Below are 144179 nucleotides of genomic sequence, written 5' to 3'. Positions count from 1 at the left end.
TCTCCACAAACTATTATCTACAGTAGCTTCTTATATACAAATAGAAAGGTAGTTCCTATATATTTAAGTAGTCTGATACAGACTAACCTTCAGCAAGCAGGACAGATTCTCTGAGGGGAAAAGTGGTGGAGGTCTCTACCTCCTGGCTGTGTGATGAGAGGACACGGCTCCAGTCCTGTTGGATGGTAGAGTATCTCTGTCTGCCTGTCTGTCTGTGGGTGGATCTCTCTTACTGCTGACAACACAGGATGCTACTGCCTTGTGTTCTCCAGTCCCTTTTGTCGGACAAATACACACAATAAGTTTTCCCTGTGATGCTCAGGCTTTGTTGTCCCCTGTCTTACTCTCTCTCTTTCTCTCTGCATGTGTCCTCCTCCCACACGGCTCCTTCATGAGAATCGGAGGAAATCAGCGGGGGGTTGGGGGGGGGGGGTTCTAGGCTAGGGCATTGCATGAAATGGGAAGTGGGGTGTCCTCGCTATCCTTCCAAATGTGAGGATCTGTGGTTTCTGTATGATTTGGTTCCCATTTTTACATTTGAGTCATTTAGTGAAGTTTAGTGGGGAAATTCAATAACATACCACAGTCACTGCAAGAGGACCTTTCTTCGAAATATGTTTCAGAATATATCAGCAGAATCACTAGTGAGTGCAACAAACACAAAATGTTTCTCTTCACATTCAACGCCCGACACGTCACCCACTAAGGAGAATGCTGAGCTAGTCAAGTGACAGCTTCTAGATGGATCAAGGGATTATTTGATACAATGTTGCAATAGCTCGAGTCAAGACAGATAGAAAGGGAAGCAGACAGGCAGAGTAGAGAGATTAATGTGTTTGAAAGAACCAGACTTTTCATCAGGATATTGTCTACTGTTTTTATTTGTCGGCTTTAGGTCTATTCGTTTGACTTAGTTGATGATGGAAGTTATAGGCTTACTCCTGTATCTCTGAGTTCTATGCGCTCTAGCCATTAATGGATCATAGTGTATCAATGTGTCCATCCATATGGCAGAGGCTAGTGCTCTCACCATAGTTGAACTTGAACTTTTAGATTTGTATCATTTTACTTGGTATGATTAACCACGTGACAATGATTTTGAGAAAGGAGAACATTATTATTGAAATGAAACTGATCCACGGAAATGCGCATAAAAAAATACAACTGTCACGCAGATGGGTAGAAATGGCAAGATAAATTGTAATTCTCCCCAAACTTGAAACTCACTAGCTGCCTATGTTCTTTGCTATTACAGCCATTAACAAATTTGTGAACGTGCAAGCACCTGCACACATAGGAGATCCCTTAAAAAAACATGCTCCCCTTTGGAAATCAAAGACCGTCCAACTGATTCGTTCTGGCGCCGGGTCTGGATGAGAAGAGCGACATAAACGAGAGAAGAGAAAGAGAAGACCGGAAGGTAGCAGGAGAGAGGGAGGGTGATGCATGATGCAGGAGGAAGAGGACACAAGGCAGACAGAACTAAAGACTGAAAAAACAACAAACAGAAAAAGCTGAAACAATGGAGATACTAGTAGCTAATAATAACACGACTGCAATCTGATGTCTGATGGATTGTGTCTGTTCATATTTCCAATGGTAAAGGTCTTGCCTTGGGACATTGAGAGGAAACACAGTCTAAATTCTTAATGAACTCACTTTGAAAGGCTCTGTGTAGTTTTTCCATAATTTTAGCCAGTAGTAGCCAGTTGTAGTGCTCATGAGCTAAAACGGGTCACTAAAGTTAGTGTTGTATGTCATATTAGGCTGTGCATGTGCAGCTCTGCATAAAGGTTCACACAATTGGCACTAACTGGCCCCACTGTCATTAAGCGGATAATGTGCCTGACTTCCAGTTTTACCTTGCAACCTCATTAGACATGATTGCACCTGCCTATGAACATTGTTCATCAAATTATGTTGTTCTAGGCTACTATGGACTGAATGTACATCCCTTGAACATTGTGAGAATTTTGTGCAACTTCCGGCGCACGTTTACAGAGAACACTGAGGCAGTTTTAGACAGTAGCCAATAGGCTATTGAAGCTATTTGAGCATAATGTAGGCCTACCAACCAATAGAGCAAATCCCATAACATTTTCACATGGAAATAGCTTTGATTTCAATGACATAGCCTGTCTTGTTTTTCACACTTTGTACAAAATAATAAAATGCAGTACGACAGGATCTTTCTAAACGTAGCTCTTTATTAGCTAGCTATAACTGTCATGTTCATGTGTCTCCGGCCATGATCAACTGAAAAAATTACCTCACGACCTGGGTGGTCTTAACCAGTCATCGCAGTATGATACGAAGGTAGAATACAACCAATTACAATTCAATATGTTGACACATATGAATATTACATCCCCCCCTTAAAAATATATAATATACACTACCGTTCAAAAGTTTGGGGTCACTTAGAAATGTCCTTGTTTTTGAAAGAAAAGCACATTTTTTGTCCATTAAAATAACATCAAATTGATCAGAAATAAAGTGTAGACATTGTAGCTGGAAACGGACGATTTTTTATGGAATATCTACATAGGCGTACAGAGGCCCATTATCAGCAACCATCACTCCTGTGTTCCAATAGCACGTTGTGTTAGCTAATCCAAGTTTATCATTTTTTTAAAGGCTAATTGATCATTCGAAAACCCTTTTGCAATTATGTTAGCACAGCTGAAAACTGTTGTTCTGATTTAAAGAAGCAATAAAACTGGCCTTCAGACTAGTTGAGTATCTGGAGCATCTGCATTTGTGGGTTCGATTACAGGCTCAAAATAGCCAGAAACAAAGAACTTTCTTCTGAAACTCGTCAGTCTATTCTTGTTCTGAGAAATGAAGGCTATTCCATGAGAAATTGCTAAGAAACTGAAGATCTCGTACAACGCTGTGTACCTTCACAGAACAGTGCAAACTGTCTCTAACCAGAATAGAAAGAGGAGTGGGAGGCCCCGCCCCAGGGCACAACTGAGCAAGAGGACAAGTACATTAGAGTGTCTAGTTTGAGAAACAGACGCCTCACAAGTCCTCAACTGATAGCTTCATTAAATAGTACCCGCAAAACACCAGTCTCAACGTCAACAGTGAAGCGGCGACTCCAGGATGCTGGCCTTCTAGGCAGAGTTTCTCTGTCCAGTGTCTGTGTTCTTTTGTCCATCTTAATCTTTTCTTCTTATTGGCCAGTCTGAGATATGGCTTTTTCTTTGCAACTCTGCCTAGAAGGCCAGCATCCCGGAGTCGCCTCTTCACTGTTGACGTTGAGACTGGTGTTCAAAAGCGTTTCTTTGGAATACATGCTCTGTAGTTTGAACTCAAGGTAAGTAACCATTTATACTGCATACTGCACCAACTGCATCAACATAAGGCTCTGAAGCAATGATTCAACATACTGTCAGAACAAAGATTTCTCAGCAACTCAGCTTTTCACTGTAGCATGGACATCTCAACAATTCAAAAAAATACAATACCAAAGCATTTCAATAACAAGTTTTTATTCTGGAACTCTTTTAGGGCAGGGATCCGCCTACACCCTTTGACATTTCACAGGTCTAGGACAGCTCTAGGCTTGACCTCTCTTCCTGACCTTGTGTGATATGAAGCTGAACATGCTTCTGTGTCAGTCAACAGTTCTTGTGGTGTTGCAGGTAAGTATGTTGTGTGTGTGTTTAGTCCATCACGTTCTCTTTCAGGGGAACAGTTCATCTCGTCAGTGTGTTGTTCTTTTGTGTTCAGTAGGTGACGACGATTGCGCCGGTACACCGCTCCTTCTGCGGTGCGGACGTGATACGAACGTTCAGTGTCAGCTGGCTGGATTGCAACTGCTGGCTTCCAGTAGCCATACTCCTGAATTCTCACTGACTCTCCGTCGATCAGTGGTGGCAGTGGTCTAGCTGACCTGTCGTAGTATCGCTTTTGGTGTTGTTGTCTCTGTGCACGTTTTGCATGCATTTCCTTGTAGCTGACGACGTCAGGTTGCAGCTGCTGGTTGGTGCTGGGAAGGATTGAACGAAGTCTGCGGCTCATCAACAGCTGGGCTGGTGATTTGAAGATGTCAACTGGAGTGTTGCGGTATTCAAGGAGACTGAGGTAGGGGTCTCTCTTGTATGCTTTTACTTTGTTCATGAGTGATTTAGCAATCTGCACAGATTATTCAGCAAGGCCATTACTTTGAGGGTAGGGATTACTTACAATGGTAAGGATACTGGAGTGATAGAGTTAGATACAGTATGTATCCAGGGGTAAGGTGAATAGGTATCAGGATATGATAAACAGAGTAGTAGCAGCGTATATGACGATTGTATGTGTGTGCGCGTGTGTGTAGTCAGTAGAAATATGTGTGCAAGTTTTGTGAGTGTGCATAGAGACAGTGCATAAATACAAAGACAAGGGTCAACTCAGATAGTTTGTGTAGCAATTTTGTTAACTATTTAGCAGTTTTATAGCTCGGGATAGAAAGCTATTCAGGAGCCTGTTGGTGTCAGACTTGATGCACCAGTACAACTTGCCGTGCGGAAACAGAGAGAACAATCTATGGTTTGGGTGGCTGGAGTCATTAACAATTTTCCGGGCCTTCCTTTCACACCGCCTGATATAGATGTCCTGGATGGCAGGGAGCTCGGCCCCAGTGATGCCATGTGATCGAGGGCGGTGCGGTTGCCATACCAAGCAATAATGCAGCCAGTCAAGATGCTCAACGGTGCAGCTGTAGAACTTTTTGAGGATTTGAGGGCTCATGCCAGACCTTTTCAACCTCCTGAGGGGGAAGAGGCGCTGTTGCGCCTTCTTCATGATAGTGCGGGTATGTGGACCATTAAAATAAATATATATTTCACCTTTATTTAACCAGGTAGGCCAGTTGAGAACAAGTTCTCATTTACAACTGTGACCTGGCCAAGATAAAGCAAAGCAGTGTGACAAAAACAACAACACAGAGTTACACATAAACAAATGTACAGTCAATAACACAAAAGAAAAGAAAAATAGAAAAATCTATGTACAGTGTGTGCAAATGTAGAAGAGTAGGGAGGTAGGCAATCAATGTATTTATTTTATTTTATTTTATTTCACCTTTATTTAACCAGGTAGGCAAGTTGAGAACAAGTTCTCATTTACAATTGTGACCTGGCCAAGGTAAAGCAAAGCAGTTCGACATATACAACAACACAGAGTTACACATGGAGTAAAACAAACATACAGTCAATAATACAGTAGAATAAAAAATAAGTATATACAATGTGAGCAAATGAGGTGAGATAAGGGAGGTAAAGGCAAAAAAAGGCCATGGTGGCGAAGTAAATACAATATAGGAAGTAAAACACTGGAATGGTAGATTTGCAGTGGTAGAATGTGCAAAGTAAAGATAGAAATAATGGGGTGCAAGGGGTAGTTGTTTGGGCTAAATTATAGATGGGCTATGTACAGGTGCAGTAATCTGTGAGCTGCTCTGACAGCTGGTGCTTAAAGCTAGTGAGGGAGATAAGTGTTTCCAATTTCAGAGATTTTTGTAGTTCATTCCAGTCATTGGCAGCAGAGAACTGGAAGGAGACGCGGCCAAAGGAAGAATTGGTTTTGGGGGTGACCAGAGAGATATACCTGCTGGAGCGCGTGCTACAGGTGGGTGCTGCTATGGTGACTAGCGAGCTGAGATAAGGGGGGACTTTACCTAGCAGGGTCTTGTAGATGACCTGGAGCCAGGGGGTTTGGCGACGAGTATGAAGCGAGGGCCAGCCAACGAGAGCGTACAGGTCGCAGTGGTGGGTAGTATATGGGGCTTTGGTGACAAAACGGATGGCACTGTGATAGACTGCATCCAATTTATTGAGTAGGGTATTGGAGGCTATTTTGTAAATGACATCGCCGAAGTCGAGGATCGGTAGGAGGGTCAGTTTTACAAGGGTATGTTTGGCAGCATGAGTGAAGGATGCTTTGTTGCGAAATAGGAAGCCAATTCTAGATTTAACTTTGGATTGGAGATGTTTGATGTGAGTCTGGAAGGAGAGTTTACAGTCTAACCAGACACCTAGGTATTTGTAGTTGTCCACATATTCTAAGTCAGAACCGTCCAGAGTAGTGATGTTGGACGGGCGCGCAGGTGCAGGCAGCGATCGGTTGAAGAGCATGCATTTAGTTTTACTTGTATTTAAGAGCAATTGGAGGCCACGTAAGGAGAGTTGTATGGCATTGAAGCTCGCCTGGAGGGTTGTTAACACAGTGTCCAAAGAAGGGCCAGATGTATACAGAATGGTGTCGTCTGCGTAGAGGTGGATCAGAGACTCACCAGCAGCAAGAGAGACATCATTGATATATACAGAGAATTGAACCCTGTGGCACCCCCATAGAGCCTGCCAGAGGTCCGGACAACAGGCCCTCTGATTTGACGCACTGAACTTTATCTGAGAAGTAGTTGGTGAACCAGGCGAGGCAGTCATTTGAGAAGCCAAGGCTATTGATTCTGCCGATAAGAATGTGATGATTGACAGAGTCGAAAGCCTTGGCCAGGTCGATGAAGACGGCTGCACAGTACTGTCTTTTATCGATGGCGGTTATGATATCGTTTAGGACCTTGAGCGTAGCTGAGATGCACCCATGACCAGCTCGGAAACCAGATTGCATAGTGGAGAAGGTACGGTGGGATTCAAAATGGTCGATGATCTGTTTATTAACTTGGCTTTCGAAGATTTTAGAAAGGCAGGGCAGGATGGATATAGGTCTATAACAGTTTGGTTCTAGAGTGACTCCCCCTTTGAAGAGGGGCATGGCCGCGGCAGCTTTACAATCTTTGGGGATCTCAGACGATACGAAAGACAGGTTGAACAGGCTAGTAATAGGGGTTACAACAATTTCAGTGGATAATTTTAGAAAGAGAGGGTCCAGATTGTCTAGCCCAGTTGATTTGTAGGGGTCCAGATTTTGCAGCTCTTTCAGAACATCAGTTATCTGGATTTGGGTGAAGGAGAAATGGGGGAGGCTTGGGCAAGTTGCTGTGGGGGGTGCAGGGGTGTTGACCAGGGTAAGGTGGCCAGGTGGAAAGCATGGCAAGCCGTAGAAAACTACTTATTGAAATCCTCAATTATTGTGGATATATCGGAGGTGACAGTGTTTTCTAGCCTCAGTGCAGTGGGCAGCTGTGAGGAGGTGCTCTTATTCTCCATGGACTTTACAGTGTCCCAGTTTGTGCTGCAGGATGAAATTTCTGTTTGAAAAAGCTAGCCTTTGCTTTCCTAACTGCCTGTGTATATTGGTTCCTAACTTCCATGAAAAGTTACATATCGCGGGGGCTATTTGATGCTAATGCCGTACGCCACAGGATGTTTTTGTGCTGGTCAAGGGCAGTCAGGTCTGGAGTGAACCACGGGCTATATCTGGGGCATGCTTACTTAAGATGGTGAGGGAGGTACTTTTAAAGATAGTACAACATAAATATATACATTATACACAAACTATATGCAAAAACTTTGGACACACCAACTCATTCCAGGGTTTTTCTTTATTTGTACTATTTTCTACATTGTAGAATGATAGTGAAGGCATCAAAACTATGAAATAACACATGGAATCATGTACTGTAGTAACCAAAAAAGTGTTAAACAAATCAAAATACTGTATATTTTATATTTGAGATTCTTCAAAGTAGCCACCCTTTGCCTTGATGACAGCTTTGCACAATCTTGGCATTCTCTCAACCAGCTTCATGAGGTAGTCACCTGGAATGCATTTAAATTAACTGGTGTGCCTTGTTAATCAGTTGTGTTGAGGTTAAGTGGTATACAGAAGATAGACCTATTTTGTAAGAGACCAAGTCCATATTATGGCAAGAACAGCTCAAATAAGCAAAGAGAAATGACAGTCCATCATTACTTTAAGACATGAAGTTCAGTCAATCTGGAAAAAGTGCAGTCACAAAAACCATCAAGATCTATGATGAAAAAGGCTCTCATGAGTACCGCCACAGGAAAGGAAGACCCAGAGTTACCTCTGCTGCAGAGGATAAGTTCATAGAGTTACCAGCCTCAAATTGCAGCCCAAATAAATGCTTCACAGAGTTCATGTAACAGACAGATCTCCACATCAACTGTTCAAATGAAACTGCGTGAATCAGGCCTTCATGGTGGAATTGCTGCAAAGAAACCACTACTAAAGGACACCAATAAGAAGAAGATGCTTGCTTGGGCCAAGAAACATGAGAAATGGACATTAGACCGGTGGACATCTGTCATTTTGGTCTGAGTCCAAATTTGAGATTTTTGGTTCCAACTGCCGCGTCTTTGTGAGACGCAAAGTAGGTGAACGGATGATCTCCGCATGTGTAGTTCCCACCGTGAAGCATGGAGGAGGACGTATGATGGTGTGGGGGTGCTTTGCTGGTGACACTGTCAGTGGTTTATTTGGAATTCAAGGCACACTTAACCAGCATGGCTACCACAGCCTTCTGCAACGCAACGCCATCCCATCTGGTTTGCGCTTAGTGGGACTATCATTTGTTTTTCGACAGGACAATGACCCAAAACACACCTTTAGGCTATGTATGGGCTATTTGACCAAGGATAGTGATGGAGTGCTGCATCAGATGACCTGGCCTCCACAATCACCCGACCTCAACCCGGTTGAGATGGTTTGGGATGAGTTGGACCGCAGAGTGAAGGAAAAGCAGCCATCAAGTGCTCAGCATATGTGGGAACTCCTTCAAAACTGTTGGAAAAGCATTCCAGTTGAAGCTGGTTGAGAGAATGCCAAGAATGTGCAAAGCTGTCATCAAGGCAAATGGTGGCTACTTTGAAGAATCCAAGATATTAAATATATTTTGATTTGTTTAACACTTTTTTGGTTACTACATGATACCATATGTGTTATTTCATAGTTGTGATGTCTTCACTATTATTCTACAATGTAGAAAATAGTAATAATCAAGAAAAACCCTTGAATGAGTAGATATGTCCAAACTTTTGGCTGGTACTATATGTCTATAAATATGGATGTGGTACACTTCCTGTGAAATGACCTAACGAAGATCCTTGCAGGATCTAAATGTTGTTTGTTTGTTTCTTTCCAGGGAGACATCTGGGATTGTAACATATTCTGTTTAACGGAAACATGGCTCTCTCGAGATATGCTGTCGGAGTTGGTACAGCCACCTGGATTCTCAGTGCGTCACGTCGACAGGAATAAAAATCTCTCCAGGAAGAAGAATGATTTAATGATTAACGACTCATGGTGTAATTGTAACAACATACAGGAACTCAAATCCTTTTGTTCACCTGACCTAGAATTCATTACAATCAAATGCTAACCATATTATCTCCCAAGAGAATTCCCTTCGGTTATTGTCACAGCCGTGTATATCCCCCCTCAAGCCGATACCTAAAGGAACTTCACTGGACTTTATGCAAACTGGAAACCAGATATCCTGCAGCTGCATTTATTGTAGATGGGGATTTTTCCAAAGCAAATTTGAGAACAAGGCTATCTAAATTCTATCAGCATATCGACTGTAGCACTCGCACTGGAAAAACACTGGACATTTGTTACTCTAACTTCCGCGATGCATAGAAGGACCTCCCCTGTCCTCCTATCGGCAAATCTGACCACGACACCATTTTGCTTCTCCCTCCCTATAGGTAGAAACTCAAAGAAGAAGTACCCGTGCTAAGGACTATTCAATGCTGGTCTGACCAATCGGAATCCACGCTTCAAGATTGTTTTGATCAAGCGAACTGGGATATGTTCCAGGTAGCCTCAGAGAATAATATTGATTCGGTGACTGAGTTTATAAGGAAGTGTATAGGAGATGTTGTACCCACTGTGACTATTAAAACCTACCCTAACCAGAAACCGTGGATAAATGGCGGCGAACCACCTTATTTAACCATGGAAAGGTGACTGGGAATATGGCCGAATACAAACAGTGTAGTTATTCACTCCGCAAGGCAATCAAACAAGCAAAATGTCAGTATATATAGAGCAAAAGAGTCGCAATTCAACGAGTCAGACACGAGACGTATGTGGCAGGGTCTACAGACAATCCGGGACTACAAAAGGAAAACCAGCCAAGTCACGGACACCGACTGTAGAAAAGGCCCATGGAGTTGGTGGAATAATCCTTTAATTCATGGCCACTTACTCAGCTGGGCCAGGGCGCTTTAATTAGGTCAGGTGGCAATGACCGACAGATCTCATCCACATAAAAGGAGGAAAACGGCATCGCCTGATCTCGCTGCTTTCTCTTCCTTAACTCCGTCTGCTCGAAGTTCTGTGCGTCCATGAATCCACCACAGACTACTCAGTAAATATACCACTTTATGGTTAAAGGAATTCCTGCCTCAGTCTCATCCATTCCTCTGTCACCTGACACGTGACCACCTGTTCACCTTCACTGTCAGTCATCCTACCTGTCCAGCTACCCACACAGATTCCACTAATCTTTCACCGACGTCTTGCTTCCAGACAAAGTAAACACCTTCTTTGCCCGCTTTGAGGATAATACAGTGCCACCGACGCGGCCCGCTACCAAGGACTGTGGGCTATCCTTCTCCGTGGCCGACGTGAGTAAGACATTTAAACGTGTTAACCCTCGCAAAGCCAGACGGCATCCCTAGCCGTGTCCTCATTAAAACTCTCCCTATCCCAGTCTGCTGTCCCAGTCTGCTGTCCCCACATGCTTCAAGATGGCCACTATTTGTTCCTGTACCCAAGAATGCAAAGGTAACTGAACTAAATGAATATCGCCCCGTAGCACTCACTTCTGTCATCATGAAGTGCTTTGAGACTATTTTTATTTTATTTTTTTACCCATTTCTCTCCCCAATTTCATGGTATCCAATTGGTAGTTACAGACTTGTCTCATCGCTGCAACTCCTGTACGCATTCGGGAGAGGTGAAGGTTGAGAGCCGTGCATCCTCCAAAACACAACCCAGCCAAGCCGCATTGCTTCTTGACACAATACCCGCTTAACCCAGAAACCAGCCGCACCAATGTGCGGAAACACCGTACACCTGGTGACCGAGTCAGCGTGCATTGCGCCCTGCCCGCCACAGGGGTCGCTAGAGCACGATGGGACAAGAATATCCCTGCAGGCCAAGCCCTCCCCTAACCCAGACGACGCTGGGCCAATTGTACGCCGCCCCATGGGTCTCCCGGTCACGGCCGGCTGCGACAGAGCCAGGATCTCTAGTGGCAGAGCTAGCACTGCGATGCAGTGCCTTAGACCACTGCGCCACTCGGGAGGCCCATAGTAGGCTTGATTACCAACAACGACAGCCTACAGGGAGGAGGTGAGGGCTCTTGGAATGTGGTGTCAGGAAAATAACCTCTCACTCAACGTCAACAAAACAAAGGAGATGATCGTGACTTAAGGAAACAGCAGAGGGTGCACACCCTATCCACATCAATGGGACAGCAGTGGAGAAGGTAAAAAGTTAAGTTCCTTGGCATACACATCACTGACAAACTGAAATGGTCCACCCACACAGACAGTGTGGTGAAGAAGGCGCAACAGCACCAGTCACCTAAAACCCTCAAACTTTTACAGATGCACAATGGTGTCACGTTCCTGACCTGTTTTCTGTTGTTTTTGTATGTGTTTAGTTGGTCAGGGCGTGAGTTGGGGTGGGTAGTCTATGTTATGTGTTTTCTATGTTGGGTTTAGGTGTTGCCTGATATGGTTCTCAATTAGAGGCAGGTGTTTGACGTTTCCTCTGATTGAGAACCATATAAAGGTAGGCTGTTCTCACTGTTTGTTTGTGGGTGATTGTTCCTGTGTCTGTGTATACCACACGGGACTGTTTCGTTTGTTCGTTCGTTTTAGGTAGTCTGTTCCTGTTTCATGCGTTCTTCGTCTATATGTAAGTTCTATTGTTCAGGTCAGTCTACGTCGTTTATTTGTTTTGTAGTTCATTCAAGTGTACTTCGTGTTTCGTCTTTCATTTAATAAATTCATTATGTATTCATCACCCGCTGCGCCTTGGTCCGCTCATTCACCACAAGACGACCGTTACAGAATCACCCACCAAACCCGGATCAAGCAGCGGGTTAACGGGCAGCAGCGACAGCAGCAGTGGTACAAGGAGGAATGGACATGGGAGGAAATTCTAGACGGAGAAGGACCCTGGGCAGAGCCAGAGGAGTGTCGCCGCCCCAAAGCGGAGCTGGAGGCAGCGAAAGCGGAGAGGCGGCATTATGAGGTGCTAGCAAGGCAGAGCGGCTGGAAGCCCGAGAGGCTCACCCAAAAATTTCTTGGGGGGGGGCTAAAAGGGAGTGTAGCTGGGTCAAGTGTTAGACTTGAGCCAACTCCCCTTGCTTACCGTAAGGAGCCGGTCAGGGCGGTATTGGAGGTGAGCGACGCAGAGACAGTGAAGGAGTTAATGGGGAAATTGGAGGAGAGAGTTATGAGGGATGTACTGGTTTGGTGCATAAGGTACGACATCCGCCCGACTGAACGTGTTGGGGAGTTGATGTCACCGGGAACAGCTCTCCATACTCGTGCTGAGGTGCGTGCTAGCCGTCTGGTTAAGACAGTGCCTACACCACGCACCAAGCCTCCTGTGCGTCTCCAGAGTCCTGTGCGTCCTGTTACTGCTCCCCGCACTAGCCCTGAGATGCGTTCCAGCCCAGTACCACCAGTGCCTACACCACGCACCAGGCTTCCGGTGCGTCTCCAGAGCCCTGTTCCTCCTCCACGCACTGTCCCTGTGGTGCGTGTCTTCAGCCCAGTACCTCCAGTTCCGGCACCACGCACCAGGCCTATAGTGCGCCTCGAGAGTCCAGTGTGCCCTATTCCTGTTCCCCGCACTAGCCTTGAGGTGCGTGTCTCCAGCCCGGTACCACCAGTTCCGGCACCACGCACCAGGCCTACTGTGCGCCTCAGCAGGTCAGAGTCGGCCGTCTGCCCAACGCCGCTTGTTCTGCTCGTCTGAGCTGCCTGCCTGCCCAGCGCCGTCTGAACTGCCTGCACTGCTCGTCTGCTCAACGCCGCCTGCACTGCTCGTCTGCCCAGCGCCGTCTGAGCCATCCGTCTGCCCAGCGCCGTCTGAGCCATCCGTCTGCCCAGCGCCGTCTGAGCCATCCGTCTGCCCAGCGCCGTCTGAGCCATCTGTCTGCCCAGCTCCGTCTGAGCCATCCGTCTGCCCAGCGCCGTCTGAGCCATCCGTCTGCCCCGCGCCGTCTGAGCCATCCGTCTGCCCCGCGCCGTCTGAGCCATCCGTCTGCCCAGCGCCATCTGAGCCATCCGTCTGCCACGAGCCATTAGAGCCGCCCGTCTGCCACGAGCCATTAGAGCCGTCCGTCAGTCAGGAGCCGCTAGAGCCGTCCGTCAGTCAGGAGCCGCCAGAGCCGCCAGCCAGTCAGTCAGGAGCCGCCAGCCAGTCAGGAGCCGCCAGAGCCGCCAGCCAGTCAGGAGCCGCCAGAGCCGCCAGCCAGTCAGGAGCTGCCAGAGCCGCCAGCCAGTCAGGAGCTGCCAGAGCCGCCAGCCAGACAGGAGCTGCCAGAGCCGCCAGCCAGTCAGGAGCTGCCAGAGCCGCCAGCCAGTCAGGAGCTGCCAGAGCCGCCAGCCAGTCAGGAGCTGCCAGAGCCGCCAGCCAGTCAGGAGATGCCAGAGCTGCCCTCCAGTCAGGAGCTGCCAGAGCTGCCCTCCAGTCATGAGCTGCCCTCCAGTCATGAGCTGCCCTCCAGTCATGAGCTGCCCTCCAGTCATGAGCTGCCCTCCAGTCCGGAGCTGCCCTCCAGTCCGGAGCTGCCACTCAGTCCGGAGCTGCCACTCAGTCCGGAGCTGCCCTACAGTCCGGAGCTGCCCTACAGTCCGGAGCTGCCCTACAGTCCGGAGCTGCCCTACAGTCCGGAGCTGCCACTCAGTCCGGAGCTGCCAGTAGTCCAGAGTTGTCCCTCTGTCCTAAGCTATCTCTCTGTCCTGAGCTATCTCTCTGTCCTGAGCTATCTCTCTGTCCTGAGCTACCTCTCTGTCCTGAGCTACCTCTCTGTCCTGAGCTACCTCTCTGTCCTGAGCTACCTCTCTGTCCTGAGTTGTCTCCTCTATTTAGGAGGGGCCTTGGTGAAGGTTCCTGGACCATGGTCGGGGGCGAGGGTCGCCACTCAAGGGACGCTAAGGAGGGGGACAAAGACAATGGTGGAGTGGTGTCCTCGTCCTGCGCCGGAGCCGCCACCGCGGACAGATGCCCACCCAGACCCTCCCCTTGAGTTTTAGGGGTGCGCCCGGAGTTCGCACCTTGAGGGGGGGGGTTCTGTCACGTTCCTGACCTGTTTTCTGTTGTTTTTGTATGTGTTTAGTTGGTCAGGGCGTGAGTTGGGGTGGGTAGTCTATGTTATGTGTTTTCTATGTTGGGTTTAGGTGTTGCCTGATATGGTTCTCAATTAGAGGCAGGTGTTTGACGTTTCCTCTGATTGAGAACCATATTAAGGTAGGCTGTTCTCACTGTTTGTTTGTGGGTGATTGTTCCTGTGTCTGTGTATACCACACGGGACTGTTTCGTTTGTTCGTTCGTTTTAGGTAGTCTGTTCCTGTTTCATGCGTTCTTCGTCTATATGTAAGTTCTATTGTTCAGGTCAGTCTACGTCGTTTATTTGTTTTGTAGTTCATTCAAGTGTACTTCGTGTTTCGTCTTTCATTTAATAAATTCATTATGTATTCATCACCCGCTGCGCCTTGGTCCGCTCATTCACCACAAGACGACCGTTACAAATGGAGAGCATCCTGTTGGGCTGTATCACCGCCTGGTATGGCAACTGCACCGCCCACAACAGCAGGGTCTGCACAACGCATCTCCGGGGGCAAACTACCTGCTCTCCAGGACACCTACAGCAGCACTCGATGTCACAGGAAGGCCAAAAAGATCATCAAGGACAACAACCACCCGACCCACTGCCTGTTCATCCTGCTACCATCCAGAAGGCTAGGTCAGTACAGGTGCATCAAAGCTGGGACCGAAAGACTGAAAAACAGTTTCTATCTCAAGGCCATCAGACTGTTAAACAGCCATCACTAGTACAGAGAGGCTGCTGCCTACATACAGACTTGAAATCATTGGCCACTTTAATAAATGGAACACTAGTCACTTTAATAATGCCACTTTAATAATGTTTACATATCTTGCATTACTCATCTCATATGTAAACACTGTAATCTATACTATGTTTTGCATCTTGCCTATGCCGCTCTGACATTGCTCATCCATATATTTATATATTCTTATTCCATTCCTTAACTTAGATTTGTGTGTTTTAGGTACTTGCTGTGGAATTGTTAGATATTACTTGTTAGATATTGCTGCACTGTCGGAACTAGAAGCACAAAAATTTCGCTACACTCACAATAACATCTGCTAACCATGTGTATGTGAACAATACAATTGGATTTGATTTGAATAAAGGTACGTGATTGAGCTTGAGTGTGCGGGTTCTATTTCTTTCATACCAACTTTTTTTTGCCCTGCACCCCACTAGAGGATGTAGGTTTGATCAAACTTCATGAAATTAGACTATGACATTAATATAATTAACAAAATTACTATATATAAGATCACAGCTTCACAATTGTTCAGCAGTACACACTATGTGCCTCTTAAATAATGTTATAAATAATAACGTGTACATACTGTCAACAGGAAGAGTGCCAACTTGCAAGTAAAGTGTAGAGACCGCTGTCTGAATGGCATCATCTAGGTATATGAAACTTAGATGTTTTTTTGAAATCACTCAAACAACTTCTCCCCATCCCATCTACCTCTATCCTCTTCTAAATCTGCCTTTTTGTCTCCCTGTTTTACACTGTTAGCTTATCAAAACAAAATAAAATCATATTAAAAAATATATGCTATTTTATGATTTTTTCTTTAAAGTGCAAGTCTGCTTCTTAGTTCGTGAAACGCTGACTGGTGACCAGAACCAATGTTTAGCGGTGGTAGAAGCTCCCTGTAGGCATAGATCCAGGATCAGCTAAACCTCCGCAATCCTGACCTCATCCATTAGGGGGAAATATGTAAAACTGACCTAAGATCAGCATCTAGTAACTACAGTACTTCCTTCGGGAGGTCCTTCCTTCCTGCTCCTAATTAGGTTCCTGGATGATGTCCTCAAGCTGGACTGACCTGTAACACACATTCAGACACACAGTGAGTGAAAGGCCACACGCACGCACGCACGCACGCACGCACACACACACACACACACACACACACACACACACACACACACACACACACACACACACATTCACACCTCACCTTGTTTTTGCAGAATCTTGGCCCAAATATTATGCCCAGGATAGCATTGATTGTATGTGCTGCACAAAGGACGGCCTGCAGTCCACTGGTTGCCATGAGAACAGAAAACAGCACTACATTCCATTGAACAACGTTCCGTGGCTCCTCGCAGGCCGCCGGCCATAATGTTCTATCAAACAGGTAGACGGGATCTCTACAAAGACAAGTAAGGTTAAACTAAATTGACATTCATAACACATATAACTAGTGAACACAAGCTGTGCAAAGTGTAGAAAATGATTACTGGTAATTGTGCAACTCAACAATTTGATCATTGTTGTTCTGCTTTTTAAGACCACACCTAAGTTTTCGAAACTGCTTTTGAGCAATTGAGAACACCCCTCCCCCCTCACACACACACACTCACCCGCTTTTCTGTTGTTTGAGTGGCATCTCCCAGGCCAGACCTTGTGTGCTGTTGTGCAGACACAGTGGTCCCTGTACCAGTCCTGTAGCGCTCACTAGGCAGCAAAAGGCTGCAGCAGCCAGAGCCACGCAGGAACAACCCACTTGGCACAGCATCTGGCCACAAGAGGGCGGAAGATCCATACTATTAAAACTTGATAGAAAGGGGGCCTGGGGTGGTTGCAAGTGGTTAGAGCACATCTCTGTAGTAGCACATGTAAACTGAAGTTGGCGTGTGTTCGATTCCGGCCAACTGCCCTTCAATGCAAAAACTCTCCTAACTATTCTATCTCTCTCTCCGTCTATATCCAATAACCCATGAGAATTTGATAGAAAGGACAAAGCACTCCCAGACGAGTAATAATTCGTTCAGGATGTACACCACAACCAAGCAGGCAGGTCACATACGTACACGGAAGACTGTTAAAACTACTCAGAAAGAGGACATGAAGATGTAATGGAGGTGGATCGGTTGGTGAACCAGACTAGACCAGGACCGCCCGAGCTAATGCGGTCCTGAGGTGCATAGATTTGGATGAAAACAAGGCACAGCCTCACCTCTATCCTGTATGCACAGCAGCCTTCCCTTGAGCTGCCAATCACAAACCCCCGAGCTCCAATAAGAACCTACAGACAAAAGCATAAAAGGCTGAATATTTAGTTTTACATGGAATCCCTTTTCAGTAGAATGCTACACATTCACTTCCCTCCAATAGTTGACGTTATTACAGTACTACTGTCAACAATAGCAGAAACAACTTGCAAAAAATCCTAGCACTGTGACTGACTCTAAATTTAGCTTAAAAACAGACGAGAGACATATTAGACACATGACAATCCACCCTCAAACCACAATCTGCCTTTTTTTGGACAATGGGGTGTTTCAGGAATGAGTGACATGAGTGTCATGATGACTGTCATGTCCTTATTAGGAGAGAGAGAGACACACACACACACACACACACACACACACACACACAAACACACACACACACACACACACACACACACACACACACACACAGCGCATTGTTGTCTCACCAGGATTCCAGAGGCCCACAGGCCTGTGCCCCACCTGGCCTCTCTGGTCACGTGACCGTCCAACAGGTAGCGTGCCTTAAGGTCTGGCAACAGCAACAGGCCATTGGCCAGCATGCACACAAATGCCATGGGAACAAGGGACACACCCACACACCTGGAGCAGCTGGCGACACACATCTCTGTGGTAGACATCCGGCAAGGATGAAGAGAAGACAGTCAGAATAACTTCAGAGTAATTATTGTCTTGTTGTTTTTTTATATTTAGAGTGCCACTGTTCCTTATCTTGTAGCTCTTGAAATACAGAACAACCCTCTCACCTACAGAGAAGTTCTATTTCACTCAGAAAAACCGGTCTGAGATCAGTCAAGAGAATGAATAGGGTTATTAGCCAAGAGAATGACCACATAATGATTATTATCTTGAGTCTTACCTGATGGAGTGAGACAGAATAACCCAGTGAGACCGAATGTGACGGAGAGGGAGAAAGAGAGATCCTGGTAACTGCGGCAGTACTGGATGAGGAACATAAACTCACTGCTTGACAAAACTTAAATAGGCTCCATGCAGTGACACATGCCCGCCCCCACAAATAGTATATGTAAATCCCCCCACCAACACACACACACACACACACATTACGTAGATTACTTTAAATTTGTTTATAATCAGTGCACCCAACCCCCTCCTTGCTCTATTCCACAATATACCTGGTAATGGTGCAGGTAAGGTAAGACCAAGCTGTTAAAAGCCTGAGTCATGTTCATTAGGGTAGGCAATGGAAAGCGTGGTTTCAATACATTTTCTTCCATTTTGTACCTAATAAACACTATCCTGGTCTGTGTTCTTCATCCTTTTTCATGTGTATTCTGTGTCTGGTAGTGGAGTTGGATGTGGATGCCAGGATGTGGGAAAAGTGAATCACTGCAGCTGTGGGATCCATTCCAAAATAGGAGCATATCAGCACATTAGGGATCATTTTCTTTTTTCTTTTCTTCTTTTTTCTTTTTTTTTTTAATCCCATTTTCTCCCCAATTTTCGTGGTATCCAATCGCTAGTAATTACTATCTTGTCTCATCGCTACAACTCCCGTACGGGCTCGGGAGAGACGAAGGTCGAAAGCCATGCGTCCTCCGAAGCACAACCCAACCAAGCCGCACTGCTTCTTAACACAGCGCGCCCCCAACCCGGAAGCCAGCCGCACCAATGTGTCGGAGGAAACACCGTGTACCTGGCCCCCTTGGTTAGCGTGCACTGCGCCCGGCCCGCCACAGGAGTCGCTGGAGCGCGATGAGACAAGGATATCCCTACCGGCCAAACCCTCCCTAACCCGGACGACGCTATGCCAATTGTGCGTCGCCCCACGGACCTCCCGGTCGCGGCCGGCTGCGACAGAGCCTGGGCGCGAACCCAGAGTGCCCTAGAACACTGCGCCACCCGGGAGGCCTAGGGATCATTTTCAAAGGCACTAAGAAATAACAATAAAGCATTGTTGTAACACTCTGAAACCTTAATTGGCTAGCTTTTTTTATAGCCCCATTTCCGCTCATTTACGTACATCAAATAGTAGTGCCACCCGCTCTGTTTGCACTTTTAGTCTACCCGCAGTGCCACCTAGTGGGAAATGTGAAGGAATCCAATCCAAGCATAGGCAATTGTCAGGTGATCAGTCTGTCGTTCAAAATTTTGACGTTCTAATTTTGGAAAACATGGCGTCCATTTGTTTCCAACAGAAACGCCTGATCACACTAGTTTAGCATGTCTTGATCACACTAGCTTAGCATGTCATGGCTGCCAAGATAGCTATGATCGCCTTCAGTGCATACAGTGCAGTACCACACTCTAGTGAAGACATATTCAGCTACTAAAGAAACTGTCTTGAAGCTAATTTATGTATTGAGATTAATCCCCTATAAAAGTCTGTCTGTTTAAGATAGAAATATAGGGCCTTCTGCATCTGCAGTAGAAAGTGTCAGCGCTACAGCGCTGTTTGTCAGACCAGAGGTGCGTTCAACAAAGCTTCCATTTGCGAACACTGGCAGCGAACGTTCCATTTCTGTTTGTTTCTGTTAACTGAAATGGACGCGGCAAGATGAGCAGCTATGCGTGCTGCAGCAATTGTGGATGATTTTTGGTATTTTAATTTTTTTGTCACTGGCCTACACGAGTCCCCATAATGTTCAAAGTGGAATAATGTTTTTCGAAATGTTTACAAGAAGTCGCTAGAGCGAGATGAGCCAAGTAAAGCCCCACCGGCCAAACCCTCCCCTAATCCGGACGACACTGGGCGAATTGTGCGCTGTCCTATGGGACACCCGGCCACAGCCGGTTGTGGCACAGCCCGGGAATGAACCCGAGTATGTAGTAGCACCTCTAGCACTGCGATGCAGAGCCTTAGACCACTGCACAACTCGGGAGGCGCAATAATAGTGTTTAACATGATTTTTGAATGACTAGCTAATTCGGTACATCACACAAACAATTATCTGTAAGGTCCCTCAGTCGAGCAGTGAATTTCAAACACAGATTCAACCACAAAGAACAGGGAGGTTTTCCAATGCCTTGCAAAGAAGGGCACCTTTTGGTAGATGGGCAAAAATAAAAAAGATGAAATTGAATATCCCTTTGAGCATGGAGAAGTTATTAATTACACTTTGGATGGTGTATCAATACACCCAGTCACTACAAAGATACAGGTGTCCTTCCTAACTCAGCTGCCGGAGAGGAAGGAAACCACTCAGGGATTAAACCATGAGGCCAATGGTGACTTTAAAACAGTTACAGAGTTAAATGGCTGTGATAGGAGAAAACTGAGGATGGATCAACAACATTGTAGTTACTCCACAATACTACCCCAATTGACAAAGTGAAAAGGAAGCCTGTACAGAATAAAAATATTCCAAAACATGCATCCTGTTTGCAACAAGTCACTAAAGTAATACTGCAAAAAATGTGGCAAAGTAAATAACTTTCTGTCATTAATACAAAGTGTTATGTTTGGAGCAAATCCAATACAACACAGTACTAAGTACCACTCTCCATATTTTCAAGCATAGTGGTGGCTGCATCATATTATGGGTATGCTTGTAATCATTAAGGATTGGGGAGTTTTTCAGGATGGAGCTAAGCACAGGCAAAATCCTGGAGGAAAACCTGGTTCATTCTGGTTTCCACCAGACACTGGGAGTTAAATTCCCCTTTCAGCAGGACAATAACCTAAAACAGAAGGCCAAATTTTCACTGGAGTTGATTACCAAGAACACAGTGAATGTTCCGGAGTGGCCGAGTTACAGTTTTGACTTAAATCTACTATCTATGGCAAGACCTGAAAATGGTTGTCTAGCAATGATCAACAACCAATTTGACAGAGCTTGAAGAATTTTGATAAGAGTAATGGGCAAATGTTGCATAATACAGAAGTGGAAAGCTCTTAATAAGAGACTTACCCAGAAAGACTCACAGCTGTAATTGCTGCCAAGGTGCTTTTACAAAGTATTGACTCAGGGATGTGAATACTTATGTAAATTAGATATCTATATTTCATTTTCAATAAATGTGCAAACATTTCGAAAAACATGTTTTCACTTTGCCTTTATGGGGTATTGTGTGTAGATGGATTAGACTTTCACTGGGGACATGACACCGAATTTAGTATTGTAACGACCCGGTATTGTGTTCTGTGTTTGTGGGTGTGTTATGGTTCTCATGGCTACTAGCAGGGGTTAAATATGTCAGGACAGATGGAAAGGTTGGGGGGGTATGATGGGTAATCCCGCGGGGTTTGGAAATGCATAAATAGGGGTTACTGTGTCATCTCTCTCTCTTCTGTTCGGGCCTTGATCTGTTCCTATGAGAGTGACCCTTAACTCGACATGTATAATTGTGTACGTTCGGCATTTAGCGGCGTGGGCTGTGGCCTGAACAATAGCCCAGTTTAGGAATAAACCTGTGTTCTAACCTGCACACCTAGAGTCCGTCTCTTTTCTCTTTATGACCCAGCCGGGTAATTACAGTATATATCAATCTGGCAAACCAGGCAACTAATGTTTTGGTTAGTTTATAGCTTGTTAGCTAGCTAGCTAAGATTAAGTTAGCTGGCTAGCCAGTTCAAATAATGACCATATCATAGTTGACAACATCTTAATTTTAGCAAATGTTTATTAATAATTACAGGAAAATAAAAATTCCCGACGATTAGTATTACAGGTTCACATTTTAATTATCATTAAAACCGTGAATTTAACGTAAAACTGACGGTAAATACTGTCCAGCATCAACCAAAGTTAGCAACAGTCTGACGCAGGCGCAGCATGCAACGTGGGTTTTGTTTCGTGTGAAAACAAGGCAGAAGGCAGTGAGATTTTTCAGCCTTCTAAGAGGACCAAATCTGAAGTGTAGTGTGGTTGTATTTTGGGTTTTACAAGAGTGCTGAGGGAAACTTAATCAAAAATGGTCACCCTTTCTGCAGAACATGCAAAACAAAAATCGCTGCGAAAGAGGGCAACACTTCAAATCTCATGAGTTATCTTCATGACCACCACTTTATTGCGAATGCAAGGTAAATTCACTTTTAGATAAATGCATGAACTAGGGACTTCGGAATGGGGGAAAATATCATGGTTTGTCTGTAACTTGCTAATAGCTTGTCAATAATGTAAACTGAAGCTTTCGGTGTTACCTACTATTGTAAAAACACTACAAGTTGTTCTGCTGCTACATGCATCGTGTGTCTGCAGACTCTATTCGCCATTTGCACACGATAGATAACATGTTATGTAGTTTAGACACCCAACCAACATATATTTTGTTCATTTAAAATCCGGCAGACTTCGACTTGGTTGTAAAAGTGTTCCAACAGGAGAAACACTAGACTCCTATACAAGACTCCTGTATTTATGTCAATTGCTATCACTGTCTAATTAAGACTCATTTGTATTTATGTCAATTGTGCATGGGGTCACTGTATATACTCAAATGCAACACAGAAGATAGTCTGTGTGTGAGTAATAATAATAATGTAACACCAATAATAATAATAATACATGAGCTATTCCCTTGTTTACAGAGTGGGCGTGCAGCAGGCAAACCCAGTGATGCTACTGGTCCCTCATCTACAGTATTTTTTTCAAATTTCTAAAAAATAAACACAGATCTTATTTACATAAGTATTCAGGTGCATCCTGTTTCCATTGATCATCCTTGATGTTTCTACAACTTGGGAGTCCACCTGTGGTAAATTCAATTGATTGGACACCTGTCTATATAAGGTCCCACAGTTGACAGTGCATGTCATTGCAAAAATCTAAACCATGAGGTCGAAGGAATTGTCCGTAGAGCTCGAGACAGGACAGTGTCGAGGCACAGATCTGGGGAAGGGTACCAAAACATTTCTGCAGAATTGAAGGTCCCCAAGAACACAGTGGCCTCCATTATTCTTAAATTGAAAAAGTTTGGAACCACCAAGACTCTTCCTAGAACTGTCCGCCCGGCCAAACTGAGCAATCGGGGGAGAAGGGCCTTGGTCAGGGAGGTGACCAAGAACCCGATGGTCACCCTGACAGAGCTCTAGAGTTCCTCTGTGGAGATGGGAGAACCTTCCAGAAGGACAACCATCTCTGCAGCACTCCACCAATCAGGCCTTTATGCTAGAATGGCCAGACGGAAGCCACTCCTCAGTAAAAGGCACATACAGCCCGCTTGGAGTTTGCCAAAAGGCACCTAAAGGACTCTGACAATGAGAATCAAGATTCTCTGGTATGATGAAACCAAGACTCTTTGGCCTGAATGTCAAGCGTCACGTCTGGAAGAAACCTGGCACAATCCCTACGATGAAGCATGGTGGTGGCAGCATCATGCTGTGGGGATGTTTTTCAGCGGCAGGGACTGGGAGACTAGTCAGGGTTGAGGGAAAGATGAATGGAGCAAGGTACAGAGATATCCTTGATGAAAACCTGCTCCAAAGCACTCAGGACCTCAGACTGGGGCAAAGGTTCACCTTCCAACAGATCACCGACACTAAGCACACAGCCAAGACAATGCAGGAGTGGCTTCAGGAAAACAAGTGTCTGAATGTCCTTGAGTGGCCCAGTCAGAGCCTGGACTTGAACCCAATCTAACATCTCTGGAGAGACCTGAAAATAGCTGTGCAGCAACACTCCCCATCCAACCTGACAGAGCTTGTGAGGATCTGCAGAGAATGGGAGAAACTCCCCAAATACTGGTGTGCCAAGCTTGTAGCGTCATACCCAAGAAGACTCGAGGCTGTAATCGCTGCCAAAAGTGCTTCAACAAAGTGCTGAGTAAAGGGTCTGAATACTTATGTAAATGTGATTTTTTATCTTTTTTAAATTTAAAATAAAACAGTTTTTGCTTTGTCATTATTGGATATTGTGTGTGGATTGATGAGAAAAAAAATGTAATACATTTTAGATTAAGGCTGTAATGGAACAAAATGTGGTAAAATTTAAGGGGTCTGAATACTTTCTGAAAGCACTAAATCTGTATTCCCTTTAGTGAATGCACTAATCTGTATTTTTTTCTTGAGCAGATGGTCGAGGGGCCGGAATATAATTACAAATAATTTGTAGAATGCAAATTGACCGCAAGAAGCCCAAACAGATATATTTGACTAAAACATAATCATTTCAAACCTTGATTACATTTGTATATGATCACATCTCTCTATTATGCGTGGGAATACTTGGGAACACATTTCTAAAATGAAAATCACTTGGAGCCGACTTCCTGGTGTTCTTAGTCTTATGTCCAACAATAAAAGAAAAAATATATTTTATTGCTCAGAAAACTTGGGGAGGAAGAAATAAAACCAACCACGGGCCACCAGTTGGGTAACCCTGCAGCACAGTATGGTTTAGGAACTGACTGACATGAGAAAGAGGCTTGCTGGCACCTGAAAATAACTTATTTTAAAAAATTATTACAAAAAATACTTGAATCATAATCTAGAAAATGTTTCATGTCCGTTTCGACGCTCATTTTGTCCGACTACTTGGCACACCCCTACTAATTAGTAAGGAACTCCCCTCACCTGGAAAAAACAAAAATCAGTAGACATTAGGCTCTCCATGGAACGTATTTGCCACCCCTGGTTTAGAATATTGGCACCGACTCAAATACCACTTCACTTCCCCAATATCATTGCACGTTGAAGACACAAGCAGTAGCGGTGCATGAGTGAAATCACTAGGGAGGCCAAGCCAATAAAAAGCCATATTACAACCTGTTGCTCTATAACCCATTTGTTCATATGCCACTGTGATGTACAATAAGGCCGTGACAACAAAAAGACAAGTCACACAGTGGCAGAATAAATTCAACTACATATATTGTACGTTTGTTTCATCACAAAACCAGAGAGCAACATCTGTCCAGTTAAGTCCACAAAGTAAATATTGCGCATGAAACAGTTATATGACCTGCAGCATGGTCAAGCAAGTTAACGTTTGACAGTTTACTAAACTACTACTGATTTAGAACCAGAGTCACCGCAAATCAGCACAAAGACAACAGGAGGTTGATGGCACCTTAATTTTGGAGGACAGGCTCGTGGCAATGGCTGGAGTGGAATAGGTTGAATGGTATTTGGTTTCCATTTGTTCTTTTCCAGCCATTATTATGAGCTATCCTCCCCTTATCAGCCTCCATTGCAACAGGAGCACTGCCTCCGCTATTCCAGCACCATTTCAACTTAAACATCAAATCAACAAAGCTATATATGCTTAGTTTAATACACTGAAAACAAAGATAGCAAAAACTAATTTAGTCCAATAAATGTTGCTAAATATCGTGTGTTTGTAAAACAAATAAAGTTGACTCACCCTACTTAGACTAGTTCAACACCAATACCATTCTACTCTTTCATGTTGGCAAAATGGTTTAATGCTGTCATACAGTACGTTTTCAGTTTGTTTTCATAGGCTACCTAGCTAAAAACTATTTGCTAGCCTATCTTCCTTGCACGGGCAAAAATTAACCAGATAAGTTAGCTAGCTAGTTAACGTGAGTCTGCTATGCTATATATTGAATTTCAATCGTTTCAGGCCAGTGGAACAATATATGAATTTATGGTTAGCTCAGAATCACCGTCATAATCATTGGCCTGTACAGAGAATTAAGTCAAAACCACATCTCCAACTATGGCTTACGAAAGGGCCGATTTAGCATGCTATCTACTGCAGGACATCAACACAAGCAGACCAGAAACAGACACTTTGTCTCAATGATTGGCGTGAACCCAAATCCAAACGGGCCTTTTTCCACACCGCCAGGACAACCCACAGTTGAGCTCAGCGAAACGATGATTAGCTGCTTTTTTAATAATTATATCAATTGAAGCCAAATACTTGCTGGCATCAATCACTAAATTTCTACAGCAGGTCATACTGTTTAGATCCAGACAGCATCAGATACATGGGCCACACATTGAGACAGAGGGGCGCTGTTTCCCTCGCGCGGATGATTTCTCCGGTGAGATTCAGCCACTTGCGAATTGACTGAAAATTATGAAAACACAGACGAAAGAGAAATTTTTAATTTACACAATTTATTTTATTGGTCAAATATTTAGGGAAGCATGGCTTCCCTTGGTATCGATGAATACATGCCACAGGACAAGACAGACCTTTCAAAAATGTTTTATTTTGTTTCAAAGTAATCACTTATATAAATCTCTAGAGAAAACAATGTGTAAAATGAACCTACTATCAAAACAATGTCGATCGAGCCAGTCTCTGGCATTTCCAGTGAGCCCCCAAACTGTCAAAGACCTTGAAATGCATTCAAACCAGAGTGAAATCCCAGAAGGTCAAATGTCCAAGCAATATCTACCCTCTTCTCCCCATGGTATAAGTTCATAAAGGCACAGACAAAACTTTCTTAAACTCCATTACAATCCTGACCACCTGAGCCCTCTAGGCGATAAGGCAAGACCAGTTAACAAGAGGTGATGAGCAGTGCCAATGCAGATGCTCCAAACACCCAGGATTCAGCTGCCCAGACTGGGGAACATCTCTGTAAGGGTGCCCTGCTTACTGCCCCTCTTCAGTGGCCTGGAGGTTGAGGCAGCAGCGCTGGAGATGGTGGAGCTCCTTTCCCCCATATTGGTGGTAGATGAGGGCCCAGACAGCCACCTCCTCTCCACTGTGTTCCTGTTCTCTGTGGAGGTGCGTGAGCGCCCCCTGCTGGCCCTGCTACGACCACTGGAGTCAGGTTTCTGGCGGAGCTGGTACTGGTCACTGGAGCCCTTACTGCGGTCTACTGTGCGGTCGGCCTCCTCGCGGTTCAGCTGCCTCTGCAGCTGGAAAGCCATCTGCCGGTCCTCCTGCTCCTGTTGCATGCGGCTGAAGAGCGCCTCCTCTCTCTGGGCCAGCTCCTGGAGCAGCAGGGCCTTCTCCCCTAGGCCTACCTCTCCTCTATCTGCAGCATGGAGAGATGAGGATGAAGGACAGAGCCACTTACTGACCACGTCTGCTTTCCCTTCGTTTGGCTCGTCAATGTCACAACTCTTCCTCTTGGCCGAGGTCACTCCTCTCTTCGGGGTGCCGTGGAGGGGTGTGCGTGCCAGTGAAGATCCTGAGGGGACGGTCAGATGGTACACCGTACTCTCTGATGACGTTGAGGCCTCACACGGCGTGCGGTAGCTCTCTGGGTAGAATTCTAGCAAGGGCATGGTTTGCTCTGCTGGCTCTTTGGAAGACCAAGGCTTACTCCCCGAGTGCAAGATGTTCTCCTTCAATCGGACACAAAAGTAAACAGAAGTTAAAGATAAAATATTAAAGTTTAGTTGCTAACTGTTTGTTACATTTTGCAACACTTGAAATCAAGTGTTGGCTGAGATATGGAATTTCCCCCCCTCATAAAACCACAAATACCCATAATTTTTGTCAAACAATATTTGCTTTTGTTCTCATGGGTGTGGGGAAGGTTATGCCCCTCAGTCAAGTTAGGTAATATGTCCATTTATGGGACCCCTTTTGGCTCAAGAGCATGGCCAAAGGCAAAAGTCTGTAGGCTCTTTCGGTACATAATGTTTATCAGTCACATGTTAGCTGTATGTGGATTCAGAGAGAAGAGCATGTTATTTTTTAAATAGTAAATTCTGATTGCATGAGCATTTTGGAGAATGATAGAGACCCACCTTGTTAGCCATAAAGCTGGAGGTGGGACTAGTCTCTGAGTTGCTGTTGTGTCTTTGTGGAATAGGGGACAAGAACCTGGAAACAAAATAAATTGTCAGAACACTCCCATATAATATATTTAATTAAGTCACTTATCCAGAGCAATAAACAATAAGTGCATTCAAAGGTAGTAGAACCACATATCACAAACAAGTTATTTATCTGCCTATTTGTGCCATCAGCACACCTTCCAAGGTTTCTATTTTTGTTTGCATTTTGATTCTCTATTCTGCTCTCAGAAGTGTGCACTTATTCACTCCCACTTATGGATTTACAAGCTTTAGATTGGTAGGAGCTCCAACCATTTCTTACACCACCAATTTTTTTAAACACGAGGAAATGAGTGCACACTTCTGGGAGAAGAGAGAATTGGACCACAGCGTAAGTCTGATCACGTAAGGGGACTCACTTCTCTATATCCCCAGCGTTGGTGTTCCGTTTCTTTATTGCTGGGGTGATGTCGTTCGTCCGCATGATCTTCTGTGATTCAGAGATAGGTATTGGATTCTGAAGAGAACATAAAAAAAAAAGTAGTGATTAATTCCCAATACATAGTGCCACTAGGTCTGACTCCATTGTCGATTGTTTGGTCAATAGGCTGTCGGTAGACCGAGATGTACAGTGCATTTGGAAAGTATTCAGACCCCTTCTCCACATTTTGTTACGTTACAGCCTTATTCTAAGATGGATTAAATTAATTTAAAAAATCCTCACCAATCTACACAATACCCCATAATGACATAGCGAAAACAGGTATTGCAAAAACAGAAATACATTAGTTACATAAGTATTCAGATCCTTTGCTATGAGACTCGAAATTGAGCTCAGGTGCATCCTGTTTCCATTGATCATCCTTGAGATGTTTCTACAACTTGAGAGGAGTCCAACTGTGGTAAATTCAATTGATTGGACATGATTTGGAAAGGCACACACACCTGTCTTTATAAAGGTCCCACAGTTGACAGTGCACGTTAGAGCAAAAACCAAGCCATGTGTTCAAAGGAATTGTCCGTAGAGCTCCGTGACAGGATTGTGTCGAGGCACAGATCTGGCGAAGGGTACCAAAATATTTCTGCAGCATTGAAGGCCCTCAAGAAAAGTGGCCTCCATCATTCTTAAAATGGAAGAAGTTTGGAACCCTTCTACAGCTGGCCGCTCGGCCAAACTGGACAATCGGGGGAGAAGGGTCAGGGAGGTGACCAAGAACCCGATGGTCACTCTGACAGAGCTCCAGTTCCTCTGTGGAGATGGGAGAACCTTCCAGAAGGACAAGATTCACTCGGCTGATGACACCAAGATTGAACTCTTTGGCCTGAATGCCAAGCGTCACTTCTGGAGGAAACCTGGCACCATCCCTACAATGAAGCATTGTGGTAGCAACATCATACTGTGAGGATGTGTTTCGGCGGCAGGGACTGGGAGACTAGTCAGGGTCGAGGGAAAGATGAACGGAGCAAAGTACAGAGTTCCTTGATGAAAACCAGCTCCAGAGTGCTCAGGACCTCAGACTGGGGGCGAAGGTTCACCTTCCAACAGGACAACGACCCATAGCACACAGCGAAGATAGGAGTTGCTTCGGGACAAGTCTCAATGTCCTTGAGTGGCCCAGCCAAGGCCCGGACTTGAACCTGATCAAACATCCCTGGAGAGACCTGAAAATAGCTGTGCAGCAACGTTCCACATCCAACCTGACAGAGCTTGAGAGGATCTGCAGAGAAGAATGGGAGAAACTCCCCACATACAGGTGTGCCAAGCTTGTAGCGTCATACCCACGAAGTCTCAAGGCTGTAATCGCTGCCAAATTTGCTACAACAAAGTACTGAGTAAAGGGTCTTAATATTTATGTAAAGATTCTGCCCTCTTTTTATATTGAAAAAATATATATAAAGTCCTTTTTTTGCTTTATCATTATGGGGTATTGTGTGTAGATTGATGAGGGAAAAAACTAACGTAATCCATTTTAGAATAAGGCTGTAACATAAAATGTGGGAAAAGTCAAGGGGTCTGAATACTTTCTGAATGCACTGTATGTGCCCATCTCAGCGAACTAATCCATTGCGGAGGCCTAGACTAGAAGCCAATTCAAGCTTGATGGGCTATTTGACAAAGGAAAGTGATGGAGTATTGTGTCAGATGACCTGGCTTCCACAATCACACGGCCTCAACCCGATTTTGGATGAGTTGGACCGCAGAGTGAAGGAAAAGCAGCCAACAAGTGCTCAGCATTTGTGGGAACTCCTTCAAGACTGTTGGAAAAGCATTCCAGTTGAAGCTGGTTGAGAGAATGCCAAGAATGTGCAAAGCTGTCAAGGAAAAGGGGTGCTACTTTGAAGAATCCAAAATATATTTTGATAAGTTTAACACTGAGTTATTACATGATTCTGTGTGTGTTATTTCATAGTTGTGATGTCTTCACTATTATTCTACAATGTAGAAAATAGTAAAAATAAAGAAAAAAAAAAACTCTTGAATGAGTAGTTGTCCAAACTTTTGACTGGTACTGTACATCACCAGTAGTGCATTTACCGTTAATTCCTGTAATTTCCAATCTAATCTGTTTGTTTGGTTATGGTCATTTCTGTTAATGCATTCCATTTATTATTATCATTATTCCAGTCTTACTGTTGTCATTGTCGGAGAGGACACATTGTTTGCAGAGCACACTTCTGAGAAATAAGTTTAGGATTATTTCATTCCATTTACGTGTTTTGTCAAATCAATTTAGTCGTGGTCTTTTGGTTGGAGCGCTCCTGTCAATGTTGAATTAGGACGCGCACCTGATTACCCATAGGAGTATATAGGCCTATAGGGTACCTGGCCTGCGTGCAAATGTAGGGATATAATGCAGGCATACACATCTGATAATATTTCTGATTGGCTTAAAACACCACCACTAATGAGCTGTGGAGCTTCTCATAGTAAATATTTTCTCCACCTCAAACAGCAAGCAAATTAAATTATATTTTTACATTGTTGAGAATGACAATAGTTCCTTAATGCATTAGAAAAATATTTCCAGCTCTCCCTTTTGATAACCACTCAGCTTGAAAGGAAAAAATTTCATGCTCTGATCCAGTGGAAACGTTAAAAAAAAGGCCTACTTGATTACTTCTTATCAGTGCTCGACTTGGACTGAATTAGGTTCCGGTTCTCATTTTTGGTGCTGGTACTGTTTCTATTTAGGTGCAGGAGCTCCACAATACTTTTCAGGTAATATTCTATTAGAGGAACAGAAGCTCAAGCTGCAGACAATTTGAGGTGCCGGTACTCGTCTCTGGTGAGCTCCTGCCTAAGTCAAGCACTGTTTCTTATCCCTTGTGCAAACCAGCTGCAGCTGTCTGTCCCGGGAAACTCTGAAGGCCCAGAATATTTCATACAATGTTGCATGTTCTCTAGCACAAGCTTGGGGCCCTGACCCAAGTTGATACAATGTTTCAAGTTCTTTGCAGACAAGGCAATGTGATTTATAGGCAAAAACATTATTAGGATATTTTCTACCTGCACAATCTTTTTATTTGTTGGATTAGTCTATTTTTACATAGTTGGCAATAGAAGTTACTTTTTAAGTTTATCATTTTCATTTATATAGATAGAACTTTGATTAACCACATGACAATGATTGACATATGAAAACATTATGAAACTGAAACGCAGATCGGTAGAAATGGGCACTCTACATGAGAAAGGCTACATGAGAAGTTTACAACCTATTACAGGCAACTTCAGGAGAGTAATGGTAGAATCTTCAGCAGGAGGAGAATGGTTAGGTCAGGTTAAGGTTTTTTCTTTTGGTTATCTAAATCTCTGGCTCCCTTGAGTCAGTTGTGTCTTATTTCATCAAAGAATAAGTTAACGCTCTGTCACAGCCGGCCACGACCGGAAGACCCATGGGGCAGCGCACAATTGGCCCAGCATCGTCCGGGTTAGGGGAGGGTTTGGCCGGCAGGGATGTCCTTGTCCCATCGAGCACTAGCGACTCCTGTGGTGGGTCGGGCGCAGTGCACACTGACACGGTAGCCAGGTGCACTGTGTTTCCTACGACACATTAAGTGGGCAGTGTGTCAAGAAGCAGTGCGGCTTGGTTGGGTTTCGGAGGACGCACGGCTCTCGACCTTCGCGTCTCCTGAGTCCATACGGGAGTTGCAGCGATGAGACAAGACTAACTACCAATTGGATACCACGAAATTGGGGAGACACTGGGGTAAACAAATAAATAATAAAAAAATTGTAAGTTTAAAGAATCAGACAAGCTCATTGCATATAGTTTATTATATTAAAACACATAGGGTGTGTCTATATGGAAAAATATTTTTTCAATTACGACCAATTGATCAGTAGAAAGAACAGACGACTTTTGGTCGACCAAGATTTTCTTTAGTCGGGGACAGCCTTATGTATTAAGGTATTTTCTTATTTTAAAAGAGCAAATCAACTACCTTACCAGGATATATTTAAGACAAGAGGACATTGAGGGACATTTTACAGGTTTGCAAATACATTTTTTTAGCAAGTTGTACAGTACAAGCAAGTTGATAATTTTCCTTGTACCACTGACTAGGTATCCCCCTTTCCCCAATGTAAGAGAGAAGCCCCGTGTGAGGTGCATATACCGGGAGTTACGCTTACTGATTTTATTGTTGAATTGATGGATGTATATTGATCTGTAACCAGTGTTGGGGTCGTTACAAAAAACAAAAATTACCTATTACTTCTTTCAACAGTAAGAAATTACTTCACTTATTACTCCCTGGAAAAAGTAATTAGTTACACTACTCGTTATATTACTTTTGCATAGGGGGGGCCCAGATTTAGGTTTTATTGCCGACGTTACAGTGGCTATATCGGTCCGCCAATAAAGGACTAGTAAAGGCCCAGTGCACTACCTCAGTGATTTAAAAATATATATTTCTTCATCAAAACAAATATTTTATTATTAAGATTTTTCAGGGGGTGCTACCCCTACCTCGCGTGTTTTTCTTCATATTGTGCAAACAGGGGGAATACTAATCACAAATATTTATTTGGATAAATAACTAATAGGAAAGGAATTATAACAAAAGTAACAACCTATTTTTGATCAGTAAATGTAATATTATTCCTCAAATTGGTACAGTACTGTTATATTACTCATTACCACCAAAAATTATAATTACTGTACTGCGTTGCCCCCAATACTGTTCGTAACCAAATGCATTTCAAAAGTTGGAACTATGCTGTTTTTCGGACATTTTGTTCCGTTATTGGTTTCAGATTTCGCCCATGTCACCGACCTGAAAAGCTAATGCAAGCTTTTAAGATTAGAACACTAATTGCACTTTCCCAACCTGTAAACCTGATCTGCTACTATATAGACCCAATCAATTGAATTGATACAGTATTGCCATTTGCCTTTTTGTCAGCAATAAACTATATGTTCTTATGAAAAAGTGAACGTGGTCTGTGTGGCTCTAAAAATGAGGGAGAACTTGAGTATGTAATCTGATATTACAGACTATTAAACCCACCAGCTCCTGGCTGAGCAGTCTGGCCAGCTTGCTGTCATTCTCCAGCTGCGTCTCCTCGTGCCGCCTCCTCTCCAGGCGCTCCTCCTCGTCTGCGAGGAGGCACTGGATGTACTCCTCACTTGCTTTCCTCTCTGCCTCCTCCAGGGCACGCTTCTCCTCTAATATCTGGAAAAGGGTCAGAGGTCATGTCAAGTGTATTCTGTGTGACTGAAGAGTATAGTAAAATGTAAACTTGCGTTATAACTTGGGGCCAGAGTTTTCCATGAGGCCACAATCAGACCAGAAAGAACTGTAGAACCTAGGTCCATACCTATGGCCCAGAATTTTTCCTGGTCACGTTACATGGTCAGGAAAAACTCAGGACTCGAGGTATAGTGTACCCTGAGAATTCACCTTGCTGATTTGATCCTCATACTCTCTCCGTACCTCTCCAGGCAGACTGACTTTGGGTCCGGGGACCAATACTGGAGGCAGAGGGAAACGGCAGGTAAACAAACAGAGAAACGGCAGGTCAACTGACCTCGCATTCCCCACCCAACAGTGAGAAGAAATAGGTTTGTCTGATTCCAAGGTGCCGTGTGGACCCGTAATTACCTCAAAGCATACCCAACCCAGCTGTACTAAAGGACACACGCCATTTGGAAGTCACTCATTGTTAAATGAAAAACACTGTGTCAGTCACTTAACTGTTTTCATCCTCCTCCTCCTCCTGTCCACTGAGCCTGCGTTGGCACTGCATGGGGAACGCAGCCTGCACCCGCTGCCACAGCTCATCATTGACCAGCGTCTTGTTCCTGCCATTGAGTCGTGCCCATGTGGACACCCGCTTGCGACACAGCGGGCAGCACAGATTGGCCTTGTCCACCGTCTCCAGGAAGCAAGGCTTGCAGAAGGTATGGCTGCACGGCAACGTCACCGGCTCCAGGAAGATCTCCAGGCACACAGGGCAGAGGCAGTCGGCTCGGGACAACCCCTCCGTGCCTCCCCCCTCTGGCGCGGCCATCTCTATTTCAGACACTGGCGGCATCCCTCCGCTTGTATTTCTGTGGATGCCTCCTTCTGTAGTTGTGCCAAGTCCAAATGCACACCAGTGGTTCTGTGGTCCCTGTGTTGTTTCAGTGGCTAATTCTTTGTGGGAGGAACGGTAAAAGTAATCAAGCAGTAGCCACATTAGCTTGCTAAAATCATTTACTGACATGTAGCTAGGTAATTATCTAACTAGCAAAATAGAGTATGCTCAGACAAACCATAACTAAAGGATTTAACTGGTTAGGTAAGCTTAGTTATATAAATGACTACCTAATACAATTGAGAGAACTAACTAGCTAACGTTAGCTAGCCAGCCAACTAACGTTATACAGTTCGGAACTAAAGCCAAGGTAGCCAGTTTTGTATCAGCGCAAACGTTAAACCTCAAGCACGAACAACGGAGTTGAGAATTGTTGGCTATCGAAAAACAAGTTATATTACAAACTCTGATAGAATTTAGAAATGAATAGCTTTTTAATGTCTGTACATTGACATCTACTTACAAGAGTTGTGTTTGCTGCCCCAGAAAAACATAAGTGTAGCGCTAGAAATACCGGGAAAATCATCCGCGTTTCGTCAGCAGCACTAAGTACTTCCGTTTCTCAGATTTAAAAAAAATAAAAATAAAATAAAAGTCCCCCACGTAATAGTAGAAAAGTGTATAAATAAATAAATAACCTGTATCTATTCATGAGACATGAAAAAAATAGTCTAACGATGATTCATATTTGAGTGACATTTGTATTAAATGTGGGTTTTAAAACTTCCAGTAAAAGTATTGTAGGGAATACTCAGTAAGGTCTGTAGAACGTAAACACATCAAAAAAAGAAATGTCCCTTTTTCAGGACCCTGTCTTTCAAAGATAATTCGTAAAAATCCAAATAACTTCACAGATCTTCATTGTAAAGGGTTTACACACTGTTTCCCATGCTTGTTCAATGACCCATAAACAATTAATGAACATGCACCTGTGGAAAGTGTCGTTAAGACAGTAACAGCTTACAGACGGTAGGCAATTAAGGTCACAGTTATGAAAACTTAGGACACTAAAGAGGCCTTTCTACTGACTCTGAAAAACACCAAAAGAAAGATGCCCAGGGTCCTTGCTCATCTGCGTGAACGTGCCTTAGGCATTCTGCAAGGAGGAATGAGGACTGCAGATGTGGCCAGGGCAATAAATTGCAATGTCCGTACTGTGACACGCCTAAGACAGTGCTGGACCAGACAGGACAGGCACAAGTGCTCTTCACTGACGAGTCACGGTTTTGTCTCACCAGGGGTGATGGTCGGATTCACGTTTATCGTCAAAGGAATGAGCGTTACACCGAGGCCTGTACTCTGGAGCAGGATTGCTTTGGAGGTGGAGGGTCCGTCATGGTCTGGGGCGGTGTCACAGCATCATCGGACTGAGCTTGTTGTCTTTGCAGGCAATCTCAACGCTGTGCGTTACAGGCAAGACATCCTCCTCCCTCATGTGGTACCCTTCCTCGAGGCTCATCCTGACATGACCCTCCAGCATGACAATGCCACCAGCCATACTGTTCGTTCTGTGTGTGATTTCCTGCAAGACAGGAATGTCAGTGTTCTGCCATGGCCAGCGAAGAGCCCGGATCTCAATCCCATTGAGCATGTCTGGGACCTGTTGGATTGGTGGGTGAGGGCTAGTGCCATTCCCCCCAGAAATGTCCAAGAACTTGCAGGTGCCTTAGCGGAAGAGTGGGGTAACATCTCATAGCAAGAACTGGCAAATATGGTGCAGTCCATGAGGAGGAGATGCACTGCAGTATTTAATGCAGCTGGTGGCCACACTAGATACTGACTGTTACTTTTGATTTTAACCCCCTCTTTGTACAGGGACACATTATTCCATTTTGTTAGTCACATGTCTGTGGAACTTGTTCAGTTTATGTCTCAGTTGTTGAATCTTGTCATCTTCATACAAATATTTACACATGTTAAGTTTGCTGAAAATAAATGCAGTTGACAGTGAGAGGACGTTTCTTTTTTTTGCTGAGTTTATATATGGTGTCATTTCAGGGGGCTCTGAATAATATGAAGTGTTGCTGACCTTTAAGGGAGAGATCGAAATGTACCAGTGGAGGCTCCTCAGAGGAGGAAGGGGAGGACCATCCTCCTCAGTGAAATTTCATAAAAATAAAAATAGTGAAACATTTAAAAAGTTATCCTTTATAGATACAACTATACTAAATATAGTCATGTCACCAAATAACTGTTTTGCAATGAAGGTCTACAGTAACTTCAACAGCACAATCTGGGCTAGCACCATGGTGTAGCCGGAGGACAGTTAGCTTCCATCCTCCTCTAGCTACATTGACTTCAATACAAAACCTAGGAGGCTGGTAGGCCTCACCCCCTTCCATAGACATACATGGCAATTATGACCACTTCCGGAGGACATCCTTCAACCAATCAAAGCTTTTGCAGTATGAACTGACATGTTGTCCATCCAATCATAGATGTAGGATCAGAGAATGAACCTGTGTTGTATTGGGATTGTGCCACAGAGCATTATGGGGGTGTGTGAGAAGCTTGGTGACATTGTTGAATAGAGATTAAGAGTGAAGAGTGATAGTTGAGCATTTTTTTGGACATTATTCAATTCAAATTCGTTTTTTTCAAATTACAGGACGAGGTATATTATACATTGTTTTCTTGGTTTTAGAACTTTATTTTTGTGTCCAGTTAGTGCAATTTATTTAAATTTGTCTTGCTAACTTCAGTAGCTAGCTAGCTACCAGCGCGAGTGTGCAGTTTTCTTCGCCAGAATGGTCGAATGGCCAACGCTGCCGAAAATGTTGTGGACTTTTTTGTTGAAGAACCCCTTTCATTCTCTGGGTTACACGGAAAAGTTGCAAATTAAAAGCGAGGGTCGACCTCTGCCTGAGATCAGTTTCACGAAGAAGGATGAAAAAGTGAGGGCGTTCAATACCAACTGATATCAAATGTATAGCTAGTTAACATGGCGCCTATCATCAAGCCACCTGTAATTGCATGTTAAGATTCTTTACATGCTGAACATAATTTCTGGGATGTCGAAAACAATTCTGAATGATTTGATAGCTTCCATCGCATCATCCATTAAAAGTTAGATTAAAGAGAGAGGTTGACGCAGCACATTTTTTCCCGAGTGCACTCAAGTAGCCTTTGCACTTTCCTCCGGTATTTATTTAGCAAAGATTATAGAACATAATCACTCCGGACAGACACAAGCAAAAACTCATGACATAAATGTTGCAGCAGCCTAGGCTACACCTAAACATTAGAAATCTGATATGCTGTATGGGATGAAAACAAGACTATTTTTCCGTCTGGTCAACTATAGGCCACTAGTAAGAGCAGCTGCATACAGCCTGTACAGCTGGTCAGGGTAACTAATTGGTAACGTTATGTATTTATAGTCCATTTGTGTGTCAGGAGAAAATGTGATCAAATTTAGATGAGCAAAATTGGTCTGGCTAGGCTGCCTATACGTTTTTAATTCCAAATATAATTGATATGAACAAATATAAGGTAGCTGAGCTTGAACGGGTTCATCCCAGGAGTGTTTTTCAGGAGTTTTTTTTATAACCATGTGACTTGATTAAGAAAAACTGGTCCCATCATAGCCCATATGAAACCATTTTACAACTGATTAATCACTGTCATAGTTTATAGGGTCCAGAGTTTTCCTAGTTGGGTTAAAATATAAGGAAAAACTCCAGGCCCCAGGGGGTAAAAATTGCCCCACCGCTCTGGGACCCATGGTGCCACCAGTCTGCTTGCAGTTGTCAGTTATCATCAGGTATGTGGATGATCAGGGCTTTACTCAGGAACGTTTCTTGAGCTGCTTTGATGTGTCAAGTGGGCGAGATGCGCGGTCTGTGTTTGACTTTATGAATTTTGAGATGTCTGAGTTTAACTTCATAGAGAAACTTGTTGTCCAAACCTACAATGGCGCAGCTGTAATGGAATGTATTTGCTATTCGTATTTACAGCTAAGTCCCATCATGTTCCCTGATTAAGAGGTGATGACTACTCCACTCCACTACCATTGTCAACTTTCTCCTGACATTAACTGAAGGCTTGACGTCTCATGTCACGCTCATCCACTGGCACTGTGAGTACCCCTATCAATTATCTCTCATTAATGTATGTAGAGTCAATGACATACACAATCACATTATTAAACATTAAAGATTTTGCTCCTTGATCGGACTAACTCCTTAGCTCTTTTGTCTAACTGTGTAGTGTCTTGTGTTATTGATTTTTGTCTTCCCAGTAAAATCCTGTCCTGCACTGGTCAAGCCTCTGAACACCTCAACTCATGCCTCATACCCTCATTCAATCACTGTTGTGATCCCTTTCCAACACTGTAAGTAGCCTTCTCATTCCTCATAATATTGTACTATAAATGTAATTATTAAATGCTTTAGGTTAAAATAATTAGTCTTTGACGATTTTTGAAACACACTGTGGTCTCCGTGTGTTCCGCACCTATATCGTGGGTCCCCATCCTCCTCAATGTTCAAGTCACCAGCCTCCACTGAAATGTACACAGTAGTTACCTGGAGGAAAATGTGGGAGGGTCATGCCTTTTCAATTTCAGTCAGGGGGAGGGTTTAGTATTTAAAAAATTTAGTCCAGGGGAGGGTCATGCCATGTGTAATCGATTAAATGGCATATTGCTCAGTGTTTGAGAATTAGTTGCTTGTTACAATATCTCATGTGTGCCTGATGATGCCCCTCATCCCTGATTCTCTGCTGGGTGCGCAATATCAAGTGTGCCTTGTGTGGTCTCAATAAAATGATCCATAGCCATAGGTCTAGGCTATACGAAGAGCATGCCCTGAGAAGCACAAGGTAAAGTTATATTTCTGAGAAAATGTACTTCTTTCCCGAGTTTTTGCGCTGCTGGGATGGAGTATATAAAACTAGGCTAAACTGCATTACACACTGCAATGGATAGCCGTTCCCAATCATGAGCAGTGGCCTGCCCTGCTCTTGCTGATGTAAACCCTTTTGTACTGCTTAACCAATGACTGTGTTGTGTATGGTGGCACTTCAGGAGGCGAGTCAATTTGTCTAAAAAATTACATATCTGTGCGCATAGACTAGGCCTACCCCAGCTAGCACCAGGACGTTAACGTTAACTGACAGTCGTTCTAACGATCAATAGCTAGCAAACCTTAGGTTAACGTTAATATAGCTAGCTAGCTAGCTATTAGATATACAGTTGAAGTCGGAAGTTTACATACACCTTAGCCAAATACATTTAAACTCAGTTTTTCACAATTCCTGACATTTAATCCTAGTCAAAATTCCCTGTCTTAGATCAGTTTGGATCACCACTTTATTTTAAGAATGTGAAATGCCAGAATAATAGTAGAGAGAATGATTCATTTCAGCTTTTATTTCTTTCATCACATTCCCAGTGGGTCAGAAGTTTACATACACTCAATTAATATTTGATAGCATTGCCTTTAAATTGTTTAACTTGGTTCAAACTTTCCAGGTAGCCTTCCACAAGCTTTCCACAATAAGTTGGGTGAATTTTGGCCCATTCCTCCTGACAGAGCTGGTGTAACTGAACCAGGTTTGTAGGCATCCTTGCTCGCACACGCTTTTTCAGCTCTGCACACACATTTTCTATAGGATTGAGGTCAGGGCTTTGTGATGGCCACTCCAATACCTTGACTTTGTTGTCATTAAGCCATTTTGCCACAACTTTGGAAGTTGTCACGCCCTGACCATAGAGAGCTTTTATTCTCTATGTTGGTTAGGTCAGGGTGTCATTAAGTGTGGGTTATCTAGGTGAATTATATTTCTATGTTGGCCTAGTATGGTTCCCAATCAGAGGTAGCTGTTTATCGTTGTCTCTGATTGGGGATCATATTTAGGTAGCCATTTTCCCATTGTGCTTTGTGGGATCTTGTCTATGTATAGTTGCCCGTGAGCATTATTCTAGCTTCACGGTTCGTTTGTTCGTTTTGTTGTTTTGTTCTGTTCTTTGAAGTTTTCTATTCCAAAATAAAGGATGGAAACATACCACGCTGCATCTTGGTCTACTCCTTATGACGAACGTGACAGAAGTATGCTTGGGGTCATTGTCCATTTGGAAGAGCCATTTGCGACCAAGCTTTAACTTCCTGACTGATGTCTTGAGATGTTGCTTCAATATATTCACATAATTTTCCTCCCTCATGATGCCATCTATTTTGTTTAGTGCACCAGTCCCTCCTGCAGCAAAGCACCCCCATAACATGATGCTGCTACCCTCGTGCTTCACGGTTGGGATGGTGTTCTTGGCTTGCAAAGCATCCCCTTTTTCCTCCAAACATAATGATGGTTATTATGGCCAAAGAGTTCGATTTTTGTTTCATCAGACCAGAGGACATTTTCCCCTAAAAGTATGATCTTTGTACCTGTTTCCTCCAACATCTTCACAAGATCCTTTGTTGTTGTTCTGGGATTGATTTGCACTTTTCGCATCAAAGTACGTTCATTTCAGGAGACAGAACGCGTCTCCTTCCTGAGCGGTATGACGGCTGCATGGTCCCATGGTGTTCATACTTACGTACTATTGTTTGTACAGATGAACTTGGTACCTTCAGGCATTTGGAAATTGCTCCCAAGGATGAACCAGACTTCAATAATGTTTCTGAGGACTTGGCTGATTTCTTTTGATTTTCCCATGATGTCAAGCAAAGAGGCACTGAGTTTGAAGGTACGCCTTGAAATACATCCACAGGTACACCTCCAATTGACTCAAATGATGCCAATTAGCCTATCAGAAGCTTCTAAAGCCATGACATAATTTTCTGGAATTTTCCAAGCTATTTAAAGGCAGTCAATTTAGTGTATGTAAACTTCTGACCCACTGGAATTGTGATACAGTAAATTATAAGTGAAATATTCTGTCTGTAAACAATTGTTGGAAAAATGACTTGTGTCATGCACAAAGTAGACGTACTAACCGATTTGCCAAAACGAGTTTGTTAACAAGAAATTTGTGGAGTGGTTGAAAAACGAGTTTTAATGACTCCCAACCTAAGTGTATGTAAACTTCCGACTTCAACTGTATATATAGTGAACATAGCTATCTATTTACACAGTAAGCTAGCCCCCCTAAGTAACAAAGTTAGCTATATTTTTTTTATTTTACCTTTATTTATACAGGTTTTTTCTCATTGAGATAACATCTCTTTTTCAAGAGAGACCTGGTCCAATAGCAGCAGAGGGAACAACGTTTCAGACAAAACAACTTACATACACTAGCACAACATTAAACAAAACTATAAACACACATACAGTACAACAAAAACATTTTACATTACAAACACAAATGTCTTGACTAAAAACAGCTGGCCTAAAAACAACTACACTCTTCTATGATATATACCTCGATCAAGTGTTTAAACTCCACCAACGAAATTAGATCACATTTTAAAATGTTCATAGACAACGATAAGTAGCTAGCTAGTTTCATAAAACACCATATGTAACTTAGCTAGCTAGCTACTACTTAGTCAGTCATGCACATGCTGCCTCTTTCTCTGTATTGTGTGCAGAACAGACACTAGCCTAGCTAACGTTTAGTTAGTACAGTGGTTAGCTAGCCAATTGATTTGTCTCAAATTTGAAGGAAAATTCCACCCCAAAACAATATTTTGGTATTTGTTTCATTAGTCCATTGTTGACATAAGCAAAACATTTTGGGACTGTCAGCACTCAAATTTTCAAGATATGTAACTTCAGAAGTTGTCAAGACCCGTGTCTTCTATCCACTGAATGAGTTACTATATGAGTATTTCAGCAAGTGTGTATAGTTAGGCAGTTCATTCATATTTCAACCGGACTGTAAAATACTGGAGAGAAAGAAAATGTCGAGCAACCAGTGTCGAGCGCATGAACTAATGTAAGGACATCCGTGTATCCACTGACGTGTTTTGATAAATCTCGCAAATTTTTCAGAATAAAAGCTTGAAACTATGTCTAAAGACTGTTTACAACCTGAGGAAGCCATTGGAAAAGGAATCTGGTTGATATCCCTTTAAATGGATGAAAGGCAGGCAATGGAACAGTGATTTTTCAAAATAAGAGTCACTTCCGGGTTGGATTTCCTCAGGTTTTCGCCTGCAAAATCAGTTCTGTTATACTCACAGACAATATTTTGACAGTTTTGGAAACTTTAGAGTGTTTTCTATCCTACTCTGTCAATTATATGCATATTCTAGTATCTGGACCTGAGAAATAGGCAGCTTACATTGGGAACGTTATTTTTCCAAACCTAAAAATTCTGCCCCCTAGCTTCAAGAGGTTATTAACCACATACCTTATCATTACAGCAGTATGTACCGGTATGTTTTTAGCTAGCTACCTATGGTTAGTTGGCTACTTATACATCAAACTTGACAGTATATTAACTACAGGCTATCTAACTACCCAACGTTTATTGACTTGGTTATTTCTGTCATTCTTAGCTGAGCTAAATGGTATAGTCGTTCGCTCTGGCTATCTACTCCGATTTCAGAGCACTCTCATCTGTGTACCAGAGTGCAGAATAATGAATTTAGGAGCACTCAACACCAGTTGAATATGGCCAGTGTCAGTAAACGTCGGCAAAAAAGCGTAATTAAATTGTTGCCAGCTGCACAGTTACATTCACCAACGCTCTGGATAACATGAAAACTGCTAGGGCGAGTAAAATAGTCAGAGTGGTCTCATTTGTGTCTGGAAGTAGCTAGAAAGCTAGCCAATGTTAACTTGGGTGCTTGACTGCTGTTGTAAGTTCAGAACGCTCAAATCAACCCTACTGCTAGGCCCGAGGGTCCAGTGTGCGCTCCGAGAGCGAAACGCTCTGAATTTACAAATGGACAATCTGTCAATGATCTGAATTTAGGAGCGCACTCTGGCACTCCAGATTGAATTTAAGAACACACCCGATGTTGTACAATGTCTTAACTAGTAATTTGTTACGCTAACTAGCTAGAAAGAGCAAGAGCATCAACTTCCGGTAGACAAAGAGCTAGCACGCTCAACTGAAGTCATACTGTTCGTTTACAGTATACTAGAATGAACTAATAGTATGTAGTATACAGTCGTGGCCTAAAAAATTGAGAATGACACAAATATACATTTTCACAAAGTCTGCTGCCTCAGTTTATATGATGGCAATTTGCAGAATGTTATGAAGAGTGATCAGAATAATTGCAATTAATTGCAAAGTCCCTCTTTGCCATGCAAATGAACTGAATCCCCAAAAACATTTCCACTGCATTTCAGCTCTGCCACAAAAGGACCAGCTAACATCATGTCAGTGATTCTCTCGTTAACACAGGTGTGAGTGTTGACGAGGACAAGGCTGGAGATCACTCTGTCATGTTGATTGAGTTCGAATAACAGAATGGAAGCTTCAAAAGGAGGGTGGTGCTTGGAATCATTGTTCTTCCTCTGTCAAACATGGTTACCTGCAAGGAAACACGTGCCATCATCATTGCTTTGCACAAAAAGGGCTTCACAGGCAAGGATATTGCTGCCAGTAAGATTGCACCTAAATCAACCATTTATCGGATCGTCAAGAACTTCAAGGAGAGCGGTTCAATTGTTGTGAAGAAGGCTTCAGGGCGCCCAAGAAAGTCCAGCAAGCACCAGGACCGTTTCCTAAAGTTGATTCAGCTGCGGGATCGGGGCACCACCAGTACAGAGCTTGCTCAGGAATGGCAGCAGGCAGGTGTGAGTGCATCTGCACGCACAGTGAGGCGAAGACTTTTGGAGGATGGCCTGCTGTCAAGAAGGGCAGCAAAAAAGCCACTTCTCTCCAGGAAAAACATCAGGGACAGACTGATATTCTGCCAGAGGTACAGGGATTGAACTGCTGAGGACTGGGGTAAAGTCATTTTCTCTGATGAATCCCCTTTCCGATTGTTTGGGGCATCCGGAAAAAAGCTTGTCCGGAGAAGACAAGGTGAGCGCTACCATCAGTCCTGTGTCATGCCAACAGTAAAGCATCCTGAGACCATTCATGTGTGGGGTTGCTTCTCAGCCAAGGGAGTGGGCTCACTCACAATTTTGCCTAAGAACACAGCCATAAATAAATAATGGTACCAACACACCCTCCGAGAGCAACTTCTCCCAACCATCCAGGAACAGTTTGGTGACGAACAATGCCTTTTCCAGCATGATGGAGCACCTTGCCATAAGGCAAAAATGATAACTAAGTGGCTCGGGGAACAAAACATCGATATTTTGGGTCCATGGCCAGGAAACTCCCCAGACCTTAATCCCATTGAGAACGTGTGGTCAATCCTCGAGGCGGGTGGACAAACAAAACCCCACAAATTCTGACAAACTCCAAGCATTGATTATGCAAGAATGGGCTGCCATCAGTCAGGATGTGGCCCAGAAGTTGATTGACAGCATGCTAGGGCGGATTGCAGAGGTCTTGAAAAAGAAGGGTCAACACTGCAACAATTTACTCTTTGCATCAACTTCATGTAATTGTCAATAAAAGCCTTTGCCACTTATGAAATGCTTGTAATTATACTTCAGTATTCCATAGTAACATCTGACAAAAATATCTAAAGATACTGAAGCAGCAAACTTTGTGGAAATTAATATTTGTGTAATTCTCAAAACTTTTGGCCACGACTGTACAGTATGTTAGTATGGGTATTCGAACACAGCTCTAGTGTTTCCATTCCCCTTTAAAGCAATGAGTTTGTGCATATTTGCCGCCATTTTCTTAAAATCTGAAAACGGTGTGAAGCCACGCCTATTTTACGAAGAATTGCATTATGGGCACTAAAAGCACGGAAATAGTGCCCACAGCTTGTATACTTCATATTTTGGCGAATTTAGTACGACATCTGGCATACTAACTATATCCATACTATGACCAATAAGCATACTACATACTCAATTTACGACACAAATAGTGCGGTTAGTATGAGTATTCGAACACGTCTATGTTATTGCGTCTTTCCCAATAGCGTCATGGTAACAACATTAATGTGCAGGCATCAACACTAACACTTCCGATTTTCCGATTTCAAAATAAAAGTCTGTTAAAAATGCTATGTGTATTATACGAAATCAATCATTTTTGCAGCTTTGCCTAGTGCATAATGTTAAACTATATATGTTAAACTATATATATAAACTATTATTTATTGGATGACTGTGGTCTAAATAACAAGCAGCCCCTTCTACTCCACCCATTCCATTGGTCCCAATGCAATACACTGTAGGCCTATAAATTGCATATTGGTTTATATAGAAAAAATTATTATATGTGCTGATATAAAAGTGGGGTTGGGAATACTCATTTCATGGGGCTCTGAATAATACTGAGTGTTGCTGGCCTTTTACTCCACCCATTCCATTGGCCACAAGGTAAATCACTGTATATGGAATACATATTGGCTTACAGAGCAAACACTATTCTGGGTGCCACAGTAAAATTATTGTAGAGAATACTCTGTAGGTAGGGTCTGTAGAATGTATATATGGTGTCAATTCATCGGGTTCTGAAAAACATGGCGTGTTGCTGGCCTTTTACTCCACCAATTATATTTTTATGAAACTCACAGAGGAGGATGTTCCACCCCCCTGGTTTGCAGTCGGCGTTCCAATTCATCCCAATGGTGTTCGATGGGTTTGAGGTCAGGGCTCTGTGCAGGCCAGTCAAGTTCTTCCACACCGATCTCGACAAACCATTTCTGTATGGATCTCGCTTTGCGCACAGGGGCATTGTCATGTTGAAACAGGAAAGGGCCTACCCCAAACTGTTGCCACAATGTTGGAAGCACGGAATCGTCTGAATATCATTGTATGCTGTAGCGTTAAGATTTCCCTTCACTGGAACTAAGGGGCCTAGCCCAAACCATGAAAATAAGCCCCAGACCATTATTCCTCCTCCACCAAACTTTACAGTTGGCACTATGCATTCCAGTAGGTAGCGTTCTCCTTGGATCCGCCAAACCCAGATTCGGCCGTCGGACTGCCAGATGGTGAAGCATGATTCATCACTCTAGGGAACACCTTTCCACTATTCCAGAGTCCAATGACAGCGAGCTTTACACCACTCCAGCCGACGCTTGGCATTGCGCATGGTGATTTTAGGCTTGTGTGCGGCTGCTCGGCAATGGAAACACATTTCATGAAGCTCCAGACAAACAGTTCTTGTGCTGACGTTGCTTCCAGAGACAGTTTGGAACTCGGTGCTGCAACAGCCGATTTATACGCACTTTAGAACTTGGCAGTCCCGTTCTGTGAGCTTGTGTGGCCTACCACTTCGCTGCTGAGCCGTTGTTGCTCCTAGACGTTTCCACTGCACTATAACAGCACTTTCAGTTCTATCAGGGCAGAAATTGGACGAACTGACTTGGTGGCATCTTATGACGGTGTCACGTTGAAAGTCACTGAGTTCCTTAGTAAGGCCATTCTTTTGCCAATGTTTGTCTATGAAGATTGCATGGCTGTGTGCTTGATTTTATACACCTGTCAGCAACTGGTGTGGCTGAAATATCCGAATCCACTCATCTTAAGGGGTGTCCACATACTTTTGTATATACAGTGTAGTTTCAGCAGAGAGGAAGAGGCGAAGCGAGAGGGCACACTCTCGTCAACATCTGTCCAGAATAAGCCCGATGTGTTTATATGGGTATAATATGCAGACCTAAACTTGTCGTCTCGATTCTCACCTCTGGGTTAAAGTCTCCCATTTCTCTCCTTTACACCTCTCTCGCCACCTTTTCTTTCTTTATAATGCACACAAGATGTGCATTGAAGTACAGATTGAACTTGTATTTATAATATATTACAATTGTAATATTTATAATGCATGTGTTATGTATTTATAACCCTTGGATAATGAACTTCTTTCGTTTCACATTCTCTACTGGTTAAAATGAAGTCTCATGTGATGAAATACTACACCAATCCTGTGTTTATCAGATCAATGCAGATGAAGGAAATTAGATATTGAGATGAACCGGTTGTAGAGTATTTACGTGTACTGTTTTTGAAATTATATTTATGTATATATGAATTACAAATCATCCTTTAACCAGGTAAATCATGTTTCTAGTCTATTGCATAGTTACAACTGATGTCCCAACACCAGGATTGGTGTTGGGACATCAATTGTAACTGCATATATGTATAATTGTAATAAATATATGCAGACACAGCATCATTCAAAGACTGGAATTTGATACTCCTGGTATTGGATATGACTGAATAAGAATCTCACAGACATTCATACCTGAACTGCACCTTTATTTGCCAAGGTAGAGTACATGATCAGTGAATATATTAAATGTACAGGCTAAATGTCGGGATCTGATGCATGGTAATAACTACATGTATATATGACTTGCATCCATGGCACAAAGTTATATTATAGTCTACTCAATCCATAGACTTCATTAATGTCATTCAGACTGTTTTGAAGTTGATACAACTGGCTATGATAGCTGAGGTTCATAGCTAAGTTCTGAACTAGTATGAATACCAAACGTTTTAGGGTTCATACACAGATCGGCTACATAGCTAGCTACACATCCATATGTAAAGGATGTGAAATGGCTAGCTAGTTAGCGGTGGTGCGCGCTAATAGCCTTTCAATCGGTGACGTCACTTGCTCTGAGACCTTGAAGTAGTGGTTCCCCTTGCTCTGCAAAGGCCGCGGCTTTTGTGGAGTGATGGGTAACGATGCTTCGTGGGTGACTGTTGTTGATGTGTGCAGAGGGTCCCTGGTTCGCGCCCGGGTATGGGCGAGGGGACGGACGTAAAGTTATACTGTTACATTGATGCAGTTGACCCGGATCACTGGTTGCTGCGGAAAAGGAGGAGGTCGAAAGGGGGGTGAGTGTAACGGATGTGAAATGGCTAGCTAGTTAGCGGTGGTGCGCGCTAATAGCCTTTCAATCGGTGACGTCACTTGCTCTGAGACCTTGAAGTAGTGGTTCCCCTTGCTCTGCAAGGGCCGCGGCCTTTGTGGAGCGATGGGTAACGATGCTTCGTGGGTGACTGTTGTTGATGTGTGCAGAGGAGCCCGGGTCGGGCGAGGGGACGGAAGTTAAACTGTTACACATAGGTATCTTTATCCTCCACTGCACAATATGCAAGAAAATAGTTAGCTTGCTATGTTACTTCAGCTGCTTTTCATGGCAAGGCAAGCTTACAAAATTGTACATTCAATTTGCAGTAAATGCTTTAGCTAGCTTGATTCTTTACATCCACTGTTTCACAAGAAGACAGCCTGGTTTGCTGGTAGTTTCAGGAGTCCCTAAAACATTAAACAACCAGAATTACAATTTCAAACTCATGTCACAACACCCATAAAACTAGCCAGCTAGCTTGCTAAATAGAAATTTTGGTAAATAAAAAAATATATTAGCATAACCGTTTGTCTCTACATTAACAAACATATTCCTCTCACTGTAAATGTTTTGCATGATTCGTTATGTTATAATTACTTACATTTGCTTCCATCCTAGTTTTTTTGTCAGCCATCTTTGCTGAAGAAAGTCTCCAGCCAAATTCGTCATGGGAACCACTCGATATTATTGATCATCGCCTAGTGGTCGCCGCTGGTGATTTGCATTAAGTTGGGAAATCTTTCACCACGCCACCTTCGTGGCACCCAACGGTCCCCGCCCTCTCCGCTTCTTTCCATTGAAAATGAATGGGAAGTGTACACGGTGCATCAGTCTCTGTCTCTTGCGCAATACGCACCTGTGCTCCGCTGGCCTCTCTTAAAAAACACTCCTTAGGTCTTGGAGTCCCAAGAAAAGCTAGACTAGAATAGCTTCCTGGACATTTTTGTTGTTGTTGCATTTCTTATACTAATAGACTGTTTGAAGAAGGGAAGCTCGTTTGGGGAATGTTAAATAAAGCAGCCAATAGAACTCACTGGTAGTTTGAAAGAAGACTGATCCTGTGATGGTGGCACGCTATAGCAGTTATTTATTCAGGCCCATAACCATTGAATCTTTCGTGAAAGCCACCAGCATCTTATTGTAGTCCTATATTATTCAAGCATGTCATTACAATGATGAAGACAAGGACAACGAAAAGTATTTCATTAAACTGTTGAAAGCGAGGAAGTAATGAGCAACAATAGAGAGAAAAGGGATGTATGCTAATAATATTAGGGGAAATATTATGAAAGGTAAATATAAAAAAAATTCAATCAAATTTGCTAGCCTATAATTGTAACTTTGTAGGCTGTATGTCCTGTATCAGCATTGCATGTTGTCTCCCGGCTTCATGGTTTGAACAACGTGCATAACTCAGTCCCTATAATACAGTACAATACAGTAATACAGTCCACATTCCCCAAAAAAATTCCTCCTGGTGCTTGTTTTATTTATTTACCAATGTAACAAAGAAGCAGGCGCATTCTGTGAGTTTAATATGAACGAACATAGCGCGATTAGACGCACAAACGTAGCGTCTAAACATGAACACAGAAACAATACTACCTGATGTGTGATACAACGGAGTGCTAGATAAAGGGGAAGTAATCAGGGAAGTGATAAAGTCCAGGTGTGCCTGATGATGAGGCGCAGGTGTGCGTAATGATGGGTTGCCAGGACCTGTGGTTAGTAGACCCGCGAGGTTGAGCTACATCAAAGTTATACAACACCCAATTCCCACGTGTGAAAAAGTAATTGTCCCCTTACACTAATTAACTGGTGCAGTGTTTGGTTTTCGCCAGACATAGTGGGAACCACGTTGTCCAAAAAGTTAACTCAAGTTTGCAAAAAAGCACATGGAAGCACCTGGATGATCATCAAGACTCTTAAAATAATGTTCTATTGACAGATGAGTTAAAAGTATAACTTTTTGGATGACATGGTGTCACGTATACTCCCTCTCTGGCCTCTAGGTCATCAGGCTGCTGATTATCCCGCACACCAGTCACTATCGTCAAGCTCACCCGTCAAGCTCACCAGCGCCTCATGACACTCACCTGGACTCCATCACCTCCTTGATTATCTTCCCTATATCTGTCACTCCCATTGGTTCTTTCCTCAGGTGTTATTGACTCTGTTTATGTCGGTGTGTTGTTTGTGTTACTTGTTTATTGTTTTATTTATTTATTAAACCACTCACTCCCTGAAATTCCTTCCCGTCTCTCAGCGCACTCGTTACAGAATAACAACTCGCATCAGGGAGTGCTTTTTTAAATGTTTTATTTTTGTGTCAGAGTAATGACGTTGAGTCCAGGAACTGCTACAGGCTCTCATCCCTCAACCAGATTGCCAGGCTCCACTGCCTCAGCCGGCTCGTTGGGCTCTCATCCCTCAACCAGATCCCCAGGCTCCCCTGCCTCAGCCGGCTCGTTGGGCTCTCATCCCTCAACCAGTTCGCCAGGCTCCACTGCCTCAGCCGGCTCGTTGGGCTTTCATGCCTCAGCCGGATCACCAGGCTCCCCTGCCTTAGCCGGCTCGTTGGGCTTTCATGCCTTAGCCGGATCACCGGGCTCCCCTGCCTTAGCCGGCTCGTTGGGCTCTCATCCCTCAACCAGTTCGCCAGGCTCCACTGCCTCAGCCGGCTCGTTGGGCTTTCATGCCTCAGCCGGATCACCAGGCTCCCCTGCCTTAGCCGGCTCGTTGGGCTTTCATGCCTTAGCCGGATCACCGGGCTCCCCTGCCTTAGCCGGCTCGTTGGGCTTTAATGCCTTAGCCGGCTCGTTGGGCTTTAATGCCTTAGCCAGATCGCCGGGTTTCCGCGCCCCCAGCTGACTCGCCGGGTTCCCGTGCCCCCAGCTGGAACCGTGCGTCGGGGAGGGGGTACTGTCACGTATACTCTCTCCAGCCTCTAGGTCATCAGGCTGCTGATCCCGCAAACCTGTCACTATCATCTCGCGCACCATCGCCTCATGACACTCACCTGGACTCCATCACCTCTTTCCTCAGGTGTTATTGACTCTGTTTTCATGTCGTCAGTTTGTGTTACATGTTTTATTTATTAAAAACACTCTCTCCCTGAATTAGCCTCCCGGGTGGCGCAGTGGTCTAGGGCACTGCATCGCAGTGCTAGCTGCGCCACCAGAGTCTCTGGGTTCGCGCCCAGGCTGGGCTGGGTTCGCGCCCAGGCTGGGCTGGGTTCGCGCCCAGGCTCTGTCGCAGCCGGCCGCAACCGGGAGGTCCGTGGGGCGATGCACAATTGGCATAGCGTGGTTAGGGAGGGTTTGGCCGGTAGGGATATCCTTGTCTCAGTATGTAAAAATGTAATAAAATGTATGCACTCTACTGTAAGTCGCTCTGGATAAGAGCGTCTGCTAAATGACTAAAATGTAAATGTAAATGTAAATGTAATGCATTGTAGGTTAGCAGTAAAATCTTGAAATCAGCCCTAGCCTTAACAGGAAGCCAGTGTAGAGAGGCTAACACTGGAGTAATTTGATCACATTTTTTGGTTCTAGTCAAGATTCTAGCAACCATGTTTAGCACTAACTAAAGTTTATTTAGTGCTTTATTCGGGTTACCGGAAAGTAGAGCACTGCAGTAGTCTAATTTAGAACTGACAAAAGCATGGATTTGTTTTTCTGCATCATTTTTGGACAAACAGTTTCAGATTTTTGCAATATTACCAAGACGGAAAAAGCTGTCCTTCAAAAATTCTTGATATGTTCGTCAAAAGAGAGATCAGGGTCCAGAGTAACGCAGAGGTCCTTCACAGTTTTATTTGAGACGACTGTACTTCCATCAAGATTAATTGTCAGATCCAACAGCAGATGTCTTTGTTTCTTGGGACCTAGAACTGGCAGCTCTGTTTTGTCTGAGTTTAAAAGTAAAACATTTGCCCCCATCTACTTCCTTATGTCTGAAACACAGGCTTCCAGGGAGGGAAATGTTGGGGTTTCACCATGTTTTATCGAAATGTACAGCTGTGTATCGTCCTCATAGCAGTGAAAGTTAACATTATGTTTCCGAATGACATCATCAAGAGGAAAAATATATAGTTAAAACAATAGTGGTCCTAAAACGGAACCTTGAGGGACACCGAAACTTACAATTGATTTGTCAGAGGACAAACCATCCACAGAGACAAATTGATATCTTTCCGACAGATAAGATCTAAACCAGGCCAGAACTTATCCGTGTAGACCAATTAGGGTTTCCAATCTCTCCAAAAGAAGATGGTGATCGATGGTGTCAAAAGCAGCACTAAGGTCTAGGAGCATGAGGACAGATGCAGAGCCTTAGTCTGACGCCATTAAAAGATAATTTACCACCTTCACGAGTGCAGTCTCAGTGCTATGATGGGGTCTAAAACCAGACTGAAGCGTGTCGTATACATTGTTTGTCTTCAGGAAGGCAGTGAGTTGCTGGGCATCTGTCACGATCGTCATATGGAATGGACCAAGGTGCAGTGTCGTGAGCGTGCATTTTCCTTTATTTTGCAAATGTCGCCAACAAAACAATAATACAACAAAAATGAACGTGAAGCTCCGTAAGGCTATACATGCACAAATGAAGACAACTACCCACAACTACCAAAAGGAAAAAAGGCTGCCTAAGTATGATTCCCAATCAGAGACAACGATAGACAGCTGTCCCTGATTGAGAACCATACCCGGCCAAAACATAGAAACAAACATAGAATGCCCACCCCAAATCACACCCTGACCTAACCAAATAGAGAAATAAAACGGTTCTCTAAGGTCAGAGCGTGACAGTGTAACAGTTTAACTTTACGTCCGTCCCCTCGCCCATACCCGGGCGCGAACCAGGGACCCTCTGCACACATCAACAACGGTCGCCCACGAAGCATCGTTACCCATCGCTCCACAAAAGCCGCGGCCCTTGCAGAGCAAGGGGAACCACTACTTCAAGTCTCAGAGCAAGTGACATCACCGACTGAAAGGCTGCTAGCGCGCACCACCGCTAACTAGCTAGCCATTTCACATCGGTTACATTCACCCCCCTTTCGACCTCCTCCTTTTCCGCAGCAACCAGTGATCCGGGTCAACAGCATCAATGTAACAGTATAACTTTAGACCGTCCCCTCGCCCCGACCCGGGCGCGAACCAGGGACCCTCTGCACACATCAACAACGGTCGCCCACGAAGCATCGTTACCCATCGCTCCACAAAAGCCACGACCTAGCTAGCCATTTCACATCGGTTACAACAGCAACACCTTTTTCCTAATTTTTGGAGAGGAATGAGAGATTTGATTTAGGTCGATAGTTTTATATATTTTCTGTGTCAAAGTTTGACTTTTTCAAGAGAGGCTTTATTACTGTCACTTTGAGTGAGTTTGGTACAAATCCGGTGGATAGAGAGCCGTTTATTATGTTCAACATAGGAGGGCCAAGCACAGGAAGCAGCTCTTTCAGTAGTTTAGTTGGAATAGGGTCCAGTATGCAGCTTGAAGGTTTAGAGGCCATGACTATTTTCATGAATGTGTCAAGAGATGTATGATATAAAAAACCCGAGTGTCTCCCTTTATCCTAGGTCCTGGCAGTGTTGTGCAGACTCAGGACAACTGAGCTTTGGTGAAATACACAGATTCAAAGAGGAGTCCGTAATTTGCTTTCTAATGATCATGATCTTTTCGTCAAAGAATTTATCACTGCTGATGTGAAAGCCATCCTCTCTTGGGGAATGCTGCTTTTTAGTTAGCTTTGCGACAGTATCAAAAATACATTTTGGATTGTTCTTATTTTCTTCAAATAAGTCGGAAAAATAGAATAATCGAGCAGCAGTCAGGGCTCTTCGATATTGCACGGGACTGTCTTGCCAAGCTAGTCGGAAGACTTCCAGTTTGGTGGAGCACCATTTCCATTCCAATTTTGTGGATGATTGCTACAGGGCTCTGGTATTTTCTGTATACCAGGGATCTAGTTTCTTACAACAAATGTTTTTTGTTTTTAGGGGTGCGACTGCATCTAGGGTATTACGCAATGTTACATTTAGTTCCTCAGGTGGTTAACCGATTTTTGTACTCTGACGTCCTTGGGTAGGTGGAGGGAGTCTGGAAGGGTATCTAGGAATCTTTGGGTTGTCCGAGAATTTATAGCATGGCTTTTGATCATCCTTTGTTGGGGTCTAAACAGATTATTTGTTGAGATTGCAAACATAATAAAATGGTGGTCCAATAGTCCAGGATTATGAGGAAAAACAATAAGATCCACACAATAATTTATTCCACGGGACAAAACTAGGTCCAGTGAGTAGGTCCATGTTGGGCAAAACCCACTGAGTCGATGATGGCTCCGAAAGCCTTTTGGAGTGGGTCTGTGGACTTTTCAATTTGAATATTAAAGTCACCAAAAATTTGAATATTATCTGCCATGACTACAAGGATTCCAATAAGAATCCAGCGAACTCAGTGAGGAATGATGTGCACAGCCCAGGAGGCCTGTAAACAATAGCTATAAAAAGTGATTGAGTAGGCTGCATAGATTTCATGAATAGAAGCTCAAAAGATGAAAACGCAGTAATTTATTGTTGTTAGTAAATTGACATTTGCTATCGTAAATATTAGCAACACCTCCGCCTTTGTGGGATGCGCAGGGATATGGTCACTAGTGTAACCAGGAGGAGAGGCCTCATTTAACACAGTAAATTCATTAGGCTTAAGCCATGTTTCAGTCAGGCCAATCACATCAAGATTATGATCAGTGATTAGTTCATTGACTATAACTGCCTTGGAAGTGAGGGATCTAACGTTAAGTAGCCCTATTTTGAGATGTGAGATATCACAATCTATTTCAATAATGACAGGAATGGAGAAGGTCTACTGTATATTCCAATGAGATTGCTAAAGCGAACACCGCCACGTTTAGTTTTGCCCGATCTAGATCGAGGCACAATGGGGATAGCTGAGCTGACTAAACTGACTATGCTAGTGGCAGACTTCACTAAGCTGGCAGGCTGGCTGACAGCAGAAAACAGTTTTCAACCAACAATTGAGTTGTGATACTCTGCTGTAGAGCTCATCACTCCCCCTAACTAGGAGGGGACCAGAGACAATTACTTGATGCCGACACATCTTTCTAGTTAAGTTACATGCTGAAGCTATGTTGTGCTTGGGGACCTTTGACTGTTTCATCTGATCATCGTTGGTGCAAATATTGTACAATCCAGGTGTGCAAACCTCTTAGAGACTTACCAAGAAAGACTCACAGTTGCAAATCTCTCTCAGACAAGCTGACTTTTATCAATATATTCGGCTCTATTTACTCTCAGATCAGAAAATGCTAATTAGCATCAACATAGTCATTATGCAAGACTACAAAACCCTGCAAGCTTCTGTATGTCATCTCTAACTGACACCTTTGCTGTCAACTAGCTAGCTACTAGTTACCGTGATCCAAAACAAAATATATATTGAACATTTTAATTTACTCTTCCATACAGTACCAGTCAAAAGTTTGGACACCTACTCATCCAAGGATTTTTCTTTATTTTTTCTATTTTCTACATTGCAGAATAATAGTGTAGACATCAAAACTATGAAATAACACATATGGAATCATGTAGTAACCAAAAAAGTGTTGAACAAATCAAAATATATTTTATATTTGACATTCTTCAAAGTAGCCACCCTTTGCCTTGATGACAGCTTTGCACACTCTTGGCATTCTCTCAACCAGCTTCATGAGGTAGTCACCTGGAATGCCTTTCATTTAACAGGTGTGCCTTGTTAAAAATTCATTTGTGGAATTTTTTCCTTCTTAATGCGTTTGAGCCAATCATTTGTGTGACAAGGTAGGGTTGGTATACAGAAGATAGCCCTATTTGGTAAAATACCAAGTCCATATTATGGCAAGAACAGCTCAAATAAGCAAAGAGAAACAACAGTCCATTGTTACCTTAAGAAATTAAGGTCAGTCAATATGGACAATTTCAAGAAGTTTGACATTTTCTTCAAGTGCAGTCGCAAAAACCATCAGAGCGCTATGATGAAACTGGCTCTCATGAGGACCGCCACAGGAAATGAAGACCCAGAGTTACATCTGCTGCAGAGGATAAGTTCAGAGTTACCAGCCTCAGAAATTCAAATCAAATCAAACTTTATTTGTCACATGCCCCGAATACAACAAGTGTAGACCTTACCGTGAAATGCTTACTTACAAGCCAACAGTGCAGTTCAAGAAGAGATAAGAAAATATTTACAAAAAAATTAAGTAAAAAAGAATAAAAAGTAACACAATAACATAACAATAATGAGGCTATGTACAGGGGGTACTGGTACCGAGTCAGTGTGCAGGGGTCAGGTACAGTGACTATGCATAGATAATAAACAGTGAGTAGCAGCAGTGTACAAAACAAATGGAGGGGGGGTCAATGTAATAGTCCGGTGGCCATTTGATTAATTGTTCAGCGGTCTTATGGCTTGGGGGTAGAAGCTGATAAGGAGCCTTTTGGTCCTAGACTTGGCGCTCCGGTATCGCTTGCCGTGAGGTAGCAGGGAAAACAGTCTATGAATTGGGTGACTGAAGTCTCTGACTATTTTATGGGCCACAGCAAATTGCAGCCCAAATAAATGCTTCACAGAGTTCAAGTAACAGACACATCTTAACATCAACTGTTCAGAGGAGTCTGTGGGAATCAGGCCTTCATGGTCAAATTGCTGCAAAGAAAAAACTACTAAAGGAAACTAGTAATAAGAAGCGGCTTGCTTGGGCCAAGAAGCACGAGCAATAGACATTAGACTGGTGGAAATCTGTCCCTTAGTCTGATGAGTCCAAATTTGAGATTTGTGGTTCCAACTGCCGTGTCTTTCTGAGACGCAGAGTAGGTGAACGGATGATCTCTGCATGTGTGGTTCCCACTGTGAAGCATGGAGGAGGAGGTATCATGTTTAGGGGTGCTTTGCTGGTGACACTGTCAGTGATTTATTTAGAATTCAAGGCACACAGCATGGCTACCACAGCATTCTGCAGCAAAACGCCATCCCATCTGATTTGAGCTTAGTGGGACTATCATTTGTTTTTCAACAGGACAATGACCCAACACATCTCTAGGCTGTATTTTGAGGCTATTTGACCAAGAAGGAGAGTGATGGAGTGCTGCATCAGATGACCTGGCCTCCACAATCACCCGCCCTCAACCCAATTGAGATGGTTTGGGATGAGTTGGACCGCAGAGTGAAGGAAACACAGCCAACAAGTCCTCAGCATGTGTAGGAAGTCCTTCAAGACTGTTGGAAAAGCATTCCAGGTGAAGCTGATTGAGAGAATGCCAAGAGTGTGCAAAGCTGTCATCAAGGCAAAGGGTGGCTACTTTGAAAAATCTCAAATATATTTTGATTTATTTAACACTTTTTTGGTTACTGCATGATTCTATATGTGTTATTTCATAGTTTTGATGTCTTCACTATTATTCTACAATGTAGAAAATAGTACAAATAAAGAAAATCCTTGAATGACTAGGTGTGTCCAAACTTTTGACTGGTACTGTATTTTATTTAACTAATATATTGTCATATTTATGCATTTGGTCCGGTATCTTGTACAGAATACTATCCTAGTAGCAGTCAGATATTTACAGTGCATTCGGATAGTATTCAGACCCCTTAACATGTTATGTTACAGCCTTATTCTAAAATGCCTTAAATAAAAATGTTCATCAATCTACACACAATACCCCATAATGACAAAGCGAAAACAGGTTTTTAGAAAATGTATAAAAAATAAAAAACAGAAATACCTAATTTACAGTATTCAGAACCTTTGTTATGAGACTCTAAATTAATCTCCGGTGCATCCTGTTTCCATTGATCATCCTTGAGATGTTTCAAGAACCCGATGGTCACTCTGACAGAGCTCCAGAGTTTCTCTGTGGAGACGGAAGACCCTTCCAGAAGTACTGCCATCTCTGCAGCACTCCACCAATCAGGCATTTATGGTAGAGTGGCCAGACGAAAGCCACTCCTCAGTTAAAGGCACATGGCAGCCCGCTTGGAGTTTGCCAAATGGCACCTGAAGGACTCTCAGTCCATGAGAAACAAGATTCTCTGGTCTGATGAAACCAAGATCTAACTCTTTGGCCGGATTGCCAAGCGTCACGTCTGAAGGAAACCAGGCACCGCTCATCACCTGGCCAATACCATCCATATGGTGAAGCATGGTGGTGGCAACATCATGCTGTGGGGATGTTTTTCAGCGGCAGGGACTGGGAGACTAGTCAGGATCGAGGGAAAGATGAACGGAGCAAAGTACAGAGAGATCCTTGATGAAAACTGTCTCCAGAGTGCTCAGAACCTCAGACTGGGGCAAAGGTTCACCTTCCAACAGGACAACGACCCTAAGCACACTGCCAAGACAAAGCAGGAGTCGCTTCGGGACAAGTCTCTGAATGTTCTTGAGTGGCACAGCCAGAGCCCAGATTTGAACCCGATCTAACATCTCTGGAGAGACCTGAAAATAGCTGTGCAGCAACGCTCCCCATCCAACCTGACAGAGCTGAGAGGATCTTACATTTACATTTAAGTCATTTAGCAGACGCTCTTATCCAGAGCGACTTACAAATTGGAAAGTTCATACATATTCATCCTGGTCCCCCCGTGGGGAATGAACCCACAACCCTGGCGTTGCAAGCGCCATGCTCTACCAACTGAGCCACACGGGATCTTAAGAGAAGAATGAGAGAAATTCCCCAAATACAGGTGTGCCAAGCTTGTAGCGTCATACCCAAGAATACCCGAGGGTGTAATCGCTGCCAAAGGTGTTCAACAAAGTACTGAGTAGAAGGTCTGAATACTTATTTAAATTAATATTTCAGTTAAAACATTTTTAAAAAGTTAGAAAACATTTTTTTTTTTTTATCAGTTTTTGCTCTATCATTATGGGGTATTGTGTGTAGATGATGTGGATGAGGGAAAAAATCAATTTAATACATTTTAGAATAAGGCTGTAACATAAAAAATTGTGGAATAAGTCAAGGGAACTGAAAACTTTCTGAATGCACTGTGTGTGTGTGTGTGTGTGTGTGTGTGTGTGTGTGTGTATATATATGTATTTTTTTACTGACAAATAAAATCAATCAATCCAAACTGTGCAGCAGCCAATTGATGAATGAAAAGAGACATCTGTTACAAAACACCAAAAAGCTAAATGATATTCAGAGATTGTCAAGCCAAGCCTTTGACACTGGGTAAGCCTCCAAGGTAGGGAGGGATGTATTCTCTGTTTGTCGAGATTGACATAGTCGATTTATTGTGGCGTGAAACGCAAACCATAATATTGATGTCGGTATGCTTTGTTTATTGGTTGTGTAGTGCATTGGCACAGACATCTGTTGGTGGGAAATTTTTGCATATACAGTACCAGTCAAAAGTTGACACACCTACTCATTCAATGGTTTTCCTTGTGCTATTTTTCTTGTACTATTTTCAACATTGTAGAATAACAGTGGAGACATCAAAACTATGAAATAACACATATGGAATCATGTAGTAACCACAAAAGTGTTAAACAAATCAAAATGTTTATTTTATTTTAGATTCTTCAAATAGCCACCATTTGTCTTGATGACAGCTTTGCACACTCTTGGCATTCTCTCAACCAGCTTCACCTGGAATGCTTTTCCAACAGTCTTGAAGGAGTTCCCACGTATGCTGAGCACTTGTTGGCTGCTTTTCCTTCACTCTGCAGTCCAACTCAGAGGTCAGGTGATTGTGGAGGCCAGGTCATCTGATGCACCACTCCATCACTCTCCTTCTTGGTCAAATAGCCCTTACACAGCCTTGAGGTATGTTGGGTTATTGTCCTGTTGAAAAACAAATGATAGTCCCACTAAGTGCAAACCAGATGGGATGGCGTATCACCGCAGAATGCTGTGGTAGCCATGCTGGTTAAGTGTGTCTTGAATTCTAAATAAATCACTGACAGTGTCAACACACTGCCGAACAGCGACAGTGTTTGGCAGTGTGTTGTGAGCATACTCTGAGGAACTTACTCCAGTTGCTGGCCTGGGTGGAGACGAAACAGAGGAAGAACTTCTCCAGCTCCTGGTTAGCCCGCTCCTTTTGCCCTTATCGACTGTGGGTGGAACCCCGAGGAGAGACTCACCGACGCCCCCAACAGGGAGCAGAAGGCTTTCGAATACCATACGATGAACTGGGGCCCACAATCCAAGACAATGTCCTGGGGAAGTCTGTGTAGTCGAAAGACATGGGTAATCATGAGAATAGCGGTCTTCTTCGCTGAAGGCAACTTGGGTAAGGCGATGAAATAGGCTGCCTTGGAAAATCGATCGAAGACCACCAGGATAGTGATAAGGCCTTGGGATGTGGGTAACCCTGTGACAAAGTCTACGGACAGGTGGGACCAGGGCCGGCTGGGAATGGGCAGAGGTTGGAGCAACCCAGCCCGTCGCTGTCGTGAGGACTTGCTTTGGGAACAGGTGGAGCAGGCTGTAATGAAGATCTCACATCCTCAATCATGTTGGGCCACCAGAATTTCCGCCTCAGGAACTCCAGTGTCCGATTAACCCCTGGATGCCCAGTTAATTTAGAGGAGTGTCCCCATTATTGTTCTCAGAAACGGGCTGATCGCGAAACATAAAGTTTGTTAGTGGGACCCACGCAGGGGTCAAGTTCTTGGGTCTGGGCTTGTCGGACCGTGGTGTCAATACTCCATATCACATGTTGCCACAATGGGGGAGCTGTGGATGATGGGCTCGGAGTCCCTCTCCTCATTAGAGAAATCATGTTGGATTGGCCCCTTTTTGAAATTTTCACCTAAAATGACATATCCAAATCTAACTGCCTGTAGCTCAGGACCTGAAGCAAGGATATGCATATTCTTGGTACCATTTGAAAGGAAACATAGAAATGTGAAAGGAATGTAGTAGAATATAACACAATAGAACTGGTAATATCACGACTTCCGCCGAAGTCGGTCCCTCTCCTTGTTCGGGCGGTGTTCGGCGGTCGACGTCACCGCTGATCCACTTTTCATTTTCCATTTGTTCTGTCTTTGTCTTACACACCTGGCTTCACTCAACCAATTACTTGTTTATTATTTAACCCTCTGTTCCCCATGTTGTGTTTGTGAGTGATTGTTTATTGTAATTCGGTCCGTCTTTGTGGGCTTGTGATGTTACTTTGTATATTTGTCTTTTTGAGTAAAGTACGTTGATTACTCATATCTGCTGTCCTGCGCCTGACTCTCTACACCAGCTACACACAGGACCCTTACAGGTAAAAGATAATACAAAGAAAAAACCAACTGTTCTTTTGTATTTTTTTGTACCATCATCTTTGAAATGCAAGAGAAAGGCCATAATGTATTATTCCAGCCCAGGTGCAATTTAGATTTTGGCCTGATCCAATGAACCATTGCATTTCTGTACAAAATGTTGTATCAAGACTGCCTGAACGTGCCTATTTGGTTTATTAATAACTTTTCATATTCAAAATTGTGCACTCTCCTCAAACAATAGTATGGTATTATTTCACTGTAATAGCTACTCTAAATTGGACAGTGCAGTTAGATTAACAAGAATTTAAGCTTTTTGACAATATCAGATATGTCTATGTCCTGGGAAATGTTCATCTTACTTACAACCTCATGCTAACCACATTAGCCTACATTAGCTCAACCAACCCGTGTGGAAGGGACACCGATCCCAAACAAGTTAATTAAAGAACAGAGCCCACCTAGCCTGCCGAGTGTTCAACCTCTTGGCTTCTTGAATGGAAACCAAGGTCTTATGGTCCATCCAGATCACGAAAGGATGATCAGTGTCTCCACCCCACAAGGGCCCATTTAACTGCCAAGAGCTCCCGGTTGCCTATATTGTAGTTGCCTTCCGCTGGCGAGAACCGCTTGGAGAGAAAGGCAGATAGGTGCAGTTTGTCCCCTTCATTCCGCTGTGAAAGGACCGCCCCTGCTCCGGTGTCTGAGGCACTAAGGGACTGGTAGGATCAGGATGGATGAGGATAGGTCCGGAGGTGAAACATTCCTTGAGCTCCCCGAAAGCCCTGTCAGCCTTGGGTCCAGCAAAAACGCTTCTGGGATTTGCGGGTTAGGGCTGTGAGAGGCGCTGCCACCGCACCAAAGTTGCGTATAAAACGGCTGTAAAAATTGGCAAACCCAAGGAACCACTGGACTTGTTGAGTGAGGCGGGACGGGGCCAGTCAATGACCGCCCTTACCTTTACGGGGTCCATTTGGATGCCGGCTTTGGAGATAATGTGGCCCAGGAAAGAAACTTGGGATACATGGAACTCACACTTCTCTATCTTGATGTATAGTTGACTCTGCAGGAGGCGTCTCAGGACTTGGCGGACGTGCAGAATGTGTCCCGGAAGGGTCTTGGAGATGATCAGGATGTCGTAGAGGTAAACAAAGACGAACGGATTCAACACATCCCGAAGCATGTCATTGACCAATGTTTGGAAGACTGCCAGTGAGTTCAACAATCCGAAGTGACTATGCATAGGTAACAAACAAACAGCGAGTAGCAGCAGTGTACAAGAGGGGGGAGGGGGGGGTGTCAATGTAAATTGTCCAGTGGCAATTTTTATGAATTGTTCAGCAGTCTAATAGCTTGGGGGTAGAAGCAGTTGAGGAGCCTTTTGGTCCGAGACTTGGCGCTCCGGTACCACTTGCCATGAGGTAGCAGAGAAAACAGCCTATAGAATATAATTGATTGGGTGATTGGAGTCTATGACAACTTTGTGGGCTTTCCTCTGACACCGCCTATTATATAGGTCCTGGATGGCAGGAAGCTTGTCCCCAGTGATGTACTGGGCCGTTCGCACTACCCTCTGTAGCGCCTAACGGTCAGATGCCGAGCAGTTGCCAGTACAGAGCTTGCTCAGGAATGGCAGCAGGCAGGTGTGAGTGCATCTGCACGCACAGTGAGGCGAAGACTTTGGAGGATGGCCTGGTGTCAAGAAGGCCAGCAAAGAAGCCAATTGTCTCCTGGAAAAACATCAGGGACAGACTGATATTCTGCAAAAGGTACAGGGATTGGACTGCTGAGGACTGGGGTAAAGTCAATTTCTCTGATGAATCCCCTTTCCGATTGTTTGGGGCATCCGGGAAAGAGCTTGTCCGGAGAAGACAAGGTGAGCGCTACCATCAGTCCTGTGTCATGCCAACAGTAAAGCATCCTGAGACCATTCATGTGTGGGGTTGCTTCTCTGCCAAGGGAGTGGGCTCACTCACAATTGTGCCGAAGAACACAGCCATGAATAAAGAATGGTACCAACACACCCTCCGAGAGCAACTTCTCCCAACCATCCAGGAACAGTTTGGTGACGAACAATGCCTTTTCCAGCATGATGGAGCACCTTGCCATAAGGCAAAACGGATAACTAAGTGGCTCGGGGAACAAAACACTGATATTTTGGGTCCATGGCCAGGAAACTCCCCAGACCTTAATCCCATTGAGAACTTGTGGTCAATCCTCAAGAGGCGGGTGGACAAACTAAATGCCACAAATTCGGACAAACTCCAAGCATTGATTATGCAAGAATGGGCTGCCATCAGTTAGGATTTGGCCCAGAAGTTAATTGACAGCATGCCAGGGCAGATTGCAGAGGTCTTGAAAAAGAAGGGTCAACACTGCAAATATTGACTCTGTAATCATGCAATTGTCAATCAAAGCCTTTGACACTTATGAAATGCTTGTAATTATACTTCAGTATTCCATACTAACATCTGACAAAAATATCTAAAGACACTGAAGCAGAAAACTTTGTGGAAATTAATATTTGTGTCATTCTCCAAACTTTTGGCCACGACTGTAGAACCTTTTGAGGATCTGGGGGCCCATGCCAAATCTTTTCAGTCTCCTGAGGAGGAAAAGGTTTTGTCGTGCCCTCTTCACGACTGTCTTGGTATGTTTGGACCATGATAGTTCGTTGGTGATGTGGACACCAAGGAACTTGAGGCTCTCAATCTGCTCCACTGCAGCCCCGTCAATGAGAATGGCGACGTGCTCGGTCCTCTTTTTCCTGTAGTCCACAATCATCTCCTTTGTCTTGATCACGTTGAGCGAGAGGTCAGATCTCTGACCTCCTCCCTATAGGCTGTCTCGTCATTGTCGGTGATCAGGCCTACCACTGTTATGTCATCGGCAAACTTAATGATGGTGTTGGAGTCGTGCCTGGCCGTGCAGTCATTACATTTACATTTTAGTAGACTCTCTTATCCAGAGCGACTTACAGTAGAGTGCATACATTTTATTACATTTTACATACTGAGACAAGGATATCCCTACCGGCCAAACCCTCCCTAACCCGGACGACGCTATGCCAATTGTGCGTCGCCCCACGGACCTCCCGGTTGCGGCCGGCTGCGACAGAGCCTGGGCGCGAACCCAGCCCAGCCTGGGCGCGAACCCAGAGACTCTGGTGGCGCAGCTAGCACTGCGATGCAGTGCCCTAGACCACTGCGCCACCCGGGAGGTCAGTCATGAGTGAACAGGGAGTACAGGAGGGGACTGAGCACGCACCCCTGAGGGGCCCCTGTGTTGAGGATCAGCATGGCGGATGTGTTGTTACCTACACTTACCACCTGGGGGCGGCCCATCAGGAAGTCCAGGATCCAGTTGCAGAGGGAGGTGTTTAGTCCCACGGTCCTTAGCTTTTTGATGCGCTTTGAGGGCACTATAGTCGATGAATTACAGTCTCACATAGGTGTTCCTTTTGTCCAGGTAGGAAAGGGCAGTTTGGATTGCAATAGAGATTGCATCATCTGTGGATCTGTTGGGGCGGTATGCAAATTGGAGTGGGTCTAGGGTTTCTCGGATAATGGTGTTGATGTGAGCCATGACCAGCCTTTCGAAGCACTTCATGGCTACAGACGTGAGTGCTACGGGTCGGTAGTCATTTAGGCAGGTTACCTTAGTGTTCTTGGGCACAGGCACTATGGTGGTCCGCTTAAAACCTGTTGATATTACAGACTCGGACAGGGACAGGTTGAAAAGACCAGTGAAGACACTTGCTCGCAGTACATGTCCTGATAATCCGTCTGGCTCTGCGGCCTTGTGAATATTGACCTGTTTAAAGGTCTTACTCACATCGGCTGCGGAGAGTCTTCCAGAACATGCTTTCATGCATGTTTCAGTGTTATTTGCCTCAAAGCGATTATAGAAGTAGTTTAGCTTGTCTGGTAGGCTTGCGTCACTGGGCAGCTCTTGGCTGTGCTTCCCTTTCTGGTGTGTAATGGTTTGCAAGCCCTGCCACATCCGACGAGCGTCAGAGCATGTGTAGTACGATTCGATCTTAGTCCTGTATTGACGCTTTGCCTGTTTGATAGCAGTTCTAGCCTTTAGCTCAGTGCAGATGTTGCCTGTAATACATGGCTTTTGGTTGGGGTAAATACTGTACGTACAGTCACTGTGGGGACAACGTCATCGATGCACTTATTGATGAAGCCAATGACTGAAGTGGTGTACTCCTCAATGCCATCGGAGGAATCCCAGCATATTCTAGTCTGTGCTAGCAAAACTGTCTCCTGTCGCTTCGCATCTGCTTCATCTGACCACTTTTTTATTGATCTAGTCGCTGGTGCTTTCTGCTTACATTTTTGCTTGTAAGCAGGAATCAGGAGGATAGAATTATGGTCAGTTTGCCAAATGGAGGGCGAGGGAGAGCTTTGTACTCATCTCTGTGGGTGGAGTAAAGGTGGTCCAGAGTTTTTTCCCCCTCTGGTTGCACATTTAACATGCTGATAGAAATTTGGTAAAACAGATTAAGTTTCCCTGCATTAAAGTCCCCAGCTACTAGGAGCGCCGCCTCTGGATGAGCATTTTCTTGTTTGCTTATGGCGGAATACAGCTCATTCAATGCTGTCTTAGTGTCAGCCTCTGACTGTGGTGGTATGTAAAACAGCTACGAAAAACACAGATGAAAACTCTCTAGGTAGGTTGTGTGGTCTACAGTTTATTATGAGATACTCTACCTCAGGCGAGCAATAGCTCGATACTTCCTTAGATATTGTGCACCAGCTGTTATTTACAAAAATACATAGTCCGCCACCCCTTGTCTTACCAGACGCCGCTGTTCTATCCTGCCGGTGCAGCGTATAACCAGCCAGCTGTATGTTGATAGTGTCATCGTTCAGCCACGTCTCCGTGAAGCATAAGATATTACAGTTTTGAATGTTCCGTTGGTAGTTTAATCTTCCGCGTAGGTCATCTATTTAATTGTCCAAAGATTGCACGTTTGCTAGCAGAATGAAGGAAGTGGGGGTTTTATTCGATCGCCTACGAATTCTCAGAAGGCAGGCCGTCCTCCGGCCTCTTTCTCTCCGCCTCCTCTTCACGCAAATCACAGGGATCTGGGCCTGTTGCCGAGAAAGCAGTATATCGTTCGAGTCGGCCTCGTCAGAGTCATTAAATGAAAAAAAGGATTCTGCCAGTCTATGGTGAGTAAATCCAGTCCTGATGTCCAGAAGTTATTTTCGGTCATAAGAGACCGTAGTGGCAACATTATGTACAAAAGAAGTAAAAAAAGAAGTTACAAACAACGCAAATAAACGAACAAGAAACACAATCGGTCGGGGGCATGTAAAACGTCTGCATTCTTCTCCGGCGCCATCTTACAGGCAAACCGCAGATTTCACTATTGTTGCTCATGCAAAGTGAGTAAAGTCAATGTTGATCATCAACTTTATCCTTTTCAAATGTCACTGTTACATGAGGAGCCCAATTGTATACATGTTTCAAACGACTATGTAACGGCAGAGAATAATGCAGAAAATGGTTTAAAAATGATTAAATCTTCAAAATCCAAATTTAGATTCGATACTGTAATATCAAGTCACGTATTTTATCACATTTTTATTTGTTCCAATAAACACCACATTTAAATATTGTATATTATATTCAAAGACAATGTTACGTGCATGTTGCATTAATCATCTCTGGCTTGACTCTCCCATAAACAGATGTAGTTGTCAATTCATAATGTCAACTGGTTTGTAGCAGTAGGTATAGTCTTGAATGAATGGAATACAACTTTTCTGTTACTTTCTGTTAATAAAATATATGTATATCTATATACACTCAGGACCCTGTCTTTCAAAGATAATTCGTAAAAATCACAATAACTTCACAGATCTTCTTTGTAAAGGGTTTAAACACTGTTTCCCATGCTTGTTCAATGAACCATAAACAATTAATGAACCTGTGGAACGGTCGTTAAGACACTAACAGCTTACAGACGGTAGGCAATTAAGGTCACAGTATGGAAACTTAGGACACTAAAGAGGCCTTTCTACTGACTCTGAAAAACACCAAAAGAAAAATGCCCAGGGTCCCTGTTCATTTGCATGAACGTGCTTTGGGCATGCTGAAAAGAGGCATGATGACGGCAGATGTGGCCAGGGCAATAAATTGCAATGTCCGTACTGTGAGACGCCTAAGACAGTGCTACAGGGAGACAGGACGGACAGCTGATCGTCCTCGCAGTGGCAGACCATGTGTAACAACACCTGCACAGGATCGGTACATCCGAACATCACACCTGCGGGACAGGTACAAGATGGCAAAAACAACTGCCCGAGTTACACCAGGAACACACAATCCCTCCATCAGTGCTCAGACTGTCCGCAATAGGCTGAGAGAGGCTGGATTGAGGGCTTGTAGGCCTGTTGTAAGGCAGGTCCTCACCAGACATCACTGGAACCACGTCGCCACAAACCCACCGTCGCTGGACCAGACAGGACTGGCAAAGTGCTCTTTACTGACAAAGGTTTTGGTTTCGTGGTTTTGTCTCACAAGGGGTGATAGTTGGATTCGCGTTTATCGTCGAAGGAATGAGCATTACACCAAAGCCTGTACTCTGGAGAGGGATCGATTTGGAGATGGAGGGTCCGTCATGGTCTGGGACGGTGTCTCACAGCATCATCGGACTGAGCATGTTGTCATTGCAGGCAATCTCAACACTGTGCGTTACAGGGAAGACATCCTCCTCCCTCATGTGGTACTCTTCCTGCAGGTTCATCCTGACATGACCCTCCAGCATGACAATGCCACCAGCCATACTGCTTGTTTTGTGTGTGATTTCCTGCAAGACAGGAATGTCAGTGTTCTGCCATGGCCAGCGAGAGCCCAGATCTCAATCCCATTGAGCACATCTGGGACCTGTTGGATTGGAGGGTGAGGGTGAGGGCTAGGGCCATTCCCCCCAGAAATGTCCGGGAACTTGCAGGTGCCTTGGTGGAACAGTGGGGTAACATCTCACAGCAAGATCTGGCAAATCTGGTGCAGTCCATGAGGAGGAGATGCACTGCAGTACTTAATGCAGCTGGTGGCCACACCAGATACTGACTGTTACTTTTGATTTTGACCCGCCTTGGTTCAGGGACACATTATTCCATTTCTGTTAGTCACATGTCTGTGGAACTTGTTCAGTTTATGTCTCAGTTGTTGAATCTTGTTATGTTCATTCAAATATTTACACTTAATAAACGCAGTTGACAGTGAGAGGACGTTTCTTTTTTTGCTGAGTTTATATATACACACATGTATCATGATTGTGTTAGTTAAATAAATACTTCAGTTGATTCCAGTCTATGTGCTTATCTCTTCACGCAGCTTCATATAGTATATTTGGGGGGGGGGGGGGGGGGGGACTGAACTGGAAGATTATAATTCCTGGAACATGAAGTGAGATCACTGCCAACCCAAAAAAGTAATTATATTATTCAGTTAAGGACTGAGCAGGTACACCGAAAGAGACACATTTCTCTAGTAGTAATTGATTGATTGGATTTGTATAGTGCTTTACATATTAAAGGGGGGAACTCACCTCTTCCACCACCAATGTGTAGCACCCATTTGGGTGATGCACAGCAACCATTTTGTGCCAGAACACTCACACAGCATCTATCATGGTGGAGAGGTGAGGAGTGATATATGCCAATTGGGAATCAGGGGGATGATTAGGTGGCCATGATTGAATGGGGCCAGGTTGAGAATTTGGCCAAGACACCGGGGTTATCACCCCTATTCTTACGATAAGTGCAATGGAATTTTCTATGACCACAGAGTCAGGACTCCCATTTAACGATTCATTCGAAAGACTAGTCTAGTCACAGTTCTCTAGTAGTCCACACATTTGCTGCATGGTTAGAGTGGGGGGGATACTGCTGCTCAATATGGGTACAGTAAGCACAATGCAAAGCCTCAAACTCACTGCAGTCTGAAGAAATGATTAGTCCTGTTATTTGCCTTCTCCTCAGTCTTACAGTCATGACTTTTACCTGTCCATGTCACTGAAGATTGTTAGAAACACAGAGCTGAAAAATACATCTCATCACACCATCATGTGACCTTGAGCTGGCGCCCAAACGACCCCTGGGGAGGTCAGGGGTTAGAGCGGTGATCTGTCTGGGTCCTCTGGGATTGGATTCAGTAAGGGTGGTGGTGAGTTGCTCTCCCGGGGTGGAGACGCTGTGGAGGTTTGAGGTTTGGCTCTGTGTCGCAGCTCAGTGGACAGATTCTCCTTTTCAAGTAGGATGACAACCTTACCCAAAGCCTGCAACATACACGGTGTGAAACAATAAGAAAGCAAAGGGTGGATTCATTGACTCTGAAAAATTTGCTTAGAATTTTCTTCATATCATAGGATACAATGACTTTATATACATGGGAATTCATTTTCTGAGGTTAGCCAACAAAATACTCAACCAATGCACTATAATACAACATAATAATGCAGTACAAACATGCAGCGTTTACATGCTAGTCGGAACTAGGAAACTCTGAATTCCGTACTTGCTAACTGGTCGAACACTGCTTGTGTATAACTACAACCAGTTAGCAATTTATACATTTCAGAGTTTCCTAGTTCCGACTAGCACGTGTACGCGGCATATGTATTGTAGCCCACATGTCCTTTGTCACACTGTTCAACAGCCCAGTCATGGCTCTACCAATAGGGCGTTAGGGGTGGAGCCCCAGTAGATTTAATGTTCCAAAATATACTGTAGTCCAGTGGTATTCATACTTTTTCAACAGGAGCCAATTTTCTTCTTGTGACTCCACCCCAAATCTAATGACACAACTTTAAAATCAGTACATTTCAATTTTACATAAACATTCATTTATCAAAATTAAGAGAACTAAATACATTTACTCAATCAAATAAATTGTAAATGATCTTTCTAAAAAAAGTTTATATTGTCCAATACAATAATCTGTACTCTTAAATATATATTTTTTTATAAATATGGTGGCCCCACTGCAATTCCAACTTTGAATACCATGCGTAATCAATCGGGCTGTCCTGACCAGCCTGACTCACTGTGGCAACATTTATGTTTTTTATAAATAAAAATGTATCTTATCTTTAACTATGAATTGTTGAAAAAGGACTCATAAATAAGTATTTCACTGTTAGTCTACACCTGTTGACTAAGAAGCATGTGACAAATTAATTTGAGCGGTCTTCGCTCTGTGCAGTGATGTGGGAAGCATTTTTTTATTTTTCTGATGCTTGCGCCATGCGACCTGTCACCTTATTGGTCCACACAACTTCAGTCCCGCCTCTATTGTAATGTCATTGGTTAGGTGTGTCTCATTCTGACCGATCCAGTGTAGAGTCTTGCGCGTCTATACTTTTCTTCTGCAAATGATCGCTCATGGATGGGTATAGATCTTTTTGGGGCTTCTGACCGGGAGTCGGGACGGAAAATTGAGCATGCATCAGTCAATTCATTTTAATGTCATTCTGTTTTAAATCTGGCTCACAGTGCAGCTTAGGTTCTGGGATATTTTGTCGCATCTGACTGTTCCTTCTTAAAATTCCTTTGCATCAGTTTAGAGAGAGTGACAGCTTGGTGAAAAAGTTCTGTCATGGGTGTATCACAAAGCATGAACAAATGAATTAGCCAGCTAAAGTTATTTTGATAAACATTCAGAAATACTTTGGTCAAATTAACTAGTAACCTTTGATAAGGTAGAGTAAGCTAGCTAGAATTAGTAGCATGCCCATTTATATCTGAGCTAATATTTCAGAATATTTAGGAAAGTAAACTGGCTAGCCATCTCATCCTACTTTGTGATATCCACTAGTTATCCCGAGTAAGATCATTAGTTTTCATTTGTTGCGTCTGTGCTTAATCTGTTTTCCCTTCATCAATCAATCAGTGACCAGCCAATCAGTGACCGCTACTGCAAGGCATGTTTCAACTTTTATGTTGAGAAATTATGTGTATAGTAAAGTTGTTTCGATGATTGATAATGAGGAAGAAAATACACTATCTAATTGGTAGAAGAGTCAGCTGGGGTTATCATTGGTTAAAAAAAGAAGCCAAAATTACCCTGTGAATAATATAGAGATTTGATTGGTTAATCGGTTGGTTGATTGATCGATTGACTGACAGGTATCTAGAAAGAGGTACAGGGGTTCTCACCTCGTTCTCAGCCAGGGCCTCCTTGGCCATGTAGTGCTCCCTCTTAATTTTGATCTCCACATCCTCAGGTATATCAGGGACCATGAAGTCAATCAAACGACCGATGAAGAACACAACATGCTGAGCAAAGAGAAAGGGAAAAAAGAAAGAGAGCGAAGATGGACCAGGAAAGGAGACACATTATAAGCATACAGTGCATTCGGAAAGTATTCAGACCCCTTGACTTTTTCCATATTTTGTTACGTTACAGCCTTATTCTAAAATGGATTAAATTGTTTCCCCCCCCCTCAATCTACAGACAATACCCCATAATGACAAAGCAAAAACAGTTTTTTTAATGTTTGGAAATTGATTAAAAAAAGAACTGAAAAATCACATTTACTTAAGTATTCAGACCCTTTACTCAGTACTTTGTTGAAGCACATTTGGCAGTGATTACAGCCTCGTGTCTTCATGGGTATGACGCTAAAAGCTTGGCACACCTGTATTTGGGGTGTGTCTCCCATTCTTCTCTGCAGATCTGCTCATCTCTGTCAGGTGGGATGGCTGGGCCACTCCCAAAGCCACTCCTGCCTTGTCTTGGCAGTGTGCTTAGAAGGTTGGAAGGTTGATCCTTCGCCCTAGTCTAAGGTTCTGAGCACTCTGGAGCAGGTTATCATCAAGGATCTCTTTGTACTTTGCTCCGTTCATCTTTCCCTCGATCCTGACTAGTCGCCCAGTCCCTGCCACTGAAAAACATCCCCACAGCATGATGCTGCCACCACCATGTTTCACCGTAGGGATGGTGCCAGATTTTCTTCCAGATGTGATGCTTGGCATTCAGGACAAAAAGTTAAATCTTGGTTTCATCAGAGCTGAGATTCTTGTTTTTCATGGTCTGAGAGTTCTTTAGGTGCCTTTTGGCAAACTCCAAGCGGGATGTCATGTTCCTTTTACTGAGGAGTGGCTTCTGTCTGGCCACTCTACCATAAAGGCCTGATTGGTGGAGTGCTGCAGAGATGGTTGTCCTTCTGGAAGGTTCTCCTATCTCCACAGAGGAACTCTGTAGCACTGTCAGAGTGACCATCGGGTTCTTGGTCACCTCCCAGACCAAGGCCCTTCTCCCCCGATTCCTCAGTTTGGTCGAGCAGCCAGCTCTAGGAAGAGTGTTATTGGTTCAAAACTAGGAGGCCACTGTGTTCTTAAGGACCTTCAATGCTGAAGAAATGTTTTGGTACCCTTCCCCAGATCTGTGCCTCGACACAATCCTGTCTCGGAGCTCTACGGACAATTCCTTCGACCTCACGGCTTGGTTTTTGCTCTGACATGCACTGCCAACTGTGGGACCTTATATAGACAGGTGTGTGCCTTTCCAAATCATGTCCAATGAATTGAATTTACCACAGGTGGACTCCAATCAAGTTGTAGAAACATCTTAAGGATGATCAATGGAAACTGGATGCACCTGAGCTCAATTTCAAGTCTCATAGCATATGGTATCTGTTTTTAATTTTTTATACATTTGCAAAAATAAAAATAAAAACGGTTTATTCTTTGTTGTATTGGAGTATTGTGTGTAGATTTATCAGGGAAAAATCAATTTAATCAATTTTAGAACAAGGCTGCAACGTAACAAAATGTGGAAAAAGTCAAGGGGTCTGAATACTTTCTGAATGCACTGTATATGAACATTGTAACAAGCCTGTAAGCTTACTCAGATGCAATGTGTTGACTAGCCACAGTATAAAAATGAAACACCCTTCGGTTTTAAACCAATCAGTGGCAGTGCACACATTCTCAGAGCACACGACAAGGCACCTCAATCTCAATTCTCCAACATCCCTCAGCTCCTTAATAAAAATGCATTCACAGATAGACCTATAAACACTGAATTGGTCAATGAATTGCATTGAATCTGTACTGCAAAAGTCGTCCACATAATGACATAGCTCAACTCAACGGAACTTGCCTCAAAAATGATGACAAAGGCCAGCCGGCAAGCCAGAAGGTGGAAGTACTCCGGTCGAAAATGCCCATTTCTGTCCCTGTATCCTCGATATCTAAAAAAAAAACGAACAAAGAAATGCTAGATGACAATGCCAGTTGTAGAGTAATAGGAACAAAAAAATAACAACATTCACAAAATGCATATATACATTCATGGGTGATTATGAGTGTGTCTCTACCTGCATTGCGTGTTGTTGGCGTTAAAGTTGCTTGGGGAAGTACCCAGGGTGAAGTTAACATAACCCTTAAGGTTTCCATCATTGTTGTAGCGGTAGTAGAGGCGAGGCAGGAAGTCAGAAGTGAAAGCTATCAGGAAGGCCTGGCAGAGAGGCAGGAGTCTTCATTAAACCAAGCACACTTATAACATCACACAGACTCACACACACACACATAGTACACTTACATTACTAATGACAGCAAAGTAGGTGATGACTTGCAGGATGTCCAGCCAGATTCCAATGTCCTGAGCCCTTTCCGCTACGGGCCGTCTGTACTGACACACAAACTTCTGCGCGTCCAGACGCACCTCTACCCAGTTATTGATCAGGGCAAACAGCGGGGCAAGTGGACATGCCGCTACAAAGATGGTAATGAAGCCAAACTGCAGCACTGCAAAGAGGGGGGCAGTCAGCAGTCACCTTCTGCTTGTGTTGGGGTATGTTAAATGCATCTGTAATCTGAGCCATGTAGTAATGTACAATTCTGTTAAATTAATTAAATGATGGATAAGCAGAATATAGTGAAAATATTCTAAAATAATTTGTTAATTTGTCTATGTCATGGAAAGAGCAAGTGTTCTTAATGTTTTGTACACAGTATTTATACCCCTTGAATTTTTCCCCATTTTGTTGTGTTACAGCCTGAATTTAAAATGAATTAAATTAGATTTTTTTTGTCACTGGCCTAAACACAATATCCCACAATGTCAAAGTGGAATTGTGTTTTTAAAAATGAATAAAAAATAAAAAGTTGAAATGTTTGGACTCAATACAGTTGTCGGAAGTTTACATACACCTTAGCCAAATACATTTAAACTCAGTTTTTCACAATTCCTGACATTTAATCCTAGTAAAAATTCCCTGTTTTAGGCCAGTTAGGATCACCACTTTATTTTAAGAATGTGAAATGTCAGAATAATAGTAGAGATATTTATTTAATATTTTATTTCTTTCATCACAATCCCAGTGGGTCAGAAGTTTACATACACTCAATTAGTATTTGGTAGCATTGCCTTTAAATTGTTTAACTTGGGTCAAACGATTCGGGTAGCCTTCCACAAGCTTCCCACAATAAGTTGGGTGAATTTTGGCCCATTCCTCCTGACAGAGCTGGTGGAACTGAGTCAGGTTTGTAGGCCTCCATGCACGCACACACATTTTCAGTACTGCCCTCAAATTTTCTACAGGATTTCGCTAGTATTTTTGCATCACAACATTGAACTGTAAGGTGCCTCCAGTTTTTTAGATAGACTGGGTCTTTATATTTACCATCTGGGTCTTGTTTTAATAATAGAGAAATCAGACCTTCCTGCTGAGTACCTGATAGACTACCATTTCTATAGGAGTAGTTAAAACAATCTAACAATGGAGCTTTTTGTATTTAAAAAAATAGTTGACATACCTCTACCGGTATCCCATCAAGCCCTGGGGTTTTTCCAGACTGAAATGATTTAATAGCCTCATTTTTTATATGATTTGGAAAGAATTCCTTACCATAATCTTCATTCAGTGGGAAAGGATGAGACGGAAAAGAGAACATCTGCCTAAAGTAATTTGCTTCCTCTTTTAAAATCATCATTCGGAGAATCAGAGATGACTCCATCTTCAGTAATGAGTTTCTGCAAATTATTTTTGTTAGTGTTCCTGTATTGGAGATTCAGGAAGAATTTTGTGCATTTTCTCCATATTCCATCCAGTTTGCTTTATTTTTGTAATAGATTACATTAGATCGTTCTTGAATAAGTTCCTCAAGTTCTTTTTGTTTTTCCTCTAACTTGCTTTGTATCTCTGTTGTATCGTTTTTATTGCTATCTACCTGTACTATTAGTTCATGTATTTCCCTTGTTAGTCTTGTCTCTTTAGCCAGAAACTGCTTTTTTATTATTGATGAATATTGAATTGAATGACCCCTGAAGGTACATTTAAAGGAATCCAAACAATAAGGGGATTTGCTGAACCTATATTATACTGGAAAAATTCAGATATATAAGTTGTCCTCCAGTAAACTTTGATTAAATTTCCAATATTCCCGTCCATGTGGAAAATGTATAAGAGTTATGTGAAGGCCAATTAGATGATGATCCGATGGCATTCTGTCTCCTATTAAAACTTTTTTAACCTTTGATGCAAGAGAGAAAGAGACAAGAAAGTAGTCAAGACGACTAGCTTGATTAAGTCTCCTCCATGTATATCTCACTAGGTCGGGTTTTTTTATATAAATATCCACTATTTCTAATATGTCCATAATATTTGTGATTTTCTTAAGGGCACTGTGATGATAGTTTGTAGAGTGATTACCTTTACGGTACATTGAGGTACTTAACACTGTGTTATAGTCTCCTACCATAATTATTTGATCATTTGTTGCCTGTAAGTTCAATAAATTGGTATAAATGTTTTCGAAGAAGTGTGGATCATCCTGATTTGGACCACATAGATTAATGAGCCAAATCAATTTTTCGTCCAATTTCATATTCAAAAGGATCCACCTTCATTGCGAATCATTCCTGACTGTTTGCCCATTCAGATCGAAATTGTTGTAAAATAATATCATCACACTTTTTGAGTTCCTTTGTCCATGACAGACTATTATTTCACCACCCCATTCCCTTTTCCACGCAACTTAATCTAAGGAGTTTCCTGTAAACAGTATGTTATATTCCTTTTCTTTTAGCCATGTAAAGACTGATCTTTTTTAAAGATTTGCTATACCGTTATACAGTAGGTGACATGTAGGTGACATGTCCATGATAGCTATCTAATAACAATTGTTATGCTACAGTAGGTAATGGTTTGGCTTATCATGTTCATGTCTATGTAGAAGGAAGTGGCGAGGACTCAGGGACAGGTATCAGAGAGAGAGAAGAGCAGAGAAAGAGAAGAGGTCTGGGTCATCAGCTTTAGGCCAGCAGCCCTGGCGCTTCTGCCACAATCTTTCTTTTCTGGATACATTTATTGTGCCTAGGGCAACGAGTGGCAATTTCACAGCCAGACCCTTTACTACGTCATCTACAAGTGCGACCACCACCTCCACCGGTGCAGCGAGACCCTCTACAATGTCTACATCATCCACATGTATGACCACCACTGGTGCAGCCATGGAAGATGATGAAATGGAGGAAGCACCTCTGGATCTATGACCACCTGAGATTATTATGAACCTCACGGAAGTGACCACTGAGAACCTCGTTGAACAGGATATGGCCGTGGAGACAAACAACGAGAAAAACAGGGAGAGAAACAAAGAGGAACAATGTCACACCAGGCGTCATCGGAGGTACCAGCCCCCAGAGCCACCCAACTCATTTCAGCAGAGGCCCCTCCAAGCCGTCGAGAGGAATGCAGCCCAACCTGATGCTCACAGGAAGGAGGATGAAGAGACCCTCTTTGCCATGAGCCTGGTGCCAACCCTGAAGAGGCTGCCTCAGCAAAGAAAAGCAGCAGTCAAGGTTCAAATGTATCAGCTGCTTTTCAAAGCCGAGTTCAATGGTACTTTTTTTTTTCTCTCCACATCACAGGTAGTGTCATAAGTGTTGCGACAGTGAAGTAAAGTAGGTCATTTTTACAGTAAACCTATTCGGATAATTGGTATTTTAGATCAAAGGATTAATATGAGGCAAATGTATAGATGTTGTTTCTGGGTTGAAAATATCTTGAAACAACAGTTTGCTGTCTAAATATTTGCTTGTCATATTCATCTTTTGATCTGAAATACAAATTCCATGAGTAAACAGCAAGAATCACGAACTTTACCACACTGTTCCAATATTTATGCCACTAACTACACTATACAAGCAGTATTTAGTTAACATAAATCTCAACTTTTATGGTGTTATATTATGTAAATCTTGTATGTGTTGTTTTCTCTTCCCTTCCACCAATTTAGCCGACCAGCTGACAGGAAGGACAGGAAGAGGACAGGAAGAGGACAGGAAGAGGACAGGAAGGGGAGAGGAAGGGGAGAGGAGTGGCTGTTGTTTTGACCTCTCTCATTGTACCTTTCCTTTTACACACGTCAGTTCCCTTTAAATCCAGTCAATTCATAAAGTCATTTGTTTCTAAAGTCTTAGGATAGCACTCATTACTAGTGTTACATAGATTTCTGAATTGACAGAATTGAAACTCACCCACCGGAGAATTCACAGATGCTCTTGTTGGTCACTTACAAGACTAAAGGTGAATATATTTAATTTAAAACCACTTGAAAACAAGGGTGTTGAATCTTTTTGTGAAGTTTGACAAATTTTGACAATTTGGTTGTTGTAGCTGTGTTATGGCTGCACATTATATCATTTTTTCCAGAGACAGAAACACACACACACACACACACCTCTCCTCACCTGCCCAGGTGACATCAGGTAGGTGACCAGGTCACAGATAAATCTGCGATAATGGAGAATTTCTAAAATTAGTAGCTTGTTCAACCTCTCTTTTGTATCGTCTGAGATCCCCAAAGATTGGAACGCTGCCGCGGTCATCCCCCTCTTCAAAGGGGGAGACACTCTAGACCCAAACTGCTACAGACCTATATCTATTCTACCCTGCCTTTCTAAGGTCTTGGAAAGGCAAGTTAACAAACAGATCACCGACCATTTCGAATCCCACCGTACCTTCTCCGCTATGCAATCTGGTTTCTGAGCTGGTCACGGGTGCACCTCAGCCACGCTCAAGGTCCTAAACGATATCATTACCGCCATCGATAAGAGACAATACTGTGCAGCTGTATTCATCGACCTGGCAAGGCTTTCGACTCTGTCAATCACCATATTCTTATCGGCAGACTCAACAGCCTTGGTTTCTCAAATGACTGCCTAGCCTGGTTCACCAACTACTTCTCTGACAGAGTTCAGTGTGTCAAATCGGAGGGCCTGTTGTCCGGACCTCTGGCAGTCTCTATGGGGGTGCCACAGGGTTAAATCCTCGGGCCGACACTTTTCTCTGTATATATCAATGATGTCGCTCTTGCTCCTGGTGATTCTCTGATCCACCTCTAAGCAAACGACACCATTCTGTATAAATCTGGCCCTTCTTTGGACAATGCGTTAACTAACCTCCAGACGAGCTTCAATGCCATACAACTCTCCTTCCGTGGCCTCCAACTGCTCTTAAATGCAAGCAAAACGAAATGCATGCTCTTCAACCGATTGCTGCCCACACCTACCCACCCGTCCAGCATCACCACTCTGGACGGTTCTGACTAAGAATATGTGGACAACTACAAATACCTAGGTGTCTGGTTTGTCACGATCGTCTTGATGAGGAAGAGTGGACCAAGGCGCAGCGTGATAATGATACATCTTCCTTTTATTAGAGAGAAGATGAACACGAACGAAACACTTATACAAAACTAACAAAACAATAAACGACCGTGAAGCTACAAACGAAAGTGCACACACAAGCTACTAACGTTTAGACATAGACAATTACCCACAACAGCCTAATGCCTATGGCTGCCTTAAATATGGCTCCCAATCAGAGACAATGATAGACAGCTGTCTCTGATTGAGAACCATTCAGGCAACCATAGACATACCTAGACACCTACACTAAACACAACCCCATAAACTCTACCAAAACCCCCTAGACACTACAACCACCCAAGACGAGACAAATACACACAAACATCCCATGTCACACCCTGACCTAACTAAAATAATACAGAAAACAAAGATAACTAAGGCCAGGGCGTGACATGGTTAGACTGTAAACTCTCCTTCCAGACTCACATTAAGCATCTCCAATCCAAAATTAAATCTAGAATCGGCTTCCTATTTCGCAAACAAAGCTTCCTTCACTCATGCTGCCAAACATACCCTCGTAAAACTGACTATCCTACCGATCCTTGACTTCGGCGATGTCATTTACAAAATAGCCTCCAACACTCTACTCAGCAAATTGGATGTAGTCTATCACAGTGCGATCCATTTTGTCACCAAAGCCCCACATACTACCCACCACTGCGACCTGTATGCTCTTGTTGGCTGGCCCTCGCTTCATATCCGTTGCCAAACCCACTGGCTCCAGGTCATCTATAAGTCTTTGCTAGGTAAAGCCCCGCCTTATCTCAGCTCAGCGTCGTCCATGTTAGGGAGGGTTTAGCCGGGGTAGGCTGCCATTGTAAAATATGAATTTGTTCTTAATTGACTTGCCTAGTTAAATAAAGAATTTTAAAAATGAAGAAAATCGATACACAATACAGTAATTGAGTACATTGACACATCAAGTGGTTTGTGATGATGTGATGTGACGATCTGGCTGAGTTAAATGTAAAAGGAATGAATAGACCATTTCAGTTTTCACAAAAATAGTGCACTGGGCCTTTACTGGTCCTTTTTTCTGCATCCCCAAAACTATTTCCTGCGGCTATGCCTGTTTACAACAAGGCACTAATGTAATACAGCAAAAAATGTGCCAAATCAATTAACGGTTTGGGGCAAATCCAATACAACACATTACTGAGTACCACTCTCCATATTTTCAAGAATAGTGGTGGCTGCATCATGTTATGGGTATTCTTGTACTCAGAGGGAGTTTTTCAGAATAAAAAATTAATTGAATGGAGCTAAGCACAGGCAAAATCTTAAAAGAAAATCTATAATAACCTAAAACACAAGGCCAAATTTACACTGCTTACCAAGAAGACAGTGAATGTTCCTGAGTGGCTGTTACAGTTTTAAATCTACTTGAAAATCTATTGCAAGATCTGAAAATGGTTGTATAGCAATGATAAACAACCAATTTAACAGAGCTCAAAGAATTCTGAAAAGATGTTGCACAATCCAGGTGTGGAAAGCTCTTATGAGCTGTAATCGCTGCCAAAGGTGCTTCTGCAAAGTATTGACTGTGTGAATACTTATGTAAAATAGTTATTTCTGTATTTCATTTGCAATACAAACATCTTTTCACTTTGTAATTATGGGGTATTGTGTGTAGATGGGTGAGAAGATTAATATTTTTTTTAACCAATTTTGAATTCAGGCTGTGACACAACAAAATGTAGAATAAGTCAAGGGGTATAAATACTTTGATTGTACAAAACATTAAGAACACTTGCTCTTTCCACAATATAGACTGACCAAGTTAATTCAATGTGAAAAATAGGATCCCTTATTAATGTAATTTGTTAAATCCACTTAGATGAAGGGGAGGAGACAGGTTAAAGAAGGATTTTTAAGCCTCGAGACAATTGAGACACGGTTGTGTGTACTATTCAGAGGATGCCTTTGAACGGGGTATGGCAAGGCGCACTGATTTGTAGCTGCTGAATTTTCCACGCTCAACAGTTTCCTGTGTGCCTTAAGAATGGTCCACCACCCAAAATACACCCAGACAACTTGACACAATTGTGGGAAGCATTGGAGTCAACATGGGCCAGCATCCCAGTAGAACGCTTTCGACACCTTGTAGAGTCCATGCCCCGACAAATTGAGGCTGTTCTGAGGGCAAAAGGGGGGTTGCAACTCAATATAAGGAAGGTCTTCTTAATGTATTGTACACGACGTGTACTGTATATTCTGTATATTATCCTCCAGAGCAAGTGAATTCATTCATTTGGGTTATGGATTACACAGTCCGAGTAGGTTCTGCACAGCAATGTTTATTACCTACATGGCACATTAATCTTTGGGATGAGGGGACAGTTACATTGACTGGGGGAAGTAGAGCACGTGGGAAGCTAATTCTCCTCAACGGCTTAGTAGAATCATATTGTCAAGACCTAGGGGTTTCAACTGTGTTTCTCCATCAATGATCGCACACAGACTCCTGTCTATTTCAAATGTTAGGGTTCGTGTCAATGCCAGTTACCCAGATAACCTCACTTATACAAGAGTAACAAAAATCACAAGAGTAATTCCTTGTCCAATAAGAAATCGACGATTGCATTTTCCATTTAAAATAGTTTTAAAACATTGTGTGCCCTATTGCCCACTCACCCATTTCCAGATATTCATCGAACAGTCCCTCACACAGCAGGAGCTCATAGTCGGTCTCCCAGGGTGCAGCATCCTGTGTCTGTCCTCCCTCTTTCACCTTCCCATCTTCAGCTCTAACCTTAGGATGGATCTTGCGCTTCTGCCACCAAGCCTTTAGTTTTCTATCAAAAGGAGAGAGATTTTACCTTAACGAGCACAGAAGCAGTGCATAGGTCCTTTATGTGGGCAAGACCATTACAATAACTTACTCCCACCGGGCACAGATGTCAGTTCATCAAACGTAGTTTAAATTGACATTTGGTTGATTTGTCGTCAACTAATATGAATTCAACATTAAATCAACAGAAAATGTCACCGTGTCATTGGATTTAGGTAAAAAATTGGGTGGAAAAAAAGACAAATCCAATCAGTTTTCAACATTGATTCAGCGTCATCGCATTTAATTTTCTTGTTGAAATGACATGGAAACAACATTGATTCAACCAGTTTTTCCCAAGTGTATTGAGATTGTGATTGGATTTTAGACAAAACTGGGGGAAGCTGTAGGATTACACGACTCACGGCATGATAAACTCCTGAATGTTGTTGATGACCTGTTTTCCCACCATGATGACCAGTAGCTCCTGGGCCAGTTCAATGAGACAGCCCCCAGCACCGCACTGCAAACAACAATACACACTGACAGGTTATGCACACAGGCACGCATGCACGCACACACACACACACACACACACACACACACACACACACACACACACACACACACACACACACACACACACACACACACACACACACACACACACACACACACACACACACACACTCACAGGCTGATAAAGACAGCAAAGGTACATCCCAGCAAACAGTGAACATTGCTACAGGTCCCTTAGCATGGCAGCATCCCATACAAAACAGAACTATGAATCTCTTGAGGCCTACTTGGATATACCTGGGCACCCTACCCTGCACTGGGACATGATCTGAGAAAACACCTGCCTACTGTGGCTTTCATCTTTCCACTTGACATTGTGCATTGGATGTTTTTGGACAACTACCAAACTTGAACTCCACTTGGATTTACCCTTTTCGACTCTCCCGCAGCCCCGTGTAGCGCTTGCCACCCTTCTGGCTTTCCACCGGCCTGTACTGGAAACTACATCCCCTCCAAGGTGCTTCTCTCCTGGCTATAATACTGGTAACATGTGTTGCTGTTTTGATGGGCCCCAGCATTTAATTGCATCCAGTAAGTCACCCCTCTCTCCTTGCTGTTGTTATGTTGGCCAGTTTTGTGCCTTGGTTGTGTTGATTGTGGGTCCTAGTGCTGCCTTTTAGTCTATGGTTGGGTTCTGGCTTGCTGCCTATAACTGTGGTGATCCTACAAACTGTGTGATTCAAACTGACTATCACACTGTGGATTGACTGATTTTAAGCTGATTCCTCGCCAACCTTTTTTATTTGCGTGGATTTTAACTGAATACTTCCAAAATGGCGTCTTGGATGATAAGTGAAATATACCTGCTGGAACGTGTGCTACGGGTGGGTGTTGCTATGGTGACCAGTGAGATGACATAAGGCAGAGCTATACCTAGCAAAGACTTGTAGATGACCTGGAGCCAGTGGGATTGCGACGAATATGTAGCGAGGACCAGCCAACGAGAGCATACAGGTCGCAGTGGTGGGTAGTATATGGGGCTTTGGTGACAAATCGGACGACACTGTGATAGACTGCATCCAATTTGCTGAGTAGAGTTTTGGAGGCTATTTTGTAAATGAAATCGCCGAAGTCAAGGATCGGTAGGATAGTCAGTTTTACGAGGGTATGTTTGGCAGCATGAGTGAAGGAGGTTTTGTTTGCGAAATAGGAAGCTGATTCTAGATTTAACTTTGGATTGGAGATGCTTAATGTGATTCTGGAAGGAGAGTTTACAGTCTAGTCAGACACCTAGGTATTTATAGTTGTCCACATATTCTAAGTCAGAACCGTCCAGAGTGGTGATGCTAGTTGGGCGGGTGGGTGCGGGCAGCAATCGGTTGAAGAGCATGCATTTCGTTTTACTAGTATTTAAGAGCAGTTGGAGGCCATGGAAGGAGTGCTGTATGGCGTTGAAGCTCGTTTGGAGGTTTGTTAACACAGTTTCCAAAGAAGGGCCAGATGTATACAGAATGGTGTCGTCTGCGTAAAGGTGGAGGAAAGAATCACCAGCAGCAAGAGCGACATCATTGATATATAGAGAGAAAAGAGTCGGCCCGAGGATTGAACCCTGTGGCACCCCCATAGAGACTGCCAGAGGTCCGGACAACAGGCCCTCCGATATGACACACTGAACTCTATCTGAGAAGTAGTTAGTGAACCAGGCAAGGCATTAGAGAGGCATTAGAGAAACCAAGGTCGTTGAGTCTGCCGATAAGAATAAGGTGATTGACAGAGTCAAAAGCCTTGGTCAGGTCGATGAAGATGGCTGCACAGTACTGTCTTTTCTTGATGGCGGTTATGATATCATTAAGGGGTGGCTGAGGTGCACCCGTGACCAACTCGGAAACCAGATTGCATAGCGGAGAAGGTACGGTGGGATTCGAAATGGTTGGTGATCTGTTTGTTCACTTGGATTTCGAAGACTTTAGAAAGGCAGGGCAGGATGGATATAGGTCTGTAACAGTTTTGGTCTAGAGTGTCCCCCTCTTTGAAGAGGGGGATGACCGCGGCCACTTTCCAATCTTTAGGAATCTCAGACGATACGAAAGAGAGGTTGAACAGACTAGTAATAGGGGTTGCAACAATGGCGGCAGATAATTTTAGGAAGAGTGGGTCCATATTGTCTAGCCCAGCTGATTTGTAGTGAAGGATGTCTGGATTTGGGTGAAGGAGATGCGGGGGGGGGGGGCTTGGGCCAGTTGCTGCGGGGGTTGCAGAACTGTTGGCCGGTGTTGGGTCAGCCAGGTGGAAAGCATGGCCAGCCGTAGAGAAATGCTTATTGAAATTCTCGATTATCGTGGATTTATCAGTGGTAACAGTTTCCTAGTCTCAGTGCAGTGGGCAGCTGAGAGGAGGTACTCTTATTCTCCTTGGACTTTAGTGTCCCAAAACTTTTTAGAATTAGTGCTGCAGGATGCACATTTCTCTTTGAAAAAGCTAGCCTTTGCTTTCCTAACTGACTGTGTATATTGGTTCCTGACTTCCTTGAAAAGTTGCATATCGCGGGGACAGTTCGATGCTAGTGCAGTATGCCACAGGGTGTTTTTGTGCTGGTCAAGAGCAAACAAGTCTGGAGTGAACCAAGGGCTATATCTGTTCTTAGTTCTACATTTTTTGAAAGGGGCATGCTTATTTAAGTTGGTGAGGAAAGCACTTTTAAAGAACAACCAGGCATCCTCTACAGACAGATGAGGTCAATATCCTTCCAGGATACACGTGCCAGGTCGATTAGAAAGGCCTGCTCGCAGAAGTGTTTTAGGGAGCGTTTGACAGTGATGAGGGGTGGTCATTTGACCGCAGACCCATAACGGACGTAGGCAATGAGGCAGTGATTGCTGAGATCCTGGTTAAAAACAGCAGAGGTGTATTTAGAGGGCAAGTTGGTCAGGATGATATCTATGAGGGGGCCCATGTTTACTTATTTGGGGTTGTACCTGGTTAGGTTCCTTGATAATTTGAGTGAGATTGAGGGCATCTAGCTTAGATTGTAGGACGGCCGGGGTGTTAAGCATATCCCAATTTAGGTCACCTAGCAGTACGAACTCTGACAATAGATGGGGGGCAATCAATTCACATATGGTGTCCAGGGCACAGCTGGGAGCTGAGGGGGGTCTATAGCAAGCGGCAATGGTGAGGGACTTATTTCTGGAGAGATGGATCTTTAAATGTAAAAGCTTGAACTGTTTGGGCATAGACCTGGATAGTATGACAGAACTCTGCAGGCTATCTCTACAGTAGATTGCAATTCTGCCCCATTTAGCAGTTCTGTCTTGACAGAAAATGTTGTAATTGGGGATGGAAGTTTCAGAATTTTTGGTGGCCTTCGTAAGCCAGGATTTAGACACGGCTAGGACATCAGGGTTGACGGAGTGTGCTAAAGCAGTGAATAAAGCAAACTTGGGGAGGAGGCTTCTGATGTTAACATGCATGAACCCAAGGCTTTTACGGTTGCAGAAGTCAACAAATGAGAGCACCTGGGGACACACAGGGCCTGGCTTAACCTCTACATCACCAGAGGAACAGAGTAGGAGTAGGATGAGGGTACGGCTAAAGGCTATAAGAACTGGTTGTCTAGTGCTTTAGGAACAGAGAATAAAAGGAGCAGGTTTCTGGGCGTGGTAGGATAGATTCAGGGCGTAGTGTACAGACAAGGGTATGGTAGGGTGTGAGTACAGTGGGGGTAAACCTAGGCATTGAGTGACGATGAGAGAGGTTGCGTCTCTGTAGGCGCCAGTTAAGCTAGGTGCGGTCTCCGCATGTGTGGGGGGTGGGACAAGGGAGCTTTCTGAGTTATGTTGAGCAGGACTAGGGATTCCGCAGAAAATTAAAACAATGAGAGCTGCCCTTAACAACAGTATACAAGGCATAATGACATTAGAGAGAGGCATAAAGCAATCACAGGTGTTGATTGGGAGAGCTAAGACAACAACGGGTGAGACAACAACGGGTAAACAGCTAAAACAACAACAGCGGGTAAATGGTGATGAATCGGCGGAGAGGGTCAGTTAGCTACACACAGGGCCTGAGTTGGAGGCTGGGGCCGACAGATAAACAAAATGAAGTACCGTGTTAATGAACAGTCCAGCAGGCATCAGCTGTGTAGCTGAGTGATCATAGGGTCCAATGAGCAGCAATAGATGAAACAGGGAGCTGTTCGGTAGTCAATTACTACGCTAGGTGAGCGGGAGACACAGGCGTTCAGGAAGCTAGCAGGCCGGGGCTAGAAGGTGGATCTTCACCACATCCACGATGCAGAGGCCGGTTGAGAGCACATCGGCTGAATTACGTCAGCAGATCAGCAGACCAGTCGTGATGGATCGGCGGAGCTCTGTGTCGACAAAGGGTCCAGGCCAATTGGCTAGAGAGGCATTGTATTTGGTGTACTTCATTTGCTAGCCGGGAGATGGGCCTAGCTCGAGGCTAACTGGTGCATGGACACGGGCGTTAGCCGAAATAGCCACTCGGTAGCAGCTAGCTAGCTGCAAAGATCCGGTGTAATGGTCCAGAGCTTGCGGCAGGAATCCGGTGATGTAGTGGGGAAAAAAGGCAGTCCGATATGCTCAGGGCTGATATCGTGCTGTGCAGACTGGCAGGTGTTATCCGGGCTAAAGCGGCTGGTGTCCTAGCTAAAGGTAAAGACCACTAGCAGTGGCTAACAATGACTAAATAGTTAGTAGCTAATTAGCTGGCTAGCTCCTGATGGAGGTTCCAGTTCTAATGTTAAAAAAAAGCTGATCCGTACCACATTGGGTGAGGCGGGTTGCAGGAAGGTATATTTAATTCGAAAATGGAAAAAAGAGATTGAAATATAATGAAATGTATTCAAAAAAATGAAAAGACTGAATATACCTTACTGCTGCACCATCTTGGATATACACAAAATTGCTCGAAGTAGCCCACGTTAAACATATGTAGCTTAAGAAACAAGGTTCATGAAATTAATAATTTGCTAGTAACAGATGACATTCATATTCTGACAATATCTGAAACTCACTTAGGCAAAGTGGGTGGGGTTATATCCTTCCTGTTTGGCCCTGTCCGGGGGTTTCATCAGTTGGGGCCACAGTGTCTCCTGACCCCTCCTGTCTCAGCCTCCAGTATTTATGCTGCAGTAGTTTATGTGTCGGGGGGCTAGGGTCAGTCTGTTATACCTGGAGTACTTCTCCTGTCTTATCCGGTGTCCTGTGTGAATTTAAGTATGCTCTCTCTAATTCTCTCTTTCTCTCTTTCTTTCTCTCTCTCCGAGGACCTGAGCCCTAGGACCATGCCTCAGGACTACCTGGCAGGATGACTCCTTGCTGTCCCCAGTCCACCTGGCCGTGCTGCTGCTCCAGTTTCAACTGTTCTGCATGCGGCTATGGAACCCTGACCTGTTCACCGGACGTGCTATCTGTCCCAGTCCTGCTGTTTTCAACTCTCTAGAGACCGCAGGAGCGGTAGAGATACTCTTAATGATCGGCTATGAAAAGCCAACTGACATTTACTCCTGAGGTGCTGACCTGTTGCACCCTCGACAACTACTGTGATTGTTATTAGTTGACCATGCTGGTCATTTATGAACATTTGAACATCTTGGCCATGTTCTGTTATAATCTCCACCCGGCACAGCCAGAAGAGGACTGGCCACCCCTCATAGCCTGGTTCCTCTCTAGGTTTCTTCCTAGGTTCTGGCCTTTCTAGAGAGTTTTTCCTAGCCACCGTGCTTCTACACCTGCATTGCTTGCTGTTTGGGGTTTTAGGCTGGGTTTCTGTACAGCACTTTGAGATATCAGCTGATGTACGAAGGGCTTTATAAATACATTTGATTTGATTTGACTGCCTCTTCACCATGTCGCCACTCTCTGACTGACAGGCCAGGGCTGCCCTGCAGTGACCCCACCTTAGTGAAGTCACCTCTCCCCTCCCATCTCACCCGCTCTTCCCATCCTACACCGATCTCCCATCCTGGCACCCACCCCCCACCCCCCTTGGAGAATAAAGGAGCAAGGACGCTTTAGGAGGAGCTGGCGATCCTGCATCCCAGTGGAGTCATGTCACACACCGTGAGCCCAGCGCAAGGCAGCGGTCTTTGGTGAATGGGGCTGAAATGACTTTATCCCATCATGCTGACCAACAGTTTCTCCCATCTGCTTCCAGAGATTCCTGGTCCTTGGTCCTCTACCCTGTCTCCTGAGGGTCCAACTCAGGGGTTTCTAGCATAGGCCCGTACCTCCCGGGCTCCCTCACACATCAGGCCTTGAGGGTGTCTGAGGCTCCAGCTATTAGATCTGCTATTGTTAGCTCAAAAGAGGATCTCACTGTGGTCTGCTCATCCAGTGTTTTTCGTTCAAATGTGAATTCCATAAACTTGAATAACCACTTGGTTTTCAAATCACGTAGAGGGCTTGGGCTGTTGCACGATAGCAACCAAAGCCCATGTAAGTCAGTTTATAATAATTGGTTACTCTGAGACTTCCTCATATTGACATGGACTGTGGCCCTATGGCCTTATGGTGCTAACCTTGGAAAAGTAATTCCAATTTCTTCTCCTTCCTCTATTACTAATAGAGATAGACCAAGTGGTGCAGTTCCTATGCAATCTTATAGCCATACCAACTACTATATATCAATATCAACTGCCTATTTGTCACGATTTCCGTAAGAACATTCGGACCAAAGCGCAGCGTGAAATCAGTTCGACATTTTATTTGAAGTGAACCGCACAAACAACAATAAAGAACAAACGAAATGTTCTGGAGTGCTCACAGGCATCAACGCAAAAAGAAGATCCCACAAAACACAGTGGGGAAATGGCTGCCTAAATTTGATCCCCAATCAGAGACACTTGCCCTAAAATCTGAGCTACTATCTTTAAGCCTTTGTCTGGGAAAAATGTATCCATAACTGTTATAGGAGTCTAACATCCTCCCTCGGCTAACCTTAGTGCACTCGAGGAGTTAACTACACTATATACACTAGATGTCGACACCCCTTCAAATTAGTGGATTCGGCTATTTCAGCCACAACCATTGCTGACAGGTGTATAAAATCACACAGACATGCAATCTCCATAGACAAACATTGGCAGTAGAATGGACTTAATGAAGAGCTCAATGAGTTTCATCGTGGCATCACCATAGGATGCCACCTTTCCAACTACTCAGTTTGTCAAATTTCAGCCCAGCTAGAGCTGCCCCGGTCAACTGTAAGTGCTGTTATGAAGGAAGTGGAGACGTCTAGGAGCAACAGCAGCTCAGACGCAATCTGGTAGGCCACGCAAGCTCACAGAATGGGACTGCCAAGGGCTGAAGCGCGTAGTGCGTAAAAATCGGTTGTCCTCGGTTGCAACACTCACTACCGAGTTCCAAAGTCCTCTGGAAGCAACGCCAGCACAAGTACTGTTCGTCAGGAGCTTCATGAAATGGGTTTCCATGGCCGAGCAGCCACGCACAAGCCTAAAAACACAATGCGCAATGCCAAGCGCTGCTGGAGTGGCGTAAAGCTCGCCGCCATTGGACTCTGGAGCAGTGGAAACGCGTTCTCTGGAGTGATGAATCACACTTCACCAATGTAAAGTTTGGTGGAGGAGGAATAATGGTCTGGGGCTGTTATTCATGGTTTGGACTAGGCCCCTTAGTTCCAGTGAAGGGAAATCTTACCGCTGCAACATTCAATGACATTCTAGATGATTCTGTGCTTCCAACTTGGTGGCAACCGTTTAGGGAAGGCTCTTTCCTGTTTGAGCATGACAATGCCCCCATGCACAAAGTGAGGTCCATACAGAAATGATTTGTCAAGATCGGGTGGGAGACAGGGCCCTGACCTCAACTCCATCGAACAACTTTGGAACGCCGACTGCGAGCCAGGCCTAATCGCCCAACATCAGTGCCTGACCTCACTAATGCTCTTGGAAGCAAGTCCCCGCAGCAGTGTTCCAACATCTTGTGGAAAGCCTTCCCAGAAGAGTGGAGGCAGCAGAGGGGGGACTAACTTCCATATTAATGCCCATGGTTTTGGAATGAGATGTTGACGACCAAGTGTCCACATACTTTTGGTCATGTAGTTTACTAAGTTTACATGTAATTTACTAAAGAAGTGTTTATCCTGGGTGACCTAAATTATGATTAAAAGTGCTTCAGACAATATAATAAACATGTGTAATTATCAAAACCTAACACAGCTGGTGACTAAGCCTACACTCTCCAACCCTAGAGATCCTTCAAAGTCCTCTTTGCTTCATCTTATTTTAATGAATACACCAGAGAAATATGTTTCTACTGGTGTTTTCTCCCAAGACATTAGTGATCATTGCCCAGTTGTGCCTCTTGTCATCACAAAGAGGAACTTTAAAAACTTCAGTGAACAGGCTTTTTTACATGATCTTTATTTTAGTGACCTTGATTGTAGCTATCCCTGAAACTGATTTAGCTTTGAGTCTCTTTGCAGATGTATTCAATACTATTGTGGATAATCATGCTCCTTTCAAAAACGTAAGGGTTAACGGTAGATCGGATTCCTGGTACACTCCGGAATTATCAAAGTCATTTATAAAAGAGATGATGCTTGGGTCAAGGCCAGGAACACAGGCTTATGCCCGGACTGGCAAGCTTTTAAGCAACTGATAAAAATCAGAAAGGCTAAATCTGTGTAATCGCTCTTTCAGATTGTAATAGGAACCCAGCTAAATTCTGGAAAACTGGAAAATCCTGAAGGGTTCAACTTCCTCTCTGCCACAACAAATTAATTCAGACACTAGCCTCTTTACAGAAATAAATGCCATCATTAATCACCGTTTTATCTCTTTGTAAGAACTTCTAAGTGTATTCACAATGATATTGGGCTGAGAGTCCTGGACGCTTTGAGAGCAATAACAAATCCACAGGGGCCGACAAATTGGATCCTGGTCTGCTTTAGTGTGCAGCGCCCATCATTTTTGGCTCAATAACCCAAATGTTTATTTAACATTGTTATCAGGAAATTTTCTAAAAGTATGGAAACCAGCTCTTGTGCTGCCACTCCATAAGGGCGGGATATTAGAGATCTAATCTTATCATCCCATTTCAAGTCTTCCTTGTCTAGCTAACATTCTCAAATCCTTGGTAAATGTACATTTTTCTTTTTGTTATCTGAGAAATGTATTTTGAATGTAAATCAATCAGGGTTTAGGCCTGGGCTTAGCACAATTACCGCAACCACTTTAGTTATTAATGATCTTGTCAATGCTTTAGACACTAAAATGAAATGTGCTGCTTTGTTTGTGGACCTGTCAAAAGCTCTTGATACTGTTGATCATGCTATTTTATTGAATAAGTTGTCCTGCGCTCTGACGCCTGTTCTTGGTTTCATGATTATCTTTGTGACAGAACTCAAAAAATCGTGATGGATGGGGTTAAGTCTGAATTTCTTGAAGTGCATAAAGGTGTACAACAGGGGTCGATTTTGGGGCCTGTCCTTTTCACTACTTACAGTGCATTCGGAAAGTATTCAGACCCCTTGACTTTTCCACATGTTGTTACGTTACAGCCTTGTTCTAAAATTGATTAAATTGTTTTTTCTCATCAATCTAAAAACAATACCCCATAATGACAAAGCAAAAACAGGTTTGTATACATTTTTGCAAATGTATAAAAATATGCACATGAGTACTCAGGCTCTTTACTCAATACTTTGTTGAGACACCTTTGGCAGCGATTACAGCCGTGAGTCTTCTTGGGTATGACGCTACAAGCTTGGCAAACCTGTATTTGGGGAGTTTCTCCCATTCTTCTCTGCAGATCCTCTCAAGCTCTGTCAGGTTGGATGGGGAGCGTCACTGCACAGCTATTTTCAGGTCTCTACAGAGATGTTCGATCAGTTTCAAGTCCAAGCTCTGGCTGGGCCACTCAAGGACATTCAGAGACTCCCGAAGTCACTCCTGCGATGTCTTGGCTGTGTGCTTAGGGTCATTGTCCTGTTGGAAGGTGAACCATTGCCCCAGCCTGAGGTCCTGAGCGTCCTAAGCGTCCTAAGGTTTTCATCAAGGATCTCTCTGTACTTTGCTCCATTCATCCAACCCTCAATCCCGACTAGTCTCCCAGTCCCTGCCACTGAAAAATATCCCCACAGCATGATGCTGCCACCACCACCATGCTTTACCGTAGGGATGGTGCCAGATGATGCCAGAAGCCAGCAGCATACCACCCTGCATACCACTGCTGGCTTGCTTCTGAAGCTAAGCAGGATTGGTTCTGGTCAGTCCCTGGATGGGAGACCAGATGCTGCTGGAAGTGGTGTTGGAGGGCCAGTAGGAGGCACTCTTTCCTCTGGTCTAAAAAATATCCCAATGCCCCAGGGCAGTGATTGGGGACACTGCCCTGTGTAGGGTGCCATCTTTCGGATGGGACGTTGAAACGGGTGTCCTGACTCTCTGAGGTCATTAAAGATCCCATGGCACTTATTGTAAGAGTAGGGGTGTTAACCCCGGTGCCCTGGCTAAATTCCCAATCTGGCCCTCAAACCATCATGGTCACCTAATAATCCCCAGTTTACATTTGGCTCATTCCTCCCCCTCCTCTCCCCTGTAACTATTCCCCAGGTCGTTGCTGTAAATGAGAATGTGTTCTCAGTCAACTTACCTGGTAAAATAATGGATAAATAAAAAGGTGTTTCCTCCAGACATGACGCTTGACATTCAAGCCAAAAGGTTCAATCTTGGTTTCATCAGAGCAGAAAATCTTGTTTCTCATGGTCTGAGAGTCTTTAGGTGCCTTTTGGCAAACTCATGTGCCTTTTACTGAGGAGTGGCTTCCGTCTGGCCACTACCATAAAGGCCTGATTGGTGGAGTGCTGCAAAGATGGTTGTCCTTCTGGAAGGTTCTCCCATCTCCAGAGAGGAACTCTTGAGCTCTCTCAGAGTGACCATCGAGTTCTTGGTCACCTCCCTGACCAAGGCCAGTTCTAGGAAGAGTGTTGGTGGTACCAAACTTCTTCCATTTAAGAATGATGGAGGCCAATGCTGCAGAAATCTTTGTTGGTACCCTTCCCCAGATCTGTGCCTCGACACAATCCTGTCTCAGAGCTGTACGGACAATTCCTTCGACCTGATGGCTTGGTTTTTGCTCTGACATGCACTGTCAACTGTGGGACCTTATATAGACAGGTGTGTCCCTTTCCAAATCATGTCCAATCAATTGAATTTACCACAGGTGGATTCCAATCAAGTTGTAGAAACATCTCAAGGATGGTCAATTGAAACAGGATGCACTTGAGCTAAATTTCGAATCTCATCGCAAAGGGTCTGAATACTTATGTAAATAAGGTATTTCTATTTTTTATTTTTATAAACGAGCAAAAATGTCTAAACCTGTTTTCTCTTCTTCATTATAGGGTATAGTGTTTCGATTGAATAGGATAAAAAAATATCAATTTTAGAATAAGGCTGTAATGTAACAAAATGTGGAAAAGGGGAAGGGATCTGAGTACTTTCCGAATGCACTGTATAGTGTTTAATGTGTATTTTATATTGTATTACACAGGTTGCATTTGGAAAAGAGACTTCTATGTCTCAATATGTTTTCCCTGTCAAAATAAAGGTTAAATAAAAACATTTTTGAAATTGCCACAACAAACATTATTTGATCAACATTAGTAGGACATACTATAATGGTTATAGGAACATTTGGAGAAAAAAAATCTAAAATGATTTTTTTTTTAAACACTTCTAGAATGTGTTAACCAAACCTTCATGGTGAAAACATTATAGATGTGTCATGGGAACATCCCTGGGAATCTCTGGCAAACTTTCAGGTAACTTTGTGACTAACACTCTGGGAATGCAAGGCAAACTAGAAATTGTTTGCTGGGAAGTTAAGTACGTTTTAGTATGTAAAAACAACACTCACATCCTCATTCCGTATTCCCAAGAGATTGTAGTAGTTGCCAGGGTAACCAACAAACCTGCAAAACATAGGAGTTTGCTGAGGACGAGCCACATTTTCATTGTACTGTGAGGGTCTATAAATACAGGACCTTTCAATACATACGGCTCATTTGTGCCTTGACGTTGTTTGATCTACTCACCGGCCTTTGAAAAAGGCAATGTAGACTGGGGAGGAGTAGAAGTTGACAAACTGGAAGATGAAGACCTTGAGAATAAACATGTCCTCATATTTGGTCTGTGTGCGGTGCATCTCTGTTGATATGACAAAGCAAAAAGAATGAGCAAACATTGGTAATTAAATCACAGATTTATCTTCCATCTGAGCGACGATTGACAAGAGCCGGACTTGCTGACTCACCCCAACGCGTTAAGACTTGGGCAAGGTAGATGTAGACCCGGGAGAGCATGAGGATCACCAGAAGATTCAGCACGGACCCTGTGAGACTGGCTATCCGACCAGCCTGCCGAGATAGGTACAGTACTAGTATTATTAAAATAATATGATTTAATGAAATTCTATTATATACAGTGCATTTGGAAGGTATTCAGACCCCTTGACTTTTTTCAAATTTTGTTACATTACAGCCTTATCCTAAAATGGATTAAATAGTTTTTTCCCCTAATCAATCTACATACAATACACCATAATGACGAAGCAAAAAAAGTTTTAAATATGACATTTACATAAGTATTCAGACCCCTTTACTCAGTACTTTCTTGAAGTACCTTTGGCAGCGATTACAGCCTTGAGTTTTCTTGCGTATGACGCTACAAGCTTGGCACAACTATATTTGGGGAGTTTCTCCCATTCTTCTCTGCAGATCCTCTCAAGCTCTGTCAGGATGGGGGGCGTCGCTGCACAGCTATTTTCAGGTCACTCAAGAGATGTTCGATCGGGTTCAAGTCCGGGCTCTGGCTGGGCCACTCAAGGACATTCAAAGACTTGTCCCGAAGCCACTCCTGCGTTGTCCTGGCTGTGTGATTATGGTCATTATCTTGTTGGAAGGGGAAGCTCCTTTGCCCCAGTCTGAGGTCTTGAGCGCTCTGAAGCAGGTTTTCATCAAGAATCTCTCTGTACTTTGCTCCGTTCATCTTTCCCTCAATTCTGACTAGTCTCCCAGTCCCTGCTGCTGAAAAACATCACGACAGCATGATGCTGCCACCACAATGCTTCACCGTAGGGATTGTGCCAGGTTTCCTCCAGACGTGATGCTTGGCATTCAGGCCAAAGAGTTCAATCTTGGTTTCATCAGACCAGAGAATATTGTTTCTCATGGTTTGAGAGGCTTTAGGCTCCTTTTGGCAAACTCCAAGCGGGCTGTCATGTGCCTTTTACTGAGGACTGGCTTCTGTCTGGCCACTCTACCATAAAGGCCCCAAATGGGCCCCGAGTGCTGCAGAGATGGTTGTCCTTCTGGAAGGTTCTTCCATCTCCACAGACGAACTCTAGCGCTCTGTCAGAGTGACCATCAGGTTCTTGGTCAGCTCCCTAACCAAGGCCCTCCTCCCAATTGCTCAGTTTGGCCGGGCGGCCAGCTCAGTTGTAGAAACATCTCAAGAGTGATTAATGGAAACAGGCTGCACCTGAGCTCAATTGTGAGTCTCATAGCAAAGGGTCTGAATACTTATGCAAATAAGGTATGTTTTCCATTTTTTGTAAATTAGCAAGCATTTCTAAAAATCCGTCATTATGAGGCTGTAATCGCTGCCAAAGGTGCTTCAACAAAGTACCGAGTAAAGGGTCTAAATACTTATGTAAATGTGATATTTCAGTTGGTTTTAAAAATATATTTTCCAACATTTCTAAAAACCTGTGTTTTTCTTTGTCATTATGGGGTATTGTGTGTAGATTGATGAGGGGGGAAAACAATTTAATCTATTTTAGAATAAGGCTGTAACGTAACAAAATGTAGAAAAAGTCAAGGAATAATACCATTCAAAAGTCTGAATACCATTCAAAAGTTTGGTGTCACTTAGAAATGTATTTTTTTTTTTAAAGAAAAGCACATTTTTTGTCCATTGAAATAACATCAAATTGATCATAAATACAGTGTGGACATTGTTAATGTTGTAAATGACTATTGTATACATACATATATAATGACTATATATACAGTTGAAGTCGGAAGTTTACATACACTTAGGTTGGAGTCATTAAAACGCGTTTTTCAACCACTCCACAAATTTCTTGTTAAAAAATGGCAAGTCAGTTAGGACATTTACTTTGTGCATGACACAAGTAGTTTTTCCAACAATTGTTTACAGATAGATTATTTCACTTATAATTCACTCTATCAAAATTTCAGTTGGTCAGAAGTTTGCATACACTAAGATGACTGCCTTTAAACAGCTTGGAAAATTCCATAAAATTATGTCATGGCTTTAGAAGCTCCAGGTACATACATATACAGTTGAAGTCGGAAGTTTACGTACACCTTAGCCAAATACATTGAAATAAAGTTTTTCACAATTCCTGACATTTAATCCTTCCCTGTTTTAGGTCAGTTAGGATCACCACTTTGTTTTAAGAATGTGAAATGTCAGAATAATAGTAGAGAGAATGATTTATTTCAGCTTTTATTTCTTTCATCACATTCCCAATGGGTCAGAAGTTTACATACACTTAATTTGTATTTGGTAGCATTGCCTTTAAATTGTTTAACTTGGGTCAAACGTTTTGGGTAGCCTTCCACAAGCTTCCCACAATAAGTTGGGTGAATTTTGGCTCCTTCCTCCTGACAGAACTGATGTAACTGAGTCAGGTTTGTAGGCCTCCTTGCTCGCACACAATTTTTCAGTTCTGTCCACAAATTTTCTATAGGATTGAGGTCAGGGCTTTGTGATGGCCACTCCAATACCTTGCCTTTGTTGTCCTTAAGCCATTTTGCCACAACTTTGGAAGTATGCTTGGGGTCATTGTCCATTTGGAAGACCCATTTGCGTCCAAGCTTTAACTTCCTGACTGATGTCTTGAGATGTTGCTTCAATATATCCACATAATTTTTCTACCTCATGATGCCATCTATTTTGTGAAGTGCACCAGTCCCTCCTGCAGCAAAGCCACAACATGATGCTGCCACCCTAATGCTTCACGGTTGGGATGGTGTTGTTCGGCTTGCAAGCCTCCCCCTTTTTCCTCCAAACATAACAATGATAATTATGGCCAAACAGTTCTAATTTTGTTTCGTCAGACCAGAGGACATTTCTCTAAAAAGTACGATCTTTGTCCCCATGTGCAGTTGCAAAGCATAGTCTGGCTTTTTTATGGCGGTTTTGGAGCAGTGGCTTCTTCCTTGCTAAGCGGCCTTTCAGGTTATGTCGATATAGGACTTGTTTTACTGTGGATATAGATACTTTTGTACCGGTTTCCTCCAGCATCTTCACATCGTCCTTTGCTGTTGTTCTGGGATTGATTTGCACTTTTCTGACAAAATACGTTCATCTCTAGGAGACAGAACGCGTCTCCTTCCTGAGTGGTATGACGGCTGCGTGGTCCCATGGTGTTAATACTTGCGTACTATTGTTTGTAAAGATGAATGTGGTACCTTCAGGCATTTGGAAATTGCTCCCAAGGATGAACCAGACTGGTGGAGGTCTACAATTTTTTTTCTCGTAAGTCTCGGTTGATTTCTTTTGATTTTCCCATAATGTCAAGGAAAGAGGCACTGAGTTTGAAGGTAGGCCTTGAAATACATCCCCAGGTACACCTCCTATTGACTCAAATTATGTCATTTAGCCTAGCTTCTAAAGCCATGACATACTTTTCTGGAATTTTCCAAGCTGTTTAAAGGCACAGTCAACTTAGTGTATGTACACTTCTTACCCACTGGAATTGTGATACAGTGATTTTATAAGTGAAATAGTCTGTCTGTAAACAATTGTTGGAAAAATTACTTGTGTCATGCACTTAGATAGATGTCCTAACCGACTTGCCAAAACTATAGTTTGTTAACAAGAAATTTGCGCAGTGGTTGAAAAATGTGTTTTAATGACTGCAACCTAAGTGTATGTAAACTTCCGACTTCAACTGTATATACTGTATATATACACATATATACACGCTACCATTCAAAAGTTTGGGGTCACTTAGAAATGTCCTTGTTTTTGAAAGACTAGTTGAGTATCTGGAGTATCAGCATTTGTGGGTTCGATTACAGGCTCAAAAGGGCCAGAAACAAAGAACTTTCTTCTGAAACTTGTCAGTCTATTCTTGTTCTGAGAAATTAAGGATATGTCATGCGAGAAATTGCCTAGAAACTGAAGTTCTTGTACAATGCTGTGTACTACTCCCTTCACAGAACAGCGCAAACTCTAACCAGAATAGAAAGAGGAGTGGGAGGCCCCGGTGCACAACTGAGCAAGTGGACAAGTACATTAGAGTGTCTAGTTTGAGAAACAGACGCCTCACAAGTCCTCAACTGGCAGCTTCATTAAATATTACCCGCAAAACACCAATCTCAACGTCAATAGGTGACTCTGGGATGCTGGCCTTCTAGGCAGAGTTCCTCTGTATGCACGCACGCACGCACACACACACACACACACACACACACACACACACACACACACACACACACACACACACACACACACACACACACACACACACACACACACACACACACACACACACACACACACACACACACACACACACACACACACACACACACACACACAGCATACTACCCTGCATCCCACTGCTGTCTTGCCTCTGAAGCTAAACAGAGTTGACCCGGGTCATTCCCTGGATGGGAGACCAGATGCTGCTCGAAGTGGTGTTGGATGGCCAGTAGGAAGCACCCTTTCCTCTTGTCTAAAAAAATAGCCCAATCCCCCAGGTTAGTGATTGGGGACATTGCCCTGTGTAGGGTGGTGTTTTTCAGATGGGACGTTAAAAAAAGATCCCATGGCACTTATCGTAAGAGTAGGTGTGTTAATCCCAGTGTCCTGGCTAAAATCCCAATCTTGCTCTCATACCGTCACGGTTACCTAAACATCCCCAGCTTACAATTGGCTCATTTACCCCCTCTTCTCCCCTGTAACTATTCCCCAGGTCGTTGCTGTAAATGAGAATGTGTTCTCAGTCAACTTAACTGGTAAAATAAGGGTAAAAAAATATATTTTTTTATCAAACTGGGTGAGTTTACATCTTCAATCACATGTTATAGCATCACCATGTGGCCAATTGACATGGCATTGCTTGAGAGGGTATGGCCCATGGGACTTTACCATCACGCCAAGTTGCACCCTCCTAGGCCTTACCATTTCACAAGAATTTGCATGTTATATTTCCTTGACTGACGATGTATAATAATAATGAATGGCAAACAAATACAATAGGGTTTCACCCAGCTTCGCTGCTTGAACCCAAATAATCTAGAATCAATTTCTGCGCCCCCGCGGATATCCAATTAGCACAATAAACAAATTCCCTTTCGGATCTGTCTGTTTCAGCTAGAGATATGAGTTTTTACATGGGCTGCATCTCAGTCACTGCATCCGCCAATGTCGGCCTTCCACATCTGCTGTGGGAGGTGGCAGAGCTACAGTGCTGTTTGTCAGAGCAGAAGACATCCCTTTCTTCTCACCAAAACGTCTGTAGCGTCCGAAATGGTTTGGGCTACAAACTAATATGTTTTACTCAAAGACCCCCACAAGTGTCACGGGACTCGTCTGATTGTATCCCGGTGCTGTGTGAATGGGGCATTTCCATGTCAAAGGTATACGAATAATTCCATGGTGTTTTATTTTTTGGCTTCACTTCAAAGCATACTTAGTTTTGATTTATTTTTGGACTATCTGTTTTCTATGTATGAATCTGTTATTCAGTGCGTTTGTATGGGTTAACAGCAGTAAGGCCAAATTCATCAAATATTTTTTTTCTCCAGTATGTTGTCTGAGAGAGCAATGGTCTTTAGAACTTGTATTAATCATTGTCCTGTTAATGGTAGAAAAACAGTTTCTAATTACACTAAAATGATGCAACCATAGTGGGTTTTAGGTCTAGAAAGGGACTCACAGAAAAGATCAAGAAGGCATTGTGAGATTTGTAAATGATGATGCTCAGAATCACCCGGTAAAGGATAATTGCCACCACAAACATCAGCACTACGGATACCTGTGAGAGACAAAAATGCATCAAAGATAAAGTTAGGACTTTTCGGGGATTCTTGATTAATGTAATTCATTAGTCATTAATTCATGTCCTCATAAGTTGACTTCCTATCTCACATGTCATCAGGGATGGGCAACTCCAATCCTGGAGGGCCAGAGTGTGTGCAGACTTTTGTTTTATCCCAACACAGCTTATTATACTAATCAAGTGCTTGCTAATTAGTTGCTAGTCACGTGTGCTAGTGCTGGGGTAGAACAAAAATGTGCACCCTTGTGCGACCCCAAGGTAGGATTAAAGAACATTGTCCTGCAGCACCTTACCATGATCATGATGACCATGCCGCCGGTCAGGGTGCGGTTGAAGCGGCATCGCTTTGGGAAGTACGGCTCCTCTGCACCAGTCACAGGGTTCCGCAGGGTCAGGGGCGCTGTGGCAGTGAACTCTGGCCTTGGGCGCTCCTGGGTCACAAAGGGTTAAACGGGAACAACATCCAAAATCTGTCAGTCCTTATTGGTTCTTAAATCTCCATGACAGAAAATCTGAAATTGTGCATCTTAGAAATAGTTTTCACATACAAACTTGACAAGCTTGAACTTAGGATCGATTGGGATTTCCAAAATAATATTATCACTGTGATCATACTGTGTTGTACCTCAGTTTCCTGAAACTCTGAACAGTCCCATCGGTGGGCCAGCACTGCGCTGGTGCGCTTCCAGTATTCCAGGAAAGTGACAGCCCATAGAGCCATGAAAATACTGAAGAATACCGTTCCCCCATTGTCAAATAACAGCCCTGCCTGTGAAGAGAGGATGGCCATACAGTATGTAGTAAAACGGCGTGGGCACACAAAGTATTCACACCTCTTGACTTTCTCCACATTTTGTTTTTACAAAGTGGGATTCAAATGGATTTCATTCTCATTTTTTGTCAACAATCTACACAAAACAAAGTGGAAGAACAATTCTAACATTTATGAAAAATAAAAACACTAATATATCTTGATTCGATAAGTATTGAAGCCCCTGAGTCAATACATGTTAGAATCACCTTTGGTAGCGATTACAGCTTTGAGTCTTTCTGGGTAAGTCTCTAAGAGCTTTGCACACCTGTCGGTCCCAGTTTAACTTCAGTGCCTTATTGCAAACAGGATGCATGTTTTGGAATATTTTTTATTTTGTACAGGCTTCCTTCTTTTCACTCTGTCATTTAGGTTAGTATTATGGAGTAACTACAATGTTGTTGTTCCATCCTCAGTTTTCTCCTATCACAGCCATTCAACTCTGTAACTGTTTTAAAGTCACCATTGGCCTCATGGTGAAATCCCTGAGCGGTTTCCTTCCTCTCCAGAAACTGAGTTAAGAAGGACACCTGTATCTTTGTAGTGACTGGGTGTATTGATACACCATTCACCATAATTCATAATTTCACCATGCTCAAATGGATATTCAATGTCAATATACCAATGGGTGCCCTTCTTTGCAAGGCATTGGAAAACCTCCCTGGTCTTTGTGGTTGAATCTGTGTTTGAAATGCCCTGCTCGACTGAGGGACCTTACTGAGGATTGTATGTGTGGGGTAGTCTTTTAAAAATCATGTTAACACTATTATTGCATACCGAATGAGCCAATGCAACTGCAATTATAGGACATGTTATGCAAATGTTTACTCTTGAACTTATTTAGGCTGGCCTTAAAATAAGGGGTTGAATACTTATTGACTCAAGATAAGTATTCAAGACATTTTAGCTTTTCATTTGTTATTAATTTCTAAAAACATAATTCCACTTTGGCATTATAGGGTATTGTGTGTAAGCCAGTGACAAAAATATCTCAATTTAATCCATTTTAAATTCAGGCTGTAACACATAAAAATTTAGAAAAAGTCAAGGGGTGTGAATAACTTCTGAGGACACTGTACACTAAAACACATACAGTAAGTACAATCAATCATGCCATCACACATGCATGTGAACACACACACACACACACACACACACACACACACACACACACACACACACACACACACACACACACACACACACACACACACACCTTGAAGGTGGTACAGATGCTGGATAGGTTCCAGTAGGAGCAGATTTTGCACAGAGGACACATGACAAACTCATCCTCGCTCTCACAGATCTCCCGCCTATGGGACAGAGGATAGCCATTCAGAAAATTACCTTTGGTGACACAGTTGGTTACAGTGAAACCCTGTTTGAACCCACACCTGAGCAGAGTTCAACTATTAGTTCGTACACGTGTTAAGGTGTGGAAACAAACACAGAATGTTCACAACCCTAGTGGAACCCTCAACACGGATTATGGTGGGCGAGGCTTAAGAAGAGGAGTGACATGCTTGGTTGAAGTCCTCTTTCATACTCACGCTGGCGCATCAGTGAACATCAACCAGATCCCAAACAGAAAGACCAGTGTTCCGACCACAGCTGCTGGGAGCAGCCAGCCTGTGTAGAACCCTTCATGGAGGTAAGAGAGAGAGTAAGCAAAAGAAGAGTCATTTCATTATGTCTTGTGATGTGTGTTGTGTGATGTATATTATTTGATGTGACGTAAGTCTTGGGATGATATTTTTGCCAAGGAGCTTGTTCTTTGTTGTGAAGCAAATTTGCAAATTTCTCTTTATGGGATATTTAAGCTTACTATTATATTCTAAGAAGCGGGTTGACGTTTATTAGGATGCGTCTTGTCCTGGTGGCAGAACTGAGCGATTTCCCCTAGATGTGCTCTGCAAAGTCAAAACTGGCTATATTGTAAAAATTTATGATAACCAAAATTTGCTTTTTTGGTCTTAATTTAAGGTTAGCGTTAGCCATTTAGGTTAGCAGTGTAATTAACGTTAGGGTTGACTACAGCATTACCCCAAAAATGGAGGAGGCAGGTGGCAGCGTGAGGAGGTAAGGAACGGGTCTGTCTGCCCAATATAAAGGATCAAAACTGGCAGAGGAAGAAAAATAGCTTAAATAGGAATGTATACCAGTTTAATTTGAGGACCAGGATGTTGACAACTGTGCCATACAGATTGCAAAATTTCTGGGAAGAGATTTTTCATGTACCGATACCATGGCACAGTGTGTATAAGATGATATATAAAACGACGCAAGATGTTGAATATTTGGGCATACAGTCATCGCATCCTCTGCAGATTTTGTTGTGAGGATTTAGAATCAATACTATTTCTTCTGGTATTGCCCTCAGGTAGCTTGTTTCTGGTCTCAGGTTCAGTAATGGCTGAAAAAGCAAAACATGAATCTAAAATTGACCCTAGAAATAGCATTGTTGGGAGATCTGGAGAAACCTGTTCAGTCAATTATTAATATATTACTACTCTTTGTAAAAGTATTTATTTTCAACTCGCAATCTGTGGATTCTATTCGATTAGATCGATTCAAATTGGATGCTAAACATTACAGCATAGTTTAAAGAGATATGGTGCGTATAAATCCAAAGTAGGTGGCCAGAAGAGATAGGTCTCAGATGGTTGAGGGGCAGCTCTCGGGGAACTGTGGGAGGATCTTGGATGGTAGGTGGCCTGGCGGTTGGGAGCTTGGGCCGGCGGCCATTAGGTTGCTGGTTCAGATCTCCATTTTGACTCGGTGGGAGATCTGTCGACGTGCCCCTGGGCGGGGCGTTTGACCCTGGTTGCTCCTGTGGGTCGCTCTGGATGGGAGTCTCTTAGATTACTGAATGTAATGTAAATGTTAAGCGGCTTCACTGCAGGTACGTTTATATGTTTGTTTAAATGTATGTTTAAATTATTATTAAATGTATGTTTAAATCATTATTATTTTAATTAGGTTTAGGGTTAGGATTAAAATATGATTTTATGACTTTGTGGCTGTGCCTGCTAATGACCAATCTGCAGAGCTGCCTCCAGTACATGAGTCATCCAAAAAAATGCTAACCCGCTTCTAAGACGAGTACTCCTCCAAAAGCCAGACTCTCTACTTCAAGCCAACAAAACACTGCCAGTGCCAATGCTTACCCAGCCAGGCAAAGTACAGTGCTATCTTCTCTCCATAGTACTCTCGGATGTGGTCCAGCGGCTGGTACTTCTTCCAGCTGGCCCAGCGAGCCCAATACTGGTGGAGGATCTGCCTCATGCTCAAGGACTGAGAGTCCACCGCCTCCCCCTCTGGCATCTGAAATGGACCCTGCAGGAACATCGTAGGACAGAGTCAGACGGTGGATAACTATTCAGGTTTTGGGGTTACAGTCAGAGTCAAAGGTACCATGCCCACTATGACTTGACATTCCGTGACATGTGACATCACAACATTTATGTCCCGTTTATGACAATATTATGACATGAATTTCAAATACAGTGTTACCGAAGGATATTCATTGGATACAATTACAAGTTGCAATTTATTTTATACATGTCACGTTCCTGACCTGTTTTCCTTTGTCATGTATTTGTTTTAGTTGGTCAGGGCGTGAGTTGGGTGGGTTGGTCTAGGTTTGATTTTCTATGTTGGGATTTTGTGTTCGGCCTGGTATGATTCTCAATCAGAGGCAGCTGTAGATCGTTTGTCCCTGATTGAGAATCATACTTAGGCAGCCTGGGTTTCACTTGTGTTTTGTGGGTGTTTGTTCCTGTGTCAGTGTTTGGGCCACACAGGACTGTTTCGGGTTAGTCACGTTTGTTGGTTTTTGTATTTTGTAGTGTTTGTTGTTTTTCCATTAAATAATGAATACTTACCAATCCGCATCTTGGTCCGATCCATGCTCCTCCTCGTCTGAGGAGGAGAACGACTACGACAGCCGTTACAGAAACACCCACCAAAACAGGACCAAGCGGAGTGGAGAAGGAAGGCAAGAACAACAGCAATGGGGAAAAGAGGAATGGACATGGGAGGAGATCCTAGACGGGAAAGGACCCTGGGCAGAGCCAGAGGAGTGTCGCCGCCCCAAAGCGGAGCTGGAGGCAGCGAAAGCGGAGAGGAGGTTTTATGAGGCGAAAGCAAGGCAGAGCGGCTGGAAGCCCGAGAGGCTCACCCAAAAATTTCTTGGGGGGGGGCTAAAGGGGAGTGTGGCGAAGCCGGGTTGGATACCCGAGCCAACTCCCCGGGCTTACCGTGGAGTGAGAGGGCGTCGTATTGGTCAGACACCGTGTTATGCGGTGGAGCGCACGGTGTCCCCAGTACGCGTGCTTAGCCCAGTGCGGGCTATTCCACCTTGCCGCACTGGGAGGGCTAGGTTGGGCATCGAGCCGGGTGCCATGAAGCCGGCCCAACATATCTGGCCTCCAGTACGTCTCCTCGGGCCGGCGTACATGGCACCAGCCTTACAGGTGGTGTCCCCGGTTCGCCTGCATAGCCCAGTGCGGGCTATTCCACCTCGCCGCACTGGCAGGGCTACGGGGACCATTCAACCTGGTAGGGTTGGGGAGGCTCGGTGCTCAAGAGCGCGTGTCCTCCTTCACGGTCCGGTATATCCGGCGCCACCTTCCCACCCCAGCCCAGTACCATCAGTGCCAACACCACGCACCAGGCTTCCAGTGCGTTTCCAGAGCCCTGTTCCTCCTCCACGCACTCTCCCTGTGGTGCGTGTCTCCAGCCCAGTGCCTCCAGTTCCGGCACCACGCACCAGGCCTACTGTGCGCCTCAGCAGGTCAGAGTCGGCCGTCTGCCCAACGCCGCCTGCGCTGCTTGCCTGCTCAGCGCTGCCTGAACTGTCTGCCTGCCCAGCGTGGTCTGAACTGTCTGCCTGCCCAGCGCTGCCCGTCTGTCCCGAGCCTTCAGAGCCGTCCAGCCAGGACCAGCCAGAGCCGTCCAGCCAGGACCAGCCAGAGCCGTCCAGCCAGGACCAGCCAGAGCCGTCCAGCCAGGACCAGCCAGAGCCGTCCAGCCAGGACCAGCCAGAGCCGTCCAGCCAGGACCAGCCAGAGCCGTCCAACCAGGACCTGCCAGAGCCGTCCAGCCAGGACCAGCCAGAGCCGTCCAGCCAGGACCAGCCAGAGCCGTCCAGCCAGGACCAGCCAGAGCCGTCCAGCCAGGACCAGCCAGAGCCAGCCAGCCAGGACCAGCCAGAGCCAGCCAGCCAGGAGCTGCCAGCCAGCCAGGAGCTGCCGGAGCCAGCCGGCCAGGATCCGCCAGAGCCAGCCAGCCAGGATCCGCCAGAGCCAGCCAGCCAGGATCCGCCAGAGCCTTCCGCCAGCCAGGATCCGCCAGAGCCAGCCAGCCAGGATCCGCCAGAGCCAGCCAGTCAGGTGCTACCCCTCAGTCAGGTGCTACCCCTCAGTCAGGTGCTACCCCTCAGTCAGGTGCTACCCCTCAGTCAGGTGCTACCCCTCAGTCTGTTACTGCCCTTTGGAATAGTGGGATTGACATGGAGGGTGAATATTGGGAGGAGGCCACGGAAGGGGGGGTTGACTATGGTGGGGTGGGGACCACGACCAGCGCCAGAGCCGCCACCGTGGACAGACGCCCACCCAGACCCTCCCCTAGACTTTGTGCTGGTGCGCCCGGAGTTCGCACCTTAAGGGGGGGGTTCTGTCACGTTCCTGACCTGTTTTCCTTTGTCATGTATTTGTTTTAGTTGGTCAGGGCGTGAGTTGGGTGGGTTGGTCTAGGTTTGATTTTCTATGTTGGGATTTTGTGTTCGGCCTGGTATGATTCTCAATCAGAGGCAGCTGTAGATCGTTTGTCCCTGATTGAGAATCATACTTAGGCAGCCTGGGTTTCACTTGTGTTTTGTGGGTGTTTGTTCCTGTGTCAGTGTTTGGGCCACACAGGACTGTTTCGGGTTAGTCACGTTTGTTGGTTTTTGTATTTTGTAGTGTTTGTTGTTTTTCCATTAAATAATGAATACTTACCAATCCGCATCTTGGTCCGATCCATGCTCCTCCTCGTCTGAGGAGGAGAACGACTACGACAGCCGTTACAATACAGATATAATCCAAAGACATAGATTTTGGTCATCAGAGCCCCCTCAAAAACATTAGGGGCATGACTCCTCTGGTTACAGTCAAGATGAATGTTTGATTTAACATTACAGGGTAAGATTTATAAGATTAGTGAGATTTAGAGTTATGTTTATCAGAAGATTCCTGGGTATGGGCGTACAGTAATGAAATCATATTCACTCACATACATACATACATACATACATACATACATACATACATACATACATACATACATACATACATACATACATACATACATACAGTACCAGTCAAAAGTTTGGACACACGTACTCACTCGTTCAAGGGTTTTTCTTTCTACATATTTCTACACTTTCTACATCAAAACTATGAAATAATACATATGGAATCATGTAGTAAACAAAAAAGTTTTAAACAAATCAAACAAATATTTTAGATTTTAGATTCTTCAAAGTAGCCACCCTTTGCCTTGATGACAGCTTTGCACACTCTTGGAATTCTCTGATTCCATATGTGTCATTTCATAGTATGTAGGAAGTCAATGCAGAAAATAGTCAAAAGAAGGAATGAGTATGCGTGTCCAAACTTTTGACTGGTACTGTACATACAGTGCCTTCGGAAAGTGTTCAGACCCCTCTACTTTTTCCAAATTTTGTTACATTACAGCCTTCTTCTGAAATATATTAAATAGTTTTTTTTCCCTGAATCTAAACACAATACCCCATAATGACAAATCAGAAACAGGTTTTTAGATTTTTTTTGCTAATTTTTTCAAAATAAAAAAACGGAAGTATTCAGACCCTTTACTCAGTACTTTGTTGAAGCACCTTTGGAAGCGATTATAGGCTCGAGTCTTCTTCGGTAGGATGCTACAAGCTTGGCACACCTGTATTTGGGGAGTTTCTCACATTCTTCTCTGCAGATCCTCTCAAGCTCTGTCAAGTTGGATGGGAGCGTTGATGCACAGCTTTTTTCAGGTCTCTTTAGAACTGTTTGATTGGGTTCAAGTCCGGGCTCTGGCTGGGCCACTCAAGGACATTCAGAAACTTGTCATTCAGAAGCCACTCCTGCGGTGTCTTGGCTGTGTGCTTAGGGTCATTGTCCTGTTGGAAGGTTGAACCTTCGCCCCAGTCTGAGGTCCTGAGCACTCTGGAGCAGGTTTTCATCAAGGATCTCTCTGTACTTTGCTCTGTTCATCGATCCTGACTCCCCACAGCATGATGCTGCCACCACAATGCTTCACCGTAGGCATGGTGCTAGGTTTCCTCCAGATGTGACGCTTGACATTTAGGCCAAAGAGTTAAATCTTGGTTTCATTAGACCAGAGAATCTTGTTTCTCATGGTCTGAGAGTCTTTAGGTGCGTTTTGGCAAACTCCTTGCGGATCTGTAATTTTCCTTTTACTGAGGACTGGCTTCCGTCTGGCCACTACCATAAAAGTCTGATTGGTGGGGTGCTGCAGAAATGGTTGTCCTTCTGGAAGGTTCTCCCATCTCCACAGAGGAACTCTGGCGCTTTGTCATTGTGACCATCGGGTTCTTGGTCCCCTTCCCGACCAAGGCCCTTCTCCCCCGATTGCTCAGTTTGGCCAGGTGGCCAGCTCTAGGAGGGCAGCTCTTGGTGGTTCCAAATGTCTTCCATTTAAGAATGATTGAGGCCACTGTGTTCTTGGGGACCTTTAATGCAGCAGACATTTTTTGATACCCTTCCCCAGACTTGTTTTGGTACTCTTCCCTAAAAACTAGGGATGCACAATATATCGGTAAGCATATCAGAATCGGACGATATTAGCTAAAAATGCATACATCGGCATCGGCGCGATGTCGAGTTTAACGCCGATGTGCAAAACCCATGTCAAAGCTGATGTGCATACCTATATAGCGTAGGTAAATAACGTAATGACGCCACAATTTTTTGGGATCTATACGTGCAACACAGCATTCCTAACCTAGCCCACAATGTTTGAGCAGTCAACAAGTCGAGCAGTCATTTGAAAGAGTAAGAATATTTCAGTGAGACAACTCAAAGGCGAAATCCATTATCGCCAAGATAATTTCCCTTGACAATCAACTGCTCTCTGTCGTGGATGATGTTGGCTTTCACCGACTGGTGGAGCACCGGTACACACTACCAAATAGGCGCTATTTTTCAGATGTTGCCCTACTGGAGTTACACAGTATTGTTGAAACGCACATCCATGAGCTACTTGCTATGGGCGTCAATGCTATTAGCTTCACGACTGACATTTGAACCAGTGATGTCAGCCCCATGACCATTATGAGTCTGACAGCACAGTGGGTCGACGAGGATTTCCTACTGAGGAAAGCCGAATTGCATGCTCAAGAATGTGCCTGTTCTCATACAACTGCTGCCATTTCAATGGCATTTGAGAACATGTTTGAAACATGGAAACATGAACACTCCTAGCTCCATTCGAACAAATGACTCGAGAAATAAGCTCAACTGCGTCTGCAGCAAACGTGATACCCTGTATCATGGCATTGAAACGCCTGCTCAACAAAAGTGCCAACACAGACCGTCCGGTTAACTTGGAAAAGTACTCCACTAGAGGCTGTGAACAGCGATTCGTGGCATTATCTCTGAGCCTCTACTGTGGCGCCACCATGCTCGATGCAAGGTACAAGGACCGCTACTTCGATGCAGACAATAAATAGGGTTTTTCGTGGAATATTACAGACACAGCTGGACAAGATGGAAACGGACACAGTGACAGTGCGCACCGAGGAAGAGAGGCCACAGACAGACAGAGCTGAAACTTCACTGCTTGACATGTATGATGAAATCCTGGTTGAGACTGAACAAATGAACAGCGAAACAGCACAGCAAGTAAGTGAAAGAAATAGGTTTTGATTATGTTTTACTGGTAATGGGGACACACGTAAATGGTCAGTATGTGTGTGTGGTCAGTGTGTGTGCGTGTGTTTCAACTATTTAACTGTACTAGAAACCTTAAAAGGCCGCTAAAATATTAAATATCGGTTATCGGTATTGGTTTTTTTTTGTCAAGGAAAATATTGGATAAGTCTGTAATGTAACAAAATGTGGAAAAATCAAGGGATCTAAATACTTTCCGAAGGCACTGTACATACATACATACATACAGTTGAAGTCGGAAGTTAACATACACCTTAGCAAAATACATTTAAACTCCGTTTTTAAAGTATTCCTGACTTTTAATCCTTGTAAAAATTCCCTGTCTTAGGTCAGTTAGGATCACCTGTTCATTTTAAGAATGTGAAATGCCAGAATAAAAGTAGAGAGAATGAGTTATTTCAGTTTTTCTTTCATCACATTCCCAGTGGGTCAGAAGTTTACATACACTCAATTAGTATTTGGTAGCATTGCCCTTAAATTGTTTAACTTGGGTCAAACGTGTCAGGTAGCCTTCCACAAGCTTCCCACAATAAGTTGGGGGAATTTTGGCCCATTCCTCCTGACAGAGCTGGTGGAACTGGGTCAGGTTTGTAGGCCTCCTTGCTCGCACACGCTTTTTCAGTTCTACCCACACATTTTCTATGGGATTGAGGTCAGGGCTTTGTGATGTACACTCCAATACCTTGCCTTTGTTGTCCTTAAGCCATTTTGCCACAACTTTGGAAGTATGCTTGGTGCTACCACCCTCGTGCTTCAGGGTTTGGATGGTGTTCTTCGGCTTGCAAGACTCCCCCTTTTTCCTCCAAACATATCGATGGTCGTTATGGCCAAACAGTTCTATTTTTGTTTCATCAAACCAGAGGACATGTCTCCAAAAGTACGATCTTTGTCCCAATGTGCAGTTGCAAACCGTAGTCTGCCTTTTTTGATGGCGGTTTTGGAGCAGTGGCTTCTTCCTTGCTGAGCGGCCTTTCAGGTTATGTCGATATAGGACTTGTTTTACTGTGGATATAGATATTTTTGGACCTGTTTGCTGTTGTTATGGGATTGATTTGCACTTTTCGCACCAAAGTATGTTCATCTCTAGGAGACAGAACGAGTCTCCTTCCTGAGCGGTATGACGGCTGCGTGGTCCCATGGTGTTTATACTGTCAAACAAAGAGGCACTGAGTTTGAAGGTAGGCCTAGACTTACATCCACAGGTACACCTCCAATTGACTGAATTTATGTAAATTAGCCTATCAGAAGCTTCTAAAGCCATGACATTATTATCTGGCATTTTCCAAGCTGTTTAAAGGCACAGTCAACTTAGTGTAAGTAAACTTTTGATCTACTGGAATTGTGATACAGTGAATTATAAGTGAAATAATCTGTCTGTAAACAATTGTTGGAAAAATTACTAGTGTCATGCACAAAGTAGATGTCCTAACGGACTTACCAAAACTATAGTTTGTTAACAAGAAATTTGTGGTTGAAAAATGAGTTTTAATGACTCCAACCTAAGTGTATGTAAACTTCCGACATCAAATGTACATACATAACATACATTATATATACATAACATATGGTATGTCTATGCAAGACACTAACCTCATGCAGGGGGTATGCAGCAGAGACGGCGTTCTCGCTGAGCAGCCTTTCGATTCCCACCTCTCCTCTTTTTAATGCCCCATAAGGTGTCCGTGCTAAGATCTCATACAGCTAGGTCAGACAAAGGAATGTGTTGTACTGTCAAAGTGAGGAAGTCTATTATTCTACTCCTGAAGTGTCATATATATCAAATGTGTTTATCACATGTTCATCATGACCTCTTGGTATGGTGGTTTTACAATTACATTTCCCTGCATTAATCTAACAGACAGTCATCCAAATGGAGCCATGGTTGAGTGGTAACGCACCGGAGACCGGTGTTCTATCACTGAGTCCACCCTTCCCACTGTTTCTTCCACCTGCCGTTATCCCCTTCTGATATGCATGCTGTCTCAATAAAAAGTGTAAAAAAGTGTAAAGTCTAAAAAACACCCCCAAAATATATGTTTTTAAATAGGAATAATGACCTTAAATAGGGACTGTTTAAACCTAGAAGGATCTGACTAGTAAATCAGGGTAGTGTTCACTGGGCACCAAATAGAAGAAAACAGACAGAAACAGTGAGGGACCAACACTAATTGTCAAATTTCGTTTTCAATTCCAAAATGCTTTGAAACGGTTTCCGTTGCCTGCCTTAATGAACACAACCCTGAGCTCAGATAGAGAGTTACCTGAAGAGTAGAGAGATCCACATTTGTGTGACAGAATCTACACGGCTGTGTTTCCTTGAAATACCGTATTGGTGACGCTTTTACTGCAAGATACGGATCCAATTTGAAGAATCAAGTTGAAATGGCAAACTCACTACTTGGTGTCTTTGGGTAGTCTTGAAGAACGTCTCCTTATTCTCACTGCCCAGAAACCTGTAGACACAGCCAGGTGGTCATACATAGTATGTACAGTCATACATATGTGTACAGGCTTTGATGTTAAATATTGGATATACTCGTCTGTTGCCTAGATTCCACCTCTCTGTAGCAACACCTGCAACTCAAACACAACACTGTGTTTTTATTTACCATGTATTCGACACCATTTAAGCCTGAATGTACACATCATGCCTTTTCACCTTCAGGTAAAACAGCATGGCCTGAGGGAATAATACTTTAGGATTTTTAACGTACCTTTCCAGTTTGTTGGTGCGAAACTGGCAGGTGTAATAGTCCGGGGGCATGCTGGGCACGTCTTGGCTCATGAGGTTTGGGATTTTTGTTTTCTCTAGCATCCTCTCTGACCAGTTGTAATTTGGTGTGGTTACCATCTGAGGAATATGCAGCACCATTATCTACTTGTGTCTCATTTGTTTAATTTTGTGAACACGTGAGATTAAGCACCCTAAAGCAAGAGTGACCAACCCTCCTCCTGGAGAGCTACTGGGTATAAAGGCTGTTCAGTAGTTCTCCAGAATGAGGGTTGACTAGTGAATTGAAATTCAGTTAATGAACTCAACATTTCTATGTGCATTTTGTCAATTGATTCATTTAATTTCAATTCACTTTGTGAAATGACTGAATTGAAAGCTGAATTGACCCTAATACCAAAGGTCTACATCGCTTGACATGTGACAGGAGAGTAGAAACATAAGAACGGAGTCAACTGACTAACTGACCTGCAGAGGGACCCGGAGACTGATCTCCTCAGCGTAGTAGCAAAGGACACTCCAGGGGGCGCTCAGGAGCACATAGGAGATTTTCTTCTTAGCTTGAAGAACTTCCCGCTAGATGAGGCAAACAGGAAAACAGAAATCACTGACTATGCATGTTTATAAATTGGATACAGCAATGATTTATTTCCACTGATGCTGGACGATAAAACTATTATAATGTAATAAAAAATGTAAAAGTTTCACACTTTTTGCATTGTTGGCATAGTACAATTATATGGTATTATGCATCGATATTATATGTGGTAGCTTGTTGATTCAAGCACCCAGTAGAAAGGGCTAAGTATATGACTTGGAAGACAAGCTCTCTGGAAGCCGTGTAAATATTGATCATGTCTTTCTCTTTCCAGGTGAATCCTGTAGTGTGCAGCTCACATAGGAACCATGACTGGTATGGGAGCAGTTGTTTACCATGGGTGATGTGTCATTTATTGGGGCAGGAGTTTTTCCAGATGACATAACCTGATCAGGAATAACTCTGGGCCCTGGTTATAGGCTATAACTAGGCCTCAGAGTTTTTACTAGTCTGGGCACAAAACTCAGGGCTCTAATAAATGTAAACGACTCTGTCCCTTAGCCCTCGCTCACCATCTCCTGGTCGATGCCGGCTGCTTGAAGTCTGGACAGGAAGTCTTCCCTCCACTTCCTGTGTGAGTCTTGGGTGGCGTGACTTGACTTGTCTTTCTCTGATGCGCCATCCTTCAACACAGCTAAACTCTCCTCCCAAACTAACACAAAGTCTGCGGGACCCAGGTGTATACATGGTATTAACATGTGCAGATATATAAAATGAACATTGTAATTACCAATAAGGCTTAGCCTCTGCTCAGCAAACTTATATTCTCCATAGGCTCTGCTCAGCATCTTTCTCTGAAGCACCATCCTTCAACACAGCCAAATTCTCCTCCTAAATTAAACACAAATTCTGTGGGACCCAGGTATATTCGTCATATAAACATGTGCATACTGTACATATACCCCTTCATGCAGTGTACAATTAGCATTGTAATTACCAATAGGGCTTAGTCTCGGCTCAGCAAACAGTCAATCCATTTGTTGAAAGATTTTCAAGCAAGTATATTAATATTTGCACACAAAAATATGCACATTCTATTATCAGCGGTGTTTACATCAAGCTGGCTTGTTGCGAATGCAAAGCTGTTCATAATGACGTAGTGCACATGAAAAACACTTTGTTGTATAACATTTCATTTACCCAATGAAAAACAGAAGGTCTATGTGTTTCCATCCCATATTTAACTCTGTTGATAGTTTTCCCACAAAAAGTGTTGCAACAAACAGTAAATGTGGCCATTATGCTCTTTGCACATGTGCTCTAGCCAACAGCTCGCAGACACAGTCTAGAGGGTACATGATGATGTTATGGATAGGAGCGAGATCCTTTTTATTTGTCAAGCACTGATCATCATCTCACCAGAATACAATATTTATAGGAAATTAGCATCAAGCTCATCACTGTGCACTCTCACCACCATGTGAAGTTCTAAGTAAGTTATTAGATCTGTAGCCTAATAAAACTGTGCATGCTTTTCTAAGTCTCAGTGGGCGTGGTGAGCACACAACATATTGTTATTCTGTCAACAATTGTACCAAAACATTGCTTACACTGCCATTTGTCACATGATATAAAAAGAATACTACAGACACATGACAAAATAACAGTCAGATGATATCAGCTGGTAGCATATTGGTTTTATAATTGCCACTTGTAATAGTCTGTTGTATAGTGTCACACCCTGATCTGTTTCACCTGTCTTTGTACTTGTCTCCACCCCCTTCCAGGTGTCGCCAATCTTCCCCATTATCCCCAGTGTATTTATACCTGTGTTCTCGGTTTGTCTGTTGCCAGTTTGTTTTGTTTTGTGAAACCTACCAGCGGTTTCCCCTTGCGCATGTCTGTTCTTGTTTTCCCGGTTTTGACCATTCTGCCTAAGCTGATCCTGCCTGCCGTTCTGTACCTTGCCACACCACACTGGATTATTGACCCTTGCCTGCTCTGACACTGAGACTGCCTGCAGTTCTGGACCTTTTGCACCCTATCTGGATTACTGACCTCTGCCGTCCCTTGTACTAGTAATAAACGTTTGTGACCTCGACACATCTGGGTCTTACCTGAAACGTGATAGTATAGCAATGCTAAGTTAAAATGTGTGCTCTGTCATTTGTTGAGTTGTCCCAGCAAGTCAACAAAGATTTAGGTAAACACAAGGATCTCTAAAAAGGAAGATGGGTGATTCATCTCTTCTGTCCAATGGTCTAAAGTACTTCATAAAAAATAATTTAAAGTACTACTTAAGTAGTTTTTTGGGGTATCTGTACTTTATTATTGATATTTTTGACAATATTTACTTTTACTTCACTACACTCCTAAAGAACATATGTACTTTTTACTCCCATATATGTCCCCTGACACCTACTCTTTATATTTAGAATGCTCAGGCAGTACAGAAAAATTGTCCCATTCACACACCTATCAATATAACAAGTTGTAATTCTTACTTCTTCTGATCTGGTGGACTCACTAAATGCAAATACTGCCTTTGTAAATTATTTGTTTTTAAACTGTGCTGTCTGGTCTGCTTAATATATGGGAATTTGATGTACAGAATTCACTTTTACTCAAGTATGACAATTGAGTACTTTTTCCACCCCTGTACATAAGTAAATGCAAAACCAGATATTTTTTTACTTTTACTCAAGTAGTATTTTACTGGGTGACTTTTACATGAGTCATTTTCTATTAAGGTATCTTTTTCTTTTACTCAAGTATCACAATTTAGTACTTTTTACACCACTGCTTCTGTCCCTGACCATCACGATTTAAACTTATACTCTCTAACCTTGTTATTTATTGAAATATGTTACCTAATTATTTTGTAGCCATTAGTTCAGTGGCTGGTTGACAAATTTCATAGAAATTATGCAATTGATGATTCGAAAAAATCCAGCCTTTTAGCAATTGAACCATCGCTGATGCTCTTGACAACCCTCAGCAGCCACTAACCAATACATATTTCAGAATCATATATTGCATTCCATTGGAATTATTAGAAATCAGTGAACGCTTTTAGAACATTTTAAGTGTTTTTTCATGTAATATATTTAAAACGGCTACAAAACTCAGCAATTCAAGCAGCTTTTTTGGCATATTTTTATCACTCTTCTGGTAATATTGAGCTAAATATGTATATGTATGACATACTTGGGCCATCATTTTGGGTTGTCCTCATTGTAACACACATGTTAAGCCATTATCGGTCGTTACACCAATTATTTATTTCGGTTTTGACCATGCAAAATCAATGCAGGTCCTTCCCATTCTAATTGTTTCATACCATAATATGTTGTATTATGAAGTTAATAACATATCAAATTGCCTTAGTTAGAGAAGATTGTTCCCTGATAATACAAACCCACATGTAATACCCTGATCCTGTTTGCCGTACTAACCTGCTTAGGGGCCATAACATATATGTGAAATGTGGCCCTCTGGCCCATGGACTAATTAGTAGGGAAATGCAAAACTGACCTAAGATCAGCGTCTAGGGCCAACTTCACCCTAAACCCAGTGAGGACAAAGGAAAGGACACCAGGAATGGAAGAAATGTACCTAGCGGGCAAACATTCTGTGTACAACCATTGCAACCAGTTTTTTCCAATCGTTTTTTAAATCCATCCTTACGTCATCTCATTCCATCAGTATACTCACCGATGCGAGTGATGCCATCGCTGAACACATTTTTGTCCCCAGAGCTGACCTGAGACATCTGTGAACATGAAACGTTGATCTATTATCAATGTATCCACTTAAGATTGTTCCTAACCAACATCCTCTCTCCCCTTAGTTATAGTGTTGTTGCCGTTCGACTAATGCTCTCTGACTTCCTGTCCTTGTAATCAGAGTCACTGATTAATGTCCCAACACCATAACAGGAGACTAGCATGGGCGGGTGTTGACATAACATAATGTTTTCCACACACACACACACACACACACACACACACACACACACACACACACACACACACACACACACACACACACACACACACACACACACACACACACACACACACACACACACACACACACACACACACCATAACTCTGAGTGTTTAAATATGATGAAACAATATACTTTCATGATTACCCCAGTATCCATGCTCCCGTAGTTGTGGTCTGCAGTATTAGTCATGGCAATGAGAGTGGTGATGTCCTCTCGCTCCTCTCCCCTCTTCCTCATGGTCCCTCAGTAGGCTGTCTGGCTGCAGGCCTGCTCCACATAAAGTACCCTCATGTTCCATTGGTGTGAACAAGCTCCCAGAGCAAGCAAGATGCCAGGGGACTCAGCACAATATGCCCTCTCATCAAAACACACAACATGAAACTCATACAGCAAAACAGCCAAGTCCTAATTGTTCCCATCACTGTATGTCCAATTTAAATGACTTTACATCCCAAGTTATTGTATGTCTGTAAGTAACACGATTATGCCTGATTATGCCATCATTAGCTGCATTAATGTACAGTGGCAGAGGAATTCGCCTCAGTAGCTAGACAGTGACCATTTGAAGGTATACAGCTCAAACATCTCAGTCATGGGGCTGTGTCCCTAATGACACACTATCCCCCATATAGAGCATTACTGTGCACTATATATGGAATAGGGTGCCATTTGATACAAAATCATGTTTTCATATTAACTCAATTGAGGCCATTAAGAGTAGCAAATTAAGTTGGGGTTCAGAGAACATGGCCTCTTAACAGCAACGTCTCACCACAAATTTCACAGAATTCCTGCAGTCGGTGAGGACCAACTGACATTGAGTAATGAGAAAACCCTGAGGCCTCAAATGTGTCTATTCACAATCTAGTCAAATAAACCGGTCAGGAGGTTTGCTATGTGGCACTGGAGTGTGGCTGCATGTTTCACCTCACACTGTTGGATATGAGCCATGCAGATAGCCCTCCATTCGGGTTCTGACTCGCAGCAATGGCTCTACTGTATACAGGGCCAGCTGTAGGGCAGAATGGTATCATGCACTTGCAATAGGGCTCAATTCAATCTAACCCGCATTACGGTGTTAATGCAGTTGTTTTTACGCCATGGTTAAATAAAATCACAGATTGGTTTTGGGTGCTATGAAAACCTACTACTACTAGTGCTACTGCTGCTGCTGGTGTGTGTTCAGACAGTAGTTCGTACATGTAGACACTGCGTAAACATATGTCAGGTTGGACCGAATCCCAGCCTTAGGCCCTGAACAACTCTTTCCTGTGACTAATTTATTTACTTTTCTTTCTTTGGAAACACTTAACTAGGTTCAGGAATCGTTTTTTAAATCCATCCTAAGGAATTGCAACATTTACCTGGAGCTAACTCTACAAATAGCACTGCTGGGTGATTTGAAAAGTCATAGTCAATCGATCAATAATATAATAATAATTAATAATAATAATTTACAATCTGTAGAAACTATGATATTAGATAGGTTCAGAACTTTTGTGAAATGTCACAACACAATTGAAAAATATATGGCAAATAGAAAAACTGGATGGTGTTAAGAGATATACTCAGCAATAAAATAAACTTAAAAAGATAATTCGTAGAAATCCAAATAACTTCACAGATCTTCATTGTAAAGGGTTTAAACATTGTTTCCCATGCTTGTTCAATGAACCATAATCAATTAATGAACATGCACCTGTGGAACGGTCATTAAGACACTAACAGCTTACAGACGGTAGGCAATTAAGGTCACAGTCATGAAAACTTAGGACACTAAAGAAGCCTTTCTACTGACTCTGAAAAACACCAAAAAAAAAGATGCCCAGGGTCCCTGCTCATCTGCGTGAACGTGCCATAGGCATGCTGCAAGGAGGAATGAGGACTGCAGATGTGGCCAGGGCAATAAATTGCGATGTCCGTACTGTGAGACCACTAAGACAGCGCTACAGGGAGGCAGGACGGACACCTGATCGTCCTCGCAGTGGCAGACCACGTGTAACACCTGCACAGGATCGGTACATCACACCTGAGGTGACATCACCGGCAACAACGTCGCCTATGGGCACAAACCCACCATCGCTGGACCAGACAGGACTGGCAAAAAGTGCTCTTCACTGACGAGTCGTGGTTTTGTCTCACCAGGGGAGATGGTCGAATTCACGTTTATCGTCCAAGGAATGAGCGTTACACCGAGGCCTGTACTCTGGAGAGGGATCGATTTGGAGGTGGAGGGTCCGTCATGGTCTGGGGCGGTGTGTCACAGCATCATCGGACTGAGCTTGTTGTCATTGCAGGCAATCTCAACGCTGTGCATTACAGGGAAGACATCCTCCTCCCTCATGTGGTACCCTTCCTGCAGGCTCATCCTGACATGACCCTCCAGCATGACAATGCCACCAGCCATACTGCTTGTTCTGTGAGTGATTTCCTGCAAGACAGGAATGTCAGTGTTCTGCATTGGCCAGCGAAGAGCCCGGATCTCAATCCCATTGAGCACGTCTGGGACCTGTTGGATCGGATCCCCCCAGAAATGTCCGGGAACTCGCAGGTGCCTTGGTGGAAGAGTGGGGTAACATCTCACAGCAAGAATGGGCAAATCTGGTGCAGTCCATGAGGAGGAGATGCACTGCAGTACTTAACCTCTCTGGTATCATTGGGACGCTAGCGTGCCACCTCGACAACAGCCAGTGAAATTGCAGGGCGCCAAATTCAACCAACAGAAATCCCATAATTAAAATTCCTCAAACATACAAGTATTATACACCATTTTAAAGATACATTTCTTGTTAATCCAACCACAGTGTCCGATTTCAAAAAGGCTTTACGGCGAAAGCACACCATGTGATTATGTTAGGACAGCGCCTAGCCACCAGAAACCATATAGACATTTCACAGCCAAGGAGAGGACTCACAAAAGTCAGAAATAGCGATTAAATGAATCACTAACCTCTGATGATCTTCATATGGTGGCACTCCCAGGACTCCATGTTACACATTAAATGTTTGTTTTGTTCGATAATGTCCCTCTTTATGTCCAAAAACCTCAGTTTAAATTGGCGCGTTATGTTCAGTAATGCATTGTCTCAAATAACATCCGGTGAAATTTTAGAGAGCCAAATCAAATTACAGAAATACTCATCATAAACATTGATGAAAGATACAAGTGTTATACATAGGATTAAATATACAGTTCTTGTTAATCCAGCCGCTGTGTCAGATTTCAATAAGGTTTTACGGCGAAAGCACACCATGCGATTATGTTAGGACAGCGCCTAGCCACAAAACACCATACAGACATTTTGCAGCCAAGGAGAGGACTCCTATTATTATTGGATAGAAAACACTCTGAAGTTTCTAAAACTGTTTGAATTATGTCTGTGAGTATAACAGAACTGATATGGCAGGCAAAAACCTGAGAAAAAAATCCAAACAGGAAGTGGAAAGATCCTATTGAAATCACAGCAAGATATGGATGAGTTTGCACTTCCTACGGCTTCCACTAGATGTCAACAGTCTGTAGAACCTTGTCTGATGCCTCTACTGTGAAGGGGGGCCAAACGAGAGGGGAATTAGTCAGGTCTGCCATGACCTGACCATGCGCATTCACATGAGGGAGCTCTGTTCCATCGCTCATCTGAAGTCAATGTAATTCTCCGGTTGGAAGGTTATTCAAGATTTATGTTAAAAACATTCTAAAGATTGATTCAATACATCGTTTGACATGTTTCTACTGACTGTTACGGAACTTTTGGACATTTCGTCAGGTTTTAGTGAACGTGCTTCCTGACATTGGATTTGTTTACCAAACACGCTACAAAAATAGCTATTTGGACATAAAAAATGGACATTACCTAACAAAACGAATATTCTTGTGGAAGTGGGAGTCCTGGGAGTGCATTCCGACGAAGATCAGCAAAGGTAAGTGAAGCTTTATAATGCTTTTTATGAGTTTTGTTGACTGCACAATTTGGCGGGTAACTGTATGGCTTGCTTTTGTGGCTGAATGCTGTTTTCAGATTATTGAATATTGTGTTTTGCCGTAAAGATTTTTGAAATCTGACACAGTGGTTGCATTAAGAACAAGTGTATCTTTAATTCTATGTAAAACATGTATCTTTCATCAAAGTTTATGATGAGTATTTCTGTTATTTGACGTGGCTCTCTGCAATTTCTCCGGATATTTTGGAGCCATTTCTGAACATGGCGCCAATGTAAACTGAGGTTTTTGGATATAAATATGAACTTAATCGACCAAGACATATATGTATTGTGTACCATGAAGTCCTATGAGTGTCATCTAAAGAAGATCATCAAAGGTTAGTGATTAATTTTATCTCTATTTGTGCTTTTTGTGACTCCTCTCTTTGGCTGGAAAAATGGCAGAATTTTTCTGTGAGTTGGTGGTGACCTAACATAATCGTTTGTGGTGCTTTTGCTGAAAAGCCTATTTGAAATCGGACACTTTGGTGGGATTAACAACAATATTACCTTTAAAATGGTATAAGATACATGTATGTTTGAAGAATTTTAATTATGAGATTTCTGTTGTTTGAATTTGGCGCCCTGCACTTTCACTGGCTGTTGTCATATCATCCCGTTAATGGGATTGCAGCCATAAGAAGTTAAATGAATCACTTACCTTTGATGATCTTCATCTGGTGGCACTCCCAGGACTCCATGTTACACAATAAATGTTCGTTTTGTTCGATAATGTCCCTCTTTATGTCCAAAAACCTCTTTTGTTGGTGCGTTTAGTTCAGTAATCCAAAGGCACAAAGCGCACTCTCAACACCCAGACGAAAAGTCAAAAAAGTATAATAAAAGTTAGTAGAAACATGTCAAACGATATTTAAAATCAATCCTCGGGTTGTTTTTGTCATAAATAATCAATAATATTTCATCCGGACAAAAGCTTCGTCAATAGAAAAGGAGAAACAAGAAAGGTGCGCTGGCTTCATGTCTGGAAATTTCCACTGTCCACTCATTGAAAGTGCTGTATCTCCCTCATTTTTTTGAGTAAAAGCCTGAAACAATGCCTAAAGACTGGCCACATGTAGAAGAAGCCATAGAGATTGTGAACTGGGTCCTAAGTCTTTGTATGGTGGATAGGCTTTCAATGGAAAAACAGCCTTTCAAAATAATAGTACTTCCTGGATGGATTTTCCTCAGGTTTTCGCCTGCCATATCAGTTCTGTTATACTCACAGACATTATTTTAACAGTTTTGGAAACGTTAGAGTGTTTTCTATCCAGATCTACCAATTATTTGCATATCCTAGCTTCTGGGCCTGAGTAGCAGGCAGTTTAATTTGGGCACACTTTTCATCCAAAATTCCGAATGCTGCCCCCTACCCTAGTGAAGTTAATGCAGCTGGAGGCCACACCAGATACTGAATGTTACTTTTGATTTTTTTTTAAGGGGTGGATCAGCTTAATATTGGGAAAAGATTGTAGCTTCCATCCCCCATATATTTATTTTGTAAATATATCCATGTACATACACATATGCGTACATATACACATATATACATACACATACCTATATACATTTACATTTACATTTAAGTCATTTAGCAGACGCTCTTATCCAGAGCGACTTACAAATTGGTGCATTCACCTCATGATATCCAGTGGAACAGCCACTTTACAATAGTGCATCTAAATCTTTTAAGGGGGGGGGGGGGGGGGGGTTAGAAGGATTACTTTATCCTATCCTAGGTATTCCTATATAGACATACATACTTTTTTTTAGAACATATCTTTATTATTCCCAGCAAAACCCTACCACCCTTCCCCGAATTGCAGTAAACGAATAAACAATAATACTTAGGCTTCTATCTTCAGTATATACATCTTATACACATTTTGCAGACACAATCTATTTTACAATAGTTATATTTTGTTTGTTTTTAGTCCTTTCTCTATTTCTGATGTCCATCCAGTTAGATTTCTATTTGTAACTGTGCTATTTCACAAAATTTCAGAACCTAAATACATTTTACAGACCCCGTATGTTTTACATTGGTTATCTTGTTATTAGTCCCAACCTTCAGCTCCATTCAACCCCTCCCATCTATCTCTCAATACCCTCCATTTTGGATTTCTATTTTCCATATATTGCTACGATGCTTCACAAAAGTACTGAACCTTTCTATTCGCATAGCTTATACAGATTGTAAATTAAAAATAAGCATTTCTGCTAAAATAATTATTATATTATTGATTGATTGACTATGCCTTTTTTAAATCACCCAGTATTGCTATCTGCAGCGTAAGTTCTAGACAAATGTTGCAATTCTTCAGCCATTCCTGGACCTGTGACCAAAAACGAGCTACATATGGACAATACCAAAAAAAATGATCTAATGACTCTGCCCCCTCACAGCAAAATCTGCAGAGCTGGGAAGATTGTATCCCCCGTATATATAACATTCTGTTGGTTGCAAGAATTTTGTATAGTAATTTAAATTGAAAAATTCAACATTTTGAATCCTGAGTTGTTTTGCATATCAATTCATAAACCATGTGCCATGGAATGGGTACATCGAAAATCTCTTCCCAACTATTTTGCAATTTATATGGCACAGCTGTCAGTTTTTTGGTCCTTAAATGAAATTGGTGTATGTTTTTATTTATCACACTTTTCTTTAACCATTTATGTTCTTTAATACAGGGCCGACATACAAGTTCCTTACTTTTTTCCCCTTCTACTTGCCTCTTCCATTTTTGTGGTAATGCTGCAATTAGTTGGTTGTAATTTTGGGTAGAGCAGACATTTCCATATGTCTGTGTTAGCTGCATGTGTGACATAACTCCACCAGTCCTATTTCTTCAAAAAATACTTTTTTTTAAATCAATTAGTATATTTGAGTTTACCACAATATTTGTTGTATTATTTGTTCTGTCTTTTCAGGTGGATTAAACTGAAATTGCAACTAACTTTCTAAGGCTTGTTTAAAAAATAACGATATTTTGGAGATGATTTCCTTTTCAAACAACCGAAAGTGAGCAGGTGTAATCTGAATAAAGGGAAAAGGGCCATTCTTGAACATAGGATGAGAAATTTCTACCAATTTACTAGAGAACAAGTTTGGATTTAAGTATAACTTTTGTATGACTGATGCCTTTAGTGAGAGGTCTAATGCTTTAATTTTTTATAATTTCTGCCCTCCGAATTCATATTCGTTATATAAATAGGCCTTTTAATTTAGCCTGGTTTGCCATTCACAATCAAATTGAATCTTTTTTGTTCATATAATTTAAAAAGCAGGTAACTAATGTGTAGGCAAAACCATAAGCAAATAGGTAAACTGATATAACTAAAGAGTTAATCAGGGTAATTTTTCCACAAATAGACAGGTATTTTCCTTTCCATGGTAGCAAGATCTTATCTATTTTTGCTACATTTCTATAAAAACGTTTTGGAGTGAGATTATTTCTTTCTTTTGGGATTTGTATACCGAGTATGTCCATCTCCGTCAGACCATTTAATTGGTAAACTACACGGTAATGTGAAATTAGCATTTTTTTTGTGATCCAATACGTAATATAGTAAGTACACTTGTCATAATTTGGTTTTAATCCAGAAAGGATAGCAAAGGTATCTAGATCCTCTATGAGGCTGTGGAGAGATTCTAGTTGTGGTTTTAAAAGAAAACATGAATCATCAGCGTTAAATGACACCTTAGTTTTTAAGCCCCGGATTTCTAATCCCTTAATATTATTGTTTGATCTAATTTTAACAGCTAACATTTGGATAGTAATAATAAATATATATGCCGATAGTGGACAACCTTGTTTTACTGAAGCGCTGTAAGGAGGAACTCTCTAACTACAGATTCAGGAACTTCTCCTTCTTTCTCTTTGATACCTGTAAGTACCAGATTCTCTCTCATAGATCTAGTCTGTATGTCAAGTAAGGCTTCTCTCAGAACGGTGTTCTCCTTTTTAAGTTCATTCACTTCGATTTCAATCTTATTGACTGTCACTTTTAGCTTGTTTGTTTCCTTCTCCAATGTCGCAGCTTTTTCATCACTCATCTCGAGGCTTGCCTTCAACTCTTTTATATCCTTACTAATTCAAGTATACCCAGTTTGTCATTTATTGATTTTAACAGATCGGTTTCGACCTTTACCATTCCCGGTGGTGAAAATATTAAATAGTCTGTGTCTGTAGAAGAGTCACGTTTTCTTTTTGAAATCGGTTCCCCTGTCTTACTCTCCGTCATGTTTGGGTGTTGCTTGTTTTCATAATATTTGTCGATAAATTTCTCTAGTCTTAAGATTTGTTTGGTGTTATTATCCAGATTGAAGGTTATCACCCACCAGATTGTGTAGTGCTAATATTTAGTCTAACTTGCCGATATTGAATATTACGTTTTTATCTTGAGGTGCTCTACATAACTACGTTCAGTCCGCCATTACCTGTCTCAGTCCCGCCTTTGTTCAGGGACACATTATTCAATTTCTGTTAGTCACAAGTCTGTGGAACTTGTTCTGTTTATGTCTCAGTTGTTGAATCTTGTTATGTTCGTACAAGTATTATGTTAAGTTTGCTGAAAATAAATGCAGTTGACAGTGAGAGGACATTTATTTTTTTGCTGAGTTTAGATGGGAGCGGTTGAGTCTAGCTGAAGGGTGGGACTAAAAACAACAATATAATTAATGAAAAATATACTGGGTCCGTAAAATGTATATATATAGGTTCAGATCTTTTGTGAAAACAGCACAGTTAAAAATACATGGCAAAAACAAAACTGAATAGTCTTCAGAGATAGATTGTATAGGTTGGGGGTAGCTGAAGGACGGGATATAAAAACAAAAAAAATATAATTTATTTTACAATAGTTTTGTCCGTAAAATGTATTTAGTATGTATAAGCTGGAAGTAGAAGTTAAAGTGTTGTTGTCCATCAGTTTACTCCAATTAGGGGAGGGGTGGTAGTGTTATGGTAACATAATAAAGGAAAATATATTTGTAAAAATGTATATGCAGTACTTCACCAACACTTTTTTGGTTACTACATGATTCCATATGTGTTATTTCATAGTTTTGATGTCTTCACTATTATTCTACAATGTAGAAAATAGTACAAACAAAGTAAAACCCTTGAATTAGTAGCTGTGTCCAAACTGACTGGTACTGTATATTTACAAAAAATTATAATGGAAGCTACAATCTGCAATATTAAAGCTGATCTACACCTAAAATAAATAAAAAACAGTTAACTAGCCTGCAGATGGAATATGATGCAATTATAATACATTGTAAGACCTGTCTTGAGCATGTATCACCCTAATGTATTATAATCATCTCATAATGAACCTGACTAAATACGTTCTCGCTCTCTCCAGGATATGCTCTCAACATGAACTATTATTAATTTACACTGTCTTCCCTTCTCTTATTCCTCTCGTTTCGAGCTCACCTGTGTTCATCCAGTTTCACCGTTATGGCGCACACCCAGGTTAGAACCGTCACTGAATCACCATCAGAGGAGTCCCTCCTCAGTCCAGATACTATAGATAGGAAGAAAGGATATCCTCAGAAGTCCTACTCTGTTCGTGGTCTTCCCAGACTAAAAGGCTTGGTCCGTGTGGTGTCTCTCCAACAGCAACTAATGTTCTGTACTCCTTTCCTGTAGTAGTTGTTACTAACTTCCCTAACTGTCGCTACTGCCAGAGGCACCTGCAGGATACAGCACTCAGGCATGCACATCCGGGCAGGACAGATAAGAGACGAGGGAAGGAGGGAGGGAAGAAAAGTTAGCGAGGAAGGGAGTGAGAGAGAGAGAGCGGAAAGGAGGAGAGGCTTTTGTTTGCTGTGAAGGTGGAGCTCCTTTCACCTAATTTCACCCTTACAACCCCTGAGACATACGTGCAGACACACACACACACACACACACACACACACACACACACACACACACACACACACACACACACACACACACACACACACACACACACACACACACACACACACACACACACACCAGATGCACGCAATAGTTGATCTTTTCAAAATGATTCATTTTTTATGAGGAAATACATACATTTGCATTGGTCAAGTTGATCGATCTTGTCTTCACAGGTTAAATATGAGTTTTACAGACTTAATATAACTTCTGATGTATATACTTTTAAAATGATTTTGACTGTTATTCTACATGAACAAATGAGAACTTCCAGAATTACTGTTGGTGTGTGGCAATGGAAAAAATTATAACTGGAATTAGAATTTCAGTTTACTTCCTGAATTTACTGAAATAAAAAGCAATTGACCCCTATGTTGATGGCTAGGCATGATTCTTAAATTCCACATCCATATACTAACTACCTCACTCTACTGCACTCTAGTGGTGTAGGCTCCTCCTTTGTATTTTCCCAATCTAGACATGAGGGATGCTACTGATGAAGGAGACGTTGTGAAATATATTGGCTCTGCTGACCGACCAGCTTCGGGGCAAGTCCATATCCATTCAGTTAATCCAGGACATAACTGAAATTCCAATAAAAAAATATAATGCCTTACTATTTCTTATAAGCATGTATGAGCTTTTATGAAGTGTTACTGACATATGTTTAACATAACCTCCTTCCCATGCTCTAACAATATAATGAATACGATGTTTTCAGTCTATATGCTGTAGTGAATGAGTTAGGGTAAGATACTTTTATACTTATGTTAAACAATCACGGAGACATAAGAAAATTACCACTTTTATAATATATGCAGTGCATTTGGAAAGTATTCAGACCCCTTTCCCACATTTTATTATGTTACAACCTTACTCGAAAATGGATTAAATAAAAAAAATGTTCCTCAATCTACACACAATACGCCATAATGACAAAGCGAAAACAGGTTTATTTACATAAGTATTCAGACCCTTTGCTATGACACTCGAAATTGAGTTCTGGTGCATCAGACGTGCGACCTGTTCACCGGATGTGCTACCTGTCCCAGACCTGCTGTTTTCAACTCTCTAGAGACAGCAGGAGCGGTAAAGATACTCTCAATGATCGGCTATGAAAAGCCAACTGACATTTACTCCTGAGGTTCTGACTTGTTGCACCCTCGACAACTACTGTGATTATTATTATTTGACCATGCTGGTCATTTAAGAACATTTGAACATCTTGGCCATGTTCTGTTATAATCTCCACCCGGCACAGCCAGAAGAGGACTGGCCACCCCTCATAGCCTGGTTCCTCTCTAGGTTTCTTCCTAGGTTTTGGCCTTTCTAGGGAGTTTTTCCTAGCCACCGTGCTTCTACACCTGCATTGCTTGCTGTTTGGGGTTTTAGGCTGGGTTTGATTTGATTTGATCCTGTTTTTTATATTTTTATTTCACCTTTATTTAACCAGGTAGGCTAGTTGAGAACAAGTTCTCATTTACAACTACGACCTGGCAAAGATAAAGTAAAGCAGTGCGACAAAAAACAACAACACAGAGTTACACACTGGATAAACAAAAGTACAGTCAATAACAATAGAAAAATCTATATACAGCGTGTGCAAATGGAGTAAGGAGGTAAGGCAATAAATAGGCCATAGTACCGAAGTAATTACAATGTAGCAAATTAACACTGGAGTGATAGATGTGCAGATGATGATGTGCAAGTAGAAATACTGGTGTGCAAAAGAGCAAAAAAAGTCAATAAAAACAATATGGGGATGAGGTAGGTAGTTGGATGGGCTATTTACAGATGGGCCAAGTACAGCTGCAGCGATCGGTAAGCTGCTCAGATAGCTGATGCTTAAAGTTAGTGAGGCAGATATAAGTCTCCAACTTCAGCGATTTTTGCAATTTGCTCCAGTCACTGGCAGCAGAAAACTGGAAGGAAAGGCGGCCAAAAGTGGTGTTGGCTTTGGGGATGACCAGTGAGATATACCTGCTGGAGCGCGTGCTACGGGTGGGTGTTGTTATGGTGACCAGTGAGCTGAGATAAGGCTGAGCTTTACCTAGGAAAGACTTATAGATGACCTGGAGCCAGTGGGTCTGGCAGACGAATATGTAGCGAGGGCCAGCCGACGAGAGCATACAGGACACAGTGGTAGATGGTATATGGGGCTTTGGTGAAAAAAACGGATGGCACTGTGATAGACTGCATCCAGTTTGCTGAGTAGAGTGTTGGAGGCTATTTTGTAAATGACATCGCTGAAGTCGAGGATCGGTAGGATAGTCAGTTTTACGAGGGTATGTTTGGCAGCGTGAGTGAAGGAGGCTTTGTTGGAAATAGGAAGCCGATTCTAGATTTAATTTTGGATTGGAGATGCTTAGTATGAGTCTGGAGGTATTTATAGTTGTCCACATATTCTACGTCAGAACCGTCCAGAGTGGTGATGCTAGAGCATGCATTTAGTTTTATTAGCGTTTTAGCCATTAGGTACCGAGATGAGATCCTCAGACCCCTTGTGAGACCATATGCTGACACATGCACATTTGTGGCCTGATGGAGGTCATTTTGCAGGGCTCTGGCAGTGCTCCTCCTTGCACAAAGGCGGAGGTAGCGGTCCTGCTGCTGGGTTGTTGCCCTCCTACGGCCTCCTCCACGTCTCCTGATGTACTGGCCTGTCTCCTGGTAGCTCCTCCATGCTCTGGACACGACGCTGACAGACACAGCAAACCTTCTTGCCACAGCTCGCATTGATGTGCCATCCTGGATGAGCTGCACTACCTGAGCCACTTGTGTGGGTTGTAGACTCCGTCTCATGCTACCACTAGAGTGAAAGCACCGCCAGCATTCAAAAGTGACCATAGGAACTGAGAAGTGGTCTGTGGTCACCACCTGCAGAACCACTCCTTTATTGGGGGGTGTCTTGCTAATTGCCTATAATTTCCACCTTTTGTCTATTCCATTTGCACAACAGCATGTGAAATGTATTGTCAATCAGTGTTGCTTCCTAAGTGGACAGTTTGATTTCAAGTGTGATTGACTTGGAGTTACATTGTGTTGTTTAAGTGTTCCCTTTATTTTTTTGAGCAGTGTATATCACTATGTTAAGCCCTGAATCAACCTAGAAGGTCTATTTGTCATGTTTTATCATAGGAAGTCATAGGAAGGAAGAATTTATCGTTGATATTGATTCAGCATGTCCATTTCATAATAGGAAGTCCTAACATGAAAATCACTCATTAAATGCATTGGAAATGGACAAATGTAAACAGTCCATTTGCAATGTCTTACAATGGGCATTTACCATCATGAATTGGACATGCTCTAATATACTGCAGAAATGCCCAACTGACTGGCCCGTTGAACTCGGGATGGCCGAGCAGTGATAGTTATTCCTCTCCATCGCTTGTTGGTGTTGATTTCAGCCTGTCCATTTGGTGATGGTAAATCCCTCATTAAATACATTGGAAATGTACACTGTCCATTTGCAATATAAAATGTGCAATGCCAATATATTATACTGCCATCAAGTCAGCCATCAGTCAATAAGATATCATACTGACAAAAAACATACACATACTGACACCAAATTCACTCTGACCAACTCTTTTAGAAGGCAGCTCTCACATATTTTAGAGCAGGCCCACAATTCATAGCGCCTTCTGTTACAACCATAAAAAAAACTTTAAAAACATGGTTACATTCGAGCTGCGGGCCCAGTTCTGACATTATGTGTAGGCCTAGCTGAGGCGACCCTGAATCCCGAGTTTCGGGTCAATAGGTCATTCGGAGCCCGAGCAGCGACCTTAGTTAGTGCTGGAAATTAACTTATTTCGGGGGTTGCTACGGGGTCCCTGTACGAGCTATCGGACAGAAACGTGTAATGTCAGTCTCTATGAGCCGAGGCGGTTTCAATGCACCTAGTCTTGTGATTCTGGGCCTTTTCTAAGAGTAGTCATTTTCTCAACGTTTAAAATGAATTGAAGTTATTGCAAATGGACAAGGCTGTTTCTCAGCCTGAGAACCTTATAAAACCACATAACTCATAGTGCACTACTGACTTAAGCTCTAGAACAGGTTTATAAAGTTTCAGAGCTCTAGGTCTAACGGTTCTTTGATGGTGCGAACGCCGGTAACTATTGCAGGTTCTGTGTGTCTTTAAGCCCCACACTGTGTCACTCCATCCTGGCTGTGTGTGTGAGTTTTTATTGTACATCTGATGGAAGAAATGACTGATTTACAGTTCATGAGGGTTGCCTAACCACATATATGACATTTTGGAAAGATGTGACCTTTTTAACCCTTCGAAACAGCCCCTATGACCCCAATTTAAGGCACTTCTGGTTGTTACAGGAAGTAAACACATATCCTCATTGGGGTAGGCTTTTACAGAATCCTGAGTTTCAAGTCTTTACGTTAAGAACTGACTGATTTACAGAGGGTTGAATGCAGTATTTTCACTAACTGTAGGTTGTGAAGTCAAAACCACTTTTAGGGTAATTAAACCACTTCCGTTTGCTCCAGGAAGCTTAAACTCAACACAGGTAATCCTCATAGTGTCCTGATGGATTGTCATTGAAGACAGTTTGATATGGCAATCATAATCCACAGAGGCATCCGGTTGAAGTTAGGGGAACAGGCAATGTATTCCTATGGGGAGAGATGTCAATGTAAACTGTTAGAAGAAAACATCATGTTTTCACTGTTAAGGGTTAATTCCACACAGTCAAGGTTAGGCTTGCGCAGATTGGGAGGACCTTAGGAACATTCCTGTGGTTGAATTGTGTTTCTAGTCTCAATGGTTCTGCCGCTGTCACCCAAAAGCACCTCAAATTTTGGTTAGGCTTCATTTTGGGCCTACTTGTTTTATTTATTTATTTTATATATATATATTTTTTTAAATTGAAAATCCGAAACATACAATATACTTGCAGTGAAGCCGCTCAACAACTACACCACACCAGTCATCCAACAAACTCCCATTCAGAGCGACACACAGAAGCATCCAGGGTCAATGCCCTGCTCAAAAATCATAACAGCAATGCCAACTGTATATGTTTGTGTGCATTTCTGGCACTATTACATGTATGTGTGTGTTCTTGTATGCGTTTATTTGAATGATGGTGTGTATATATGCATGTGTACAAACACCTGCACGGCATCAGCCTCAGGCAAACCGATATTAGCTGTAAAAACACTGCCCCTCAGTGTCATTTTATTATGTTTTATTTTGACTTTATTTTTGACTTTTATCTTTGACCATCATTCAATTTCACATCCCAACCCTCAGCTTCCCTAAACCCATCCCTTCTATCTCTGCTGGCCACCTCTTCAGATTTCAATGCAACACATATCTTTCAACTATGCTGTGATGTTTAATGTACAATTTCAATCTATCTATAATCGAATAGAATCCACATATTGCGAGTTGAAGATAAATACTTTTACTAAGAGTATTAGTATATTAGTTATTGACTAACCCGGTCTATCCAGATCTCCTAACAGTACTATTTATAGGGTCAATTTTAGATCAATGCTAAGCATTTTCAGCCATTCCTGAACCTGAGACCAGAAACCTGAGGGCAATACCAAAATAAATGGTCTATTGATTATGTATCCTCACAACAAAATCTGCAGAGCTTTGATGATTTTATGCCCCAAATATTCAACATTTTGTTGGTGGCAAGAATTCTATATAATAATTTTAGCTGAAAAGCACGAAGTCTTGAATCTTGCATTGTTTAATCTATCAACTCATACACCCTGTACCATGGAATCGGTACATCAAAAATCTCAGCAAAATTATTTTGCAGTCTGTATGGCACAGTTGTCAACATCCTGGTCCTCAAATGAAACTGGTATACTTTCCTACTTAAGCTATTTTTATTCCTCCGTAAGTTTTGATTCTTTATATTGGGCAGACAGACCAGTTCCCTACCTCCTCCCGCTGCCACCTGCCTCCTACATTTTTGGGGTAATACTGTAATCAGTTGGTTTTACTCTTGGATTGAGCAGACCTTCCCGTACAAATCTGATAATTCCATGAAGGACATAACTCTACCATTCCAATTTACAATATAATTTAAGAACAAAATACAATTTTCAAACATCTTTCCCATAAATACAGGTATTTTATCAACCAGCACATTTGAGTTCAGCCATAATATTTGTTCTATCTTTTCAGAGGGATGAAATTTAAATTGTAGTCAGCTCTGCAATGCTTGTTTGAAAAAGAGAGATACTTTGAAAAAAGTATCATTTTCAATTAATCGAAAATGAGACATGGCAATCTGCATAAAGGCAAAAAGGCAATTTTTAAACAATGATGAGCTTTTCTTAGTAATCTACTTGAGAACCATTTAGTGTTCAAGTAAAACTTTTGAATAAGTGAAGCTTTTAGAGAGAGGTTTAGTGCTTTTATATTTAATCATCTCAACCCACCCAATTCATATTCATTATATAGATAGGCACGCTTTATTTTGTCTGGTTTAGCGTCCCAGATAAAAGCTAAATATTTTTTGCTCATATGATTTGAAAAACGAATGCAGTAGTAGGCAGCTCCATAAGTAAGTGAGTATACTGAGATATGACTAAGGAGTTAATCAGGGCAATTTCCCCATAAATAGATAGGTATTTACCTCTCCATGGTTGCAGGATCTTGTCTATTTCTACAAGTTTTCTCTTGAAATTCATTGTGGAGAGCTTATTTATATATTTTGTGATATGAATGCCAAGTATGTCTACTTCACCATCAGCCCATTTTATAGGTAGACTGCAGGGTATTGTAAAAGTTGTATTTTTTAAAGATACAATACGTAAAATTGTACAGTACACTTATCATAATTAGGTTTTAGTCCAGAGAGTACAGAAAAGTTATCTAGATCTTCAATGAGACATTGCAGGGATCTAGCTTGCGGACTTGATATAAAACTTGAGTCATCGGCATACATGGACACCTTTGTTTTTAAGCCTTGGATTTCTAATCCTCTAATGTTGTTATTGGATCTGATTTTAATAGCTAGCATTTCGATGGCCAAAACGAATAGATATGGTGACAGCGGACACCGTTGTTTAACTCCTCTTGACAATTCAAAACTCTCTGAGAAGTAGCAGTTATTTACTATTTTACACCTGGGGTTTCTATACATTATTTTTAACCCATTTTATAATCACTGAAATTAAATAAATCCAGGCATAAATAAAATCAAGTCTTACTTTGTCAAATGCCTGTTCAAAATCCGCTATAAATACCAGGTCTGGCTTCTTAGATGTTTCATGATGTTCTATTATTTCTAGTACTTGTCGTATATTATCTCCAATGTATCGTCCATGTAAAAAACCTGTCTGATCAGGATGAACAATACCTGGTAAAACCATTTTAATTCTGAGTGCTATGCATTTCGCTAGTATTTTTGAATCACAACATTGAAGTGTAAGGGGCCTCCAGTTTTTTAGATAGACTGGGTCTTTATATTTACCATCTGGGTCTTGTTTTAACAATAGAGAAATCAGACCTTCCTGCTGAGTACCTGATAGACTACCATTTCTAAAGGAGTAGTTAAAACAATCTAACAATGGAGCTTTTAGTATATCAAAAAAGGCTTGATATACCTCTACCGGTATGCCATCAAGCCCTGGGGTTTTTCCAGACTGAAAGGATTTAATAGCCTCAAAAAGTTATTCCTCTGTAATTTGGTCTCCGCACTGATCTTTCTATACATGCTAATTTTCAGTTTTTATATTATTTGGAAAGAATTCCTTACCGTAATATTTCTTCAGTGGGAGAGGATGAGACGGAAAAGAGAACATCTTCCTAAAATATTTAGCTTCCTCTTTTAAAATATAATTTGGAGAATCAAGGATGACTCGATCTTCATTAATGAGTTTCTGCAAATCATTTTTGTTAGCGTACCTGTATTGGAGATTCAGGAAGGATTTTATGCATTTTTCTCCATATTCCATCCAGTTTGCTGAATTTTTGTAATATATTACATTTGATCATTCTTGAATAAGTTCTTCAAGTTCTTTTTGTTTCTCAGGTCCGGTATTTTGTTTGTTTTCGACGACGCGCGGGGGACCTCGACATTGTCTTCTGAAAAGCGTTCGGTATACACGGCGAATATCTTCGGCTCTGATTTTATTTGATACATATGAGAAAAACATCATAAAGTAGGATTTTTCAACCGAGTTTTATCAGTTTATTCAACGTTTATTGGGACTTTTGGAATTTTCCGTTCTTTGCGCCAAGAGAGGACGGGAATGTTCGCGCCACAATGCTAGCCAAGGTTGCTAATTCGACAGAAGAAATGGACATTCTAAAACCAAACAACGATTTATTCTGGAAATAGGACTCCTTGCACAACATTCTGATGGAAGCTCAGCAAAAGTAAGACAACATTTATGATGTTATTTCGTATTTCTGTGTAATATTTTGACTCCTATTCTCCGCCGTGTTGGTGAGCGCTGTCTCACAATAACCCAAGCTGTATGTTATGGTAAAGTTATTTAAAAAAATCTAACACAGCGGTTGCATTAAGAACCAGTGTATCTTTCATTTGCCATACAACAAGTATTTTTATGTAAAGTTTATGATGAGTTCTTTGGTCAGATTAGGTGAGTGTCCAAAATATCTCCGGACATTCTGGCGAATTGTTGCTACGTATTCACAATGTATAACCACGATTTGCAGCTCTAAATATGCACATTTTCGAACAAAACATAAATGTATTGTATAACATGATGTTATAAGACTGTCATCTGATGAAGTTGTTCAAGGTTAGTGATTAATTTTATCTCTATTCTGTCGGTTTTGTGCAAGCTATTTTGGCGGGGAGTAAATTGCGTTGTGTGTTTGGCTACTGTAGTGAGCTAATAGAAATATATATTGTGTTTTCGCTGTAAAACACTTAAAAAATCGGAAATATTGGCTGGATTCACAAGATGTTTATCTTTCATTTGCTGTACACCATGTATTTTTCATAAATGTTTTATGATGAGTATTTATGTATTTCACGTTGCTCTCTGTAATTATTCTGGCTGCTTTGGTGCTATTTGTGATGTTGGCTGCAATGTAAAACCAGGATTTGTAGCTATAAATATGCACATTTTCGAACAAAACATAAATGTATTGTATAACATGATGTTATAAGACTGTCATCTGATGAAGTTGTTCTAGGTTAGTGATTCATTTTATCTCTATTTGTGGGTTTTATGAAGGCTACCTATGCAGTGGAAACATGGTGAAAATATGCCGTTGTGTGTTTGGCTATTGTGGTTAGCTAATACAAATACATATTGTGTTTTCGCTGTAAAACATTTTAAAAATCGGAAATGATGGCTGGATTCACAAGATGTTTATCTTTCATTTGCTGTATTGGACTTGTGATTTCATGAAATTATATTATATGATATCCCTGTCCCGTTAGGCTAGGCTATGCTAGTCAGCTTTTTTGATGAGGATGCTCCCGGATCCGGGATGGGTATGAAGTAAAGGTTAATGAGCCAAATCTCCTTTTCGTCCATTTTCATATTCAAAAAGATCCACCTTCCTTGCGAACCATTCCTGACTATTTGCACATTCAGATCACATTTTTTGTTAATTAATATCATCACACCTTTTGAGTTTCTTTGTCCATGACAGAAAATTATTTCACCACCCCATTCCTTTTTCCACACAACTTCATCTAAGGACTGATCTTCTTTTTTTATAATCTGCTAAACCGTTACAATTACAACTGGTTATACTTATTTCACCTCTTACCATAAGTAGATACTATTCTCAGTCTAAATTGATCATAATTAGTGCTTGTAAAGTTACTGCCATCAGAGGTATTATGACGGTCAAAATTAGAGCTCTTTAATTCTAATGTTTAGAATTCAAGAAATAGGTTCTAGCAATATTTGTTTTATTCCTTTGCCTGTTTGCCTGTGAGCCAATGCCACAGATGTAAGAGAATTGAGACAATATACAGTATTATGTGTGTAGTAAATATGAGTAGGTTGATGTGTATGATATTGGATGTGATTTAGGGAAAGTGTGTACGATGTCTGTATAAGAGTAAGACTATAATGTGTGCTGTCCAAAAAAATAATAACTCTGCCAATTTGCATTGTTGAGTGTCTATGTGTGTAACATGTAGTGCGTATAGCCTTAATATACATGATGATAATTGTAATCCATATGGTATCACTGTTAAAGTTGCTTCATAAATACATCATTTAAAAACACATCCCAGCATTTCCATAGCAATTGACGTTTCACATGATCATGAAAGACGGCTTCACTACAGTACTAATTCCGTACAATATTCCGTACAATATGTTATTATTCCCCAATGCCCCTATTCTGATATCTTCCCCTTGCTTGTTGTAAACATATATAAACTTGTAGACAAATACATAAAAAGATAGACAAACAAGAAACATATTAAATTATAAAACAGTTCGACAATAGAGAGGTGAGAGGGAGAGAAGAGAAGAGAAAAGAGAGAAAGAGAGAGTGAGAGAAGAGAGCGAGATCAGGTGTGTGTGTGTGTGTGTGTGTATAAGTCTGTATGTGTAAGTGAGCATGTAATTGAGTACGTGTGTTCATATCCACTTCATAGTGTTCAGATATTTTTTACAGTTCCCATACTTTCTTTTTTTCATAACCTACAGTCCCGGTAGAATCTATTACAGCCATGCTGTTATGGAGCTGTCTCGGAATAGCTGTCCATCTATAGTTTGTCCACAATGAGAAAGGCACGCTTACCCTTCTCCCTCTGTTACCGCTGTACCAGAAACAGTCTCTTACATTGTTCGTTTATCTCCCTTGGAAATTGGTCATTGAGACCAAATTTTGTCATTTTAAGCTCCCTTCCCCTGCTTTTGATCAGCTCCTTTTGTTGGTAGTGTTCAAATTTTGCATTGATCGGTCGGGGACCATTGGTCTTGTCGCTCCGAGCTCCAAGTGTGTGTACTCGGTGGAAAGCCACCTTGTGTATAGTCTCTTTTGGAAGTTTCAAGGCAAGTTCTGGCCTGGTTTAGATCTTATCTGTCAGAAAGATATCAGTTTGTCTCTGGATGGTTTGTCCTCTGACAAATCAACTGTACATTTCGGTGTTCCTCAAGGGTCCGTTTTTGGACCACTATTGTTTTCACTATATATGTTACCTCTTGGTGATGTCTTTCAGAAACATAATGTTAACTTTCACTGCTATGCGGATGACACACAGCTGTACATTTCGATGAAACATGGTGAAGCCCCAAAATTTCCCTCGCTGGAAGCCTGTGTTTCATACATAAGAAAGTGGAGATGCTTGTTCTAGGTCCCAAGAAACAAAGAGATCTTCTGTTGAATCTGACAATTGATCTTTATGGTTGTACAGTCGTCTCAAATAAAACTGTGAAGGACCTTGGCGTTACTCTGGACCCTGATCTCTCTTTTGACGAACATATCAAGACTGTTTCAAGGACAGCTTTTTTCCATCTACGTAACATTGCAAAAATCAGAAAATTTCTGTCCAAAAATGACGCAGAAATATTAATCCATGCTTTTGTCACTGTGGTCTCAGCTGTGGTCTCCCAGTCCGCCACATATATGTTGGCGTAGGCTGGAGCGAACTTTTTGCCCATTGCTGTCCCATGGATCTGTAGATAGTATTGGTTGTTAAAATGTAAAGTCATTATTTCTGAGCCCCAGTTCAAGTAGCTGTAAAATGTGTTTGTCTGGTCTCTGTCTATCTGGATATCTTCAGAGTGCGGCTCCCACTGCTGCCATCCCTGAAGGGATGTTTATGTTTGTATAAAGAGAGTCTATTTCTATGGTGAAAAGATATGCGTGTGCTGGGACTGCAATGGTACGGAGTGTGTCTATGAAGTGATATGTGTCCTTGATCTAGCTGGCATGCTTTTGTGAGATGAGATTGAGTAAGTGATCTATAAATTCAGCTGCTGGAGATGACTCGCTGCCACAATCTGAGACGATCGGTCTTCCCATGGCGACCCGAAAAGGGATAGTCCACATCTCTGGTGTTTTGTGAATTTTTGGTAAGATATTTTTTTAAAGTATCTGTCTCGGTATATCAGGTCCATCTAAATATTATTTCTGTCAATGTGAAATGTATTTATTTTTTATAGAGGTCCGCTATAATCTGTCTGACTAGTGTCTGTGTCTGCATCTGTGTGGAAGTGGGGATGGGAGTGTAGTGTTGTGTATTGTAAAGTTGGCGATTGGCTTCCAGGATATATTGCTGGTTATCCATATGTCTGCAGGTTTAATTGTTATATGTTTGTTTTGTCTTAGCTGGGTTATAGCTAGTCTTTCTTCTTGTGTCATGTTATGTGAAGTTGTAATTCTCACATCTGTTCCTGCTACACCCTCTGGTGGTAGTCCGGTGTCTCCTGACCTACAGTTCTTTCCCTGTACTCTCCCTCTCCCTCTCTGTTTAATTGTGTGGTTAGAGACAGGTGTGCTGGAGTCAGAGCAGATCCCTACCAGCTGCAACTCATCCATAAATCAAGATCTCTACATAAACTCCTGTTGCTCTGCTGTGCTCGTTTTCCTGCTTACACCATTTTTGTCCTCTCCTTGCAGTTGCCGCTCTGTCTCCTGTCTCCTGTTCCACATCTCACCACCAACCACCTTGCTCTGGATATCACTCACCACCATTACCTTGGATTCCCCTCAGGACCTGTTCCCCTGTTCTACTCATCCAACTCCAACCTCATTCTACACTCCTGGGTTTTTGCAACTCATCTGAGCTACCCAGGTTCTGCACTCCCCATTTCTCTGTGTTCATTAAACATTTTTGGGCATTCATCCCGGCTACCTCTTCTGAGTCCGCTCTTGGGTTCCCCCCCCATCGCTCATCGTAACAGTACGATCTGGCCAACGATGAACCCAGCAGGCTCTCCAACTCTTCATCAAATTCTTGTTGGTCAAGGCACCCTTCTTGACCAACATGACCAAGCCCTGAAAACCCTACAGGAGAACATCAAAGAGTTTTCACGGAGCCTGTCTGACCTACAGGTCCGAACCTCCGTCCAGAATACCCAACCTGTCTCCAGTTCCTCTTCTCCACCCCGGGAGCCTTTTCTTCCGACTCCTGAGCGCTATGATGGCAATCTTGGCATGTGCAGAGCCTTTCTTGTACAATGTTCACTAGTATTTGAGCAACAGCCTTACTCTTATGCTAGTGAACGAGACAAGATTTATTTTTTGATTGGCTGCCTTCGGGGAGCAGCGCTCTCCTGGGCCACTGCGGTTTGGGAGAGAGTCATCTATCTGCTCCTCCTACAGTGGATTCACAGATGAGATGAGTAGGGTCTTCGACCACCCGGTCTGTGGAAAGGATGCTGCCAAATTACTTCTGTCCCTTCGTCAAGGCTCTTAGAGTGTGGCTGAGATGGCATGTGAGTTCCGCACCCTCGCCGCAGAGAGCGGTTGGAATGACGAGGCTCTTCAGGGAGCATTCCGGAACGCACTCACTGAGACCCTCAAGGATGAGTTGGTGTCCAGAGAGGAGCCTGATGAACTGATTTCTCTCACTATCCGCATTGACAACCGTCTCCGTGAGCGTCGGAGGGAGAGGGTAGGTAGGGTTGCATGTCCCATAACGTCTGCTTCTGTGCTTTGCTCAATTTCTCTGACTGCATCACGTCACCAGGCAGGTTCTAATCCTGAACCCATGCAGCTTGGCCGGACCCGTCTATCTCCAGAGGAGAGGCAGCGGCGTATCAGTACTAGGAGCTGTCTATACTGTGGCCAGATTGGTCATCTGGTCTCCAAAGAGGGGGCTCAGCAGTAGTAGGGGATATACTGTTGAGCCAAATCACCTGCCCATCATCTCTCAGACCCCTGCTTGAGGCCAACCTGGTGTGGCAGAGCCAGGCTTTTCCTCTGCCCGCTCTTGACGATTCAGGTGCAGACAAAAGTTTTCTTTTGTTAATCAGTTGGGTCTGGACACTGTTGCTTGATTCACCTCTGGATGCCAACGCTCTCAATGGAAAACTACTCTTCCGTGTTTTGGAGAGAACTGTTCCGGTTATCCTGCGTCTCTCTGGTAATCACCAGGAAAAGATCAGTTTCCACATAATTGACTGTTTTCACCCACCTCTGGTTCTGGGCCATCCATGGTTAAAGCTACACAACCCACAGATTGACTGGTCTACCGGAAGGGTTACGACGGAGTACGTTTTGTCATTCTAATTGTCTACATTCTGCCCTTCCTCCTGCTTTGTCTGCACCCCAGTCCATTCCAAAACCCCCAGACCTGTCTTCTGTTCCTCCAGAATATCAGTCTAGCTCCTGTATTCAGTAAGCACCACACCCTATCTCTGCCGCCTCATAGCCATACGACTGTGCTATCGAGCTTCAGCCTGGAGCTCCTCTCCCTAGTAGCAGGTTGTATAACTTGTTTGGGATAGGGGGCAGCATTTTCACTTTTAGATGAATAGCGTGCCCAGAGTGAATGCATATTATTATTTGTATTGGATAGAAAACTGTTTGAATGATGTCTGTGAGTATAACAGAACGGAACGGCCACATTCATGTTTCAAACTCATGACCCAGAAACGGTGTCTCCCGTCATTACGAACTAGTGGCATGTTAATGAAAAAGTGCTGATTTTTTAATTTTTTATTCGTGACCCAGAAACGGTGTCTCCAGTCATGATGAACTAGCGCCATGATAGGGCCTAAAAATATATTTTCTGCCATTGTCACGAAAAAGGGTGGGAAAATGTTTCAAATTTGTGACCCAGGCCTCCCGGGTGGCGCAGTGGTCTAGGGCACTGCATCGCAGTGCTAACTGCGCCACCAGAGTCTCTGGGTTCGCGCCCAGGCTCTGTCGCAGCCGGCCGCGACCGGGAGGTCCGTGGGGCGACGCACAATTGGCATAGCGTCGTCCGGGTTAGGGAGGGTTTGGCCGGTAGGGATATCCTTGTCTCATCGCGCTCCAGCGACTCCTGTGGCAGGCCGGGCGCAGTGCGCGCTAACCAAGGGGGCCAGGTACACGGTGTTTCCTCCGACACATTGGTGCGGCTGGCTTCCGGGTTGGAGGCGCGCTGTGTTAAGAAGCAGTGCGGCTTGGTTGGGTTGTGCTTCGGAGGACGCATGGCTTTCGACCTTCGTCTCTCCCGAGCCCGTACGGGAGTTGTAGCGATGAGACAAGATAGTAATTACTAGCGATTGGATACCACGAAAATTGGGGAGAAAATGGGATAAAAAAATAAAAAAATAAAAAATAAATTGTGACCCAGAAACAGTGTCTCCCGTCTTGCGTAACTCGCTGCATGCTGGATAGGGCCTAAAATGTGATTTTCAGCATGTTCATGGAAAACTGATCAAAAATATGTTTCAAATTCGTAACCCAGAAACGATGCGTCCCGTCATGCCTAATTCGAGGCATGCTGGATAGGGTGTGTGTATAAGTGTGTATGTGTATAATAACTCTATTCATAACAGGTGTGTGTGTGTATAATAAGTGTGTGTATAATAACAGTGTGTGTATAATAAGCATGTGCGTGTAATAACTGTGTGTTTAATAAATGTGTGTGCATTATAACTGTGTGTGTGTATAATAGTGTGTACAATAACTGTATTTGTATAATAACTATGTGTACATACTAACTGTGTGTTTGTAATTCCTAATTCGCGGCATGCTGGATAGGCCCTAAAACATGATGTTCGGCCACGTTCATGAAAAACTGCAAAAAAATAGGTGTCAAATTCATAACCCAGAAACGGTGTGTCTCGTCATGCATAATTTGCGGCATGCTGGATAGGGTGTGTGTATAAGTGTGTCTTTATAATAACTTTGTTATAACTGTGTGCGTGTATATAACGGTGTGTATAATAACTGTGTACAAGAAGTGTCTATAACAACTGTGTGTGTTTAATAAGTGTCTAACAACTGTGTGTGTGTGTATAACTGTGTGTGCATATAGCAACTGTGTGTGTGTATAACAACTGTGTGTGCGTATAACAACTGTGTGTGCGTATAACAACTGTGTGTGCATGTATAACAGCGGTGTGTGCATGTATAACAGCTGCGTGCGTGCGTGTGTGTAATAACTGTGTGTGTGTGTGTAATAACTGTGTGTGTAATAACTGTGTGTGTAACTCCTAATAACTAATTCGCGGCATGCTGGATAGGGCCTAAAACATGATTTTCGGCATTCGGCAGTTTCAAATTCGTAACCCAGAAACGGTGTGTCCCGTCATGCATAATTCGAGGCACTCTGCATAGGGTGTGTGTATAATAACTGTGTGTGTGTATAATAACTGTGTGTATGTATATAACGGTGCACGTATAAAAACTGTGTGCGTGTATAATAACTGTGTGTGTGTATATAATAACTGTGTATAATAAGTGTGTGTGTAATAACTGTGTGTTTAATAAGTGTGCATATAGTAAGTGTGTGCATGTAATAACTGTGTTGGTATAATAAATGTGTTTAATAACTGTGTATAATAAGTGAGTGTGTAATAACTGTGTGTTTAATAAGAGTGTGCATATAGTAAGTGTGTGCATGTAATAACTGTGTTGGTATAATAAGTGTGTTTAAT

General features: G+C 42.9%; 2 protein-coding genes across 2 annotated transcripts; both read right to left on the bottom strand.

Moving 5' to 3' along the window:
• Window positions 1–26354: 26354 nt before the first annotated feature.
• rnf168 (ring finger protein 168) lies at window positions 26355–35019 on the bottom strand. The gene is made up of 7 exons (XM_038962061.1): window positions 34949–35019; window positions 34104–34544; window positions 33810–33880; window positions 33417–33581; window positions 28322–28419; window positions 27873–27948; window positions 26355–27464 (listed from the first exon to the last, which is right to left on the bottom strand). The coding sequence occupies exons 2-7, from the start codon at window positions 34441–34443 to the stop codon at window positions 26721–26723; spliced, it is 1494 nt and encodes a 497-aa protein (XP_038817989.1). The 5' UTR covers window positions 34444–34544; window positions 34949–35019; the 3' UTR covers window positions 26355–26720.
• Window positions 35020–69751: 34732 nt separating this feature from the next.
• On the bottom strand, window positions 69752–117966 carry ano7 (anoctamin 7). Its single transcript, XM_038961895.1, has 23 exons — window positions 117874–117966; window positions 117432–117489; window positions 114290–114441; window positions 113648–113755; window positions 113163–113299; window positions 112844–112901; window positions 112039–112149; window positions 104650–104818; window positions 103033–103123; window positions 102699–102795; window positions 101297–101440; window positions 100965–101102; window positions 100549–100647; window positions 94885–94987; window positions 94667–94778; window positions 94489–94543; window positions 82495–82592; window positions 81934–82094; window positions 74185–74390; window positions 73961–74100; window positions 73744–73834; window positions 71796–71915; window positions 69752–69916 (listed from the first exon to the last, which is right to left on the bottom strand). The coding sequence occupies exons 1-23, from the start codon at window positions 117964–117966 to the stop codon at window positions 69752–69754; spliced, it is 2706 nt and encodes a 901-aa protein (XP_038817823.1).
• Between the last annotated feature and the right edge of the window lie 26213 nt (window positions 117967–144179).

This window comes from Salvelinus namaycush, chromosome 23, assembly GCF_016432855.1.
Source record: "Salvelinus namaycush isolate Seneca chromosome 23, SaNama_1.0, whole genome shotgun sequence".
NCBI lineage: Eukaryota > Metazoa > Chordata > Actinopteri > Salmoniformes > Salmonidae > Salvelinus > Salvelinus namaycush.
Note: the sequence above shows the minus strand (reverse complement) of the source record. Positions and strands in the feature narration are given on the sequence as shown.

Bases quoted from the DNA above. Each gene is read 5' to 3' on its own strand.
- ano7 (XM_038961895.1), bottom strand. From the start codon at position 117,966: ATGAGGAAGAGGGGAGAGGAGCGAGAGGACATCACCACTCTCATTGCC. The intron at 114,442-117,431 runs GTGAGTATACTG...TGGGTCCCGCAG, and splicing joins CGATGGCATCACTCGCATCG to ACTTTGTGTTAGTTTGGGAG. The intron at 71,916-73,743 runs GCAAGTTCCGTT...CTCTTTGCTCAG, and splicing joins CCTTTGTCATCATTTTTGAG to CATGTTGTGTTCTTCATCGG.
- rnf168 (XM_038962061.1), bottom strand. From the start codon at position 34,443: ATGCCGCCAGTGTCTGAAATAGAGATGGCCGCGCCAGAGGGGGGAGGC. The intron at 33,881-34,103 runs GTTAAGTGACTG...CTCTGCCTCCAG, and splicing joins GGAGGAGGAGGATGAAAACA to TATTGGTCCCCGGACCCAAA. The intron at 27,949-28,321 runs GTGAGTCCCCTT...TTTTGTTTCCAG, and splicing joins AACGCTGGGGATATAGAGAA to GTTCTTGTCCCCTATTCCAC.